The 144179-nt window shown below is 33.5% G+C and overlaps 10 protein-coding genes and 1 pseudogene across 10 annotated transcripts; all 11 read left to right on the plus strand.

Annotated features, from left to right (window-relative positions):
- The first annotated feature begins 1944 nt into the window (after window positions 1-1944).
- Window positions 1945-4783, plus strand: LOC124844674 (serine/threonine-protein kinase RIPK-like). Its single transcript, XM_047321652.2, has 5 exons — window positions 1945-2657; window positions 2959-3094; window positions 3192-3328; window positions 3541-3664; window positions 3828-4783. Exons 1-5 carry the CDS (start codon window positions 2274-2276, stop codon window positions 4424-4426), a joined length of 1380 nt encoding a protein of 459 aa, XP_047177608.1. The 5' UTR covers window positions 1945-2273; the 3' UTR covers window positions 4427-4783.
- Window positions 4784-25042: 20259 nt separating this feature from the next.
- Window positions 25043-27791, plus strand: LOC148203263 (subtilisin-like protease SBT1.8). Its single transcript, XM_088105880.1, has 2 exons — window positions 25043-26732; window positions 26821-27791. Exons 1-2 carry the CDS (start codon window positions 25115-25117, stop codon window positions 27483-27485), a joined length of 2283 nt encoding a protein of 760 aa, XP_087962006.1. The 5' UTR covers window positions 25043-25114; the 3' UTR covers window positions 27486-27791.
- Window positions 27792-32463: 4672 nt separating this feature from the next.
- Window positions 32464-34078, plus strand: LOC148203264 (protein LURP-one-related 6-like). The gene is made up of 3 exons (XM_088107971.1): window positions 32464-32850; window positions 33318-33563; window positions 33641-34078. Exons 1-3 carry the CDS (start codon window positions 32632-32634, stop codon window positions 33782-33784), a joined length of 609 nt encoding a protein of 202 aa, XP_087964097.1. The 5' UTR covers window positions 32464-32631; the 3' UTR covers window positions 33785-34078.
- Window positions 34079-44029: 9951 nt separating this feature from the next.
- Window positions 44030-50202, plus strand: LOC148203265 (aldehyde dehydrogenase family 7 member A1). The gene is made up of 14 exons (XM_088105881.1): window positions 44030-44209; window positions 44310-44396; window positions 44553-44684; window positions 45390-45462; window positions 45633-45655; window positions 45762-45825; window positions 46521-46566; window positions 48103-48283; window positions 48660-48836; window positions 48939-49107; window positions 49269-49405; window positions 49491-49588; window positions 49699-49848; window positions 49952-50202. The coding sequence occupies exons 1-14, from the start codon at window positions 44075-44077 to the stop codon at window positions 50004-50006; spliced, it is 1527 nt and encodes a 508-aa protein (XP_087962007.1). The 5' UTR covers window positions 44030-44074; the 3' UTR covers window positions 50007-50202.
- Window positions 50203-54128: 3926 nt separating this feature from the next.
- LOC124831528 (uncharacterized) lies at window positions 54129-61761 on the plus strand. Its single transcript, XM_088107394.1, has 20 exons — window positions 54129-54532; window positions 55756-55888; window positions 55971-56278; window positions 56472-56553; window positions 56627-56960; window positions 57261-57319; window positions 57517-57606; window positions 58029-58120; window positions 58216-58314; window positions 58403-58480; window positions 59027-59111; window positions 59211-59269; window positions 59368-59437; window positions 59792-59883; window positions 60024-60086; window positions 60343-60409; window positions 60711-60920; window positions 61072-61194; window positions 61309-61464; window positions 61609-61761. The coding sequence occupies exons 1-20, from the start codon at window positions 54129-54131 to the stop codon at window positions 61759-61761; spliced, it is 2757 nt and encodes a 918-aa protein (XP_087963520.1).
- A 12840-nt stretch (window positions 61762-74601) lies between these two features.
- Window positions 74602-87379, plus strand: LOC148203266 (uncharacterized). The gene is made up of 2 exons (XM_088107421.1): window positions 74602-75874; window positions 87324-87379. Exons 1-2 carry the CDS (start codon window positions 74602-74604, stop codon window positions 87377-87379), a joined length of 1329 nt encoding a protein of 442 aa, XP_087963547.1.
- An 8079-nt stretch (window positions 87380-95458) lies between these two features.
- LOC148203267 (subtilisin-like protease SBT1.8) lies at window positions 95459-98213 on the plus strand. The gene is made up of 2 exons (XM_088105882.1): window positions 95459-97153; window positions 97243-98213. The coding sequence occupies exons 1-2, from the start codon at window positions 95536-95538 to the stop codon at window positions 97905-97907; spliced, it is 2283 nt and encodes a 760-aa protein (XP_087962008.1). The 5' UTR covers window positions 95459-95535; the 3' UTR covers window positions 97908-98213.
- Window positions 98214-102869: 4656 nt separating this feature from the next.
- LOC148203268 (protein LURP-one-related 6-like) lies at window positions 102870-104236 on the plus strand (annotated as a pseudogene).
- A 5864-nt stretch (window positions 104237-110100) lies between these two features.
- Window positions 110101-116259, plus strand: LOC124819683 (aldehyde dehydrogenase family 7 member A1). The gene is made up of 14 exons (XM_088105883.1): window positions 110101-110280; window positions 110379-110465; window positions 110620-110751; window positions 111454-111526; window positions 111697-111719; window positions 111826-111889; window positions 112585-112630; window positions 114160-114340; window positions 114717-114893; window positions 114996-115164; window positions 115326-115462; window positions 115548-115645; window positions 115756-115905; window positions 116009-116259. Exons 1-14 carry the CDS (start codon window positions 110146-110148, stop codon window positions 116061-116063), a joined length of 1527 nt encoding a protein of 508 aa, XP_087962009.1. The 5' UTR covers window positions 110101-110145; the 3' UTR covers window positions 116064-116259.
- A 3580-nt stretch (window positions 116260-119839) lies between these two features.
- Window positions 119840-127563, plus strand: LOC124831527 (uncharacterized). Its single transcript, XM_088107974.1, is given in 22 exon segments — window positions 119840-119882; window positions 119885-120160; window positions 120163-120241; window positions 121410-121542; window positions 121625-121932; window positions 122126-122207; window positions 122281-122614; window positions 122917-122975; window positions 123172-123261; window positions 123683-123774; window positions 123869-123967; window positions 124057-124134; window positions 124684-124768; window positions 124868-124926; window positions 125025-125094; window positions 125449-125540; window positions 125681-125743; window positions 125999-126065; window positions 126367-126576; window positions 126728-126850; window positions 126965-127120; window positions 127268-127563. Coding segments are annotated over 22 exon segments (2697 nt in total). The 3' UTR covers window positions 127367-127563.
- Window positions 127564-130564: 3001 nt separating this feature from the next.
- Window positions 130565-142613, plus strand: LOC148203269 (uncharacterized). The gene is made up of 4 exons (XM_088107426.1): window positions 130565-130778; window positions 135878-136986; window positions 137089-138915; window positions 139218-142613. The coding sequence occupies exons 1-4, from the start codon at window positions 130565-130567 to the stop codon at window positions 142611-142613; spliced, it is 6546 nt and encodes a 2181-aa protein (XP_087963552.1).
- Window positions 142614-144179: the final 1566 nt, after the last annotated feature.

Below are 144179 nucleotides of genomic sequence, written 5' to 3' on the forward strand. Positions count from 1 at the left end.
AAAACAGAAGAATAGAATCCAGAAACCAAAAAAGAAATTGAAAATTTCAAACTGCATAATGATTCTTCTTCTTTATATTTTTAACAGGACTTCCTATTTAAAAATACCTGCAACAAGTTTCAAGAACGAGATACTTGATTATTTTAATCTATCACAATCCTCAGTAATCAAACATGCTATACATTTCAGGACTTTTCATGGTTGTGAATACATTAGCTTCTTCAACATAAAGATAGTAAAGAATACAATACTAAAATTAAAATCCAACACTAGTTATTTACAAACTGGCCTCGTTACAAGATACTATTTTTCTGTTTAATTCACCTATTAAGTTAGCTAGGACCGTTAAGAACAATGAATTTCTGTTCTAATATAGTGTCTTATTAGTAATATTATATTTTTTTCAAGATGTTAAAATATCATAATTAAATAATTAGAAAAGCTATTATAAGAAATTGTTTTATACCAACTTCTCTACGCGCTACGCGATATTAGCCTAGTAGGTTTTATTTTGAATTACTTATATAATTTGACTTTTTTGTAGTTGCTACTCTGAGAAAATTAATGTAAAATGGAGAAAAACAAAAACCTATAGAAGTTTCTTTTGGAAGGGATAGAATCCCCTCTTGTCCCACTACAAACCAAAAAGTCAAAAACATTGGAATGAAGCTTGTCCCAGAAGTTTTGAAATTTCCTTAACCTCTATTCTTAATCATATAATATTAAGTCTATGACTATACTATATCTCTCTTATATTAAATACAATATTGTAACCTCTTTCACATTAAAAAATTGCCCTTCACTAGAATTCTCATATGTGTATTTTAGGCCTATTATTATAATAAGTCCCTGTGTTTGTGGTTTATGATATGCATATCCTTCCAATTCATTTATTTAAATGCTGCTTTGTCATCGTATTAACAACATGTTGAATTATTTTATGTTCTATCTACATCTTCTAGAAACCAATCCAACTCAGGTTGAAAGCATACCAACCGAGTATAATTTTCAATATATGAAGAACAAACACGCACCAAAAAATAAATAGTAATCACATCTGACATAACATATATCTCTTTTCTGGCATAGAAATTACTGTGTTTTCACTCTATTATTATTATTGTAGTTTATTACTACCATTATGTAAAATACATAAATAATAGAAAAACATCAAACTTTCGTTTGGAAATCCAAGTCTGATCTAAGTCCTATATTCAATAAAAATAAAAAAAATAGAATGGTATATAAAGGTAAAAAACTCATTAACCCATTACTTTAAAATTTTAGGTAAAATATAATGTCAATTCCTTATACGATTGGATTGAGTTCGAATCGCATTGGAATTTGTAAGAACATCGAGAACATAGAAAAATTTAATTAAAAATATTCAAGATAACATTAAATTTCTATAAACAAAATTTGAAAGAGTATTTAACTACAAACCTCAGACTCGAAACACTTCAAATTTAAATGTATGAAGAAAGTGGTGATGAATAAATAGGTATTGAAGGATTAGTATGATGAGTTACGGAATCTAAGGTCAACGAAAACCCAACAAAAGCAGAGAAGAAAATAGGGTTGTACTGAATGGAGCAGTATGAAATCACGAGCAGCAGTTTGTGCAAGTCTTTACCAAATGGAAATTAGAAAATGAAAGGAAAATGTCGAAGTGCTTTTGCAATTGAAAATATTCGAAACACGATCGATGACAAGTCAAAGCTAATAATTTCCAAATTTGTGACCGTGGATGCATGAAAGTCAAATGGGGGCAGCTACGTCATTTGGCTTCAACGAACATCTTAGACTTGGGAAAACTCGGTTCCCCATTATGAAATACTATTAAAAATATACATTTATTCAGATACTTCGCAATTTCTTGCTTGCCAAACAACGCCTTCATTCCATCTCTCTCTTTATATATATTATGAACAAAAAGAAGAAATCCATGGCATATAGGACCTAGACAACAAATCAAAAGTAACTTTTATAGGAAAAAATCAACATTGTGTTGGTATAAAAGGGTGCTCAAAACCTCTTTTCTCTCTGAGCAGTTGAAGATTTTGGAATAACCTTTCACTTCCAAAGTCTTAAAACCATTTCCATTCCACCACCCTCTCCCTCTCTCTCTAAATTCCTACCTAATACATTCATATATCTCAACAAGTTGAACCTTCTTCGCGTATATATCTTGAGCAGTTATGAGATTGTAGATTCATTAGTATCATCATAAAGAGTTAAAGTTTCGAGCTTTAGTTTTTCGGTCTTGATCAAGAATGACCCTCATGAAAAGCATATGGAAATCCATCTTCCCGGGTTGTTACAAGGGTGAGTATCCATCTCCGAAGCCAAAGAAGGTGGTGGCTACAAAGCCAAATTCTTCGCACAGGATTTCTGTGACGGATTTGAGTTATCCAAGCACGACTCTTTCAGAGGATCTCTCCATTTCTCTGGCGGGGACCAACCTCCATGTTTTCTCACTTGCTGAGCTCAAGATCATCACGCAGTCTTTCTCTTCTAGCAACTTTCTAGGAGAAGGTGGATTCGGACCGGTGCATAAAGGGTTCATCGATGACAAGCTCAGGCATGGCCTTAAGGCTCAACCCGCGGCTGTTAAGCTCTTGGACTTGGATGGCTCGCAGGGCCACAAAGAGTGGTTGGTAAGTACTTTTTTTCCCCTCATTAATTTGTGACAAACACCAACCCACGGTCTGATAATGAGTGCTTTTTCAGATATTTACTTTGATTATGTAGATGAAAGTGCCCTCTTATTCTCTTTAAAGTTTTTGGCGCATATACTTTAGTCAAGCATTTAATTCAATGAGTGTCAGAAATTAGTTTTAAAATGTCATACGAATGTCACAAATTAGTTTTAAAATTTAAATGGGGTCCTTCAAGAATATGTGTACAAAGAATGAGTGGTGAGCTTTTGGTTTTCTGACTTGTGTGTGCTGATGACAGACCGAAGTTGTTTTTCTGGGGCAACTGAGGCATCCACATCTGGTGAAGCTGATAGGATACTGTTGTGAAGAAGAACACAGACTTTTGGTATATGAATATTTACCAAGAGGCAGCTTGGAGAATCAATTATTTAGAAGTAAGATTTTTATTCATTATCAATTATCTTTAACTGAGTATTAAGAACTAATTAACCTCTTGATCACTAATTATCTTTATTGTGGCAACTGATCCAGGATTCACAGCATCACTACCATGGTCAACGAGAATGAAAATTGCTGTTGGTGCTGCCAAGGGTCTAGCCTTTCTTCACGAAGCCGAGAAACCAGTCATCTATAGAGATTTCAAAGCTTCCAACATCTTGTTAGACTCTGTAAGTGTCCCTAGTTTCTTTACTGTTCCATTATAATCATATAAACAAGTTCATAACTCGTGTTAATTTGATATAACACTCTACATAAAGAGTGTAAAGAGATTTGTTTTAAGAAAAGAGAATAACATGAAATATTAAATGATTGTTCGTATACTTTTTGCTCTATTTATTACTGTAACTCTTACTCTTCTGATTTAATATTGTTGTAATAGGATTACAATGCAAAGCTATCAGATTTTGGGTTGGCAAAAGACGGTCCCGAAGGTGATGACACCCACGTTTCAACCCGAGTAATGGGCACACATGGATACGCAGCCCCAGAATATGTGATGACAGGTAATTAACTTAATTAATTTTCAATGCCAACTAATCCACTTTTCTAGTAACAATTAAGGGTATTAATTACTGGTTTTGTACCTAAAAAAGTGGAAGCATTAGCTGTTTATGCTGAACTCGAGGTAGAAACTAAACATTATGTCAATGTGTTTGTTTATTTTAGGTCACTTGACAGCAATGAGTGATGTGTATAGTTTTGGGGTAGTGCTGTTGGAGTTGCTGACAGGGAGAAGGTCAGTGGACAAGAACCGTCCTCCAAGGGAACAGAACCTAGTGGAGTGGGCAAGGCCAATGCTGAATGATTCAAGGAAACTGAGTAGGATAATGGACCCTAGACTTGAAGGGCAGTATTCAGAAATGGGGACCAAAAAAGCAGCTGCATTGGCTTACCAATGTCTCAGCCACAGACCTAGGAGCAGACCCTCCATGAGCACAGTGGTTAAGACCCTTGAACCACTTCAGGATTTTGATGACATTCCAATGGGAACATTTGTTTACACTGCTCCACAAGATCATAACAATGAAGTGCATAGGGATGCAAAGGATCAATGTGAAACACCTAGAAGGAGGGAAAACGACAGCAATGGCCGACACCATCACAGGAACCGCAACCTTAACAGGCATCATCCTCTAAAGTCCCCAAAGAGCCCCAAGCCACAACAATCACACACACATTTACGTTCACCGAATCATCACAACAACAAACACAGAAATGGTAGACGAAGTGGATCAAACTCTCCTCCAGGAACCATTAATATATAGGATACGTAAAAATCATCATATATACTGTATATACAAAGATATTTTCACTTCATTTTCCCCATACATAGATTGTTTAGTTTTATGTAGTGTACCAAGTTTCTTGTAGGCCCTAGCAAAAAAAAACACAGAGTGAGCGTGCAAGAATTGATTAATATATGGTCCAAACATGGAAAACATGCATGAGTTGTCTTTTTTTTTTTCTTTTTATTACGTAGTAATTTAATTTCTTAAACTAAGGGAGGATTATAAAGTTAATTGTTTTAAATTGCATGTGCGCAATATAAATATTGTGATGAAGTTTTCTTGTGGATATGGATGAAAAGACTTTTTCAATAAAAATGGACAAATTACCAACTACTTATTAGTTGTTGAACAAACATATAGAGATCTTTCAATAACAAGGGTTGTACAGCCAAGAGGTTTGACCATACGAAAAGTAATGTATTGAATAACATGCCATTGTGTAAGCTCATTTTGATGCTAATTAATAAATAGTTTTTTATCATAGATAGTGGAGACAGCTAGGAACCCTCGCATATTTGTGTGCACTTGATGAATAAATAACGAACATTTTTTAGTTTGATTTGACAAAGGAAAGATAATCATTATGATGATATGATAGGATTGGGTGAATGATTAGAAAAATAAAAGTATTAATTGGTGGCTTTACTAGTCTATTTTACACGATATTTTTAAATTGAATTGTTAAATTGCACAACTCAATCACTCATTCCAAGTTCCGTAAATATGACTATAATCCAAAGCACTTACTAATAAAAATAAATTTATATATATTAAATAATTGAATATCATAATTTTATAACAATAACAAATAAAATTAAAACGTAATTTTATAATTTTGAATTAAGTAACTTATATAACGTCTATTAAAAATTAATGGGTACACATAAAATAAATATTTGAAGTTGAATTTTAATTTTCTAAGAAAAAAATAATATTTTAAACACTTTTGTTATCATGGTGTGACTCTTTCAATGGAAGGATTTGACTGATTTTTGGTTGATTTTTTCAGTTCTTCTACGGTTTTTTTCTACTAGCCGAATTTGTGATTTTTTTTTTAATTAGATACTTAATAGGTGCACTAAAATTTTGTTTACTCTGTCTAACCTATTGATCCAATTTGACATGCATGTAGTACGAAATAAAAATAAAATAAAATATTAATATAATAAGTAATATAAATAGAGTATCTATAATAAGAGTTATTAATATATAGTATAATTCTAAATTAGTATACATGTGTGTTTTAATAAACTCTGTCCTACACTCTAACTACACACTTTTAAATTACGTTTTCTCTCTATTTCTCTTCAATTCTATTCATAAATTTCTCATAAACCAGTTAGAAAATAAAATGAAACAAAACTATAATAAAACAAACAAAAATCTCTTTAAAATTGAAATAAGGCAACCTTACAAAAAGTTAACACGATAATAAGACAATATGTGCCTATTTAATCCTACTACTCCTTTGTGTCGGTTCATCTTGGTCCATGGTGAGATTACATGAGGGCAGTTTCTTCCTGCACCTCTTAATTTTCTTCCTGCACCCCATCAAAGTTTCCGACATTTTTTTCCAGAATAGGAATGGGTGTGTTTCTTCCAAAATGTGGATGAATGCCTTTTGGAAAAATGTTCTTACTTATATATTGTGGCAATATTATTGTAACTTCAGAGTACAATTTCTAAACCGATTAAGGGGGTTTGTTTAAATCAATTTATCTAACGAGTCATCAAATAGGAAGAAATAAGAATAATAGAATAAAGGTAAAAAAAAAAACAAATAGCTTTGACAAAAATATTATTTCAAATTTTAATTTCTTACACGTATCAATTATGTCACCTACAAAGGCTCGATTGCCCAAGGTAAAATAGATTAATTAAATAAGAAAACATTAGTGAAAGTTTTAAAAAACATATATTTTTGTTATCTCTTTATTTTAGAAACTATTTTTATAATCATAACATATTTTATACACACTTTTTTTAATAGAAAAAAAGAATACTAAGAAGGAAAAGTAAAAGGCACAAAACTAGAGTTGTCGGTCTTCTTGCAAGCAAGTACTTAGAAATATGTTAGGCATGTCCAAGCATATGGTCAATTCCTTTTTTTTCCCTTTTGAAACTGTCAACATTTCGTTGCATACCTATTATTTCTACCATATTATATTTTCAAGTGTTTAGAGATTTAATTTTATTAATTTTATTACTCTCTAATGTCTCCGGTTTAAGGTTGGTGAATAATAAAATATGAAATAGGAGGGAAGATTCTTTTAAAATGGTATAATATTAGTATTTTATACCAATACCTTAATTTCTAAAAAATAGTCTCAAACATTAGAGGACTAAAACTAAATAAATAAAAGCACGAGTCGTACCATGTTGGAACCAAAACCCAAGAAAAAGCTACGAAACCAAAACGGAGATTTGAGAGGTTTGAGGCGTTCTCCCTGCACCTCACCACCCTCATCCTGCACCTCCAAAAAAAAAATCTAATTCCAAAAGTGCCCTTTTACCAGTCAACGAGGAGAGAGGAGAGAGAGAGAAAAAAATTTAATTAAAAAGATTATAAAATTTGAAAAGCAGTCATCTTCTTCCCCTCCCCTCCCCTGCCGCAATTCACTCTGCCGCATTTCACAAACCCTAGATCTACACTCCTCCTTCCTCCCTCTTTTTCTCTCCGTCCTCTCGTCTGTCTGTGTCTTTGTGTCTCTGCCATCCGCTCCGCTGCTGTGCTCGGGTTCGTGGCTCTGCTCTGCTCGGGTTCGTGGCTGGCGTCCAGGTTAGTATGTAATATATTTCTCTGTGTTGTTTTGTGCTTGGTTGGGTTGTGTTTGTCTGTTTGGTTTGTTTGTGTTTTGTGCTTGGTTGGGTTTGGGTAGTGATTGGGGTTGTGGGTCGTGATCTGGAGGTCGCTGGAGGGATCGGAGGTCGCTGGAGTTCGTTGGTCGCTGGACGTGGACGCCGCAGTTGGAAGTGCGCGTCGCAGGAGGTGCGCCGCAGTTGGATGTGCGGCGCGGATTAGAGCCGCAGTTGGATGTGCGGCGCGGATTACAGCCGCAGTTCGAGGTGCGGTTCGCCGGAGATGGTAGCCGGAATTGGAAGTGCGGTTCGGTGGGATATGCCGCAGTTCGATCTGCGGCAAATACGAGTGGCGTTTGAATTGAATTGTTTAGGGTTTTATTATATTTTTTTTTTATTCTTTATATTTTTTTTTGTTATGATTTTTGTTATGTTTTTTTATTGAAGTGTTTTTTATTTATATTATATCTAGAAGATATTAATGTAAAATAATTTTTTAATACTAGTATATACTAATTTAAAATGATTACGTAGTATTTACTACTAATGTAATATATTAATACTAGTAAATACTAATGTGAATCAGTACATATTAATTTAAAATGGGTTTTTTATACTAGTTAAAAAGATTTTTTTTATACTAGGTATTAAAATAATATAGAAATATAAAGCATTTACGTGTGACTCCCTTATTCTCGTATATTTAATTTTATATCATTTTTTTAATTTTTTTTAAAATAAAAATAATAATTAAATTTTTTATTGAAATGAATAATAATTATTAATTTGGAATGTTTTGTAATAATTTAATTATTATATATGTAATTTCTTTAGATTTTTATATTATTTTTTATTTGTTTGAATATTTTTGATTAAATTATTAATTATTTTTTTGTATATAATATGTTAATAATATAATTGGTTAATAGATATGGTTAAAACTAGAGGTGGATATCATGGTGAGGCTTCATCCTCTCATAGTGAGCTATCAGATGAAAGAAGACGACCTACGGCATCTGCTCGTAGAAGACGAGTAGAAGAATATCGCGCCGACGTTATTCATGAGCATGATAATGAGGAGCAGGAAGAGTTATTACAGCATGGACATAGTCAGGATGATTACGTTGAAGAGGAGGATATTCAGCAGCAGCATGACTGTAATCAACAAGAACATGAAGGTGAAGGTGAAGATGAAGATGAAGACCAAGCTGAAGATGATGGATTCCCAGGAGGTCCACATGACACCTCCTTACTATATTTGTTCGTCTTGTACGTCGTATCCATTAAGAAAACAATATTAAAAGAATTGACTAAGTGCACTGAATCGGGATGTGTCCAAAACAAGTCACTTACCACGTCAGAATCGTCCAAACATCTACTTCTCTGGATGTATTTGTCTCTATCTAACAACATCATCAACTGCTGCATTTCCGTTATAGACCCTCTCAAAGATCGTTTGTACGTGTACCTCGCATTATATATTTGCTTTATTGTTGTCACGTTATCTTCATTATGTTCTTTCAGAGTCAAAAGAATATTTGACGGCTTTACTTGACTATTAGTCATGTCCACAAGAATTGATTGTTCAGCCGCATTTAACCTACCCGCGAAAGGATGACCGACCAAAGTCTCTGCTAATTCATGGTTGTGATAGCCGCACATAACCTTCAACACCCAACCATCTCCTTTAGGTTTACCCCTCAACCTAAACGGACACTCACATTTTCTTGTGCCAGATAAACTAGGTTGAACATCTGCCTTATACTTCCTATACTTCCCGCTTCTTTCACAGCCTAACAAAATAAATGTCTTTCTACCAGCTTCACCAGTTGCTGTGTCAGATCTTATAGTGACGACAACAAATCCAAGATCAAATGCAATCTTTCGAACCCATTGAATTAAATCGGCGCGTGTTGGGAATATTTTATCAGTGGAAAATTGATCTGAATAATCACCCTCACCCACTTCTTTTAAAGAATAAGAAAATTCCGATATAAAATCAGAATTTATTTCAGAATCCAAATATGGATAGTTATCCATCTCATATAATTAAATATGACCTACAATAAATATTACAATTCAAAAATTTATTAAATTACAAATCAAAAATTCAAAAACACTCTCTAATAAAAAAATTAATATAACCTAAATTACTACAAATTCATATAACCTAAATACACTCCCTAATCACTCCATAATGACTAACCATAATTCATGAAAAAAAAATTAAAATAAATAATCATAACATAAAACAATAAATTTAAATTAAAAATAATAACATAATAACAAAAAAATTAAAAAAATAACATAAAACAATAAATTTCAATTATAAATAATAACATAATAACAAAAACATTAAAAAAATAACATAAAACAATAAATTTAAATTAAAAATAATAACATAATAACAAAAAAATTAAAAAAATAACATAAAACAATAAATTTCAATTATAAATAACAACATAATAACAAAAACATTAAAAAAATAACATAAAACAATAAATTTAAATTAAAAATAATAACATAATAACAAAAAAATTAAAAAAATAACATAAAACAATAAATTTAAATAAAAAATAATAACATAATAACAAAAACATTAAAAAAATAACATAAAACAATAAATTTAAATTAAAAATAATAACATAATAACAAAAACATTAAAAAAATAACATAAAACAATAAATTTAAATTAAAAATAATAACATAATAACAATAAATTTAAATTAAAAATAATAACATAATAACAAAAACATTAAAAAAATAACATAAAACAATAATTTTAAATTAAAATTAATAACATAATAACAAAAACATTAAAAAAATTACATAAAACAATAAATTTAAATTCAAAATAATAACATAATAACAAAAATATTAAAAAAAAACATAAAACAATAAATTTAAATTAAAAATAATAACATAATGAGAAAAACATTAAAAAAAATTAGAATTTCACTAAAAAAACCACAACCGCACTTCAAACTGCGCGGATACAAATTCCTAAACGCACTTCGAAGTGCGGCGGCTACAAATTGCGCACTTCGAAGTGCGGCGCGGCCTAAACCCTAAACCAATGCTACCCACACCTCACTACCTCACTGTCTTCCTCTACCTCACGCTCACATAAATAAATCTCCCAAAAACCTAGACCACCACCCCACCCCACCATTGTATAATTACAAAAGATTAAATAAAAAATTTGCATAAAAACAAGAAAAAATTAAACAAAACATGAAAAAAAAAAATAAAACACAACGCACTTCAAAGTGCGTCACCCAAATTTAAAAACGCACTTCGAAGTGCGGCGGAGTCTTTTTGCGGTTGCGTACCTTCGCCGGCGCAGTCTTCTTCCTCCTCCTCCTGCTGCTGTAACTCCAAATTTCACTTGCTACAGTAAAAATTATCATGAATGAACAGTGCACGCACCAGCTGGATTTATAAAAAAGGGAATGTGGTTGGGAGTTAGAAAATTTAATAATTACAGTTTTGACTTTAAATGAAGGTTTTGACTTTTTTAATTAATTGAAGGGTATATACGTAATTTTGGGGGTGCAGGATGAGGTGAGGGAGGTGCAGGAAGATTCACTCGAGAGGTTTTAATGAGTTGGTGGAATTTCTTACGTTGTTGTCAGCCACCTAGGGTTTTGCCCCGTTAAATGGTCTTCGTGATCATCATATATAGAAGCTAGAAAACCTACGTTGGAGTTCCATTAGGGTTTTGTAGTGTTCAAGAAACAAAATCATAGGATTTTTCCTTTGTTGAAGGAAAAAGAATGAACCGAGACAAAAGCATAGATAAAGCAATAAAACTTCGAAGGCGTGGTGGCAGAACAAGAAGAAACAGTAATGGTGGAAATATAGTACTCAGCCACCATAGTCAAGTGCTTGGTTTTTGTTGCTTCCTTCTTGTCATCGTTGTATTATCCTTAATTTTGTTCTTCATCTTTTATCTCATAATATAGGCTTATTATCATAAATGGAGAAACAAAAAGGTGATGGGGTTTTGGTAGAAAATGTGAGAAGTTGGATAAAATATGTATTTTTATTTGAAAAAGGTGATGATTTATTTTTTGCTCTAAAAGGAATAAGGGAGAGGGACTAGAGTGAGATATTTATTTTCTTTTTTTTCATACAAAGTAATATATATCTTTTTTTCATGAATGTTTAAATGTATCTTTCTTTCTTTTTTGAGAGAGAAAAAGACAGAGATAAATAAATATTTCTCTCGCTTGTGTTTAGAAAATGGAATATAATTGTGCAAAAAATATTTTATTGATTTTAACAACTTAAAGGAACATTTACAACATTTTTTTGTATTTTTTATGAAACAAATGTTTATTTTTATATGAAAAATATATTTTTAGTCAGATAAATTTTACCTTATAGCTTTTTTGTAACATGCTTCTTTAATTAGTTCAGCCAACGCAAAAAACCAACCTTGTGGTAAATAACAACCGTTAATTGAGTCTGATGGATTGGATATGAAATATTGGGCTGAAAATTTGTTCTTAAAGTGCAGGCCTTGTTTTTTCCTGGGCCTCTATAATTTCAACACGTAACTTTATAAATTTTTGTATTTCAATCATTCTTCCAATGTTAGTCAGGAAAACTCTAAATAATTTCAATTTTCGTTGTCCAGAAAATAATTTTAATTGATATTGATTAAAAAAAACTTTGGGGGACATCAACTAGAAGTAAATTTAGTTTAAATAAATTGAAAAAAAAGTATATTTAATATAAATAGGAAAACGTTTTTAATGATCATCAAGCAAATCCTAAATTTAGTTCTTGGCAAATAACTCGAACCTAAAATAACGATAACAAAACACCAATAATGTTGACCAAAACGCAAGTATGATAAACTTTAGTGTAAAATAAATTTTCATCGACATTTATTAAAAATATTTTTTAATAGGGTGACAACTAAATATTTATCAAAACCATTAAGTTAACAAATGTTTCAATCAAAATTGAATTAGAAAAAAAAATTCGACAAGAAGAGACATAATTTTAAGAATAAAGAAAAAAATTAATTTTTAATTTTTAGATAAGATTTGAAATTATCTAATCATAATTAATCTAATTACTTTTATAAAATTTTATAACTTTTCAATTTCTTTTAATTCTCTTTGAATAAATGATATATTTTTTTATAAAATAATTTTAATTTTTTTTATAAACATGATTAGCTTCTTCAAATTTCCTAACCAAGCTCTCCTGGAAAGAAACATTTCATTAAAAATATTAATCTACTGCAAATGATTGACACGCTCACGTCCTATTGGAAATTATTGATATTTTTTTCTCCTAAATTATCTATGAGTAGTATTAGAAGTATTATGCTATATATTATTAGTTAAAAGTTTGGGTTCTAAATAAGGAATAAATAGTGAATAATCTGATTCAAAATTATCAGTATTTAAGTAAGAAAATCCAAATTCATAATCTTGTATTTAATTTTCCATTTATAAACATTTAACTAACATATTATATATATTTAAGATAAAAAGTAACAAAAAAAATATGAATTTCTTCATCTTTTACTAAAATCTCTTCTATATTATAGGATTTATTAATTAAATCAAAACCTTTTATAAAGCTTGGGCCAAATTTGTGGACTTAAAAGTTTTATTGTATTTTCGTATTCTCTAATCTACTAAAAGTTTGTAATTTACATGTTTAAATTGATATTCTATTTATTTTTTAGTATCGGATTAGTTTCAAGATAAGATAATACAATTATCTTCTAATTAATATATACTTTTATATTTTATTAATTAATTAACTTTCTGTTATTACTAACTATATTTAAAACATATGGATTTGATTATTTAATATTGTAACTATGGAAATAGATGATAACCAGCAAATGATTTGTGGAATGAGCCTGTGAGCTGTAAGCAAATGCATAATTTATTTATCGCATGTGATGATTCGAGATAATCGCTTCCATTCAGCTCAACGGTGTGTTAGCTTGAGTTGTTCACAGAAACATTATCAGAAGAAATTATGTTCAGAAAAAAATTTGTTAAACACTCTTAATGCTATATAGAAAGTGATTAAGCAATCAGATATTCGTTAATTCAAACAGGGCACAACCAATATATATGTATATATCATATTACACTGATATAATTTTTATTATATATAAAAAGTGCATTCTGTAATAGAAAATAATTTTATTATTTTGTTTCTAATAGTGTAATACATAATAGTATATAGATGATGATAGTTCCGCCATAGCTGGTAGTACACATGATTCATATATTTGTTTAATTTTATCATATTAATGAGTCATGAATTGAACATTGCCATATCATTTTTAATTTAAAATTTGAAAACAGTAAATAGTCTGTATAAATTATCTTTTCTATATGTTTGATAATAATGTAAAATTTATATTTAAATTTGTGACATTATTGAAATCTTAGACGCGCTTTCCATATTGCAAGAGTGGATGAGTGAGAAGATATAGTTTTTTATTTAGGTGGAGGTGTGAAGCATATGAGAGACAAAGAAAAGGTAGAGTTTTTGTACATATCTCACAACAGACAACCATTGAAACTAATGAATCAACGTGTGTACCTGTTTTTCTATAAAAGAAGATACGCGTAATGCAAATTAACAAGTGATAATGTTGTGATCTATCCCAAAATCTTAGGTTTTTCGCAGCTATATAAGATATTTGGTTAGAAAAATTAAGTTTTTTTTCTTCTTATTATGGAGATAAAAGATACATTTAATTAATGTTCTTGTCATACCGATCCGTTATACTTTAAGTATATGTGGTCTAGTATAGAAATATGAATATGATAATTACTTATGAGATTATCATGGTAAATAAAATTTAAAGATAATTGAAAATGTTATTTCCTTGGTCAAAAGGGTAAGAATTGACAACCAAGCAGCAGAATGCAAGAACTACTGAAAATAGTGAAGAGGCAACTATGGCTTTTGGGACATGTGTATGTTTAAAGGGATTGAGGGAGACTCCTCTCTCTCGACTCCAAAGTGGGGTGACCTGCAGGAAACTCTCTGAAGCTCAAGTCAGAATTTATCTCTGCAAGTTCTAGTGAAAATTAGAAAATCAGACTTTACCTTCCCAATCAACTGTTATTTATATGGTTTCAAAGAATATTATCCATTAATTTATCTCTTAACGACGATCAATGCTAACATTAACTGCTCGACAATGACCGTTGCATCATTAATTACGCATTCATAGACATTTAAAAAGCTGTCTCCAGCCAACGGCTGAAGAGTTCGCGAGTACTACCCTGCTTCCGATCGAGAACGATCGACTTCCTCACCTTTACGTGCCCGATCGATCGAGTTGGACTGTCAATCCCACTTCGATATTGACTAAGCATACCCGATCGGTCGTTCCTACTTAACTTAACAGTAACAAGACACGTATACTAAGTTGTGTTGTATTGTTGTATTAGAGTATTGAATAGTTTCCAGAATGATAGCTGCACTGCACCACTATGCAAAATAACCAATAATTCAAATACAATAATGTCATTTCAGGTTTTTTTACACTGCTTTGGAAAAAGTAAAGAATGATGAATGTTTCATTTTCTACACTATTTATATATGGCAGTAGAGACGAGAGATTTTGATCTGTGGGCATGTGCAATGCAGCTAAGAGACGAAACAGTTAAAAGGAAGTTTCTGAATCAACTTCTCTTTATTCTTTAAAGTGCTTCTTTTATGTTTCACTTCACTCATTCAGACAATTCAATCTTTTATCACGCCTTCAAATTAGCAGACACACTTCATCATCATATTTCCCATCATTCAAACCTTCCAATTTTTTACTCATCTACTTTCTTCTAATCATAATTTCTTTACTTTTATATTTTTATTTCACTTTAAATTCTATTTTAAGATTACAATATCTTAGATTGTATAACTCTCTTAAATATATAATTTAATCATTTTGAAAAGAAAAAATATATATATATCATCTCTCTACTAAAAATAATGACAGATGTTTTAATTTCTTCATAATGTAATCTTTTTAACACAAATTTATAATCCATGTTGTTTCTTTGTTTCTATTTAAATTATAAATTATACTTATTAAATATTAAAAATAAAATATAAATGTTATGTTTAGATCAATTTATTATATTTATAAAGTAATATTAATATTAGTTTAATTTAATTTATTAAAATAATATCTCACAGTGATAAAATTGTAAATAGTCGTCAGCACGTGTTTTTCCATTAATAACAATAATAGTATACTTTTTTATTTTTTATTAATAATTAATTGGTTATGAAAAACGTAAGACCCTCGACAACCCATGGTAGGGTGTTCTAAATAAGTTCTAAATAATCATATTTCATTATTTTATTTCAAAAACATCAACACTATAAATAAATTTTTTTAATACTTTCATTATTTAAGAAGCTTTATTTCTCTAAAACTTTTTACTTTAAAATTTTTTCTGTCTTTTTTTTAAATTTTAACTCCTTACTCATTTATCAAAAGATCAGAAGCTGTCTAAGTCTTTATTGAGGCGAGATCTTCATTCTAGCTGATTAATTTTAGCTATAGAATAAGTTGACTTCTATCCTTTTTTTCTTAAATTTTGGTGTCTTTGCATATAGGGATTTCCTTCACTCTTTTGGAGTATAAGTTTTCTATAAAACTATCTATTGATAAGTGGTGTTAATGGTATACTCTAATAAAAATTGTCATGAATTGTAGGAGCAAATACAGATGTTCGAGCCATAGAATGAATTTTAGAGTTCTTCGAATCATCAGAGCGTCAACTAGGTAAAGGAAACTAGTTTATATTGTTTTGGATTTAGTATGCATGTGATATTTGATATGATGATGTGATGATTAATTTGTGAAATTTAATTTAATCGTGAAATTTGGTATGTTAAGTGCTTGAAAAGTGTGATGTATTGAATTGAAAACTTATGCATGTTGGTGTGTAGTGGGTTTGCTGATGTGAAAAGTTGTATATAAAGAATTTGTGAATGTAAATTTAGTGAGTTTGAGCTGGTGTATTTTTACAGAACTTGGGTTTCGAATAAATTAGAAGAAGGGTGATTTTTTGGCATAAAATGAGGGTCTTGATAGGTAAAATCCTAAAATCATGAGTTTTGGGATAAATCTGTAGTTTTGGGAATTGTCTTGAGGCCATTTAGGGTTTTGTTGGTCTCTTATTGTACAAAAAAATCTGGTAGAAGGTATGGTAAGGAGTCGTCTGGTGAGAAGCCATTTGGTAAGGACTCGTTTGGTGAAGAGTTGTCTGGTGAGGAGTCGTCTGGTAGGAGTTTTCTGGTGATACGAGTTGTCTAGCAGTAACGAAGTTGTGGGAACCTCGAATTTGGGGTTCTAGACATTTGGACGTTCCTTATGTCATTTTGGGGGGTTTTGGACCTTTCCGAAGGTGTTGGTGATGGTTTCCAATTTGTTTTCCTTGCCTAGTGCGTGTAATGAGTTACTGTGAAGAAAATTGTGTTATTGTGTGATTTGGTTTACAGTGCATATGTTTTGATAATTATTGATACTTTTGGCGGAGAGAATGACAAGAGGTTTTTACCCTATCCCTTTTGTTCGTGTAAGGAAAGATTAACCCATGGGAAATAGGTCGAGTTACCCTTATTTATGATTCTATAGAGTATAAATACTATGCGTAAATCTTCATCGAAGTCTATGTTAACATTAAATTCGAATTATTGAGTGAGAGGTTAAATTTTAGTCTAAATTTTAATTAATTGATTAAGTTAAAACTTTCAACTGTATCTGGACTAAAGTAATAAAAAAATGGCATTTGAATAAAATGATTGAGTGTAGATAAAGTAGTGATTCCCAAGAAAATGTGAATGAGTTTAGCCCATGCTATGTGGCTACTTTCCAGCCAAAAGTTAAGGAATGTATATATATATTAAAACTTGAGTCTGTTTTCTTCAGCTGGCTGCCATTGGTTTATGTATAATTTTCTATAATGAACACAAATATGAACTCTGATTGCTTCAGGTTTCGCTTTCAATTATTTATGCCAACTTTCCACTCACATTAAATTCAGATTCGCGGTTTAAGATTACGCCATATTTTTTTACCTTATCTCACACCTCCATTAGGCAAACTAGCAGCCTCTGTTTTCACAATATTTTATAAAGACAAACTTATTCATCGTTTTTTACCAAACTTTTTCGCTCAAGCAATGTCTATAAGTATTTATATGACTTATTAAACTCCTGTAATTTTGCAAAATTGTGGTTGTTGATGTGATTTAAGGTGATGACCTTTTTCTTTTCCTATAAAATTTCTGAAAGTATAAATTTCTTTATAAACGCAAACAAAAGATAAATACGTTACTTCTAAAGCACTAATGCATTGTACTAAAGAGAAGATAGACTTAAGAGAGATAATGAATTTGAAGAATTTAAGAGTAAGTCGATTGTTATTTTTTTTAAAGATTTGGAGGTGAATCAAAGTGAATTTGAAAGTAAAATTTGTAAAAATTAGTTTAAGATTTGACCAGAGATAAAAAGAATGATTTAATTGGTAGAAATGAAGACTAATAAAATATATTTAATAGTAAAAGTAATATAAATTAATACTTGTTAATATTATATATAATTGTAAAAATTATTATCAAGAGAAACAAAAATAAAAGTAATTTTTAAAATGAAAAAAAAAATGTATTTAAGAAAGTGAAATAATTATTTTTAAAATATAATATGGAATCGAATCCCCTAACCTGAAATCCAATATGGTGTTGTGTTCACTTCACAATGGAGTTAAAATCGAATAACTTTTCTGGAACCAAATATGGTGTTATGTTTACTTTACAAGGGAGCTGGAATCGAATCCAATCTCCTCTAACAAAATATGGTGCTATATTCACTTTACAAAAGAGTTGAAACCAAATCCTATATCTTAGAACCGAATACGAGGTGTCATGACTTTGCATCCAGAGTTGAAATTGAATCCACTCTACCTATAACCAAATACGAGCCTTCAACACTTTGCACATAGAGTTGAAACCGAATCCATTTATTGGAATCGAATACTAACCTTCTTCATTACTTTGTACATAGGTGAAATTGAATCCGCTCTCCCCGAAACTGAATAATATACCTCTACCTTTCCATACTTTGCATTCATTTCTATTAATTATAATAGCTTTGTAAGTAATGAAATGGAATTAGAGCAAATGAGGTATTTCACTCATAACGTACGCAAATCATATTGCTTTTCATCCCGCAAATCCATCTTTATTCATAGTTGCTTATTCATTAAAACGAATACAATTCAAAATTGTAATTCGTCTTTCTCAAATGTTAGAGAAAATTTGTAATAATGCAAATGTCATGAATCAAAATGAAGTGGAAATACTCTTAACATATAAAAATAGCCACCTTACAATGTAACTGCAAAGAAAAAAATTGTAAGTAACCAACTTTTGATCATCTTATTTTGTCTCTTTTTTTTCTTAAAAATCAAAATCAGCTACCAAATAACGTTAAACTAAAAATAATAATTGTTATATTTTCCCCACATAATAAATAAAACATATATTTTTCTTCACACATTAAAGATAAAACAGAGAATCCAAGTTCCAGTCAGATTTTTTAAATACATGGTGGCAGTGTACGATTTTTTTTATTCTATTTCCTCTATTTAGTTTAAATATGATAATATAGAAACGCTATGGTGACTCTCAAAATTCTAATTTTAATTTAAATTATATATAGAGATGTAGTTATACGAATGACCTTTTTTTGTGATAATTAAATTATAACATTTTTTTCACAACATTACCGTACGCAATTTAAGGAATCTAACGGGTAGATTTTTTGGAACATTTATAGCATATTTGACAATGATGTAACCTTGCATGCCATCAATCACACTCAAATTCAGTCAAAGTTCATCATACAATTAAATAAACTTTTTATTTTCTTCTCTTTCTATCATTGTTTTCGTTTACCTACCTCTCTCATTTGTACTTTGAGCATGATAATTAGACTTGTTAATAAATATTTGAAGAAAAAAAAATCTACCAAAAGTGAAGAAAAATCATTCATATGTAGAGTTTTTTTCTATAATTTGAACACATGTATGCCCAAACAGCTCCAAAAGCGATTATGAAAACATATGGACATACATATTATTTTCATGAAAATAATGTATTTTTTTTTTCATACGATCACTTATTTAGTATAACTTTCCTTGTTAAAAAAAAACTAGGTTTAAAATAAATTAAGTCAAATATTGACTAAATAAGCAGTTGAATGAGCAACTCGTTTATTGAATTAGTTGAAATACGAAGGTTCCAATCTTGCACGCACAATGAAGTCTTATGCTTTGTTTATATATGAGGATATGTGGAAAATGATTTTGGAAGAGTGATTGAATGGATTTGAGAGAATTTGAGGGTAAATTTTTTGTTGTTTGTTTGAGTGAATTTGGAGGTAATTGAGGGTATATTTTTTGTTGTTTGTTTGAGTAAATTTGGAAGTAATTGAAAGTGGATTTTGAAGTAAAGTTTGTGATAATTAGTGTAAGATTTGATTGATGTGACAGATATAAAAAATTTATTTAATTATTAAAAATTAAATATTATCAAAATATTCCTAGTTATTAAAATAATATAAAATAATAATTGTTATTATTATATTTAATTGTAAAAATGGTTATAATGAGTAAAAAATTAACATTAACTATTTAATCCTTAAAATTTATATTTAAGAACTCGTTTAATATTATCAAATTGTCTTTTATTTATTTAAAGATTAAATTAGAAGGTTTCTTAGACGAAATCTTAATTAGTTTTTAAGGTAATATTAAATGCGGTTAAATATATATATATATATATATATATATATATATATATATATATATATATATATATTTTGGTATAAATAGAGAGAGTCACGTTCCTTCAAAGTTTATTTATTTATATATTTTTAAAATTATATTTACATATTATTATATTAGTTGTATTAATTTTAGAAAAAAATTTATTAAAACTTAAAAATCCTGTAAATTCATGTTTTCATTCCCTTTTTTATTTTTTATTTTATTTTCTCTCTTTTATCTTCAACTATTTTCAATTTCTTTATTTGTATTTTAAATTTACTTTTAGTTTCTCATTCTTTTTAATATTAAATTGTATTCCAGTGAAACATTCTTAATATGTTTTCATATCTTTTAACGTTCTTCTAAATCAACATAAAATTTTTGAGTAAAACATTTATCCTTATATGATTTATACAAATAAAGAGAAACAATAGATTAGACAAAAAATATTATTTATACATTTAGATTAAAAACATTAGACGTTTATCACAACATTTAGTATGATCCATACTATGCTAGTCTATTTATCAAAACGTTTGTGTTTATAGTAATCTATTGCAATTATGCTAAACTCTTTTCTTCAACGTTTAAGATATCGTTTAAACATAGATAGCATTTAGGGCGTTATCTTAGATGGACATTTTTATAAACACTATTTTGTTATATGCTTTTGTTAAACTTCAAAATAAAATATTTTTAAACGATTTTATTTTAAACCAATTTATCAAAATGTATAAGTGTATCCTTCTAATAATTTTACCAAATATTTGTAATTTGATAATCTACATTGCAGTTTTATAATCACATTCAACATTTTAAAACCATTTTAAAAAATTATATTTATATTTATACGATTGCTTAAAGTTTAGTTCTTTTTCACTACTTTCTTTTAATCAAAGGCTGTCAAACAATGAATAAAACCTAAGTATTAACTTTTTTTTTTCTCGAGAGGGCTACATATTAAACTTTTAAGTCATTTATGAAAACTAATTATACATACATTTTATTAATGAATCTAAAAGTTAAATGTTTAGAATTTACCGTATGTATGATATGATTTCAATGTATGCTAAAGAAAAAATAAACGTACATAAATATATCCATAACTTGTACGAATAGATTGGGTTTTATGATATATCTCCTATAATTATTGTTATTATTTTTTGTTTCACAATTTTAACAGTAGTTTTTAAATGAGTCACTTTTACAATGAGAAAAGAGATCATAAATCATTGATGGTTTGTTATATAAATATTATTAAAAAGAAAGAATTACATTACATCCATGTCTGTTGTTCAGAAGTGAAAATATGAGGTTGCAATTAGAATGGTGGGGTTGGGTAGGTTACCTAAGAAAAGCGCTTATATTGGCGTAATTTCAGCAGCCAATTAATCACTTTTTTTAAAAGATAACATTATTCTCCTGCGGTTCCCACCACCCAACCTTTTTTACGCTTTTATTTCTCTTTCTTTACTTTCGCCATGCATTATCTTATTCTTTCCCTTTTCACCCTTCAATTTAACATCGCTTATTATTTCGTATAAATAAATGTATTTACTTAGTGTTACCATAAATGTATTGCTCCGAACCTAATTATTATAAGATTGCTACATGATATAATACTTAGGGTAAACTACACAATATTTATTTACCAATTTTGTCAAAGAATGTGACATTAATTATTAGATTTAAACCTACATCCAAATTAAAGACTCTATTAAAAATACAGTCCATTACCAACTTTGACCCTCTTCCATAATGGCGAAAAAGTTGGAACAGTTTTCATGCAAATTTAGTCCAAATGTCGCATTAGATATAAATTTGTGATTTAATTGTTCCCAATCATTTGAAGTGTTACAAACACTACATTGTATATAAATGCATTTATTTATCCTATTGTTTGATGAATCCTTCAAAATGTATTCAAAATGAGACAAATTTTGTAATAGGTAAAAAGAAGTTTAAACTTAACGCAGAATAACCTTCTGTGAACTAGACTATACCCATCGACTCGTCTAAAATATAATAAAAAATAATGTAATCTAATTATAAACATTAATTAAAAAATGTAATCTAACTATTAAGGAACTAATGTCTAATGTCTGCATTAATCTTTAATTTAAACTTAGAGGCTAAATAGACTCTAATTCCATCCTAGCTCTTGCTAGTTGATATTAGAAAATAATTTAAACTCTAATCCACAAAGCAATTATTATTATTTATTCACAATATAGATTATTTTAATTATTAATGATTTTTAGTTCAGAAATTAATATTTATAGTGATTGATTATTTTTTATCCCTAAATTACTATTTAATGTTTTTGTTGTAATAGATTACTATTTGAGTTATTACTCAGAACTCTAACTTTAAAAACAATGATTCAAACAACGATAATTTTTAAACTTTATTAGATGTTTTGATTTATATTCAAATCGCACTCTTTACTGGTGAAATTTATGGTACCAAATATTATAGTTTGAATGTTAAAAATTAAATTAATGTATTACTAATGAAAGTAAAGAAAAGGATAATATTTAAGAGTTTAAAGAGACACGTTAACAGTTAACAGTGCCAAAATTTTAGTTCTCGAGCTTATTATTTAGTTATAAATTTATTGAAAAAATGCTGTTATTTTAGTTCCCAAGTATTCAATTCGTTGCAAACTTTAAATTTCATAAATAATGTTTTTTAATTGACTTATTCTGTTTTAGAAATAGTTAATATCTAAAAATTTATTATGAAAGGATTTTAAGATTAGCAAAATAATGCATCCCAAATATGGAGTAAACCACTATAAACATGAAATAAAACACGTTCTTCATCCCGGTTGATGTTTTTCTAACTTCCTTTTACAAAATAAACTGTCTCTCCTCTCTTTGAAAAACAAAATTAAATTAGTTTATTTTAAAGTAAACACATTTTTTTTATCATTTTAAAAACTAAGACAATTATCTATAATTTATAATAACATGTAATGAGAATTCTCATATTCAATATATATATATATATATATTGTTTATTTTATTTTATTTTTAATAATTTATTTATAACAATACATAATTTATATCGATGAGAATTCTCTCTTTAATATATAAAAACTATTTTTCTATACTCCTAACAATATTTTCAAGTCATAAGAACAAAATTACAAGCAATGTACAAAATAAATATTTTTTACACTGCAAAAAAATATTATGTTAAACAAATACTTTATAGTTAACTTAAAGATAATTTAAGTCAGTAGCAACATATAGTAATTAAAATATTTTAAAATACTAAATAAACAAGGATTTTTCATCTTATGCATGCGACTTTTGGTATTGAGAATCTTCTTTATATTCTCAACTAGACAACTCTCCCAATAATGAGCTTCTTAAGAATCTAAAAATTTAGAAATGTGTTTATACTCCTTACTATTTAATTTTTTTTAAGAACAGTATATTCATTGGCAATTAACTTTACATTTAATTATTCCGAAAATTTTATTCTTACTTGCCATGTTCAGAATTTTTTATTCTTGAAAATATTTTATTCCAATGCCACTTTTTAGAACATACTAAAATATTATTTACATGAAACCTAACCTTGAGCTAAAAACCCACTTCTGGTCTGGTTAATTGTTAAGAATAATTTGATTCCATAGAACTTTTTGTGAGAATCTATGAATGTTCTTGTTGATCCAATTAAAACATAAGTACACATGTTTTTAGCACTTGAAAATTGAATACAACTTCAAAACTCCACTAAACTAAAAGCTTATCATTTGCTATTATAAGGAGATGAAATCTTTTATCAATAAACACGATAATTGAACCTTTGATGTAAAGACGAAGAAACTAGAAAGAACACTTGCAAAAGAATGCAGCCAACTATTTTAATGATTTTGTCCATTCACCCCCAACATAAAAAATAATTCTTTTCATGCATTATGCTTTATGTTGTGTGAAAATATCTGATTTTTTTCTGGGTGGAAATTAAAATATTCAATTAGTACATACCCTCAAAATACTGCACCAGTCTCTGCCACTGCACAGTGCCCAATGCCATGCTCATGTCAAATAGAAGATTTGATTGGCTAGTTCAGCATAATCGTTCTTGTTTATTGGGAAGGATAGACACTAATCACATGTTAAATAACTTTGTATAAAATACAAGGTCGATTGGAAGTTCCTAAATAAATGTAATATATAAATAAATATTATGTAATATGAAATAATTACGTTAATAAATGAATTATATAGGTGAAATATGAAGCTAATATACCTTATCTTTGGTTATATAATATAGTAAAGAAAGTTATGAAGGGTTTTCATCCACACAAAGGGTAGAGTAGTGGACCTTTACCATTCCGTGTAGCCAGCTATTTAGGCTTTGTCTTCACTTGTTTCTATCTTTTCTCAAATCTCCGATTCACCCATCACTAAATTACAGCCACCAAATATGTAAAAAACTAATGTACTATATACTTACTCATTTTTCTCTGGCTACGTCTTTATACTTCCACACATAATATAATACCTTTTCTAAAACATACTGTGTATTAGAATATACTTCTTTTAAGACTCAAGGATGGGCATATTGCATAATTTCTTGGATGCTGTTCTGCTTAATAACTCTCTGCCTTGGAAAACACACATTTAATCTATTTTATATATATTAACAAATAATAATAATTAAATACAGTAAAAGTAAAATACAACATATTTTGCAACATCAAAGCTTTACATCTCGCTACATTAAAAATACGAAGGAATATAAATTTTTATCAAATTATTATAAATTTATGTAATTTTTCTTTTTTGAAGTTTGGAGAAAGACAGGTAACGGTAGGGAAGACCGGAGAGAGAAGAAAACGAAAGGAAAGAGAGTGAATGGCAGAAAGGTAAATTGAGTGGAGTAGAGAGTCCAATTTAGCAACGGCCAACGTTATTATAAACCCAACATCAGTTCCACATTTTTCTCTGACACTGCCCCTGCACAATTCATTCACTAAATTAGAAACCTTCACTCACTCTCTTCATGAAATGGCTTCCCTTTTCACCTTCGTTTTGTCCCTCTTGCTTGTGGCACAATGCTGCTGGTGTCTAACATCGCCCAAGAAGACATACATAGTTCACATGAAACAGAACAACAGACCTTCAATCTACCCCACTCACACCGACTGGTACACCGCAAATCTTCAATCTTTAACCACTGATTCCGATCCCTTGCTTTACTCTTATACTCATGCCTACAACGGCTTTGCGGCGTCGCTGGCCGAGGACCAGGCGCAGGAGCTTCTCAGATCCGAGGATGTTCTTGGAGTGTACGAGGAGACAGTCTACCAACTGCACACCACGCGTACGCCGCAGTTTCTGGGGCTCGAGAGAGAGACGGGGCTGTGGGAGGGTCACACCGCGCAGGACCTCAACCAAGCGTCGCACGACGTTATCGTGGGGGTGCTGGACACAGGAGTGTGGCCTGAATCTCCAAGCTTTACTGACGCCGGTATGCCTGAGATTCCGGCACGGTGGCGCGGGGAGTGCGAGACCGGGCCAGATTTCTCGCCGAGTGTGTGCAACAAGAAACTCATCGGTGCGAGAAGCTTCTCGCGAGGGTTCCACATGGCCTCGGGGGTTGGGTCCAGGGAGAAGGAGCCGGCGTCGGCGCGCGACAGGGACGGGCACGGTACCCACACCGCGAGTACAGCGGCTGGGTCGCACGTGGGCAACGCGAGCCTCCTTGGGTACGCCAGCGGGACCGCACGTGGGATGGCACCGACCGCGCGTGTAGCGGTTTACAAAGTCTGCTGGACCGACGGCTGCTTTGCGTCAGACATTCTCGCCGGGATGGACCACGCCATTCAGGACGGCGTCGACGTGCTCTCACTCTCCCTCGGCGGCGGCTCCGCGCCGTACTTTCGCGACACCATTGCTGTAGGCGCGTTCGCAGCGGTGGCAAGGGGGATCTTCGTCTCCTGCTCCGCCGGGAACAGCGGCCCCGAGAAGGCCTCACTTGCAAATGTTGCACCCTGGATAATGACCGTTGGGGCTGGGACGTTGGACCGTGATTTCCCCGCCTTCGCCGTGCTCGGCAACAAAAAACGGTACTCCGGTGTTTCGCTTTACAGCGGAACCGGAATGGGGACCGAACCGGTGGGGTTGGTTTATAATAAAGGGTTGAACCAGTCCGGAAGCGTCTGCATGCCCGGTTCACTCGACCCGAGTTTAGTTCGTGGGAAGGTGGTGGTTTGCGATAGAGGGATTAACGCGCGCGTGGAGAAGGGCAAGGTGGTGCGTGACGCAGGTGGGGTGGGGATGATTCTGGCGAACACAGAAGCGAGTGGGGAGGAGTTAGTAGCAGACAGCCACCTTCTACCGGCTGTGGCGGTGGGAAGAATCGTGGGGGATCAGATCAGGAAATACGCTTCCTCAGATCCTAATCCAACGGCGGTTCTCGGTTTCCGTGGAACGGTTTTGAACGTTAGACCTTCACCAGTGGTGGCAGCGTTTAGTTCAAGAGGGCCCAACATGGTGACCCGACAGATTCTGAAACCGGATGTTATTGGGCCTGGGGTTAACATCTTAGCCGGGTGGTCCGAAGCTATTGGGCCCTCTGGGTTGAGCGATGACACGCGGAAGACGCAGTTCAACATCATGTCAGGTATGTTCTGTTTCACTCCAATGTATGTATGGGATATTTTGGATTGGGTGCCATTGTTGTAACATTGTTTTTGTCCTGTGCATCGTAGGTACGTCGATGTCTTGTCCACACATAAGTGGGTTGGCTGCGTTGCTGAAAGCGGCGCATCCAGAATGGAGTCCCAGCGCGATAAAATCTGCACTCATGACCACAGCGTACGTTCACGACAACACCAAGTCCCCACTTCGGGACGCCGCAGGTGGTGCGTTTTCCACGCCGTGGGCTCACGGTGCGGGCCACGTTAACCCACACAGGGCCCTTTCTCCTGGGCTTGTCTACGACGCCTCCACCAGTGACTACATTAAGTTCCTCTGCTCCTTGGACTACACCCCCAACCACATTCAACTCATAGTTAAGCGCCACGCCGTTAATTGCACCAGAAAATTCTCTGACCCTGGCCAATTGAACTACCCTTCCTTCTCCATCCTCTTCGGAGCCAAGAGGGTTGTGAGGTACACGCGCACCCTGACCAACGTGGGCGAGGCTGGCTCCATTTACGATGTCACCGTTGACGCCCCCTCGACGGTGGAGGTGAGGGTGAAGCCCGCCAGGCTTGTATTTGGGAAGGTGGGGGAAAGGCGGAGGTACACGGTGACCTTTGTGTCTAAGAAGAGTGGCGGTAATTCCGGCAAGTATGGTTTCGGAAGCATAATGTGGAGCAACGCGCAGCACCAAGTGAGAAGCCCAGTTGCTTTTTCTTGGACTCTCTTGTGAGTCTCTTTCTGTTCTGGTCTCGTCTCTTGGTGGATTACATTTTTACAGCACAGCCATTGTTTCAACCCCAACCACAAACCTACATGCTGCTGATTTCACAACACTCTGTAACATTATTTAGTCGGACATTTTCATTCACAAGGTTGTGTATTTTTTTCTCGTGAGACAAAAGAGAGTTCAGATTGTTTAGTGGTGTGTACCCAGTAAAACTGATGTAACAAAACCAGTGCGTTGATCATATGTATAAAGTAAACACTGGCTACGCCAATTATCCTTAAGAATGAGACTTCAGTTTACTCTCCAAAAGCAAGAGTCAAATTTCATAATTTTTCATCTTTTCCTTTTTGCTTTTGGTCCAAGATAGTTCACTGAACTTATAAACCAGCTTATCTTTTCTAAATATACGTGGAATTAAGCACATTCAATTTTTATGCAGACAAATTAGTATTTAAAAATATTGTGAAATATAATTTTGTAAAAATAGAAAATCTTATTGCGACATGGGTGGTGCAATTAATCAGACTAGTGACGGTGTTATCTAGTTCTTTGACCACAGTACAGATGTGTCTTTCTGAGTTATGACTTAGACCATACTTTGAAATGTGTGGTGATTTAAAAATGTATCCTAACCATTTTTGAGCCCTTGAGGAAATCTAGGGTCTGAAAGGAAAAGACACTTCCTGTGTGATTGACAGTTGCAAAATGACGATCACATTTCTTCAATCACCATCTTTTTTGCAGGGGTTGTGGCGTGGAAAAAAGAGGGTAATATTCCTGACTTCAAAAGGGATTTTAATAACAATTCTTTTAAAAAAAATTCAAATCCATGAAGGAGGCAATGAACTCAAAAAGCTTTGGGAGGTTAATTGATTTTTAGTGATGCTGTGTTTGCCAAAGTCATGTGTAATGATCTCTTTCATTATCCCTCTTACTTTTCCTTTAGGATACATTCTACTTTTCTTTCCTCAAACTTTATTTTTCAAACTGTAAGTGGGCTTAATTTTTTTCTTTACCAACAACATCTGTTTTTAATCTTCTAACTAAAATATATTTTTTTTCATCAAATTATAAAATAACATTTTATTTCTTAGTCAATTAGTCCTTATAACTAGACAACACTCAAGAGTATGTTCACTATGTGTAAGGCCATACATGGTATATATTATTTTGTGTTGAAAGTTGTGTTTTGAATTATTGTGTTCAAAATTGTCCTTAAATTAAATCCAAATATTCATAAAATCTTTAAACAGTGTCACTTTTATAAGACTTAATTAAGATATCAAAGTCATATTTAAATTCTTACATTCTCAAACCTTTCTTGTTCTCTTTCATTATCAAAATCATTTATGATATATGCATATATGGTCTTATGGACCTTTGAACGAGATTAGCATATTGATTTCGAGATTTTTCAGTTGATGTAAAAAGTGCAAAAGATTCTAAGTTTAAGGAAGAAATATTTTTTTTTTTATAATTAAAAAGATAAGTAATTCATAACAAGTTCAGTGAAATAGACGTGTTTACTTCACGCTGTGTTCGCTTGAACAGATTGTACTGTTCAGAGGCGAATGCGAGTGAGTGTTTGAAAAGCAATTGGTGTTCGGATGAGCAGAAAGGCGAGTGTTGGTAAAGACGGATTTGCGGGATGGGTTACTTTTTCATCACCCGCGGGAGTGAAGAGATTTGGAGGGATTGTTGGGAAAATGTCTTATGTACCCTGAAGCTATTAAACAATTACGTCTGTGTATATCAAGTTAAGTTGCAAACACGTAACCGGTTACGCAAACGCGTAACCGGTTACAGGGCTATATATTTTTCAGTTTTTTTATAATTATTTTAATATTATAATTTAAAAAAATGTACATCTTAATAAAATTAGGTATATTATATTTTCTAATTTATTAAAAATAAGTTGATTATTTAATTTTTATAATTTTTAAACATTAATTTTATAAATTATTCATAATTTCTTTTCTTTATAAACATTTTTACAATTAAATATAACATTTTATATTACTTTTATAACTAGGGGCATTTTGATAATCTTTAATTTCTACCAATTAAACTAATTTTTAAAATCTATCATATTAATCAAATCCTACACTAATTCTCACAAACTTTACGTCCAAATCCACTCTCAATTACCCACAAATCCACTAAAAAAAACAACTAAAAAATTACCCTCAAATCCATTCAAATCATCTCCCCCAAATCATCTCCTCCAAATCTACCCAAAAGAACACAACCTTAATGATCTATTAAGATATCTACTTTGAAGCTACTATTCATATGATATTATACTATAGACTCGTTTTGATGTGTGTATTATTGGAGCGTTTGACATAACTTTTAAATGATTATATAATGCATCTTTTCTATACAATACACCTCTTCTAGAGAGGAGGAAAAAATGTCTACAATTCCTAATAATCCATTAATATCTTCAATCAAACAAATATTCAATAAATATATATATATATATATATAAATATATATATATATATATATATATATATATATATATATATATATATATAAATTAAAAGTGCTTTCTTTAAAGTCTTCTTTTATTATCTTTATCTAATTTGTCAATATTTTTTTTCAACAAAAAATAAAAGCTATTTTAAGAATTTTCTTTTACATCTTTTTCATTTGAACTTCCTAATTATTATCATATCATTAATTAATATTTAGTTAATGAAGAAAAATTTCAAAGTTATATTATAAAATCTTATTTCATTTTATCGTATTCTATATTATATTACCTCTACTTATATTATGTTACATTGCCTTATATCTTTTCATATTATATGATATTATAGTATCTTATATTATATTATACCTTATTGCATAATACTACCTGTATTACATTATGACATATTATATTATGTTATATGATGTTAATTATATTATATTGTAAGGGTAGTTAGTATTCTAGTTTTAACATTTGTGACATTGATAGAATGTAATTTTTTTAATTATTTTTAATTTCAAATCTTATTTTAATAAAAAAAAACATAATGTAATTTATTATGTTAAATTCATGTTAACTTTATGATTTTTTTTTGTTTTCTTTTCCCTTCATCAATTACCACTTTCCTACACTATTTTTCCTTTCCTTCCTCGTATTAAAAGAGTGTGTCTGCAGCCCGTGGTAAAGGGTCAGAGTGGAGAGTCAAAGAGGGAGGTTGAAACCTCGGTGTAGGCAATGGAAGAGGACCAAGAGGAACAATACAATTTGAGTTATCAAGAGAAGAAGGGATTGTGGGAGGAGGAAGGAAAGATGGCGATGTTAGTGTGTATACATGAACAAATATTTGAACACAAGTAGGACCTTGGACATAAACACTCACTGTAAATTGACATATGTATGCCTTTTAAATAGTGTTAACGAAAAGTTTGTTCTAAAATCTATAAATAAAGAGGTAAGGTAAGAAGGTAGATGATTGTATTTATTGAGTATTTAAGATTTAACTATATGATAATCGATCGGTATAGTTGACTAACTTAAATTTCGAGTGTCTTTAACAGATACTCACCCACTCAACTTGAATATGAAAAAAGTGAAAAACTATAAAAGATCTAACAATAGAAACCTGTGAGAATAGTAAAGTGTGAAGGAGTAACTCTAAACCTCTAAAACTATTATTAACTTAAATAAAAGGAATGTATAAAGCTTATTTTCTTTAGAGAATTAGCATTTCGAAAGCACTCCTACTCCTAATAAATTAAAAAGACAAATTGTTAACGTATTTTACAGAAAATATTTTGATTTTCTTATAACTTTTGGTTATAATATTTAATAATTATATGATTTTTCTTTTCAATGTTAGAATATGTAAACAAATCTGTGCGTAAAAGGTCTGTATTTTGGCTTGTATGAATAAATTGGTAAGATGAGAAATCTACCGCCACATACGTATTCTCTAAATTTCTACAAATGTTTGAAAACAATTACTATTGGCCGCGTCTCCACGAGTCTCGTCCTCTGCCCACCACGTGTCACGACAGCAAATAGACAACTATGTCGTAAGATGCTACACTCTTGTATGGGTACTAAAGTCAACCAAATACTATTACATAATTAAATTTAATCAAGCAACATTTATATTTATCAACTCATGCCAAATTTCTATCTATACTTCATTACCTTAACCAAATCCCTTAAACTCTTTGGTTTTAAGATATACTTGTTCAAAAATTGACAGGTCTTTTATATTACTTTAGCATATAAGAAATTAAGTTCTTTTTACTTAGCGTCACTCAAAAAATATTATCTGTAGATTATTTATTTGTTCAATACTTCGTTATGTAAGTTTTTTTTGTTAAAACAAGCTCTTAGAGTTAGCCAATGCAAATAAAATGCTGTCGGAGATATTGTAAGATGTTTCAACAAGTATAACGATTATCCATGCAGAAAAATTAATAAACTTTTGAAGAAGCATCGAATCATATATCTAGGTATCCAACGTGCTTTTATTTATAGGTTTCTCCATCAAAGCATAAGATTCTTTTATATATTTCAATATTTCAAATATTCCCCTTTGAATTTCAGGTTTCAAATACAGCTCTACCGAAATTCAAAACCTTGCGAACAGTCTCTTGAAAACTACTATCTAACCTACCTTATTTTATGTCAGTATTGCCCTGAGACTTCTCTGGTTGAAATCTGAAGGTTTTGGCATTTGAAAACCCCTTATGGAAATTCAATCTGCCACAACTGAAAGAGCAGTCTAACACGCCAACGCATGCTGTGAATTGAGCTAATTAATTATCACAAAGCAATGATCCACATCTGTGTGAACTTACTCAAACTTCGACATCTCATCCACAAGCAACTAACGTAAATCAATAATGCCTTGTAAGATTCTTCTATCTCCTATACGTCAAAACTTGCCAAACCTATAAAGGGTAAGCCAAAGAAGTCTAGTCACACAAGTGAGGAGAACCTTGTTTCCATTACTCACTCATTAATATATCCTTTCTTGCAATGATAGACCCCAATTTTTTTGTGTATATATAAAAACTAATAGGGTGGTCTTTTAGGAAAGCTAACAAGAGTGTAAGGACGTAGAATATTAATAGAGCTGAGAATTTTACGGTATTTACATACAAAGACACACAGAAAACAACAAGGGTTTGGAAGATGATGCCTGTTATTAGCAAAATGTACTGTTCATCTTCTCAGAAGGTGCTTGGGGTCAGAAGAAGGCCACATGTGGTGAATGGAGGGGGATTTGTAGTCACGGATTGTAGTGCCCAAAGGGTTGTTTTCAAGGTTGATGGCTGTGGAATTCATGGCACAAAGGAACAGTTGATTCTAAGAGATGGTGAAGGAGATGCTTTACTTCTCATGCGTCGAAAGGTATATATCATATTTGCATTATATATCAATACTCGTGTGTGAAAATTTAATCCTAATCTTTATCAAATTTTTCATAGACTGTGCATGCAACGTATTCTGTTTTTGTGTGTGTGTGTGTATAGTAAGTTCGTGATTAAGTTTCGATTTCTAGATTTTGGTTGTCAAAAAAGATTATTCTCTCACATGCATATACCTTAAGAGATCAATCTTTTAACTCTTGAGTGAGATATCTTCTGTTTACCTAAATATATATACACAACTAAATGTGTGTTGTTTTGTTGAGAATTCACAATATGTAATGGGTGGAAATATCATCTCACAAGTTAGTTTTATGAAATTAAATTAGGCTTAAAATTGACATGAAACTTAAATTTGGTATATCTAGGGAGTTTAATTCTGCAGGTGAGATTGATTTGCTATGCAATGATAAAATTTGCAACATGAAGTTAACTTTGTGTGATGTTCAGGGAGGAATGGTTGAGGCCCTTAGCATTTACAAGAAGTGGAAAGGATATAGCATGAACTATGAAGGATCACAGACCCTGGTTTTCAGCTTGAAAGAACCGAATTCTTGTTTTGTCAGGAACAATGGGATTAGAATCTCCATTGAGCCCAGAGCTTCAAGTAACAAAGGCTGGGACTTTGAGATCAGGGGTTACTTCCCTGATAGGAATTGTAGCATTGTTGACATTAGGGGCAACGTTATTGCCCAGGTACCCAATTTTTCAAGTCTCAATTTTTTCTTTCTGTAAAATGTAACATGAGTAATATGTGTTTTTGTTATACACAGGTTGGGGTGAATAAAGAAGTGGAGAAATTGATGGAAACCAAGGATCTGTACAATGTGGTCGTGAAACCTGGGATGGATCAAGCCTTTGTTTTTGGAGTCATCGCAGTTCTTGACTACATTTATGGAGAATCCACCTACTGCTAAGTCTGAAATTCTGCAGAAGATGCTATGCTTGCTGAATTATTATTATTATTATTATTATTGTTATTATTATTGCAGAAAACCAATCATGGTTTTATTTTCTTATCATAAATATGCATATATGAAAGCAGAAATCAGCAGCCTTTACCAACTACTATAGGAAAATACCTTGTATATTGTGGAAAGGAAATTGGATACTTTAAGGTAGTGATTGTTTTGTTTCCTTAATTGGCGTACTTGTTTGACAATGATGGATATGTTAAAGTTAATTATTTAGTAATTGTTCCTTGAGCTTATCGTTTATAGGCTGCTATCGAATCTGTGTGAAATTGGATTGGTGATGGAAGAATTTGAAGAGTTTGGAACTGAATTAATTGAATAAATTAGGCACGGAATTGGCTAATTTGGCTAAAAAAGAATCTCAAGAACTCTGAATCATGCGTATGTATTATATTCACGTAATGACTAGTTTTTGCGTAATTGATATAAGAGACCATACTTAAGATGTAACCAATAATTTACCTTTTCAAAAGAAAAGTATATGTTTTGTTGGATTCTTTAACTGGTGAGGAGGCTTCTCTACACAATTATAAACAGAGTAGGTGTGATTCTCTTTAGCAAATAAAGATGATTCTATAAACCTAGGATTCGTCGAATTTTCATCTAACTAGACAAGAAAAAGTCGAGAACTTTTTTTTTTGTGTCATTGGAAATCTAACTGCCACCATTTCTCTGTGCATGATGTTTCGGTCAATCCATGCAGTATTCTGGATTTGCAATATCACAAACATATAGGATGACTTTTTTTATTAAAGTTTTCAATAAATAATATTTTTAATATATATAAATTACTTTTCAACGTACAATCAACAATTTAAATTCGAACACAAGACTATTTCTTTACTATTGATCATATTTTAAGAAGAATATTTAAATTCAAGTTAAAAATATAGATTAAAAGGGGTAAGAAATAAGTTATTGAAGGAGAATTTATCGTAGTTCAAGACCCACGTCAATATGCTAAACATTGAAGGAGAATTACAAGGGATCCTTTGAAATCAAGAGAAATAAATTGGGTCTTTTGATGAACTCTTTAATATGGAAAAAAATAACAGCATCATCCAAAAGGTTTCAAACCATCCTTTAGTGGACTATTCTCTCTAAAAAAGAAAAAGGTTACTCCCTACACCACCCCACATTGCTTCTGCACTACCACATTTCCAAAATATCCTTTTTTTAATGGATTTCAAAATCTGTTAAAATTTTCAAAAATTTCTTAAACGAATTTTGAAATCCGTTTTCGAAAAGTTCCTTAACGAATTTTGACATTCGTTGAAAAGAAATTTTAACGGATTTCGAAATTCGTTAAAGGATTTTTCGAAAACTTTAATAGATTTTGAAATTCGTTGAAGGCTTGAAAAATCCTTCAAGAAATGTCGAAATTCATTGAAAAAATTTTTCTTCAACAAATTTAAAAATCCGTTGAAGAAAAGAAGTTGGATGCTAAGATTTTTTTAAATAAAAAAAATAGTTTTGAAATTTAAAAAAAATATGATAATGCAAATAGTAATGTGGAATGGTGTAGAGAGTAACCTTCAAAAAGAAACTCAGCAATTTCTGTAATTGGGCTTATTAAACCCAAATAAGTTAGAGGGTGGGAACAATGGAAACAAAGAAGGAAGGATGAACTTAAAACGTGAGAAACATACTCTCAGTTTACGACCAATATAGGAATTTCTTTTAATTCTTTTATTTGAATTTGAATTCAAGGACCTGTAAATTTCGTTCAACTACAATGTCACTGGGCTAGATTTGCATTTCATTTGAATATGTTGAATAAGAGAGTCATTTCTAGAGCATAAATAACTATTATTTTTTCTAAAAAACTTTTAAATATATTGAATTTGTTATTTCTAGAGCATTTCTAGATTGTTTTTTGTAAGAGAGTTTTTTCTTATTTAAGTCTTACATTGATCATAAAATCGAATGAGCTATTCAATTCAACACTTATATTTGAAACATCTTCAAGTGATATGACTTCCTCCATTGAATCACAAGTTATTCTTCTTTATATATTACCTCTTTTTTTTTTTTCTTTCAAATTTTAGATTGAATTGTTGTTTCCATGTTCAAATTTCATTCATTTTCTTTTACCATGTACACATTTATTTTCTTCAATTTTAAAAACAAACACTCCCCTTTATAATTCTATAGATTAGATTTACGTCTAGTGAACAAGCTTATGAGAATTTATATTTTATCTTGTTCTTTTGTTCCTATTGTTGTATCTTTATTCTTGTTCTACTCTTAGATGTAAGCTTTTAGTCGTAATTAATCCTATGAATTAATTTTTGTGTTTAATGGTGAACATATATATTTGAGTTTCTTATTGTTTGATCTTTAATTCATTAAAAGGAAAAACAAATTCAAGTTTCTTCTGCTAATCAACCTAAAACATAACTAGGCACTTATCAGAATGAGATATCCATTACATATTGTAGAGTTAGAAAGAAGACGAGTTTTCCTTTCTTACCAAAATGTTGCACAAGATTTGGAATAAGAAATACAAAGGGAGAATGATGCATCAAAGTATGAACCTAAAGTATTGATTTGTTATATATAAAATGATAGAAAGATTAATTCAAAAAATATATATATATATAACTTTCATATCATTACCTATAATAACTACGAGAGTGTGATCACAATTATCGATAATGGAAGTATGGGTTTCTATTAAAAACACTAAAGCAAATAGTTATTTTATATTGAATAAAATATTATTTTGCATTATTAACAAAATCTTATATTTTTTAATCCAATATTAGAAAGTGGGTTTTTAAGCCTAACTCAACCCCACAAAACCGGCTTGTAAGGTGAGGTTTGCACCTCACTTATATATTATAATTTGGCCTTATCTCTAGTCGATGTGGGACTTCCAACACACCCCCTTCACGCCGAGGTATAGACATCTTGTGCGTGATAGTAGAAATTGGGTGGTCCGACATCGACTAACATGGTATCAGAGCCATGGTTAGAGCCTATCCTAGCGAGTTATAAGTGGGCATTCTATTCTTCTATTCCACCCGCTATCGGGCCGCTATCGGACCACCCAATTTCTACTATCACGCACGAGATGTCTATACCTCGGCGTGAAGGGGGTGTGTTGGAAGTCCCACATCGACTAGAGATAAGGCCAAATTATAATATATAAGTGAGGTGCAAACCTCACCTTACAAGCCGGTTTTGTGGGGTTGAGTTAGGCTTAAAACCCACTTTATAATATCCAAAAAACAGTAAACAAAATAACAAATCAAATATATACCAATCACATTATTTAATTAATAAAGAAATTGAAACTCAAATAAAATACAAAATACTTAATAAGTTAAAAAGAATAATAAAAGATATATAAATTTATGATAAATTTAAAACTTAAATAAATAAATAAAATCAAATAATATATATAGAGATATAGACACACAATGGTTTGTCACATTTATCTGTACACAGGTTATGAAATAATGATCCATCTCACCAAACAAACACTTCAACCTCATCTCAATCACCTTTCTGGAAAAGATAATATTAAAATGCGTCAAATCTGATACTAATTACTCATCACTCAACCAATTATTTTTGTTTTTCATACGAAATAAAATACCTATGTTTTCTTTTTCATACGCAAATAAAATACTAAAACACACGTCAACAAAATTAACATAATTAAATTAAAAGAATTATTTTTATTTATTTTGAAAGTTTAAAAATTAAATTGTATAAGAAAAAACAAATACTAATTTTAAGTTAAAATTTATAAACTGAAAAGATATTTAACTATAAAAAAAAATATCCTTAAAAATTAGAAACTTAAATTGGATTCAGTATCAACGTTTTATAAAAGATTTGAAGTGACTTTCAATATACAATTTTTAAAATATTATGTTTGCAGTTCTTTTGTGTTATATATGGTTCATCTTATTTAGGTATTTCTACTTATAGTAAAACTCTCATCTTCTTAGTTAAATTATTACTAATTTATTATTTTTGCACTTTACTTCACTGTAAATAATTTTTATATGGATGAAAGGTGAAATTAACAAGAAGTTCTTCAGCGGGTCCCATATCTCAGTATTGCTCTATTTTTTAAAAGAAAAAAACTAAGAAATGTTGTTTTGTTCCGCATGACAAAAACAGCCACGGGGAAGATGGCAAAAGCACCTATCTTCAGTGACTGTTGTTATTTATTTTATAGGGGATGTTCAGCTTTTCTTGCTGTCATTGTTCGAACACCACGTGCATCTTCACATAAATCATTGCATTTGGTTACCCATTTCAGATAATTGATTACACATTTTAGTGCATTCCTTTAAAAATTCAGTGTGAAAATAAAAAATAAAAATATGATAATGTTATAAGGAAATTTTATTAATAAATTTTTAAATTTTTTAGTATTAGGAATGGAGATTAACTTTTAAGTAGTATGTAAATATATTTTTGTTTATAACTTTGTAGTATATAAATCCTGTTACATATGCATATCTTAAAGTTTATCTCAAAACATCGTATTCATATAATTGAATCTACAGTCAAATTATTATATGTTTATATGAGTTATAAAAAGTTTCAATGTTGAATTAGTATGTGATATATTAAATTGTTTATGTAGTTTTCTTTTAAATACTAGCTCATTCTGTTGTTTTTTTTGTTATTTTTGATGTGTTGTTTGTTTCTTTTACCATAATCCCACTTTATTGGTGAGATTAGATGAGAGATAAGTATTAAGTATTTATGGTGGAGAATAATAATATTGCAAAACATCTTTTGAATTGTTTAGTGGTTAAGTATAGTTCTTATAGATATAATTATTGTTATGGTTATAAGATGTTGACAAATTTGTTTTGTTTTATCAATTTTATAATATCTTATTTTATGAGTAATAAGATGCTAAAATTGAGATATTATAATTTCATAGTAAGATACTTATCTTAAACTCTCATGATCGTTGAAATCTCTCTCACACACACACATATGCAGATTATGAAATTAGAGAGATTAGTGAAGATGGTGAAATTAAAGAGATCTTGAATGAATCTTTGGCTGAAGGTGAATATGTCAATGATTCAACTTTTTACAAATGCAAATTGTTTAAAGATAAGTGTTTCTGATTTTTCAATTGGGGTTACAGTAGGGATGACAGAGAAAATGTTGGAGTGAGAGAGATGAAAGAGAAATGATTGAGAAGAATGAGAGAGGTGAGTAAGGGGTTTGAGGTTTTTTTTTTTAAGTTTTGAGAACGAAAATTATTAAAATACCCTTAACCTTAAAACTTAGAATCCATGATATATAAGGGTATTTTTGTCTACTAAAATCCGGTACACATTGCTAAAATGTACCTTAAAAACAGGCGTACGCGCACGCGCTGCGCGTACGCCTGTTTACTCACCTCTCTCATTCCTCTCATTCCTCTCAATCCTTTCTCTTTCATCTCTCTCACTCCAACCTTTTCTCTGTCATCCCAATTGAAAAAATCAGAAACGCTTGCCTTTAAAAAATTTGCCTTTGTAAAGACTTGAGTAATTGACATATTCACCTTCAGGCAAAGGTTCATTCAAGATCTCTTCAATTTCACCATCTTCACTAACCTCTCTAATTTCATCATCTGCATATCTGCATAGGTTGAATCATCATCTCTAAAAAAACCCTTCAGGCCAATTACCAATTCTTTCGGATGTCATTATACTTGTGAAAATTATATAAAATTATATACGACAAAAAATTATAAAATGAAAACTCATTATAAAGTCATTTTTTGTAAGAAATTGTTTAACAACGAGTGTTTCTGATTTTTTTCCAGGCCAATTACCAATTCCTTTGATGTCATTATGCTTGTGAAAATTAGATAAAATTAGATAAGACAAAAATTATAAAATAAAAACTCATTATAAAATCATTTTTTTCTAAGAAATTGTTTAACAGCGAGTATTTCTGATTTTTTCCAGGTCAATTACCAATTCCTTTATGCTTGTGAAAATGAAAATTTGATAAAATTAGATAAGACAAAAATTATAAGATGAAAATTGATTATAAAATCACTATTTTGTAAGATTGTTTAACGACAAGTGAGGGATGACAGAGAAAAGATTCGATTGAGAAAGAGGAAAGAGAAAGGGTTGAGAGGAATGAGAGAGGTGAGTAAGGGTTTGGGGTTTTTTTTTTTTGAGTTTTGAGAATGAAAATTATTAAAATACCCTTAACCTTAAAACTTAGAATCCATGATATATAAGGATATTTTTATCTACTAAAACCCGGTACACATTGCTAAAATGTACCAACTGAAAAACAGGAGTACGCGTTAGCAAACCCCTATATATATATATATATATATTAGTTTATTCCTTTTCTATGTGATTTTACTCATTTCTTATTATAACACTAGAATTGTTTGTCTCAATTGATATTGATCATATATTTATACTCGTATAATAACTCAAATATATATCAAAATTTAGACAACAAATCTCAATCATACATAATCATTTAATCAATCACATAAACTTAAAATTAACAAAATAGTGAATATCATCACATCTCAATTCCAAATAACATTGCAACTCGTCATATTTTCTCACAATTTCATTCACACAACTAAAATCAATCAATTTTCTCAAAATAGCTAACTTCTTTTATTATACTTGAACTTTTATCTCTACTAAGATCCACATATTCAAGCTCTTCATATCTTATATCTAAAGAAAACCACATCAATAATCTAAATGCATCCTAATGATTAGAGACAAAGAGAGATTTATCTAAACCTAACAAAAAGTCACACGCGAACATATTTCCCTCCTCGTAGAAACAAATGTTTAAAATGATAAAAAAAATGAACATGTTAATTAGATATGATGGTTTCTATTTACTATATAATTAGGTGTATTTTGATCTTCAAATAAATTCTTAGATAAAGTACAGAAGAGAAGAAAAATATATTTTATAAAAAAAATAGTTTTAATAAAATGATGCTCAATTAGTTAATTTTTTTATTTATAGTTTAAAATTTATTATTAAAATAATCAAATTTTATATATAAATCAATTTTTAGTTTTAAATACTTTTTAAAATTGTCCTTAAACTTGTAATTACATATTATAAAAACAACTTAAAAAAAATAAAAAAGATAAAATTAGTTGATAAATTAAAGATAAAAGTAAAAAATTAATTAATTATTGATAAAAGGCATACAAAATAGTTAAAAAAAATAAAAAAAATAAAAATGTATTTTGTAACATCCCAAAATACAGTAATTACCATAAATCAGAATTAATTACCATTAACAGTAAACAATGCAGTCTTTATAATTAACAGAGTTCAAAAGCCGAACGGCTTAAGGTGCAGAATTACAATATACAAAACGAAATCAGTGAAAGCTAATAACGAACGGTTTTACAAAATAAAATAACCGAACGTATAAACCAAAAGCGGACGTCCTAAACTAGAAAGAAAAGACGGACGTCCTACTGCTCCGCTTTCACTTCCACTTCAACTAAGTTTTCTTCCTCGATGACGTCCTCCAGAGTTGTCTCGCCTTCTGCTCACATCCACACGGATGATCATTGCCAGACAGGACGAACGTACATAGACAAATGCACAACACAAGGAAAAACGAAAGGGTAAGCTTATATAATTTAACTTATAACAATACTACATACATTTAACATTTCAATTCACACATACAGCAAATACCTTAACATAGAATAACATAGAAATATATATATATATATATATATATATATATATATATATATATATATATATATATATATATATATATAAGACAGACCGTCCGGACTGTATGATCTGTGTAGTTACAAGCGTCCTTGCACTCGAGTGATGTAGTAACCGGGATACACCTAATCAGTTGCCACTCGAGGTTAGTCCGTTCTTACGTCGCCCATGTTAACTTATGGACTAAGGACCTCCTGCCATTCACACGCATGACTTACCCTCTCTACGTGAGAAGAGTAATCACTGAATATCAGGATGGACAGCGAGTCTTAACTTATCCACATTCATACTTTACCAAATTTAATATTTAACATATCTGAGACGTTCCTCCTTGGAACGCTCGTCCAAAATCCATAATCATAGAATCACTCCATATAGTGTTCACACTGTTATTTCTTATGATTTATCATCAATTTCATCTTTAACTTTAAGAGCATAAAAGTACGAACGTTCAATCCTTTGAAGAATTAGGACGAACGTCCAAATAAAGTACTGGATGGACGAACGCGACTCTCTGCTTGGTCAGTTAAATGAACTGACTCTTATTGAAGGTATAATGATACTTAGAAAAATTTCATAATATAGATCTTGGGCCAGATTTAATGTACCAAGAATGGTCAATGACACATAGAATTTTCTTTGAAGACTTTTGCATATGAAAGACCGATGCCAGTTTTGAACGAACGTAAGAGGATGAATATTGAAGTGTTGGAACGAACGCTATTTTATCCAAGTGGTTATTCAATATGACGATCGCTCTTTAGGACGAACGCTTGGTATAAGACCGAGCGCTATTTAGAACGAACGCTTGGTATAAGACCGAGCGCTATTTAGAACGAACGCTTGGTATAAGACCGAGCGCTATTTAATTCAGTATTATTTAATTTAAGACGTACGACAACTCTATGCTGAGCCGAACGCTCAAACATAGTAATTCAATGAAAACGCTCGTTCTCAAACCGAACTCTTCCCAAATGAAAGAATTCTTTTCTAAGTCTTTTTTTTTCAGGGAAACCGAACGGTATAAGACCGTTCGATAACGAGCGTAATTTATCATAGGGAATTTATCAGATCCAGATTTTCAACTATCTTAAATTTAACATTTATTCATACGATTTAAACTCTATAAATTCTTATCCACATTAATTTTCATACTTTATAACATTAATCCCCATCATCAAATCCAACTATATACTACTCATTCATCCTTCATACGCATCAAAATCAACATGCAATACAACCAAATCAAAAATCATATTCATCCAGTACAACAGGGTTCGTTCATACATATCAAATCAGCACAATATACATATATTTCATACAGATAGACCATAACATGCTTTCATATAATCGTACAAGTATAAATTAAATATATAAGCTTCCCTTACCCGGATCAGTATACGAACTTCCTAAAGCAAGGGTATGGTGCGTCCTCTAACAGCGTTCTACCCTCAGTTTTACTAAACACTTTCACTTGATCTAAACACCAAAATCAGAGATGACTCAGATATAATCCATGTATGAACCCAGAACTTGTTTTCGCATGAAACCCTAATGGACGAACTACTAGAGAAGAGTACTTACCAGCTCAGATTCTAATTCTGTTTGGTCCAAAATAACGTCCGTGTCTCCGAGAACGTTCCTACGGTTCTGAAATGAAGTCGGAGGAGAGGCGTGAGATTTACAGTAGAGAGAAGTTGGGAGTTCTAGAGAGAAGTTGGAGAAGATGAAGGGTTGAGTTTCGTGAGGAAGAAGGTGAATGCAGAGAGTGGAAAGAGGGTTTTCAGAGAAATCATTTTTCTCTTCCCCACGACCACCGAACGTACACTCCCATACTGACACCTGTTTCCTATTACAGATTTTCGAAGGTTCAAAATGGACACTTGGCAAACGTGTGTCAGGGTGTGTGAATGCGTTTTTAATGAGACTAAATATGTGTCAGGGTGCATTAATGAAAGCAACATGGTGACTCATCAGTGTATTTATTGTGATTTGATAAATGATTAGCAGAGTTAAATTTACGAGGCCTTACATATTTTAAACATATGATATAAGAATAACTTTTAATAAAAGTTCAATTCAAAATCTCTAAATTTATAAATTACTTAAATCTTAATTAAACATTATTTTAATTTTAAATAAACATTGTTAAGTTAAAACATTATGTTTCATATATTATTTTATTGATACTAATAATACAATGAGAATTTAATGAAGCTAAAGTATTAAATCTTACATTGATATTCCTCTAGGGTGGGAAACGACAACACAGGGATTTGGCGTATCACATGATTAACTTAGATCTTATCGTTTAACCTAACATATGCTTTGATGCCACGTCATCTCTCAAAATGCGAGCTTTGTACAAAAAATGGCCATAACAATCCACGTACCGTGTCTGTCCCTGTCATCACCGTATGAGGAAGAGTAACAGTCTCTATAAATAAACTATCTCTTCCACCACTTTCTCAATCACTTTTTTCTTCATCTTCTCTTTGCAAGAAAATGGGTTCTGAAAGCAAGAGCTTCGACTTTTTCAAGGAGATCGGGTTGGCTTCCTCCAATATTGGCTCTTATGTTAATGGCCAATGGAAAGCCTCTGGTTCCTCTGTCACGTCTGTTAACCCTTCTAACAATCAGGTTCACTTTCTCATTATTTAGATGGTAGTTTTTGTTTGCTTTTATTCTTCAGTCTTTTTTTTTTTTCACTGTCGCGTGTTTGTTGGTGATTTGAAAATAGACCATAGCTGAAGTGACTGAAGCTACTTTGCAAGATTATGAGGAGGGTTTGCAAGCTTGCAGTGAAGCAGCAAAGACATGGATGACGGTGATTTTTTTTTTTTTCATTTAAACAAAGTTGTTTACTTATGTATTTGGGGGGTGTATTAAGTTTTGTTTCAGTTACATGGTGGAGTTTCCAGCAAGTACGGAATTTACCTTATATTGAAATTGAATTGAGGATATTATTGTAATGTTGTTGCAGATTCCGGCACCAAAGAGGGGTGAGATTGTGAGACAGATTGGTGAAGCTTTGAGGGCCAAATTGGATCCTCTGGGTAGGCTGGTGTCTCTTGAGATGGGAAAGATTCTTGCAGAAGGAATTGGGGAAGTTCAGGTATTACAGTTATCTCTGTTCTGAAATATTTTGTGGCGTTTTTGTCAGGTTTTACAACGTAGAAATCAGAGTTTAGATTGTGTATGATACTCCAAATTTCTTTAATGTCAACTAATGAAAGATAAGTAATGCTGTTCAGCTATTTCTGACCAGAACAGTCTGATGTATTCAGGGACATTCTAATTTATGTTGTTCTGATGAATTGATATGCCCTGTAGCTGATTATCTAGCTATTCGTCTGGAAAATGTTATCAGAAATGGGAAACATTTGATACTTATTTTTAATTTTTTTTTTCATGTGGTCTTCCCGAGCAGCTACACCCATCTAACTACATATACATTTTTTTTTCCTAAGTGAGGAGTTTCTTAGAATATATCCTAATTTCTACTCCAATTTCTTTTTTTTTTCAGTTTTTATTGCTTATAATAATTATTACGGCATCTTCTTGGCTTATTCCCTATATTGAGGCCTCTGAGGAGGATGTTGGTTTTTCCAAGTTGCTTTACTTTTGCGGTTGGGAGTTTCCCATAAATATTTGGTGTGCGTATAGGCTAGCGGCACTCAAAGCATTTTAGTGACTTTTTTAACTATGCACAGAGCCAAATTAATCACTTACACCATGTCAACGAGAAAATTACTATGTGAAAGATTCTTCATGTACCATTTTTATATGATATACTTTGTGATCTTGCTACCCATTACAGGAAATTATTGATATGTGTGATTACGCTGTTGGGCTAAGCCGACAATTGAATGGATCAATAATACCATCAGAACGTAAGATTGTTTTGTACCTAAATTAATTGATCATCTTTTCTTTATAATCCTTTCTGGTTACATTGTTTAAAATAAGTTGTAGCTCAGGATAGTCTTTTGTTTTGATACTGATTTCTCTAGAAGAAATCCCAATTTTGATTTATTGTTTTCTTCTACTTTTCTTTTAACAGGTCCAGATCACATGATGTTTGAGGTGCGTATTTGAAGTATAATTATTTGCAAGTTTTTATACCCATTTATAACTATAATAATTAGTAGGTGCGATGATATTAACAGAGACACATGATTTTACACCACAGGTATGGAACCCCCTGGGAATAGTTGGTGTAATCACCGCTTTCAACTTTCCATGCGCGGTTCTAGGTATGTTTTTTCTCATTCTGTTTTAAATTCTGTTTTAATGCACACGGCGACAAATTCCTTTGGATCTTGTATATCAGTTCAAAGTTAAATATAATCAGATTGAACGCGTTACTGCATTCATTCACTGTCCTTTTGCCATGTATTTAAAGCTTCATCTGATTGTAAATCTGTTGTGTTCAGGAGCATCTTTATTTCTAATAAACTAGATTGTGAGTTTGAACTATCTTTCTGATAAAAGGGCAATATCACCAATTAATTAACCTTGTTATTATCCAATTCATCTCCAGTTTGGATCACTTTACAGTATATCTGTCCTTATATTGTGCATTTCCATTTAATGATATGTTTTATCCTTTTCTTAATTTTTAGCCGCCCCAGCTCTAATTCAAAAATATTCAGATTAGGGATTGCAACATTAAATCTTTGTGTAAAACATGCTACCCGAGTCTTACCGACCTTACTTTAAACAAATACATGGATGCTGACATATATGAGCGGTCAGCTTTCAGCTTTCTTGAAGTTTTTCTATCTAATTATACAATCCATTTTCTATTCCCTGATTTTAAAGTTTTTAATTGTAATGAAAACATTTTCATTTGTCTTCTGCCTCAGGATGGAGTGCCCACTTTCTATCCTCTGAATTTTTTTAATATTTTTATTGTAATAAAAACATGTTAATTTCCGTTGTGCCTCAGGATGGAATGCTTGCATTGCGTTGGTCTGTGGCAACTGTGTTGTGTGGTAAGTCTACCTTTCTATCTGTCTATATATTTTGAGATTTCTGAACTGGCTATTTTATGTCAGATCATGATTGTTTTATTAATATTTCATGAATTGTACTATAATTTTCTTTTCTATTTTCTTGTCATAATTGACTCTTATAATTTGTCGGAATAATGGTATATGTAGAATTCCCGACAATTTGCCTGGTTGTGTTTCACCATATGCTTTGAGACTTGAACATTCGTAGAACCCTGTATTTCAGTTAAATTCTCAACTCTATTTATCCAATACTTCGGTTCTCGATGCATTACGGTTAAGCTGTACGTATTTCATTGGTACAAAATTAGAATGATTGGCCAGAAACAGGGATATGGTGATCATTTTCCTTGACTTTTAGGCTTTTGGGTAACTAAACATTTTGTTTCGAAAATCCACCTCTTATCTCTAACCTAATTAATTTGTATTAAGGGAATATATCTTAGGTGGCAATGTTGTTGCTGACTGGGATTTTAAGATATAATATGCCCTTCAACTTCTCCCACTTCCAGTATTTTCATTTTCAAGTTGTGTAAAAACTCTCAATGACATCAATGCATGAAGCCTTTCCCTCCTAGTAGGTTAAGGCTTGATGGTGGTGCTTTTTATCGTTTTCATGAAATGGTAATGTTCAAGTGCTACATATTTATATAATTGATAGATACCGGGGTAAAATCGGAGACCATACTTGTATAAGATATGGGAAAGTTCCACCCAAAATCAGTGCAATATCAAATCCTGGAATAATAATTAGTTTTAGAAATTGCAGAAAGAAATACAACTTCTGGACAATTTAGGAGTGCCTAACTCTCTCAAGTCATAACTAATTTTCCGGATCCTGTTACTGCCCCACTGAACTCCATCTATTCTCTTATGTCCCCACAATACTCAATGGTTATCAAACTCACAAGCCAACTTGTAAAATTCATGTGTTTACGATCATGGATCCAAGAAACAGGTTAATACGTTTGCAAACTTGTTTTTGGGAGATCCTGTGTGAACTTGAGAAAACTCATTCACATGCATGTAAAATTGCAAATTCATTTGCAGTTCTGTGTGTACAGTTGGGCAGTTAAAAATAGCCCAAAAATGATGCCTGGGTTTGAACATTTTTTGGTCTTTATTTATTTGGAACTGAGACCTACGGTACTATTCTACTTTTTTTTTTGGGTTCTTAGATAAACTTTGGAGACACAGGTCTAGAGTCCTTATCAGGAGTTCAGGCATCTTGAGTTCTAATATACCTTCGTAATGGCTGCTTGCTTATATCTGTGGTTTGCCTACCCATTCAGCCCCCTTCCCCAAAAAAATGTTCATATAATATACACAAACAAAGTCAGTAAAGAAAGTCTATCACAAAAGATTATCAAAATATCTTTGTTTTTGCCAGTTATGCAGATCTGTATGGATTTTGTATGTATATGTGTATTCACTTGTCAGATTGTCCAGTGTTCAATTTTTTTTTTTTTTTGTGTTATCTTAATATTTATGTTTTTCTGATTACCACATACATTAAAGGAAGGGTGCTCCAACAACTCCTTTGATAACTATTGCTGTGACAAAGCTAGTAGCTGAAGTTCTTGAGAAGAACAACTTACCCGGTGCAATTTTCACATCTTTCTGTGGAGGTGCTGACATTGGTCAGGCAATAGCAAAAGACACACGCATTCCCCTGGTTTCATTTACTGGAAGTACAAAGGTACTTGATGTACTTGGTAGTTGGGCATAATGTTTTTAACAGCCAAGCATAATTAAAGTAATTGAATAGAATATATAAATTTCTGTTTGTGAGTCCAAAGATGTACATGTCACCTAAATGATGCTCAGTTTAGTTGCCCTTAGTACTCTAGTCTTATTGTAGTTTGTCTATGAAGTCTGATATCTAACATGCTAAATCATTACCCCTTTGGTGCAACTACTTCCATGTTTCATGTACTGTGTAATCATGTATGTTGCCCTTGCTCCCTATTAAATAACTAATGTAGAAACTCTGAATTTTTAACTTTCTTCAGAATGAGTTGGAGATTACGATCTTATGGTGTTGAGTTCATAATGATGTTTTCCCTGTTATATAGGTTGGCTTGATGGTCCAGCAAACAGTGAATGAGAGATTTGGCAAGTGCTTGCTTGAGTTAAGTGGAAACAATGCAATAATAGTCATGGATGATGCAGACATTAAATTGGCTGTTCGTTCTATTTTGTTTGCTGCTGTGGGTACTGCTGGTCAGCGGTGTACAACCTGCCGGAGACTGGTATTAGAACCAATTTAAAAGATTAAATTCATAATTGCAATGCAAGTCATGTGTGATTTTATAAGATATATCTATTTTCTAATTCAACTTCTTGTGCTGCAGTTTTTGCACGAGAGTATTTACACAAATGTACTAGACCAACTTGTTGGACTCTACAAACAAGTCAAGATAGGGAACCCCTTGGAGAAGGGGACTCTAGTTGGGCCATTGCATACTCGTACTTCCGTGGAAAACTTTCAGAAGGGTATTTCAGTCATAAAATCCCAGGCATGTTTCATGTTACTCTTTTCTAGTTGAGTTAAATATTAAGGTGATGTAAACTTCTTGTCTGTAATTATGCAAAGTAGGATATGCTATATAAAACAGATTGAATGCTTGTATTCTCTGTGGAGATAATGTACTTGATACTCTGAATCTCTGATTATCAGGGAGGGAAGATCTTAACAGGTGGATCTGTATTAGAGTCAGAAGGAAATTTTGTACAACCAACAATTGTTGAGATTTCTCCAGATGCTCCTGTAGTTAAAGAAGAATTGTTTGCTCCAGTTCTTTATGTCATGAAATTTCAGGTAGGGTATATTCTATATCTTCTTTCATTTTACTATTTCTTTTGGACTTTAGTTTTACGATTGAACTTCACTATTTTCTACTTAGACTCTGGAAGAAGCAATTGCCTTGAACAATTCTGTACCTCAAGGATTAAGTAGTTCAATCTTTACACAAAGACCTGGAACTATATTCAAATGGATCGGGTGAGTACTTATAAACTACTCTGCTGTAATTCTAACAAGGATTTAGTACTGGCTACAACAACTCTAAAGATAGTTGATTTCACTTGTTCATGGATGTTGATATGGTGCAGGCCACGAGGTAGTGATTGTGGTATAGTGAATGCAAATATACCTACAAATGGAGCTGAGATTGGTGGTGCCTTTGGTGGGGAAAAGGCAACTGGTGGTGGTCGTGAAGCAGGAAGTGACTCATGGAAGCAATACATGCGTCGTTCTACATGGTAAGTTGTAGTGGAATTTATGATATTGCATTCCTTGGTTACAAGCTCTGTTAATGGTGAATATATCTTCTTCTTCATCTTCTTCTGTGCATATCCTTGACAGTACCATCAACTATGGAAGTGAACTGCCGTTGGCTCAGGGAATTAACTTTGGTTAGACAGCCACCCTTGTTACATGAGGATGAACAAATGCAATTTTGCAGCCAGAAGAGACAAGTTCTATCACACATGTTAGTCTGGTTGACTTTGGCTCAAAGTGTTGTTTGAACCTTGAACATGACAGCTTCAATGTATTAGACTTAAATAAATGGCAATTAAATCTTATTTCCAAATAAAGTATCTGACGTTTAAATACGAGCAAAGCAGATTTTGGTCTTTGAAAATATCACATTTTTGTATTTAATTTATGCAAATTTTTATTTTAGATTTTATAGTTAACAAAATGATGTCATTTGGGAGTGCACCACAGAGATTCAATGTCTGGTGAGTTAGAATTTATGAAGACAGAAAAACAATTATGAAGTTAAACACAAATCCCCTACTTTCTTTTTGTCTACTTTGATTTTGTTCAACAGTTTTCTTAAGATTTAACATCAACCTTTTTCTTAAGATTCAACAATAACTTTCGTATTTGACCAAAATTTATGAGCAAAATATTTCCACATTTAAGAGTTTGGTAAGATTCACCCATAACTTACGTACAGGAATAAAATTAAATTTAAGATAATGATATTTTGACTTCTGATTTTAACTCTGTTACGTATAAGCACTGATTTGTTTATATGGATGAAATTAAAACAAACCAAAAATGACATGGAAACTTTAAAATTAAGGGTTTTGTATTCGCTTTCTCTTCATTTGTTTCAAAATTCATTTTAAACAAATTGATTTCTTTGTCTATTAATTTAATTTCTTCGCATGGTATTGATTACTTCGCTAATATGCTATATTGAAATATGTTTTTCTATTATTTTTATTTAATTACTTTGTATGTTATTAATTAAATGGTGAAATGACTTTATTTAAATATGTTTCTCTAATAATTTAATTTAATTAGTTTGTATGCTATTAATTAATCACTTGGTCACTATTCTATATTTAAATATGTTTGTCTATTAATTTAATTTAATTTGATTATTTTGTGAGGTATTATTTACTTGGTGAAATTACTATATTTAAATATATTTGTCCAATAATTTAATTTAAATTATATACGCATGGTGAATATGCAAATTTAATTTAATGTATTTTAGATAAACCTTTTTCACGTAAAAGAACTGATTGGAAACCCAAACTTTTTTGTTGAAATGTTTAGACGTTTTCATTTTATTTATTTATGAATGAAAGGGAGTAGAAACCATAAAATAAGTCTAACTTAGATAAATTTTATATTGATTGAAAGCATAAAATAAGTAGAGGCTCGCCTAATAGATTCTTTAATTTACTGTGTTAATTATATCAAAATTACCATATTCTTGATTGGATTATTTTCTAAATTTTGCTTTATTCTTCTCAGAGTTTAATGTTGTTTCATGTATGTTAAAAGCTGAAATGAACGTACTACTTTTAAAATATCTTCAATCAATTTGGATCTATTTTTTATATATTAGTGAAAATAAATGTGTTTAATTTTTTTATGATAATAAAAAAATAAAAAGACATTATTATTATAATTATAAAATTAAATATAAATAATTTTTATAATTTATTGCAATTAATTTTTATTTATTTTTTAAGTAATTTTATAATTAAAAAATATTAAATTAGAAAAAACAGTTACTTAAAAGATAAAATATTTGATTAATAATATAATTATTTTAATTATAAAATTATTTAAAGCGTAAAATTAGAAACTAAATATGGATAAAAAAGATAAATCACTTTATGTATAAATATAGATAAATTGTTTAGGTTAACAAAAGTATAATTCTAACTATTTTTAATAATTGATATATGTTATTTTAGTCTTCTTTTTTTTTTATTTCATAATTTTAAAAAAATTAATAAAATGCTTTAGTCTTTTAAAATAATCTACAGATTAGTTTTAAAAATCATTATATAGTATCTCACTTCTATAACAATGAAAACTGGTGTTATAGAAAATTATTTGTAATGTGTTTCTCTTTCTGGATTTTGCATATTAGGCCTTGTGCTTTGTGTTATCTCACGAGTACATATTAATTTTTTTTTTATCTCAAATTTTATTTTCAATTTCACGTTTTATCTTTAATTCTATTACTTTATGTATCATTACTATTCATTTCATTTTTTTACTCTTCATCAGACATCGTACATTGATTTTATAAATAAGATACAAATTTTATTTTATAAATTAATTTTTTAATATTGAATTAAATTTAAAATTCATTATATTATAATCATTTAAAGTATATTCTACTCAAGTTTTATAAATCCATTATACAGTTCTTATTTTTTTAATGTTTTTATAAAAGAATTGCTTGCTAATTGTGTTTTCACTCTATTCAAATTTGATAGATTTGTCGGATATAGAAAATTTTCATTCTAAGTTAATAAGAGAGATTTGAGGGTGATTATAATGAAAAGACATTTTTATCCCTAGTAACAATGTATGAAAATGCATGGAATCAGTTCTTCTGAGACGTGAAAAAAGTAGGTTGCATACACTACTGTATCGAATCCCATAGATGAGGGAATAGATTCCAACCGTATTAACATAACTTTTTAATTTTTTTAATTTTTAATTTTTTTAATGTGTTGTACTTGTTTTAATTTAATTAATAATATTTTATATATTAAAATATTAATATTAATTGATACTAAATTATATAAAATTATGACATTAATTAAACATTTATTAAATTTCAAATTAAAAAGCAAAATTTTAAAAAATATGTTAAAAAGGCGTTAAAATCTTAATCTGTTTTCAAAAAACGGTGAAGTATTAATTGAATTTCGAAAGTAGGTTAAAATAAATTCCTTAATCAATTTTCAAAAATCTGTTTTTGAAAATGGTTCAACTCTTATTCTCGATTAAAGAATTTTTATTTAATTTTTTTTGTTTTCTTGTTTTTTATAGTTTTCACAAAACTTTCGAATTAATTAATAAGTTTTTTATTGTTTTTTCTATTTGTTTGTATATTTTGTTTTACTTTGAAGATGTAAAGAGAGAGGCTGAATATATGAAAAAGAAATATCTTTTCTTTAAATTTACAAATTAAATTAATTTTAATTAATTACAATGGCTCTCGCTTTATGAAAAAAAAAATTAAAAGATAAATTTTCTCTTTTTAACAAAAATATGTTATATATTGATACGTGACAAGAACATTAATTTATAATTAGAGGGTATTTGGGATAATTACTAAAATAAGGTTATGTATTTAATTTTAAACGTATAATTGATTATAATAACAAAATTAAGTCTTACTTTCCCTGCAATATTATCCTTTAGAAATAAATGTATCCATTATATCTAAATAAACTTTCTTATGAATAAGTATTAATAACTAATTAAACAATATGATGAAAAAAACCTTTAAATATATATATATATATATATATATATATATATTTATTGTTTGTTTTAAGATTAGTATTTATTTTATTCTGTCTATAATCTATTTAATTATAATTTAAGTTTTTTTCCCTCTTTTATTAAGAAAATAATGAAGAAAATAACACTTAAAGTCATTCAATTATTATAATTACTTATTTATATTTATATATCTAAATATAATTATTTACAAAAACAATATTTTCTACATATATTGTGGATTTCTAATTTGTTAACTCATTTATGTTTTACGTTTTATTTATTTAATTTTCGTGAATGGACTATTTCATTTGGATTTATATTTTCTATTTTAATTAGTTCAGTTGTTATATATTGTTTGAAATAATTGTATGATAAATTTTATAAAATAAAACTAAATAAAAAATTTAGATATATATTTATAATAAAAAAAATAAAATATTTATATTCAATTTTAATTATATTTTAATAAATTTAAATTTATGTAATAAATATACTGTATTGGTTTTAGAGAATCCAAACATTTAATAATCAAATAATAATGTATTATATTATTAATGAATCTTTACCTAAATGTAATTCAATTAAATTATTATAATAATCAACAAATTAAAATTTAAAAACCTATTAAATATAATTGAAAAGTATCTTATTCTTGGAAATCATATTTTGAATGAGAAAACTGATTCTCTGGTTAAAAAGTACCTCATTCCATTGAGAGAATCAAATTTTGTTGGCAGAGCAAGAATTGTTAGAGTAACAGAGAATGGATATGAGTGTACTCGAAGCCGAAGAAACAGTTGTAATTCGCCGCTATGAACTTCGTCTCAATCGTTGCACACTCAATTCTGAGCAACCGCAACAACGTTGCGTCTTGCAGAAACGTGATTCTTTGGATGATTCCATTAACCATCTCTTGAATTTGATTCAGTGTGGCAATTATATTCAAGCACTCACCTCCCAATCCTCCTCTCACCTTGTTTTCCACCTCGCTGACCTTGAATCACCGTCACTCAGTGATCCCGGTAAACTCTATTCTTTGTTGGTTGATCGCGCCGAGTGCTTCATCACCACTGCAGCCAATCACGTTGAACAGCAACGTAGGAACATGCTTGTCACGTGCATCGCAGTTGCCGCGTTTCTAGGGTTCACTCAAGCCAACTTCATCGGGTAATTGGAATGCATTCTCTGTTTTATTTTTAGCATAATTAATCTAATTCTACTAAATTATAGATTATCTATAATATAATATATTGTAAAAATTAAACTGTTTTTTATTGAAAATTAAATTATACTTAATTGCTTCAAATAGTAAAACATCCGATAACCAAAACAAATTGTGGTTATAACAAAAACACACTTTTGGTTGCTTAAATACAAAATAACAAAAAAAGTAAGAAATATCGGAGATGCTTTTCAAATACTAAAATTTGAAATACTGTCGTTGTTATCTTTCAGATTAAATATATATATATATATATATATATATATATATATATATATATATATATATATATATATATATATATATATAAGTGCAGATAAAATTTTATGGTGACCTTTTGTTTTCCTTTAAAATAAGCAAATAAAAAGAATTTTAAAATTTCTCTAACTTCTGTATTAAACTGGAATAAGTGTAAAAAAAATATTTTGTATCGCCCAAAAAGAGAAATATTTTTTTAAGACTCGGTTTTTGATCTATATAAAATAATGTATAAACAAATTTATATTATTAAATTAAACTACAGTTAATATGAGAATCAAATTTTAGGATTTTTATATTTTCAAATTAATAATCAATAACTATTTTTATCAATTCAACTTCTATTAATTTAAAAGTTATTTATAACCGTTTTCAAATGATAAAAAAAAGTAGTAAAGATCAATTTAATTAGGTAAGCCCAATTATTATTACTTTGAAAAAGGCATTTGTATTATTTCTTAATATTTTAAGAATGAATTTATAATAATTTTTAAATAATTAATCTGAAATGTTAAAGTACAAATTTAATTAAAAAAAGTTAACTCCCATGGTTTTAAAAAACATTTTTGACTTTTATAAAATTTAAAATTTGAAAAAAAAAATTATAACAATTTTAAAATTAGATTTAAAATATTTAAAATTCATTTTTATAAAAGGTGATTACATTGTTAGATTTAAAGTTATATCAACTTTTTTTAATTAGAATTGCAATTCAGAACATTTAAGATATACAACATTTCACTTCAGGGAAGTTTTAGTTTGATAAAAAAAACAGTTCACTTTGTCTAAACCAATTTTCAGATGCAAAATAATTTTTGGTTCAGTGTAGTTCTTAGCATACAGTTCATTTTGTCTACCTCTCAATTTTATTATATATTTTTAATTTGGAATGAAAGTGTTGCCAGTGCAGGCCGTTGGAAGGGGTAGAGCTACCGAAATGTCCTCTGGGTTTGGACGGTGATGACGAAGGACGGGACAATTGGGCTCGGAATCAGCTTATGTCTTCTGGTTCTGACTTGGTCGGAAAGTTCTCCAATCTTCAGGTACATCTACGTCGTACATTCAATTCGAATCAATTAGGCTATGTTTAATAGAAGTTCTTACTTAGTGTTGTTGTGTTTGTAGTATATAGTTTTTGCGAAGATGTTGCTTATGCGGGTGAAGGATTTAGGTAGTGAGATGAAAAGCCTTCCATGGTGGCTTGCGCGGGTTTTGCTTGTTCAACAGAGGATTTTGGATGAGCGGTGTTCTTCCTTGTCTGATCTCTTGCATGTGTATATGGGTGAAGCTTTGCAGATGTTTGGTTCTCGCGAACAAGTCGAGAGTTATTGGCAGGATGATTTACACGATGGAGAGAGCTCGGGCATGATCTCTGTGATTCATTTGGAGGCTGGCATTATTGAATATGTATATGGACGGGTTGACTCTTGCAGGTAATTAGATTAATTGCTATCAGCAGGCTAAAGCCACGAATTGTCCTAGTGATATGTTTCTTACCATGCGCGTATATGATTTATATCGTTAAAATATCCAGGAATAAAAAGAAATTTCACCAAGCGAGGCGTGATAGTTTATACCTGTGGTATATTTTATGATGAATATTACCTTGGGCATGTATTGTATCAGGATGCATTTTAAATCGGCTGAGATGGCAGCTGGGCTTCAGCTTTCCGTCACTGGGGTACTTGGTTTCCGTACTGAACACCAGGTAAACCTACTAAACCTACGGCATGATCAATAACATGTTTCACGACACTTATCTAATTCCTGGATCTGCTTAGGCGGAACCAAAGGCACAGAGGGTACTTCTTACCAACACATGTACATCAAATAATGTGGATGAAAACTGTCCCTTAACGAGTACCGGTATCCAAACATGTGATTCCAACAAAGGTGAAGATGATTGGAATATGAATCAGCATGAAACCTCTGAAGCACCTGCACTTAGAATACCCAAGTTGTTAGAAAACAACCATGACTCTAGAATTAGATCTCCATCTCAAAGCATAGAAAACGTTGGCCATGTTACTCCTAATTTGACAGCAATTCAACAAGCTGTAATTCTGGCATTTTGCCTTTTGGTTGAGAAGAGCTCCCCACGCGATGACTTGCAGTGTAAGTTACTTGAATTTCTACATTCATGCAAATGCATACTTAATAAAGATATAAAAGTCTCTTTTTGAAGCTACCTCTGGTTATGGACTTACGTGATCTTATTTTGTTTTACCTTGATTCAATCTTGTCTGTGAAATTGTATTTCATGTTTCTAAACTATTTCAAGTTCGTTTAATCCCCCGTCTTTTGCTTAGATCTATTTAAATTTTTTAAAAAGCCTCTTATTTTCCCGAGAAGGAAAAGGTAAAAAAAAATGTCTCTGAACAAGTTTTCATTTGGTGTTTTGTGACCTGGTTTCAGTATGGGATACGGCACCTTACATTGAAGCAATTGATTCCCAGAACTTCTCTTACTTTACTGTAAGTTGACAAAATTCTACACCGGAGCTTATACTTTAAAAATGTAGTCTTTTCTGTACACCCTATTTGTATTTAAATATGCAACTTCATTTTATATTATTATATTATTACAATAGAGTTGTTATTATATAGTTTTTTTTTTTCAAAATATCAATTTGTATTGTAAGCATTATTTGATTATTTGTATTACGCTATAGATCAGGTGTTTATCGGATCTTTTACGTATTCGATGGGAGTCATCTCGTTGCCGAACTAAGGAGCGTGCCTTACAGATGATGGATAACTTGGTATGTGTTGTTTTGCGTTAGCACGTTGACTTGGGAATTACAAATACATATATGTTTCTAATTGAACTAAAAAACAGAAGTAGTGCAATTTCAGATTTTTTCTTAAGAAAACCCTGTTTTAATAGTAATTTTTCAAATTTAAATATATGAGAATTACAATAAGAAATAAATTTATTTATCTCCTTATAGGTCCATAACTACATCCATTATAAACCATTGTCTTTGGGATGATAAGTTTGATATTTCAGATTAAAACTGAATGTATCCGTAATTACACACGATGAAATTTATTATATTATATGAAATATATTTAAATTTTTTTATGTACAATCAACATACATGTATACATTTAATCTGGCTATAATGAGTGGTTGTATGATTTGTACACTGTGCCTGATAAAATTGTACTATGTTATTTACAGGTTAAACATATTTATGAACCTTCTCCAGCAATAGCTGATAGAATTGCTTTTATTTATGCTGTTTATATGCCAAGTATTCCTGCATTGCAGATGTAAAAACCTTTCCTTTGTAAGTCTTTTATGTATTTTAGCTTCATAATTAATGAGACAATTCTTAAACAATGGTATTGCCTTTTTTCTTTTTCAGGGAATATGGGGAACTTTTGTCAGATTGCGGTTTGAAAGGAGAGGCAGCGCAGAAGTTTGTAGAATTAGAATTATGGTATAAACTAAAAGACTGTTACAGGTATTATAATAAAACCTTAAATGAATAAACCATCACATTCACCTTTCGTTGTCATTGACGTTCACTTGATGTTTGATTTGAAAAACAGTTTCTTGGGGAAGAAAGCAGCCGCCGTTGAACTCATCAGGAAGCGTCTTTCGGAAACACCAAATGACCCCATATTATGGTACGTTACATGGATTGCTTATTTTTCCATTCTAATAATTTCGTGATTAATAATTAAAATAGTTTATAAAAATTATAATTAGTCTCTCAATTAATAATTAAAATAATTTTTATTATACATTGTTTTTAATCATTAATATTAATTATCAAAATTTTTGTTATAAAGTAATTGATTTTTAATTAAAAAGTTAGTTTCTAAATTAATATCTAAATATATCTTTTTTTCACTAATAAATTGATAAAGACTTTTTTTTTCTTTTATATAAGTAATGAAGTTAATAAAATACTCGAATATTAAGCATTCCAGTCAAAGATGACCACCTATCATTTTTGTGATAGGCTCTCCGTTTTGTTAAGCAAGAAGCTTTTCACCGAGGACAACTGTAGTCATATTTTTATTTTATTTTTCTATCTACTCAGTTATTATCCAAGATCGAACCGTGATGGATGACATGCTAACATAAAGTATATCTAATAAATTATGAAATAGGAATATATAACATTATTTTATATATTCTTTTTAACTCAGTGGGTAAAAATTTTCCAGGTGTTCCCTGGGTGACCTTACAGATAATGATGCATGCTTTGAGAAAGCTCTGGAAGTTTCAAACAATAGGTCTTCTAGAGCAAAGGTGTGTCTGTGCATGTATTCGTGTTTGTACAGGTGTTCTTTTGCCTTCCATATATCTGCTTTTATAATATTACAGAAGTTGTTTTTCTCTTACTGACAGCGTTCTATGGCTCAAAGTGCATACAAAAGAGGAGACTACAACAAATCTATATTGTTGTGGTGTGTATATAACTTTCTATCATCATTGCCTTTATCGTTAAGCATGCATGACATGTGTTATTGTTATCGTTAATACAATTTTTGTTGACCAAACTTAGGGAGTCTGCACTTGCAGTGAACTCAATGGACCCAGACGATTGGTTTAAACTTGGAACTGCTGCAGTGAAGGTTATTAACATTTTACTTTCTCGGCGTTAGATTTCATTACAGTGAACAATTATTTTACTAGAAAAAGGTACAACTTCATGGAGGGTAGATGAGTCCCTACATTGCTATTGTTGAATGGAAACGATATATAAATTTTAGGCCAGCGTTGATGAACTGAATAGGGTAGATGAGTGCGTTTTTAATGTATAAAGTTCAAAGTTTCAGATAGTTTCTTTCTGGAAAAGCTACTTCTTTAATTATGCACATATTATCACCTGTTTTTATAATAACCATGCCCGTGTAGACTTGTCCCTCTTATTTTTCTTTCACTATCTCATCATTTAGTATGTGAAACTGACTGCCAAGATTTTACAGGCTCAAGATACAGGAAAGGCTCTTGATGCGTTTACTCGCGTAATTCAACTTGATCCTGAAAATGAGAAAGCTTGGACTTACTTTGCTAGCTTGTAAGGAGTTCTTTCTTTCTTGTAGTATTCAAATATAGTAAAGATCTTAGTTTGTTTCAGTGCATAAGCTCTCTTTTCTTCGAAACCTCTCACGTTTAATTTTGGTTCTAGCTTTTACTTATATTTTACCTGACATGCAGGCACGCGATGAAAAGAAAGGGCAAGGAGGCCTTAATCGCATCTAAAGAAGCCTTGAAATTCAAGTTTCGTATACATCCCTTTCATTAAATTTCCTTTTCATATGCTGAAAGTCTCAAATACATACAATTTTTATTGCTTCATAATAATTTCAAGAAACCTTGTTGAAACTCAATTTTTATGTTTATCCCTGTTATTAAACTTCCTTTGCGTCATTAATATGAGCATATGCTTGCATACACACAACATTTGTACTGGTTCTTAACCATTCCATAGTTAACAGTCTTTGCATAGTAGTAACATAACGATTCTTGGTAACAGACGGAACAGCTGGCAATTATGGGAGAACTATAGCCATATTGCTCTCGAAATTGGCAATATCAGTCAGGTATGCTGTTTTTGGTTTATCCTCCTTTGATCAAACATGTTTTTATGCAGTTTTAGTCTTTTTAAATTTACTGAACCTTTTTTACTGGTTGACCCTTCTACTCATTTTTTTAGCTTATTAAAAATATGTTTATATTCATAAGCCACTTTCAGAGGCTTTGCTATACGTTTTTAATTTTCAAAGTGTATATGATAAATGGACAGTAAATATATTTCAAGTGTAATAAATAAAAACTGTAGGAAAATTATAATTTCTTTTGGTTCTTCCTTGATCATCCATCCTGTTTGATAAATTCTTTTAGGCTCTGAAAGGTGTACAGATGGTTTTGGACATCACCAATTATAAGAGAGTAGATAGTGAATTATTGGAAAGAATCACAGGGGAGGTGGAACAGTTATGCATTGTCGATTCTGGAGCAGAATATGAAATGGAAGTACGTGGAGCATCTGTTGCCGGAAGATCACGTGAAACTGAAAAATTATTGGTTTTACTTGGCAAAGTCTTACAACAGGTATTACTAAATTCTATCAATATTCTTTAACTCTGCATGATGAAGTGGTTGAACAATCCCCAATTCCACACTTCAACCGGAAGTAGAGTGCAAACAATGTTGTTTGCTCTGCAAGTTAAATAAAAGTTTAATATTTTACGCTCTGCTACAGATAGTTAAACATGGGAGTGGATTTGGATCTGATATCTGGGGCTTATATGCCAAATGGCACAGAATTAATGGAGATCTCATGATGAGCTCTGAAGCCCTCTTAAAGCAAGTTAGGTCACTCCAGGTATGTTCAACGATAAGGTCCATAAAATCTCATACAGTTGTTGTTTGTCCTAATGATAGTTTTCATAATTAACCAATTGATATGATTTTTATTTTACGATTTGTATCGTTTCAGGGAAGTGATACATGGAAGGACCGAGATCGGTTCAAAAAATTTGCAAAATCATGTTTGGATCTTTGCCAGGTATACGTGGACATGTTTTCATCTGCTTCTGGTAGTATTAAACAACTGTCTACAGCTGAGCTGCACTTGAAGAATGTCATCAGACAGGCAAGATAATTTAGTACAATTTTTCATGATGTTGGAGGGTTGAAAACATAATCTCGATTATTCTGTTAAATCTACTTTATTTGCTTGTCTTGCCCATTCTGTAAACGTATTTTTGATTTATTTATTACTTTGTATATATGTCAGGCTCAGAGCTGCTTCTCCGATACACAAGAGTTCAGGGATCTTCAAGCTTGCTATGATGAAGTGAAAATTAAACTCCAACTCCATCAATGCGTAGGTAAAATCTTTTTGGGAGGTTGCTTTCAGAATCTTGAGTATGCCAAGTATTTGATATGATTATTAACAAGTCACGAGATTTTGATCACCTGAGTTTTGATTTATCTTTCTTTAAATTGTTTGTATTGATATATTTTTTTTTTAAGTTACTTCTAGTAGAAAGAGTCTTGATGTGTGATTCACTGTATGTCTAATGAAGTATTGTCAAATGATACTCAAAAGAAGTATAAAAAATGTCATCCCGAGTGAAGTATATTCGTACCCAAAATGTCTACAATCACATAATTCGGAAGCTCCTGACCCATCCCGAGTGATGTATGCTCATTTCACTAAGTCATTACATATCTTTTTTGACACCTATAAATAAAAGAATGCACAAGAAGACAACGAATAAACACTAAGTCATATCATATCTTTTTGACACCATATACAATCATGATTTAACGTTTCAAGTGCTTAAGAAACGCTTTAAATGCTTTAACAAAAAAGAAACAAATACCATTAACGAATGACAAAAAATGGGGTTCAAATTACACCAAGAGTGTATGGAAGAAGGAGAGCAATAGGGGCGCAACAAGGAGAGAATGTACGATGAAATTGGACTGAAGCAATGAAAAGAGCGGAAGAAGGAATGAAACGAAAGAATGACAGAGAAAAGCTTAAGTTTGATTCAAATGAAACCCCGCGCCCAAATTTCCATCGTGACTAAAAATATTCTAAATCCAATTACAAATGCCACGTAGGATGCCATGTCATCGTCTCAAAATGGCTAAGAGAATTTTGAGATCAATATATATTTTTCTACATATATTATAAAAATCTATTCAAAAAAATATGAACAAACATAAATAGACTGGTCAAGAAAGAGTTCACTCATGTAAACCCCACCTGATAGAGCATTGAGACGGGCAAAGAAAAGTTATGCAAAGAATCTTGATCACTGGTCTAATCTCAACAGGTCAGTTAAGGAAGAGTTCTTAAAAGAATCTTTATCGTCTCAAGCGTCTAGCCTCTATTGTAGGGTCATAGCCTTTCGACTTTTGCAAGTTGGATGTCTTTTATTCCAAGCTCCAAGACTAAGTTCCTCTAGGCTGGACTATAGGTCAACCTCTAAAAAAATCACTCTAGGTAGAGAGCTCTTTTTGTAGCCCATTGTGGACCAATAAGTTACAAAACAGTCATTAAAAATGGTAACGACCAGTGCTTGATCACCGTAACCAAACAACAGGACTGAGTGGTTAGAGGATGGTCGGATTAAATAGTGTGGTCGAACAGTTACGACATGATCGATCAATCACAACGTGATAAGATTAAACTGTGTGACTGACCAGGCACCACATGGTCAGATTAACAATGATAATGAAAAATCAACCTCTTAATTCAGATTAAGGTACATATGTATCATTGTGTCATGATTAGTCACGCAGAAAAGTAAAAGCTCAAAACAACCACTATACATAAAGGTATGAGTGTCAACACTCAATTTTGTCCGGATTTGTAAAAATTGTGTTTTTAGTGTTTCTTTTATTATTTTTCTTTTATTTTACCTTTTGGTTTTATTCTATTTTATTATATTTTTAGATCTTTGCTTTTAATTCAATTTCTATTTTATTTCTTATTTTCAATTTGTTTTAATAGAATTAATTAATTAAAAAAAAAATTAATTAAAAAAAAAATTGAAAAATAAAATTAAAACTGAAAATAATAAAAATAATAATAATAAAATTGAAAAAAAATGGGAAACATGTCTGGAAGGAGGGGGACAAGGTGGTTACAAAGAATTTTTTTTTCGAAGATTTTAGAGCAGGATTTTGGTTGGGATCGGGAGGAAGAGAAAAGAGATTTTGGACACAGCTCCGGGCCATCATCTTGGATCATCCATTGCTGAGGAGTTTTTCACCATTTTTTTTGGCATCTGAAAGAGAGACACAGGTCAGCCACTCAAGGAAGAAGAGTATTCATTGGAAGCTCAAGGAAGAAGAGTATTCATTGGAAGCAGGAGATTGACCATAGCGGGTGGATTTTCGAAAGGTAAGTAATGTTGCTTAGAGAGTTGTTTGTTTGCCCTTACATATATCTCTCTTGAAATTGCTATTTGCGTATGGTTTGAATACCTTCCACTGTACATGTTCATGGTTGCATCACCCTCCCCACGTCCACTTCTATGGTCTTATTTTTCAATGTCAAGCAAGCTCAAAACGAGGTAGGTTCCATAAGATGTGCCCCCAAGCCTCTGTTCATCTCCAATCATCAATACTGAAATTGAAATAAAAACACAAAACACACAACAGAAAAATCATGTAACAGAAACAATGGAACAGTGTCTTCATCCTCATTGAACCATTCCATTCTCCACTGGAACCGCTATCCCAACCACATCATCAATTTGCGTTTCCGACACCCTCCACCGAGAACTTCCTCAGTGTGTCACCCCCCCCTGCAGTCAACCAAATTCAGAAACAGTAACAAAAACAAAACCCATTCTTCTCTTCCCCTTTCATGGAACCCTTCAACGCTTATGTTCATCTCCAATCCCCAGCAAAATTGAATCCTCAAGCACCAAATACCACCTCTCCAAACACACGCATAAAGTCGAGCTTCTAACTGTTTTTTTTACCATCTCCACGCCTTCGTCTTCTTCCTCACCAAACAACACTCCCGCACATAACAACCCATCATACAATCAAGGAAATAAATGACAGAAAGAGGGAGATATCGGAGGGTGGCGCACGCCGGCAACGGTGGTAGGGGAGTCACAGCGGCACCGGCGCGAGTAGGGGCAAATCGCGGAGGCATCGGTGGCGGTTGGCTCTGCTCGTAGTGGTGAGGTTTCGTCGTAGAGCAGCAACGTTTCTTCCCTCTCGCGCGAAGAAGAAGAAGAGAGGCGAGAACCTGAAGTTGTGGTTGGCGGCGACGGGTATCATTTGCGGCGGCGAGGGCGAGTCCAAACTCGCGCGCGACAAGCGGTAGAAGAGGGAGGGCTTTCACCTCGACCAGGGACGGTTCCGGTGACGAACGCCGTCACGGGCGACACCATGGACCGTGGCTGGCGGCTACCGGTGGTGTGAAGGTTGAGTGGTGATCGTCGTGTGGCGGAAGTGAAGGTCCACGGTTTCTGTTTGTTGAGAGGAGGAGGAAAGGGGACCTCTCGGATGCTGATGGGGTGTGGCGAAATGGGGGAATTCAACCAAACCCCTAATGGGATTAGGGTTTCTGGATAGAGAGGCTTTGGGCCCAGCAGGACTGATTCTTCTTCATGTCGACGCGCATTTCTCATTCACACCCCCTCCTGTTTGGGTTGAAGCCCATTCCGTTTCTGCAAACCAAAGGAGCCTCAATTCCGTTCTGCAGACCCTGTTTTCTCACCCGCGCACCCCATACCATCCTCGGGCCAGTGCTGGGCTTGGCCCAAGTAAACAAAAAAATTCCTTTCTACTTCGCGCAGCTCCTGTTCTCACTTCCACACCCCTTTTAGCTTGGGTTTAGGCCCAATCTTTTTATAAAAGAAAAATGGTTTGGGCACCCCATTTTCTCATTTAGACACTCCCATCTTTTATTTAAACACCATTTTTTTATTTATTTTATTTCATCATTAAGCTTTCCATATTATCTTTATTTTTACCCTTTATTTATATTTAGTAACTCCCCTACTTTCTATTTTTCTATCATTATCTACTTTTAATTAATTAAAAATGAAATAAAAATATTTTGAAAAGGTTTAAGCACACGTGCGACCGCTCGCGTAGGCCTTGTGCTGAAAATCTTTTCCCTTTCTTTTACAAAAGTTAAAAATCAAATAAAAATATTTTGAAAAGGTTTAAGCACACGTGCGACCGCTCGCGTAGGCCTTGTGCTGAAAATCTTTTTCCTTTCTTTTACAAAAGTTAAAAATCAAACAAAAATATTTTGAAAAAGGTTTTAAGCACACGTGCGACCGCTCGCGTAGGCCTTGTGCTAAAAACCTCTTCTTCTTCCTTAAATAAATTTACAAAAATATGTTTTAAAGGTTTAAGCACACGTGTGACCGCTCGCGTCGTCCTTGTGCTAAAAACCTTTTCTTCTTTTCTTAAATAAAATTTCAAAAATACATTTTAAAGGTTTAAGCACACGTGTGACCGCTCGCGTCGTCCTTGTGCTAAAAACCTTTTTCTTCTTTTCTTAAATAAAATTTCAAAAATACATTTTAAAGGTTTAAGCACACGTGTGACCGCTCGCGTCGTCCTTGTGCTAAAAACCTTTTTCTTCTTTTCTTAAATAAAATTTCAAAAATACGTTTAAAGGTTGAACACTCGTGTGATCGTTCGCATCGTCCTAGTGTTCAATATTTTTCTCTCTTATTTACGTAATATTAAACGAGGGTATGAGTGCTCGTGCGATCGTCCGCATCAGCCTAGCACTCATTGCTCTCAAGTCTTCCTAAATAAGCAGATAACAGTATGAGTGCTCGTGTGATCGTTCGCATCGTCCTAGTGCTTAATATCGTTATCTCTCTTTTCAAAAATAATTAAAAATATTTAAATATCATTTTAAAGGTATGAGTACTCGTGCGACCGTTCGCGTCGGCCTAGTACTCATTACCTTCTTTTTCTCGAAAATATTAAAAACATAAAAATCTCCAAAAATTAAAAACATCTGTTTTTCAAACAAACAAACAGTCTTTCAAGCTAGAACTACGTAACCCTGATTTCTCATTTTGAATGAGAATACGTAGGAGCAAGGTCAATCCTTGTCGGGCCCAAAAAAACTAAAAAATATGTTTTGTTTATTTAGAATTTTATTTTAGGGGATAATTAAACACTTTGAAAAACCACATCATATTCGTGCATTTAGTTAAAGGTACTGCCTTAGGGCAGGCGTTGTAGGGTGCTAACACCTTCCCTACACGTAACCGACTCCCGAACCCAGAATATGGTTTTCGTGGACCGTGCTTTATCATTTTATGGTTTTTCCGTAGTTTTCCATAATAAACTATGGTGGCGACTCCAAAATCTCTTTTCAAAACCCGTGTTTCTTTTTTGGATCGTCGTCCCGTCGCGATTCCGGTTGCGACAGATGGCGACTCCGCTGGGGACGCTTAGAGAGTCGAGCCATTTAATTAAATGCGCGAATTTGGTGTGGTTTTGCTTTGTGTTTTTCTTTCCCTTTTCTCTATCTATGTGTGATATTCGGAATAACTGCAATAACTGTGGAATATTGAACCCTAGGGTAGACAATATGTTTATATCTGCCTGGGAATTTTTCTGGTTGTTTTGCAGGTGAGGGTTTGGGTGTGCATAATTTCCTCCCTTCACACACACACTTTTGGCATATCATGAGTGGGGCCCTATACCCGGGTCTGAGTGTAGCTTAGAATTAGAGGAGTTGTGTAGCGGTGTCACTCTGGGATGTACTTCCTGTTTGGCTATCGTGAGAACTCCAGCTAGAGTCTGTTCTCTTCATATGTGTTTCTACACCTAGTTGATTACTCGACTGTTGTGGAAATGCTATGAAGGGGGCCATAGCTCTAGTGACCTTTGACCTTTAGGTTCAGGAAATCATCCTTGTGAGATTGCATATACTTGACCTTGAACTGAAAGCAATGAACCTTTGGTAGGGCACGAAGGGAGGAATATATGCTTCTGTAACCCTCACGCTGTTCGTTTTTTTTATGATATTACATTTCATACCATGCATGTGTTTTGTTTTGTCATGTTATTTATTATCATGCATCATATTCATACATCATTTAGTAACATGTTAATTTTAAGGGAAATCACAGGTACCTACTTGACTTCATACGAGATGGATGTTAACACAAGATCCGATGCTACACAGCACACCGACTCTTCCGATTTAAGAAAGAAGTATAGTCTAAGGACCCATGTTGGAAATTTGACCGGGCTGATAAACTTGGGCAAAAGGCTTAAGACGATAAAGAGAGAAACCTTCAGAGAAGATATGGAAATTTGTTGAATTTAATGGAGGTTGAAGTACAAATACCCGCTATCACAGCCTTGGCACAATATTATGATTCTCCGCTTCGATGTTTCACATTTCAAGACTTTCAGTTGGCGCCAACCATAGAGGAGTTCGAGTATATCTTGGGTTTGCCACTGGAAGGCACCACTCCCTACCACATTTAGAGCATCATGCCTCTATACCCACTATTGCTACCATCATGAAATTACATCCCAAGGAGCTTGAAGACAGGATGATGATGAGGAATCAAGTGCATGGGTTATCACAGGGATATCTAGAGCAGCAGTATTTACATCACCTGGCTGATAAAGAGGATTGGGAAACTTTCATAGATGTATTAGCCCTGCCATATATGGCATCGTCTTGTTTCCCAAAATAGAAGAATTCGTGGATTATTCCGCGATAGACGTCTTCGTGGCGAGTAAAACTAGATCAGAGAATCCTGTAACAGCAGTTCTTGCGGATGTTTATGGGACCTTGAGTTTTTGCCATGAGAGAAAGGAAAGAAGATTCTTTGTTGCTTACCGGCGTTGTATACATGGATGACAACGCGCGTGTTTAAGGAAATGGTCGACGTTAAGAGTCTATCGGAGACTTTGTCACACCAAGGGCTTAAAGGTAAAGGAGGAAACGATTGGGCCCGATTCCTTGCCGGCTTGAGCGAAAGAAGTATAAAATGGCGCCTTCCTTGGCTGGAAATAAACTGGCTATCCAACATTGTGGTAGTTTTCCTAATGTGCCTCTCATAGGTGCCCGGTACTGTATAAATTACAACCCTCTTTTGGTGCAAAGACAATTTGGGCATCCTATAAAAGGGGCACCTTCATCAGATTACCTTGCTACCCTATTCATTTATTACGAAGACGGGCATTTCATCGAACTGTTAAGAAAGGTTAAAAGCGCCTGGGAAAATGTTGTTCGAGCAGAGAAGGACTTGAGGGATGGAGTAGTGGATAGCAGTGTTAGATATCACACCTGGATTCTGGAGAGAGTGAAAGTAGTCAAGCTGCCTTTCAAGCCGATCAAGGATCAATCAGCTAGTGAAGGACCATCCCAAGCTCCAGAAAGTGAAGAGGTGCAACAACTAAAAGCTGAGATGGAGAAATTGAAAATTAGGAATGCTAGGTTGGAAAACGAATTACAAAGGGCGCGTAATGATCTTGTGGATATGAAAAATGATAATGAAGAAAAGTCGCGGGCTTATGAAAACCTTGTCAAAAGCCAGAAGGCTGAGAGGGATTACACATTTCGAGTGAAACAGGATCTAGCTGCCGCGAGTAAGGAATTATCCATGAGGGTAAATGAGAAGAAGGTGGCTTTAGAAGAGGGAAAGGAGTGGAACACCTCTACGAAGAAGCCAAAAGAGATAAACGAGAAGCCCTAAAGAGATTAAGAGAAGCGCAGATTCAGATAGAAAAAGCGGGGCATGAGATGAAAGAGATGGCCATGTCGTTTGAGGCGGATATGAATAGGGAGCGTTGGAAGCTAACGAGAGCAGAGGAAGAGCATCGAACTCTGATAAAACAAATGGAGGAATATATCGAGGAACAGGAGGAGCGATGGAGGTCGATAGATTTTGAAGAAAGGCATCAGGCCTTGATAAAGCGAATGGAAGAGCACATCGCCGAGCAAGAAATGGCTGTAAAGCACTGGAAGGAAAGATTCTCTCAGTTGGCTGCTTTGGCAAACGGGGCAATTGAAGACATCCCCAGGATGGTGTCGAATGCTGAAGCAAGCACTCATTTTTGTAACTCACCAGCGGAAATAGAATTGTTTATTAATCATTGTAAATGGTTGGTGGGAGAGATGAAATCTTTCATTGCCCGGGCGCGGGATTGATGTACATCGGAATTATATGTTTTGTTACTTAGACGATGTAATGGATCAAATTTTCTTTAAATGAAAGATAAGGGATGTTTGTTTGGTATCGGCTTGTGTTAATTTTCCATCAGTATTGTCATCGTTATCCTGTGATTTCCACTTATCACTAGCATGCATCATGTTTTTTTTGTTTTGCATTTTTCATCCTTATTTAATTTAATTTAATAAAAAAAATAAACAGCAGTACAAGTGAGAAAACAACGGCAAATTTTCCACGACATCCGTACAGGACCAGAGCTAACTCGAAGGTCATGGAGAATTGGGAGCAGTCACACGAATCTATTAAGGCCGATGTTAGCCAGTTGAAGGATCAAATGGCCCAATTTTGGCGGCTCTCGAAGCCCTGAAGACTACGGGAGGGGCGACGCCTGCGCAAGTTGAGGGAAGTGCTCATATTACCCTCCGGTGTTCAGTTCTGGGAGCCAATCTGTTCCGTTCCCAATGTATGGATTACCTCCAGGTTACACCCCACCTGTGGGAGAATACACAGAAGGGGAGCAGACTTCATTCTCTTTCCCTACCACTGCCAACGTACCGCCGATCAGTATTCAGGGACCTGTTGTAATGTCCGCGCCCATGATAAATGAAGGAATGCATGCAAGCATGTCTGATGGAATACGAGTAACTCCGGTGCCGCCTGTGATTACCGGAGAGGGCTTTTCTACAGGGGCTACCACATACCTCGTTTCAGGGGGTAACTAGTAATGTTGATGGGGCGAAGGATAAACTGGAGAGCCTAGAGGCAAGATTGAGGGCTGTGGAGGGGTATGAAAGTTATGGATTTGGGGATGTTGCCAGATTGAGTTTGGTTCCTGGCGTCAAATTACCACATAAGTTCAAGGCACCAGATTTTGAGAAGTATAAGGAAATACATGCCCAAAGAGCCATCTGACCATGTTTTGCAGAAAGATGGCTGCATATGCTTATGATGAGCAGCTGCTCATCCATGTTTTTCAAGATAGTTTGGCTGGAGTGGCGTTAAATTGGTATACCCATTTGGAGCCGGCTCGAATTCGTTGTTGGGCAGACTTGGCTGATGCTTTTGTGAAGCAGTACATATACAATACACATGTTGCGCCAGATCGTTTACACTGCAAAACATGTCGAAGAAAGACAACGAAAGTTTTAAGGAGTATGCTCACGGTGGAGGGAATTGGCTGCACAAGTTGACCACCTTTGTATGATAAAGAAATGGTGGCAATGTTTGTAAATACGCTCCAACCACCATTTTATGAACATATGGTGGGAAATGTATCTTCAAATTTTGCTGATATCATGTGATAGGTGACGAATAGAGATCGGGTTGAAAAATGGGAAGATTGCATATGGCTCGTCGGTGGGTGCAAACTCCAAAAAACCCAATTTCAACTCAGGAAAAGAAAGGAGGGAGATGTGCATGCAACATCTGCAACCCGTGTGGAGAGGTCAAGCTCCCACCCATAACTATCGACCATACTGGGGTCAACATCCACATGCAGCTAACGCGTCATTTGGTCATCAAATTAGGCCTCAACAACAACCGGGGTACTATCAACCACAATACATCCCGACGAATAATTGGAGGGGAGAGGCAAATGTAGGTTCCAATATGAATGCGGGTCCCAATACTTATCCAAGAAGGAACCAAGAAAGAAATTATGTTAATTTTACTCCAATTCCTACAACTTATACGGAATTATTGCCTCAGCTTATCAAACAAGGGCTAGTTGTCGTTTGTCCCTTGAAGCCTTTGCAGCCTCCGTACCCAAGAGGCTATGATGCAGAGGCAAAGTGTAGTTATCATGGAGGGGCCGCTGGTCATTCCACTGAGAGGTGTCTGGCTTTCAAGCATAAAGTGCAGACTCTAATTGATTCTGGGTGGTTAAAGTTCCAAGAGGATAAACCTAGTGTCGAGTCCAATCCTTTATCTGGGCATGGAAGTGCTTCGACGAATGCTGTCGAAGTGAAAGAACATGAGCTGGTGAGAAATGTGAAAGAAGTTAAGAGCTCTAGGAGGTTTATCTTGGAGGCGTTGCTGAAAGTGGGTATCTTGAAGGGTGATTATGATGAGAGTATGGCATGCGCGCTCCACCCAGAGGCTGAGCACTCTATTGAGGAGTGTGTTGAATTTGAAGAAATTCTGCAAGACCTGCTAGATCGTGGTCTGATGCAGGTATGCTACAAGAGGGAAGAGGGTGAAGTATTTGCACAAACTGGTGATGAATCCGACATGATTGTACCAGAACCATTGGTGATTCGTTTCACTAAGACTACCTCTATTCCACCAACTCAAGGAAGGTCGCCTGTGGTTATCCATGTACCAGCCCCTTTTCCTTACAAGAACGAAAAAGCCGTCCCATGGAGATATGGGACGCATGCGTCAGGCGAAACGCAAAGCGTTGATCCTGTCGTCAAAAACATATCAGGGATAGGGGGAATGACTAGGAGTGGTCGAATTTTCACATCACCTGAGTTGGCACGAGAAAGGGTTAATGATAATGAAGCAACGATAGCCGCGAAAGCAAAAGAATTCTTAAAGGGGAAGGGGGCACAGACAGAGGAAATCCCCGACAGGAAGAGAAGAGAGAGGTTTCTGAAGAGGAGGCTATTGAATTTTTAAAATTCATACAACAAAGCGAATATAAGGTGGTGGAACAGTTAAACCGTATGCCTGCTCGCATATCCTTGTTAGACTTGCTCATGCATTCGGCATCACACAGAAAGTTGCTAATGAAGATACTCAGTGAGGCTCACGTGGAGCAAGGTATTTCATTGAATAAATTGAGGGTATTGTTGGCAATATTGTTGCTAATAATTATCTCACCTTTACGGATGAAGAGATACCTGCTGAGGGAAGAGGGCATAATAAGGCTCTTCACGTCTCTGTGAAATGCCTGGACCATGTTATGCGCGTGTTTTAGTGGACAATGGGTCCTCCTTGAATGTTATGCCGAAAGCAACCTTGGAAAAGTTACCTTGCGAAGGAATGCATATGAGGCCAAGTTCAATGATTGTGAGGGCGTTTGATGGCAGCAAAAGAGAAGTGATGGGAGAAGTGGATTTACCAATACAAGTTGGCCCATGCGTTTTTCAAATAACATTCCAGGTTATGGATATCCTGCCAGCTTACAGTTGTTTGTTGGGACGCCCATGGATCCATTCGGCTGGAGTTGTGCCTTCTTCATTACACCAGAAGTTGAAGTATGTGATGGGAGATAAACTAGTGATAGTATCAGGAGAAGAGGATCTTCTGGTGAGTGGGCCATCATCCACACGATACATCGAAGCGGCTGAAGAAGCTCTCGAGATAGCCTTTCAATCGTTGGAGATTGTGGGAAATGCTTGTGTGGAACAGTTTCCAGTAAATCCTCGTTTATCATGTGCTTCTATTATGATGGCTAAGATTATGATAAAAGAGGGCTATGTATATGGGGAAGGTTTGGGCAAATATCGGCAGGGGCGAGCATTCCTCTGGAAATCGTTGAAAACAAGAACAGATATGGCTTGGGGTACAAACCTACTAAGGAAGACGGAAAAGGATGATTGAAGAAAGAAAAGAGCGCAGTTTGGCCCGTGCAGAAAGACGAGGGCCCAAAGAGAGCAAAATTCACATTGTTGACATCAAGGAAAGCTTCCGCAGTGCTGGGTGGATCAATGCTGACCAATAGCAGCTGTGGAGGATGAAGAAGGCCTCAAAGTTCGAGCTTTGTGTGGGCTTGCTCCCCTGATACTCAACTCAACAATTGGGAAACACTGGATTTACCTGTGATGCTTAATGTGAACAAAATGTAATAGTTTTAATTAAGCTCATAGTTTCGATTGGGGCTTTAGAACTAAAGTTTTGCGGATTGATTCTTTTTACTTTTCACTCAGCGTGACAATAAAGTTGCATTTCATCATCATTTGGCATTTTTTGTTTATCTTATTTATTTATACTTTTTCATAAATTTAAATGATGCAGATGTGACAATGATTGTTTTGAAAATAATGATATCAATGTTCCTAATTTTGAGCACCCTATCAATAATACGGAAGATGATTTCGAAGATGATGTGGAACCCTCTCCAGAACTGTTGAGATTAGTGGAACAAGAATCTAAGGAGATAAAACCCCATCAGGAGGAGATTGAAATACTTAACTTGGGAGAGAAGGATGAGATAAAGGAAGTGAAAATCGGTACTAGTATGAAAACGGAAGTGAGGGAAAGATTGCGTGCCCTATTGAAGGAGTTTAAAGATGTGTTCGCATGGTCTTACAATGACATGCCGGGTCTGGATACCGATATTGTGCAGCATAAGCTCCCACTCAAGCCAGAATGCCCTCCAGTCAAGCAAAAATTGAGAAGAATGAAGCCGGAAATGTCACTAAAAATTAAAGAGGAGGTCCAAAAGCAATTTGACGCAGGATTTTTGGCCGTGGCAAGATACCCACAATGGGTAGCGAATGTTGTACCAGTGCCTAAGAAGGATGGGAAGGTTCGAATGTGTGTTGACTATCGTGATTTAAATCGTGCAAGTCCGAAAGATAATTTCCCGTTACCACACATCGATACTCTGGTTGATAATACGGCCAAATTTTCGTTGTTTTCGTTCATGGATGGATTCTCGGGATACAATCAAATTAAAATGGCACCGGAAGATATGGAAAAAACGACCTTTATCACGTTATGGGGAACATTCTGCTATAAGGTTATGTCTTTCGGACTCAAGAATGCTGGGGCAACATACCAAAGGGCAATGGTGACACTTTTCATGATATGATGCATAAGGAAATTGAAGTTTATGTGGATGACATGATTGCAAAATCGGAATCAGAAGAGGAGCATATTTTCAATTTAAGGAAATTATTTGAGAGACTGAGAAAGTAAACTCAGATTAAATCCTGCCAAATGCACGTTTGGAGTAAAGTCTGGAAAATTGTTGGGCTTCATTGTTAGTCAAAGAGGGATAGAAGTTGATCCAGATAAAGTAAAGCGATAACGGAAATGCCTGCGCCCAGAACAGAAAAGGAGGTTCGAGGTTTTTGGGAAGATTGAATTACATTGCTAGGTTCATCTCCCAATTAACTGATACTTGTGAACCAATGTTCAAGTTACTACGGAAAAACCAGGCTGTAGTCTGGAATGAAGATTGTCAAGTTGCTTTTGAAAAGGTCAAACAATATCTGCAAGACCCTCCTGTATTGCGTCCACCTATGCCAGGAAGGCCGCTCATTTTGTATTTGACCGTATTGGATAATTCAATGGGTTGTGTATTGGGTCAGCATGATGAAGATGGGAAAAGAGAGCATGCTATATATTACTTGAGCAAAAGATTCACAGATTGCGAACAACGATATTCGTCGTTAGAGCGAACTTGTTGTGCACTGGCGTGGGCTACTCATCGCCTAAGGCAATACATGTTGAGCCACTCTACTTGGTTGATATCCAAGATGGATCCTATCAAGTATATTTTCGAAAAGCCTGCTCTCACTGGAAGGATAGCTCGATGGCAGATGCTATTGTCAGAGTACGACATTGTATATGTTACTCAGAAATCTATCAAGGGTAGCGCTTTAGCGGAATATTTAGCCCATCAACCCATTAGTGATTATCAGCCAATGCAACCTGAATTTCCTGATGAAGATATCATGGCTTTATTTGCTGAGAATAAAGAGGACAAAGATGAAAAAGCGTGGACGGTATTATTCGATGGGGCCTCGAATGTAATGGGGCATGGAATAGGGGCAGTGCTTATCTCTCCTAAGAATCAATACATTCCAATGACGGCAAGGTTGTGTTTTAATTGCACGAATAATATCGCAGAATATGAAGCCTGTGCCATGGGAATTCGAGCAGCTATAGAGTCTAAAGCAAAAATTCTAGATGTATATGGAGATTCAGCTTTGGTCATCCATCAATTGAAGGGAGAATGGGAGACTAGGGATACTAAATTAATTCCATACCAAGCTTACATCAGGGGATTAATTGAGTATTTCGATTCCATCACGTTTAATCATATACCGAGAGAAGATAATCAATTAGCAGACGCATTGGCTACCTTGTCATCGATGTTTGAAGTTGATCAAGATGCAGAATTGCCAATGATTGAAATGAAGAGTCATGCAAAGCCAGTGTATTGTCATTTCATCGAAGAGGAGGTAGATGGTAAACCTTGGTACTTTGATATCAAGCATTATCTTAGGACCCGAGAATATCCAGAAAAGGCATCAGAAAACGACAAAAGGGCGCTAAGGAGGTTGGTTGGTAGTTTCATTTTGAGTGGGGATATTCTATATAAGAGGAATCATGACATGGTTCTCCTTAGATGCGTAGATGCAAAAGAAGCCGAGCTGATACTAAAAGAAGTACACGAGGGTACATTTGGCACGCACATGAATGGGCACTCAATGGCAGGAAGATACTGAGAGCGGGGTATTTTTGGTTGACTATGGAAAATGATTGCTGTACACATGTGAGAAAGTGTGAGAAATGCCAGGTATACGCAAGTAATATCAATGTTCCACCCACGACCTTGAACGTGTTGTCTGCACCATGGCCCTTTTCGATGTGGGGAATAGATGTCATCGGAGCTATAGAGCCAAAGGCGTCAAATGGACACCGTTTCATATTAGTCGCAATCGACTACTTCACCAAGTGGGTTGAGGCTGCTTCTTATGCTAATGTGACTAGAAAGGTGGTGACCAAGTTCATAAAAAGGGAGTTGATTTGCAGATACGGACTCCCTAACAGGATCATCACTGATAATGCCACTAACTTGAACAACCAGATGATGACAGAGTTATGTGAGGAGTTCAAAATTCATCATCTTAATTCTTCTCCTTATCGTCCAAAGATGAATGGAGCAGTAGAGGCTGCTAACAAAAATATCAAGAAGATTGTGCAGAAAATGGTGGTCACGTATAAGGATTGGCATGAAATGCTTCCTTTTGCTTTACATGGTTATCGCACTTCGGTACGAACATCGACTGGGGCAACGCCTTTCTCGCTTGTATATGGAATGGAGGCAGTACTTCCGTTTGAAGTGGAAATTCCGTCCTTACGAGTTTTAATGGAAACCCAATTAGAAGAGGCGGAGTGGGTTCAAGCTCGTTTCGACCAGCTCAATCTCATTGATGAAAAGAGACTAACAGCAGTATGCCATGGACAATTGTATCAAAGAAGAATGAAGAAGGCATTTGACAAAAAGATACATCCAAGAGAATTTCATGAAGGTGAGCTGGTGTTGAAGAAGATCCTACCTATACAAAAGGATCATAGAGGCAAATGGACTCCAAATTATGAAGGGCCATTTGTAGTGAAGAAAGCATTTTCTGGTGGGGCACTAATTCTCACGAGAATGGACGGAGAGGAGTTACCATTGCCAGTTAATTCTGATGCAGTAAAAAAGTTTTACGCATGATGATTCCGTGATAGTGGTTGCTATTAAAAGGATGTTGATATTATCTTCAACGCTTATTGTACTCTGTGTTTTATTCAATAAATAAATTTCACGTGATTTCATTCATATTTTGGTTGTTTGCATTCCATCTGAAATATTGCATGTCACGCTGAGCTGTTAAGTAGTCAAGTGAAAATGAAAATGAAAATAAGTAAACGCGTGTTGATAAAAGCATCACAGGTATATCAGGTTGGCGAGCTCGGTCCTGGAGGATGTCGGAAAAAAAAAAAAAAGGGTTACATGTTGAGTTTGTTGTTAATAAAGTTGTCAAAGACATAGTATTTTTGAAAACAGTTTTGAAAAATACCGTTGGTGAATACTTCCCTGATTCAAGGTTTTGGGTGTAACCGGGTTCTTTTCTTGATAAAGCATCTGCATTCACATTACTTGAACCCTAACTTATTCGTTTCTCACAAGACGAAGGATTTCGCCATATGCCTAATATTGGGGCAGTTTTCATCATGTTACATACCACCGATAATCCATTGATTAGGGAGATAAAAAAAAAAAAAGAAAAAAAAATGAAATTGATGTGTCAAGCACTACATAGTTTAGTTTCAGGTTTAAATTCAAGAGAAAGTCAGACAAACAAGATTCGGGTGACGTGTGGCCGTTTTTCGTTATCCAATCGTCAAAAAACAGTTCATCCAATTGCACCCCTTTTGAGCCAAAATTCATAATTGTTTTCATCACCCTAGACAAGAATCATTAGCATGTCGACGTCAATTTGAAAGGGTACATCACAAGCATCCAAAGTTGAGAAAAAATGAATGAAAGGGGAAATATCATAAAAGACCACAACAGGGGCAACGAAAAGAATGATCCAAAAGGAAAGAAAAAAAGAAAAAAAACAACAACAATAAAATATGCTTGAAGTTCAAATCCCTAAGGACAATTGACTGGGCACCTTGCAAATGATTCTTGTCTGAAGATTTTAACCGTCAAACAAATTATTTGGGCCTTTATTATCCTTTCTTTCAAAACCCTTTGTCCTCTAGCCACGGTACAAGCCCATAAAAGTCCACACTGACTGAGGACTGTTGGTCCTAATCTTTCTCATGAATTTGACTTTGAAACAAAATGATGTGGTGAACGACATAATTCAGTGTTATTTTCAAAAAAAAAAAAAAAAAAAAAAAAAAAAAAAAAAAAAAAAAAAAACGTCTCCCTGTCAATCGAAGATCATCCAATTTGGGGGAATCCTTCATACCCAAATCTTTTTACTTTTCCATTGTGCAAAACTGGGGCAGTATGGGAGCACAACATGTTAATAGCACTTTTCCCCAAAGGAGAAACACACATGCGTTAATCATTATTCATTTGCTTTTCATAACCATTCTTCCACTTTCTACAGGGTTCAAGTTAATTTGGATTGCAAAAAGCGATAAAAAGAATTTTAACTCAGGGTTACACTTTCTGCTCGTCAAAGGGTTCTATACCTATCAACGTTGTTTTTAGGAATGCGTTTTGAACGTACATTGTGTTTGATGACAATATTAACAATGGATTCCAAGCATGGAATTTCAAAAAAAAAAAAAAAAAAAAAAAAAAAAAAAAAAAATGATGAAAAGCGAGAACAAAAGAAAAGAACAAAATGAAAGTCTCATGTGTCTATGCATTCATGCATCATCATGACATAACATCATCTCAGAGTAAGCGAAGAGAATTGTTTGCAAAATCTTCGTGTTTAACTTGGCATTTATCAACTTTTCAAAGCTACAAATCAAGGTTTTAATTTTCTGTTATCGACCCTCTGCATGGCAATGGTCGGGTTTAAATTTCTGTTCTGTGAGTTTGGCCCTCTGCGAGGCAATGGTCAAATCCAGGTTTTAATTTTCTGTTATCGACCCTCTGCATGGCAATGGTCGGATTTAAATTTCTGTTCTGTGAGTTTGGCCCTCTGCGAGGCAATGGTCAAATCCAGGTTTTAATTTTCTATTATCGACCCTCTGCATGGCAATGGTCGGATTTAAATTTCTGTTCTGTGAGTTTGGCCCTCTGCGAGGCAATGGTCAAATCCAGGTTTTAATTTTTTGTTATCGACCCTCTGCATGGCAATGGTCGAATTTAGATTTCTGTTCTGTGAGTTTGGCCCTCTGCGAGGCAATGGTCAAATCCAGGTTTTAATTTTTTGTTATCGACCCTCTGCATGGCAATGGTCGAATTTAGATTTCTGTTCTGTGAGTTTGGCCCTCTGCGAGGCAATGGTCAAATCCAGGTTTTAATTTTTTGTTATCGACCCTCTGCATGGCAATGGTCGGATTTAAATTTCTGTTCTGTGAGTTTGGCCCTCTGCGAGGCAATGGTCAAATCCAGGTTTTAATTTTTTGTTATCGACCCTCTGCATGGCAATGGTCGAATTTAGATTTCTGTTCTGTGAGTTTGGCCCTCTGCGAGGCAATGGTCAAATCCAGGTGTTAGTTTTCTGTTATCGGCCTTCTGCATGGCAATGGTCGGATTTAAATTTTTGTTCTGTGAGTTTGGCCCTCTGCGAGGCAATGGTCAAATCCAGGTTTTAGTTTTTTTGTTACTGATACTTTACTTGACATTGGTCATTTGGCATCGTGACTTGAATTATTTTGTTCGTTTTCTTTCATGATTGAAACCCGGACAAAATTAGTGTCTTTATCTTTACTTAGCTTTACTTAAATAATACGAAAAGATTAAATTTTCATATTATTTAGTAATATCTAAGTAAAGAGGGGCAGCTGTCAACACTCAATTTTGTCCGGATTTGTAAAAATTGTGTTTTTAGTGTTTCTTTTATTATTTTTCTTTTATTTTACCTTTTGGTTTTATTCTATTTTATTATATTTTTAGATCTTTGCTTTTAATTCAATTTCTATTTTATTTCTTATTTTCAATTTGTTTTAATAGAATTAATTAATTAAAAAAAAAATTAATTAAAAAAAAAATTGAAAAATAAAATTAAAACTGAAAATAATAAAAAATAATAATAATAAAATTGAAAAAAAATGGGAAACATGTCTGGAAGGAGGGGGACAAGGTGGTTACAAAGAATTTTTTTTTCGAAGATTTTAGAGCAGGATTTTGGTTGGGATCGGGAGGAAGAGAAAAGAGATTTTGGACACAGCTCCGGGCCATCATCTTGGATCATCCATTGCTGAGGAGTTTTTCACCATTTTTTTTGGCATCTGAAAGAGAGACACAGGTCAGCCACTCAAGGAAGAAGAGTATTCATTGGAAGCTCAAGGAAGAAGAGTATTCATTGGAAGCAGGAGATTGACCATAGCGGGTGGATTTTCGAAAGGTAAGTAATGTTGCTTAGAGAGTTGTTTGTTTGCCCTTACATATATCTCTCTTGAAATTGCTATTTGCGTATGGTTTGAATACCTTCCACTGTACATGTTCATGGTTGCATCACCCTCCCCACGTCCACTTCTATGGTCTTATTTTTCAATGTCAAGCAAGCTCAAAACGAGGTAGGTTCCATAAGATGTGCCCCCAAGCCTCTGTTCATCTCCAATCATCAATACTGAAATTGAAATAAAAAACACAAAACACACAACAGAAAAATCATGTAACAGAAACAATGGAACAGTGTCTTCATCCTCATTGAACCATTCCATTCTCCACTGGAACCGCTATCCCAACCACATCATCAATTTGCGTTTCCGACACCCTCCACCGAGAACTTCCTCAGTGTGTCACCCCCCACCTGCAGTCAACCAAATTCAGAAACAGTAACAAAAACAAAACCATTCTTCTCTTCCCCTTTCATGGAACCCTTCAACGCTTATGTTCATCTCCAATCCCCAGCAAAATTGAATCCTCAAGCACCAAATACCACCTCTCCAAACACACGCATAAAGTCGAGCTTCTAACTGTTTTTTTTACCATCTCCACGCCTTCGTCTTCTTCCTCACCAAACAACACTCCCGCACATAACAACCCATCATACAATCAAGGAAATAAATGACAGAAAGAGGGAGATATCGGAGGGTGGCGCACGCCGGCAACGGTGGTAGGGGAGTCACAGCGGCACCGGCGCGAGTAGGGGCAAATCGCGGAGGCATCGGTGGCGGTTGGCTCTGCTCGTAGTGGTGAGGTTTCGTCGTAGAGCAGCAACGTTTCTTCCCTCTCGCGCGAAGAAGAAGAAGAGAGGCGAGAACCTGAAGTTGTGGTTGGCGGCGACGGGTATCATTTGCGGCGGCGAGGGCGAGTCCAAACTCGCGCGCGACAAGCGGTAGAAGAGGGAGGGCTTTCACCTCGACCAGGGACGGTTCCGGTGACGAACGCCGTCACGGGCGACACCATGGACCGTGGCTGGCGGCTACCGGTGGTGTGAAGGTTGAGTGGTGATCGTCGTGTGGCGGAAGTGAAGGTCCACGGTTTCTGTTTGTTGAGAGGAGGAGGAAAGGGGACCTCTCGGATGCTGATGGGGTGTGGCGAAATGGGGGAATTCAACCAAACCCCTAATGGGATTAGGGTTTCTGGATAGAGAGGCTTTGGGCCCAGCAGGACTGATTCTTCTTCATGTCGACGCGCATTTCTCATTCACACCCCCTCCTGTTTGGGTTGAAGCCCATTCCGTTTCTGCAAACCAAAGGAGCCTCAATTCCGTTCTGCAGACCCTGTTTTCTCACCCGCGCACCCCATACCATCCTCGGGCCAGTGCTGGGCTTGGCCCAAGTAAACAAAAAAATTCCTTTCTACTTCGCGCAGCTCCTGTTCTCACTTCCACACCCCTTTTAGCTTGGGTTTAGGCCCAATCTTTTTATAAAAGAAAAATGGTTTGGGCACCCCATTTTCTCATTTAGACACTCCCATCTTTTATTTAAACACCATTTTTTTATTTATTTTATTTCATCATTAAGCTTTCCATATTATCTTTATTTTTACCCTTTATTTATATTTAGTAACTCCCCTACTTTCTATTTTTCTATCATTATCTACTTTTAATTAATTAAAAATGAAATAAAAATATTTTGAAAAGGTTTAAGCACACGTGCGACCGCTCGCGTAGGCCTTGTGCTGAAAATCTTTTCCCTTTCTTTTACAAAAGTTAAAAATCAAATAAAAATATTTTGAAAAGGTTTAAGCACACGTGCGACCGCTCGCGTAGGCCTTGTGCTGAAAATCTTTTTCCTTTCTTTTACAAAAGTTAAAAATCAAACAAAAATATTTTGAAAAAGGTTTTAAGCACACGTGCGACCGCTCGCGTAGGCCTTGTGCTAAAAACCTCTTCTTCTTCCTTAAATAAATTTACAAAAATATGTTTTAAAGGTTTAAGCACACGTGTGACCGCTCGCGTCGTCCTTGTGCTAAAAACCTTTTCTTCTTTTCTTAAATAAAATTTCAAAAATACATTTTAAAGGTTTAAGCACACGTGTGACCGCTCGCGTCGTCCTTGTGCTAAAAACCTTTTTCTTCTTTTCTTAAATAAAATTTCAAAAATACATTTTAAAGGTTTAAGCACACGTGTGACCGCTCGCGTCGTCCTTGTGCTAAAAACCTTTTTCTTCTTTTCTTAAATAAAATTTCAAAAATACGTTTAAAGGTTGAACACTCGTGTGATCGTTCGCATCGTCCTAGTGTTCAATATTTTTCTCTCTTATTTACGTAATATTAAACGAGGGTATGAGTGCTCGTGCGATCGTCCGCATCAGCCTAGCACTCATTGCTCTCAAGTCTTCCTAAATAAGCAGATAACAGTATGAGTGCTCGTGTGATCGTTCGCATCGTCCTAGTGCTTAATATCGTTATCTCTCTTTTCAAAAATAATTAAAAATATTTAAATATCATTTTAAAGGTATGAGTACTCGTGCGACCGTTCGCGTCGGCCTAGTACTCATTACCTTCTTTTTCTCGAAAATATTAAAAACATAAAAATCTCCAAAAATTAAAAACATCTGTTTTTCAAACAAACAAACAGTCTTTCAAGCTAGAACTACGTAACCCTGATTTCTCATTTTGAATGAGAATACGTAGGAGCAAGGTCAATCCTTGTCGGGCCCAAAAAAACTAAAAAATATGTTTTGTTTATTTAGAATTTTATTTTAGGGGATAATTAAACACTTTGAAAAACCACATCATATTCGTGCATTTAGTTAAAGGTACTGCCTTAGGGCAGGCGTTGTAGGGTGCTAACACCTTCCCTACACGTAACCGACTCCCGAACCCAGAATATGGTTTTCGTGGACCGTGCTTTATCATTTTATGGTTTTTCCGTAGTTTTCCATAATAAACTATGGTGGCGACTCCAAAATCTCTTTTCGAAACCCGTTTCTTTTTTTGGATCGTCGTCCCGTCGCGATTCCGGTTGCGACAATGAGGTATGACTTTAACATCACAAACACATAATATGCACTGATTACTAACCGAACGGTCATCTACTGAATTTTATATCGGAGTACCTTCTATAGGTGTCACTGAAGCAAACTTTGGACGACTTTGGAAAGACGCTAAAAGCCGAGCAGTTGATGACCTGGAACCTATCTAGTCTACAAGCGACTTTCACTTCATCAGACACTGTAAGTTCTAGAAAATGACCTTACTCTTGTGAGTCCTCGAAGTTTTACTTTAAGAAAGTTTAGTTTCCTTCCTTTTAGTGAAAGAAAGAAGGATGGATACATCATGTTCGGGAGGTGAAAAAGGGGATGGTGAAAAGGGAAAGAAAATGTGAAGGAAAGTGAGACCCATGAATGGTCAAAGCTTTTCATTATTAAAGATAACACTGATGATATGAAATTTTATTTTGAAAAACAAATTGAAAAAGTAAAAAATGTGAACCCTTACCAACAAGGCCATCCAGCATAGTAGGAAGTTGGGCCAACGGTTGCGTGAGGATTCACAGGGCTTCATGGGACTTTCATGCAACTACTGGAAGTGCAAAATGTATTGCTGAGTTTTCGAGCATGTGATCCACTTGTATCATATCAAGAGAGATTCAACGGTCTGCGCTGCACACACAAGCTTGTATTTTTCAAGGAGTTTCTCATTCTAAACCTTCTAGAAAGGTTTACTTTAATAGATGTGTGATTGTATTTCTCTTCATCAATTAGTACAAGTTCTAGAAAAGGATCTTTCTCTTTAATAGAAAAGTTCACCGAGGTGTGGGAGGTGAAAATGGGAAAGAAAGAGTGAAGGAAAGTGAGAACCATAAATGGTCAAAGCTTTTCATTATTAAAGATGACACTGATGATATGAAAATTTATTTTGAAAAAGAAATTGAAAAAGTAAAAAACCTGCCAGCAAGGCCATCCAGCATAGTAGGAAGTTGGGCCACCTATTGCATGGGGATTTACGGGGGTGCATTTGACTTCCATGCAACTATTGGAGATGCAAATGTATTATTGAGTTTTCGAGCCTGTGATTCACTTGTATCATATCAAGAGAGATTCAATAATATGTTATACGCCGCCAACACAAGCTTTGCATTTTTCAAGGATTTTTTCATTATAAACCTTCTAGAAAAGTTTAGTTTTACATATGTGTGAGTGTCTTTCTCTTCGTCACTGCAAGTTCTAGAAAATGACCTTTCTCTTTAATAGAAAAGTTCACCCAGGGATTACTCTTTTGGGTCCTCCAAGTTTTATTTTGAGAAAGTTTAGTTATCTTTCGTTTTAGTGAAAGAAAGAAGGATGGATTCATTAGGTTCGGGAGGTGAAAAAGGAGAGGTGAAAAAGGGAAAAAAATGTGAGAACCATGAATGGTCAAAGCTTTTTATTATTAATGATGACATTGATGATATGAAATTTTATTTTGAAAAAGAAATTGAAAAAGTAAAACACGTGAAACCTGCCAACAAGACCATTCAGCATAGTACGAAGTTGGACCAACAATTGCGTAGGGATTTAGTGGGATTCATGAGACTTCCATGAAGCTACTGAAAATGCAAATGTATTATTGATTTTTCGAACAGATGATCCACTTGTATCATATCAAGTTTGGTCATAACATGTATAGAACGTAAAACTTTTATACTCTTTTTAGATATAACCGTAATAAAAGATAAAGACTTTTATACTAGTTTTAGAATCCATATAAAAATAGTTTGATTAGTGACTTTTATATAAAATTTTCTTAATTGAGATAAAAATAGTTTTTTATTAGTGAATATTTAAATTATTTTAGATATTGATTTTTAAACTCAATAAAACAGAAAAATTATATATATATATATATATATATATATATATATATATATATATATATATATATATATTTGTGTGTGATTGTCAAATCCCTGAAAATGACACTTGGAAGGGAGGGACAGATGTGTCAAATAAAAGAGTTTGAGCATTTTATAGAATTTCCCAAAGCACAGCTCATCCCATTTTCTCAGAATCTGTATCTCTCTAAAACTCAAGCCTATTCTTTTCTCCTCCTTTTCTCTAGAAACTCTTCATCTCATTTCATCTTTTCTTCAACCCGCCACAGTCTGAGCAATTTTGGGAGTCAAGATCTTCTTATCCACCGATCAAAATCAAGTTTAGAATAAGTAAGATCACTCTCTTCCTAGAAATTATGTTTCCTGGTACATGCAAGCCAAGTTCTTGGCTGCATGTGCTCATCATTTTCTTATTCTCGTTTCTAATCACTTTCTTGGTCTCTTAGGGTGATCCTTCCTTCTCAATCGGTAAGCTTTAGGTGTTCTAGGATTTTGGTGTGTGGTGCTCCCAATTCTGCCGTTTGATTTAGCTTATTGTTCGGTCCAGTTATAAGGTAAGGGAAGCTAGCTAATTTAATTACTTTGTTTTGATGTATGAAAATGTTGTTTGATGATATTGAATGTATGTGAAATTGAATGAATTGGTGTTCGATGCTGTTGGTGTGGAATATTGATGTTGTGTTTATGATGATTTTGTATCTGCATGATTATGGTTCAGTGGCTGAGTGAAATTGGAAGGAAGGGTAGTAGTGAAATGGGGGAATTGTGTTTGGTTTGTATAGGAAATCTGATTCTGAGTCATTCAGTTCATGATTCTGCAGAATTGACTCTTAAATCTGTGATGAAACTCTCTTAACGATATTAGAAATGTTTAAACAATCTTAGTCTAGTGTAAAGAAGTGTTTGATATATGTTGGAGGATTAGAAGTTGGTCGAATGTAGTGAAATTGGTAAGGTTTGGTGTTGAACATAATTCTGCAGTTATTCTACAGAATTATGTAGTTCGCTGAAGGTCTTTAATTGACCGTTCGGCTTCTCTCTAGTGCTCGATCTTAACTGAGTTCTGCTATTATGGATTCTCAGTTAATGACCGCTCGGTCTTGTATTGATATTCAAGTGAAAATAAGCGTTTGATCTATCATAGGCTTTAACTGTTTATGACCACTCGGTCACATACTGTCTTGGTAGTGCTCGGTCATTTACCAGCACTCGATTTTAGAAACGCTCGGTCTAGTACTAGCAGTTAAGCTAGTGTTAGCGCTCGGTCTCGATAGTGCTTGGTCATGTACTGATTACTCAGTTGTATTGTTGTTCGGTCTAAGCTCTAAGTGTTCGGTCTAAATTAATAGTGTTCGGCTTAAGCCAATAGTGATCGGTCTAAGGCATTAATATTCGTTCTAAATCATAAGGGTTTGGTCTAAAATTCAAGTGTTCGGTTTTAGCTTTAGAATTCGGTTGTTCTGATATTCCACTTCAAAGACATTCGGCTCATGATTGAGTTTTACTCTTTACATGACCGTTCGGTCATATTCTCATATTGAGAGTGTTCGGCCATTCGGTCTTGTTCATAGGCTAAGGTTATCTTTCCCGTTCAGTTGTGCTCAAGGGTGATGTTTGTTTTACTGTTAAGTTTGACGTTATTTAAATGTGATATGAAAGAGAATTACAAAGAGGAATGTCTCAGTGGTGGTTTCAATGTGGTAAAAGTATGAATATGGTCAGACTAAGCTGGCATTCATCCTGACATTCTAATGGTCACCGAGTCTCAAGTAGTGAATGGTGGCACATGTGGTGAGAATAGTAGGAGGCCTGGTTGCGTATAGCTTGGGGTTCCAGCTATCGAACTAAACTCATGTGTAGTTTGCGGTTTCCAGCTACAGTGAGGGATGAAGGGCTAACCTCGTGTGGCGGCTTGGGTTTCCAACTATGGTATTCATGGGGTTTCCAGTTTACCTTTCCACGAGTGCAAGAATGTCGTAACTACATAATTTATACATCAGAGTAAAAGTGGTCGGTCATTACATATATATTATACGTTCGACCATTGCTGAAAATGTATGTTTGGATGTTATATGATTGACATGTTGGTTTTGTTTACTTTTATGTTTGTCAGAATTATATGTTTACATAGTTAACTAAATTACACTAACTTACCCTTATTTTTCTGTCTTGTCATGTTGTCCGTTCGGTCTTTTTTGTCATTGCAATGATCACCCTATGGGTGTGAGCAGAAGATATTGAGGGTTCTCTGGAGCAGGCACTGGCTGGAGAGGATGGTTTCCGCTAAGAGTAAGATCGTTCGGTCTTGTAATTGTTTTTGCAGTTAGTATAGGACAATTCGGTGTAATACACTGTTTGTAGGACCGTTCGGTTGATACACCTCTTGTATGACCGATCGATCTATTTTTTAATTTATGATTATTTTATGATAACTGCAAGTTAGCTTTATTCTACCTGTAACTAATGAGTAAATATTCTATTAAATTTTAATTAAGAACCTATTAAAGGTTTTTAGAAAATTTAGAAACTAATTGAATAATTTAAAGATTTTAATTGGGTTATTTAACGCGCATATGAATATCATAGAGATGTTATAATTAAAATGAAGACGGAAAACAATTATGAAGTTAAAACCAATTATCCACTTCCTTTTTGTGCACTGATGTACTTTGATTTTGTTCAACAGTTTCTTAAACTCAACAATAACTTACCTATTTGACCAAAATTTATCTCGAGTATTCTGTATAGTGAGTTTTATGAAAAATTATTTGTAATGTGTTTTTTTTTCTAGTTTTGCATTTTAGGGTTTGTTCGGTGTTCTCTTGTGAAGAAATATTAAACTATTTTCTCTCAAAATAGTTATTTCCAATTTCATTTTTTCTTTACTTCCATTACTTTATTTGTCACTATTATTTATTTCATTTTTTGTCTGCTCATTTTCATTCTTGAGATTTATTTTATTTTTTTCTGTGTTTATGATTTTTCTTTTCAAGTTTTATTTTAGTTAAATAGTTGGACGTGGCTTTTATATTTTTCTTACAAGGGATGAACGAAAGATCTTTTGAAATGAAGAAAGTAAGGTTTTTAAGAGTTTTCAATAATAATATCTTTAAAAATGTAATNTTGAAAGTAAAATTTGTAAAAATTAGCTTAAGATTTGACCAAAGATAAAAAGAATGATTTAATTGGTAGAAATGAGGACTACTAAAATATATTTAATAGTAAAAGTAATATAAATTAATACTTGTTAATATTATATATAATTATAAAAATTATTATTAGGATAAACAAAAATAAAAATAATTTTTAAAATGAAAATAAAATGTATTTAAGAAAGTGAAATAATTATTTTTAAAATATGATATGGAATCGAATTGTGTTCACTTCACAATAGAGTTAAAATCGAATCACTTTTCTGGAACCAAATATGGTGTTATGTTTACTTTACAAGGGCTTTACAAGGGAGCTGGAATCGAATCCAATATCCTCTAACAAAATATGGTGCTATATTCACTTTACAAAGGAATTGGAACCAAATCCTATCTCTTAGAACCGAATACGAGGTTTCATTACTTTGCATACAGAGCTGAAATTGAATCCACTCTACCTATAACCAAATACGAGCCTTCAACACTTTGCACATAGAGTTGAAACCGAATCCATTTATTGGAATCGTATACTAACCTTCTTCATTACTTTGCACATAGGTGAAATTGAATCCGCTCTCCCCGAAACTGAATAATATACCTCTACCTTTCCATACTTTGCATTCATTTCTATTAATTATAATAGCTTTGTAAGTAATGAAATTAGAGCAAATGAGGTATTTCACTCATAACGTACGCAAATCATATTGCTTTTCATCCCGCAAATCCATCTTTATTCATAGTTGCTTATTCATTAAAACGAATACAATTCAAAATTGTAATTCGTCTTTCTCAAATGTTAGAGAAAATTTGTAATAATGCAAATGTCATGAATCAAAATGAAGTGGAAATACTCTTAACATATAAAAATAGCCACCTTACAATGTAACTGCAAAGAAAAAAATTGTAAGTAACCAACTTTTGATCATCTTATTTTGTCTCTTTTTTTTCTTAAAAATCAAAATCAGCTACCAAATAACGTTAAACTAAAAATAATAATTGTTATATTTTCCCCACATAATAAATAAAACATATATTTTTCTTCACACATTAAAGATAAAACAGAGAATCCAAGTTCCAGTCAGATTTTTTAAATACATGGTGGCAGTGTACGATTTTTTTTATTCTATTTCCTCTATTTAGTTTAAATATGATAATATAGAAACGCTATGGTGACTCTCAAAATTCTAATTTTAATTTAAATTATATATAGAGATGTAGTTATACGAATGACCTTTTTTTGTGATAATTAAATTATAACATTTTTTTCACAACATTACCGTACGCAATTTAAGGAATCTAACGGGTAGATTTTTTGGAACATTTATAGCATATTTGACAATGATGTAACCTTGCATGCCATCAATCACACTCAAATTCAGTCAAAGTTCATCATACAATTAAATAAACTTTTTATTTTCTTCTCTTTCTATCATTGTTTTCGTTTACCTACCTCTCTCATTTGTACTTTGAGCATGATAATTAGACTTGTTAATAAATATTTGAAGAAAAAAAATCTACCAAAAGTGAAGAAAAATCATTCATATGTAGAGTTTTTTTCTATAATTTGAACACATGTATGCCCAAACAGCTCCAAAAGCGATTATGAAAACATATGGACATACATATTATTTTCATGAAAATAATGTATCTTTTTTTTTAATACGATCACTTATTTAGTATAACTTTCCTTGTTAAAAAAAAACTAGGTTTAAAATAAATTAAGTCAAATATTGACTAAATAAGCAGTTGAATGAGCAACTCGTTTATTGAATTAGTTGAAATACGAAGGTTCCAATCTTGCACGCACAATGAAGTCTTATGCTTTGTTTATACATGAGGATTTGTGGAAAATGATTTTGGAAGAGTGATTGAATGGATTTAAGAGAATTTGAGGGTAAACTTTTTGTTGTTTGTTTGAGTGGATTTGGAGGTAATTGAGGGTATATTTTTTGTTGTTTGTTTGAGTGAATTTGGAAGTAATTGAAAGTGGATTTTGAAGTAAAATTTGTGATAATTAGTGTAAGATTTGATTGATATGACAGATATAAAAAATTTATTTAATTATTAAAAATTAAATATTATCAAAATACTTCTAGTTATTAAAATAATATAAAATAATAGTTGTTATTATTATATTTAATTGTAAAAATGGTTATAATGAGTAAAAAATTAACATTAACTATTTAATCCTTAAAATTTATATTTAAGAACTCGTTTAATATTATCAAATTGTCTTTTATTTATTTAAAGATTAAATTAGAAGGTTTTTTAGACGAAATCTTAATTAGTTTTTAAGGTAATATTAAATGCTGTTAAATATATATATTGGTATAAACAGAGAGAGTCACGTTCCTTCAAAGTTTATTTATTTATATATTTTTAAATTTATATTTACATATTATTATATTAGTTGTATTAATTTTAGAAAAAAATTATTAAAACTTAAAAATCCTGTAAATTCATGTTTTCATTCCCTTTTTTATTTTTTATTTTATTTTCTCTCTTTTATCTTCAACTATTTTCAATTACTTTATTTGTATTTTAAATTTACTTTCAATTTCTCATTCTTTTTAATATCAAATTGTATTCCAGTGAAACATTCTTAATATGTTTTCATATCTTTTAACGTTCTTCTAAATCAACATAAAATTTTTGAGTAAAACATTTATCCTTATATGATTTATACAAATAAAGAGAAACAATAGATTAGACAAAAAATATTATTTATACATTTAGATTAAAAACATTAGACGTTTATCACAACATTTAGTATGATCCATACTATGCTAGTCTATTTATCAAAACGTTTGTGTTTATAGTAATCTATTGTAATTATGCTAAACTCTTTTCTTCAACGTTTAAGATATCGTTTAAACATAGATAGCATTTAGGGCGTTATCTTAGATGGACATTTTTATAAACACTATTTTGTTATATGCTTTTGTTAAACTTCAAAATAAAATATTTTTAAACGATTTTATTTTAAACCAATTTATCAAAATGTATAAGTGTATCCTTCTAATAATTTTACCAAATATTTGTAATTTGATAATCTACATTGCAGTTTTATAATCACATTCAACATTTTAAAACCATTTTAAAAAATTATATTTATATTTATACGATTGCTTAAAGTTTAGTTCTTTTTCACTACTTTCTTTTAATCAAAGGCTGTCAAACAATGAATAAAACCTAAGTATTAACTTTTTTTTTTCTCGAGAGGGCTACATATTAAACTTTTAAGTCATTTATGAAAACTAATTATACATACATTTTATTAATGAATCTAAAAGTTAAATGTTCAGAATTTACCGTATGTATGATATGATTTCAGTGTATGCTAAAGAAAAAATAAACGTACATAAATATATCCATAACTTGTACGAATAGATTGGGTTTGATGATATATCTCCTATAATTATTGTTATTATTTTTGTTTCATAATTTTAACGGTAGTTTTTAAATGAGTCACTTTTACAATGAGAAAAGAGATCATAAATGATTGATGGTTTGTTATATAAATATTATTAAAAAGAAAGAATTACATTACATCCATGTCTGTTGTTCAGAAGTGAAAATATGAGGTTGCAATTAGAATGGTGGGGTTGGGTAGGTTACCTAAGAAAAGCGCTTATATTGGCGTAATTTCAGCAGCCAATTAATCACTTTTTTTAAAAGATAACATTATTCTCCTGCGGTTCCCACCACCCAACCTTTTTTACGCTTTTATTTCTCTTTCTTTACTTTCGCCATGCATTATCTTATTCTTTCCCTTTTCACCCTTCAATTTAACATCACTTATTATTTCGTATAAATAAATGTATTTACTTAGTGTTACCATAAATGTATTGCTCCCAACCTAATTATTATAAGATTGCTACATGATATAATACTTAGGGTAAACTACACAATATTTATTTACCAATTTTGTCAAAGAATGTGACATTAATTATTAGATTTAAACCTACTTCCAAATTAAAGACTCTATTAAAAATACAGTCCATTACCAACTTTGACCCTCTTCCATAATGGCGAAAAAGTTGGAACAGTTTTCATGCAAATTTAGTCCAAATGTCGCATTAGATATAAATTTGTGATTTAATTGTTCCCAATCATTTGAAGTGTTACAAATACTACATTGTATATAAATGCATTTATTTATTGTTTGATGAATCCTTCAAAATGTATTCAAAATGAGACAAATTTTGTAATAGGTAAAAAGAAGTTTAAACTTAACGCAGAATAACCTTCTGTGAACTAGACTATACCCATCGACTCGTCTAAAATATAATAAAAAATAATGTAATCTAATTATAAACATTAATTAAAAAATGTAATCTAACTATTAAGGAACTAATGTCTAATGTCTGCATTAATCTTTAATTTAAACTTAGAGGCTAAATAGACTCTAATTCCATCCTAGCTCTTGCTAGTTGATATTAGAAAATAATTTAAACTCTAATCCACAAAGCAATTATTATTATTTATTCACAATATAGATTATTTTAATTATTAATGATTTTTAGTTCAGAAATTAATATTTATAGTGATTGATTATTTTTTATCCCTAAATTACTATTTAATGATTTTGTTGTAATAGATTACTATTTGAGTTATTACTCAGAACTCTAACTTTAAAAACAATGATTCAAACAACGATAATTTTTAAACTTTATTAGATGTTTTGATTTATATTCAAATCGCACTCTTTACTGGTGAAATTTATGGTACCAAATATTATAGTTTGAATGTTAAAAATTAAATTAATGTATTACTAATGAAAGTAAAGAAAAGGATAATATTTAAGAGTTTAAAGAGACACGTTAACAGTTAACAGTGCCAAAATTTTAGTTCTCGAGCTTATTATTTAGTTATAAATTTATTGAAAAAATGCTGTTATTTTAGTTCCCAAGTATTCAATTCGTTGCAAACTTTAAATTTCATAAATAATGTTTTTTAATTGACTTATTCTGTTTTAGAAATAGTTAATATCTAAAAATTTATTATGAAAGGATTTTAAGATTAGCAAAATAATGCATCCCAAATATGGAGTAAACCACTATAAACATGAAATAAAACACGTTCTTCATCCCGGTTGATGTTTTTCTAACTTCCTTTTACAAAATAAACTGTCTCTCCTCTCTTTGAAAAACAAAATTAAATTAGTTTATTTTAAAGTAAACACATTTTTTTTATCATTTTAAAAACTAAGACAATTATCTATAATTTATAATAACATGTAATGAGAATTCTCATATTCAATATATATATATATATATATATATATATTTTTTTTTTTTTATTTTATTTTTAATAATTTATTTATAACAATACATAATTTATATCGATGAGAATTCTCTCTTTAATATATAAAAACTATTTTTCTATACTCCTAACAATATTTTCAAGTCATAAGAACAAAATTACAAGCAATGTACAAAATAAATATTTTTTACACTGCAAAAAAATATTATGTTAAACAAATACTTTATAGTTAACTTAAAGATAATTTAAGTCAGTAGCAACATATAGTAATTAAAATATTTTAAAATACTAAATAAACAAGGATTTTTCATCTTATGCATGCGACTTTTGGTATTGAGAATCTTCTTTATATTCTCAACTAGACAACTCTCCCAATAATGAGCTTCTTAAGAATCTAAAAATTTAGAAATGTGTTTATACTCCTTACTATTTAATTTTTTTTAAGAACAGTATATTCATTGGCAATTAACTTTACATTTAATTATTCCGAAAATTTTATTCTTACTTGCCATGTTCAGAATTTTTTATTCTTGAAAATATTTTATTCCAATGCCACTTTTTAGAACATACTAAAATATTATTTACATGAAACCTAACCTTGAGCTAAAAACCCACTTCTGGTCTGGTTAATTGTTAAGAATGATTTGATTCCATAGAACTTTTTGTGAGAATCTATGAATGTTCTTGTTGATCCAATTAAAACATAAGCACACATGTTTTTAGCACTTGAAAATTGAATACAACTTCAAAACTCCACTAAACTAAAAGCTTATCATTTGCTATTATAAGGAGATGAAATCTTTTATCAATAAACACGATAATTGAACCTTTGATGTAAAGATGAAGAAACTGGAAAGAATTGCAAAAGAATGCAGCCAACTTTTTTAATGATTTTGTCCATTCACCCCCAACATAAAATAATTCTTTTCATGCATTATGCTTTATGTTGTGTGAAAATATCTGATTTTTTTCTGGGTGGAAATTAAAATATTCAATTAGTACATACAATCAAAATACTGCACCAGTCTCTGCCACTGCACAGTGCCCAATGCCATGCTCATGTCAAATAGAAGATTTGATTGGCCAGTTCAGCATAATCATTCTTGTTTATTGGGAAGGATAGACACTAATCACATGTTAAATAACTTTGTATAAAATACATGGTCGATTGGAAGTTCCTAAATAAATGTAATATATAAATAAATATTATGTAATATGAAATAATTACGTTAATAAATGAATTATATAGGTGAAATATGAAGCTAATATACCTTATCTTTGGTTATATAATATAGTAAAGAAAGTTATGAAGGGTTTTCATCCACACAAAAGGGTAGAGTAGTGGACCTTTACCATTCCGTGTAGCCAGCTATTTAGGCTTTGTCTTCACTTGTTTCTATCTTTTCTCAAATCTTTCACCCATCACTAAATTACAGCCACCAAATATGTAAAAAGCTAATGTACTGTATACTTACTCATTTTTCTCTGGCTACGTCTTTATACTTCCACACATAATATAATACCTTTTCTAAAACATACTGTGTATTAGAATACACTTCTTTTAAGACTCAAGGATGGGCATATTGCATAATTTCTTGGATGCTGTTCTGCTAAATAACTCTCTGCCTTGGAAAACACACATTTCATCTATTTTATATATATTAACAAATAATAATAATTAAATACAGTAAAAGTAAAATACAACATATTTTGCAACATCAAAGCTTTACATCTCGCTACATTAAAAATACGAAGGAATATAAATTTTTATCAAATTATTATAAATTTATGTAATTTTTGTTTTTTGAAGTTTGGAGAAAGACAGGTAACGGTAGGGAAGACCGGAGAGAGAAGAAAACGAAAGGAAAGAGAGTGAATGGCAGAAAGGTAAATTGAGTGAAGTAGAGAGTCCAATTTAGCAACGGCCAACGTTATTATAAACCCAACATCAGTTCCACATTTTTCTCTGACACTGCCCCTGCACAATTCATTCACTAAATTAGAAACCTTCACTCACTCTCTTCATGAAATGGCTTCCCTTTTCACCTTCGTTTTGTCCCTCTTGCTTGTGGCACAATGCTGCTGGTGTCTAACATCGCCCAAGAAGACATACATAGTTCACATGAAACAGAACAACAGACCTTCAATCTACCCCACTCACACCGACTGGTACACCGCAAATCTTCAATCTTTAACCACTGATTCCGATCCCTTGCTTTACTCTTATACTCATGCCTACAACGGCTTTGCGGCGTCGCTGGCCGAGGACCAGGCGCAGGAGCTTCTCAGATCCGAGGATGTTCTTGGAGTGTACGAGGAGACAGTCTACCAACTGCACACCACGCGTACGCCGCAGTTTCTGGGGCTCGAGAGAGAGACGGGGCTGTGGGAGGGTCACACCGCGCAGGACCTCAACCAAGCGTCGCACGACGTTATCGTGGGGGTGCTGGACACAGGAGTGTGGCCTGAATCTCCAAGCTTTACTGACGCCGGTATGCCTGAGATTCCGGCACGGTGGCGTGGGGAGTGCGAGACCGGGCCAGATTTCTCGCCGAGTGTGTGCAACAAGAAACTCATCGGTGCGAGAAGCTTCTCGCGAGGGTTCCACATGGCCTCGGGGGTTGGGTCCAGGGAGAAGGAGCCGGCGTCGGCGCGCGACAGGGACGGGCACGGTACCCACACCGCGAGTACAGCGGCTGGGTCGCACGTGGGCAACGCGAGCCTCCTTGGGTACGCCAGCGGGACCGCACGTGGGATGGCACCGACCGCGCGTGTAGCGGTTTACAAAGTCTGCTGGACCGACGGCTGCTTTGCGTCAGACATTCTCGCCGGGATGGACCACGCCATTCAGGACGGCGTCGACGTGCTCTCACTCTCCCTCGGCGGCGGCTCCGCGCCGTACTTTCGCGACACCATTGCTGTAGGCGCGTTCGCAGCGGTGGCAAGGGGGATCTTCGTCTCCTGCTCCGCCGGGAACAGCGGCCCCGAGAAGGCCTCACTTGCAAATGTTGCACCCTGGATAATGACCGTTGGGGCTGGGACGTTGGACCGTGATTTCCCCGCCTTCGCCGTGCTCGGCAACAAAAAACGGTACTCCGGTGTTTCGCTTTACAGCGGAACCGGAATGGGGACCGAACCGGTGGGGTTGGTTTATAATAAAGGGTTGAACCAGTCCGGAAGCGTCTGCATGCCCGGTTCACTCGACCCGAGTTTAGTTCGTGGGAAGGTGGTGGTTTGCGATAGAGGGATTAACGCGCGCGTGGAGAAGGGCAAGGTGGTGCGTGACGCAGGTGGGGTGGGGATGATTCTGGCGAACACAGAAGCGAGTGGGGAGGAGTTAGTAGCAGACAGCCACCTTCTACCGGCTGTGGCGGTGGGAAGAATCGTGGGGGATCAGATCAGGAAATACGCTTCCTCAGATCCTAATCCAACGGCGGTTCTCGGTTTCCGTGGAACGGTTTTGAACGTTAGACCTTCACCAGTGGTGGCAGCGTTTAGTTCAAGAGGGCCCAACATGGTGACCCGACAGATTCTGAAACCGGATGTTATTGGGCCTGGGGTTAACATCTTAGCCGGGTGGTCCGAAGCTATTGGGCCCTCTGGGTTGAGCGATGACACGCGGAAGACGCAGTTCAACATCATGTCAGGTATGTTCTGTTTCACTCCCAATGTATGGATGGGAAATTTTGGATTGGGTGCCATTGTTGTAACATTGTTTTTGTCCTGTGCATCATAGGTACGTCGATGTCTTGTCCACACATAAGTGGGTTGGCTGCGTTGCTGAAAGCGGCGCATCCAGAATGGAGTCCCAGCGCGATAAAATCTGCACTCATGACCACAGCGTACGTTCACGACAACACCAAGTCCCCACTTCGGGATGCCGCAGGTGGTGCGTTTTCCACGCCGTGGGCTCACGGTGCGGGCCACGTTAACCCACACAGGGCCCTTTCTCCTGGGCTTGTCTACGACGCCTCCACCAGTGACTACATTAAGTTCCTCTGCTCCTTGGACTACACCCCCAACCACATTCAACTCATAGTTAAGCGCCACGCCGTTAATTGCACCAGAAAATTCTCTGACCCTGGCCAATTGAACTACCCCTCCTTCTCCATCCTCTTCGGAGCCAAGAGGGTTGTGAGGTACACGCGCACCCTGACCAACGTGGGCGAGGCTGGCTCCATTTACGATGTCACCGTTGACGCCCCCACGACGGTGGAGGTGAGGGTGAAGCCCGCCAGGCTTGTATTTGGGAAGGTGGGGGAAAGGCGGAGGTACACGGTGACCTTTGTGTCTAAGAAGAGTGGTGGTAATTCCGGCAAGTATGGTTTCGGAAGCATAATGTGGAGCAACGCGCAGCACCAAGTGAGAAGCCCAGTTGCTTTTTCTTGGACTCTCTTGTGAGTCTCTTTCTGTTCTGGTCTCGTCTCTTGGTGGATTACATTTTTACAGCACAGCCATTGTTTCAACCCCAACCACAAACCTACATGCTGCTGATTTCACAACACTCTGTAACATTATTTAGTCGGACATTTTCATTCACAAGGTTGTGTATTTTTTTCTCGTGAGACAAAAGAGAGTTCAGATTGTTTAGTGGTGTGTACCCAGTAAAACTGATGTAACAAAACCAGTGCGTTGATCATATGTATAAAGTAAACACTGGCTACGCCAATTATCCTTAAGAATGAGACTTCAGTTTACTCTCCAAAAGCAAGAGTCAAATTTCATCATTTTTCATCTTTTCCTTTTTGCCTTTGGTCCAAGCTAGTTCACTGAACTTATAAACTAGCTTATCTTTTCTAAATATACGTGGAATTAAGCACATTCAATTTTTATGCAGACAAATTAGTATTTAAAAATATTGTGAAATATAATTTTGTAAAAATAGAAAATCTTATTGCGACATGGTTGGTGCAATTAATCAGACTAGTGACGGTATTATCTAGTTCTTTGACCACAGTACAGATGTGTCTTTCTGAGTTATGACTTAGACCATACTTTGAAATGTGTGGTGATTTAAAAATGTATCCTAACCATTTTTGAGCCCTTGAGGAAATCTAGGGTCTGAAAGGAAAAGACACTTCCTGTGTGATTGACAGTTGCAAAATGACGATCACATTTCTTCAATCACCATCTTTTTTGCAGGGGTTGTGGCGTGGAAAAAAGAGGGTAATATTCCTGACTTCAAAAGGGATTTTAATAACAATTCTTTTAAAAAAAATTCAAATCCATGAAGGAGGCAATGAACTCAAAAAGCTTTGGGAGGTTAATTGATTTTTAGTGATGCTGTGTTTGCCAAAGTCATGTGTAATGATCTCTTTCATTATCCCTCTTACTTTTCCTTTAGGATACATTCTACTTTTCTTTCCTCAAACTTTATTTTTCAAACTGTAAGTGGGCTTAATTTTTTTCTTTACCAACAACATCTGTTTTTAATCTTCTAACTAAAATATATTTTTTTTCATCAAATTATAAAATAACATTTTATTTCTTAGTCAATTAGTCCTTATAACTAGACAACACTCAAGAGTATGTTCACTGTGTGTAAGGCCATACATGCTATATATTATTTTGTGTTGAAAGTTGTGTTTTGAATTATTGTGTTCAAAATTGTCCTTAAATTAAATCCAAATATTCATAAAATCTTTAAACAGTGTCACTTTTATAAGACTTGATTAAGATATCAAAGTCATATTTAAATTCTTATATTCTCAAACCTTTCTTGTTCTCTTTCATTATCAAAATCATTTATGATATATGCATATATGGTCTTATGGACCTTTGAACGAGGTTAGCATATTGATTTCGAGATTTTTCAGTTGATGTAAAAAGTGAAATATTTTTCGGTGCAAAAGATTCTAAGTTTAAGGAAGAAATATTTTTTTTTAATAATTAAAAAGATAAGTAATTCATAACAAGTTCAATGAAATAGACGTGTTTACTTACGTTGTGTTCGCTTGAACATATTGTACTGTTCAGAGGCGAATGCGAGTGAGTGTTTGAAAAGCAATTGGTGTTCGGATGAGCAGAAAGGCGAGTGTTGGTAAAGACGGATTTGCGGGATGGGTTGCTTTTTCATCACCCGCGGGAGTGAAGAGATTTGGAGGGATTGTTGGGAAAATGTCTTATGTACCCTGAAGCTATTAAACAATTCCGTCTGTGTATATCAGGATAAGTTGCAAACGCGTAACCGGTTACACAAAAACGTAACCGGTTACAGGCTATATATTTTTCAGTTTTTTTATAATTATTTTAATATTATAATTTAAAAAGATGTACATCTTAATAAAATTAGGTATATTATATTTTCTAATTTATTAAAAATAAGTTGATTATTTAATTTTTATAATTTTTAAACATTAATTTTATAAATTATTCATAATTTTTTTTTCTTTATAAACATTTTTACAATTAAATATAACATTTTATATTACTTTTATAACTAGGGGCATTTTGGTAATCTTTAATTTCTACCAATTAAACTAATTTTTAAAATCTATCATATCAATCAAATCCTACACTAATTCTTACAAACTTTACGTCCAAATCCATTCTCAATTACCCACAAATCCACTCAAAAAAACAACTAAAAAATTACCCTCAAATCCACTCAAATCCATTCAAATCATCTCCCCAAATCATCTCCTCCAAATCTACCCAAAAGAACACAACCTTAATGATCTATTAAGATATCTACTTTGAAGCTACTATTCATATGATATTATACTGTAGACTCGTTTTGATGTGTGTATTATTGGAGCGTTTGACATAACTTTTAAATGATTATATAATCCATCTTTTCTATACAATACACCTCTTCTAGAGAGGAGGAAAAAATGTCTACAATTCCTAATAATCCATTAATATCTTCAATCAAACAAATATTCAATAATATATATATATATATATATATATATATATATATATATATATATATATATATATATATATATATAAATTAAAAGTGCTTTCTTTAAAGTCTTCTTTTATTATCTTTATCTAATTTGTCAATATTTTTTTTCAACAAAAAATAAAAGCTATTTTAAGAATTTTCTTTTACATCTTTTTCATTTGAACTTCCTAATTATTATCATATCATTAATTAATATTTAGTTAATGAAGAAAAATTTAAAAGTTATATTATAAAATCTTATTTCATTTTATCGTATTCTATATTATATTACCTCTACTTATATTATGTTACATTGCCTTATATCTTTTCATATTATATGATATTATAGTATCTTATATTATATTATACCTTATTGCATAATACTACCTGTATTACATTATGACATATTATATTATGTTATATGATGTTAATTATATTATATTGTAAGGGTAGTTAGTATTCTAGTTTTAACATTTGTGACATTGATAGAATGTAATTTTTTTAATTATTTTTAATTTCAAATCTTATTTTAATAAAAAAAAAACATAATGTAATTTATTATGTTAAATTCATGTTAACTTTATGATTTTTTTTTTGTTTTCTTTTCCCTTCATCAATTACCACTTTCCTACACTATTTTTCCTTTCCTTCCTCGTATTAAAAGAGTGTGTGTGCAGCCCGTGGTAAAGGGTCAGAGTGGAGAGTCAAAGAGGGAGGTTGAAACCTCGGTGTAGGCAATGGAAGAGGACCAAGAGGAACAATACAATTTGAGTTATCAAGAGAAGAAGGGATTGTGGGAGGAGGAAGGAAAGATGGCGATGTTAGTGTGTATACATGAACGAGTATTTGAACACAAGTAGGACCTTGGACATAAACACTCACTATAAATTGACATATGTATGTCTTTTAAATAGTGTTAACGAAAAGTTTGTTCTAAAATCTATAAATAAAGAGGTAAGGTAAGAAGGTAGATGATTGCATTTATTGGGTATTTAAGATTTAACTATATGATCGATCAGTATAGTTGACTAACTTGAATTTCGAATTGTCTTTAACAGATACTCACCCGCTCAACTTGAATAAGAAAAAAGTGAAAAACTATAAAAGATCTAACAATAGAAACATGTGAGAATAGTAAAGTGTGAAGGAGTAACTCTAAACCTCTAAAACTATTATTAACTTAAATAAAAGGAATGTATAAAGCTTATTTTCTTTAGAGAATTAGCATTTCGAAAGCACTCCTACTCCTAATAAATTAAAAAGACAAATTGTTAACGTATTTTACAGAAAATATTTTATTTTCTTATAACTTTTGGTTATAATATTTAATAATTATATGATTTTTCTTTTCAATGTTAGAATATGTAAACAAATCTGTGCGTAAAAGGTCTGTATTTTGGCTTGTATGAATAAATTGGTAAGATGAGAAATCTACCGCCACATACGTATTCTCTAAATTTCTACAAATGTTTGAAAACAATTACTATTGGCCGCGTCTCCACGAGTCTCGTCCTCTGCCCACCACGTGTCACGACAGCAAATAGACAACTATGTCGTAAGATGCTACACTCTTGTATGGGTACTAAAGTCAACCAAATACTATTACATAATTAAATTTAATCAAGCAACATTTATATTTATCAACTCATGCCAAATTTCTATCTATACTTCATTACCTTAACCAAATCCCTTAAACTCTTTGGTTTTAAGATATACTTGTTCAAAAATTGACAGGTCTTTTATATTACTTTAGCATATAAGAAATGAAGTTCTTTTTACTTAGCGTCACTCTCTGTAGATTATTTATTTGTTCAATACTTCGTTATGTAAGTTTTTTTTGTTAAAACAAGCTCTTAGAGTTAGCCAATGCAAATAAAATGCTGTCGGAGATATTGTAAGATGTTTCAACAAGTATAACGATTATCCATGCAGAAAATTAATAAACTTTTGAAGAAGCATCGAATCATATATCTAGGTATCCAACGTGCTTTTATTTATAGGTTTCTCCATCAAAGCATAAGATTCTTGTATATATTTCAATATTTCAAATATTCCCCTTTGAATTTCAGGTTTCAAATACAGCTCTACCGAAATTCAAAACCTTGCGAACAGTCTCTTGAAAACTACTATCTAACCTACCTTATTTTATGTCAGTATTGCCCTGAGACTTCTCTGGTTGAAATCTGAAGGTTTTGGCATTTGAAAACCCCTTATGGAAATTCAATCTGCCACAACTGAAAGAGCAGTCTAACACGCCAACGCATGCTGTGAATTGAGCTAATTAATTATCACAAAGCAATGATCCACATCTGTGTGATACTCAAACTTCGACATCTCATCCACAAGCAACTAACGTAAATCAATAATGCCTTGTAAGATTCTTCTATCTCCTATACGTCAAAACTTGCCAAACCTATAAAGGGTAAGCCAAAGAAGTCTAGTCACACAAGTGAGGAGAACCTTGTTTCCATTACTCACTCATTAATATATCCTTTCTTGCAATGATAGACCCCAATTTTTTTGTGTATATATAAAAACTAATAGGGTGGTCTTTTAGGAAAGCTAACAAGAGTGTAAGGACGTAGAATATTAATAGAGCTGAGAATTTTACGGTATTTACATACAAAGACACACAGAAAACAACAAGGGTTTGGAAGATGATGCCTGTTATTAGCAAAATGTACTGTTCATCTTCTCAGAAGGTGCTTGGGGTCAGAAGAAGGCCACATGTGGTGAATGGAGGGGGATTTGTAGTCACGGATGTAGTGCCCAAAGGGTTGTTTTCAAGGTTGATGGCTGTGGAATTCATGGCACAAAGGAACAGTTGATTCTAAGAGATGGTGAAGGAGATGCTTTACTTCTCATGCGTCGAAAGGTATATATCATATTTGCATTATATATCAATACTCGTGTGTGAAAATTTAATCCTAATCTTTATCAAATTTTTCATAGACTGTGCATGCAACGTATTCTGTTTTTGTGTGTGTGTGTGTATAGTAAGTTTGATTAAGTTTCGATTTCTAGATTTTGGTTGTCAAAAAAGATTATTCTCTCACATGCATATACCTTAAGAGATCAATCTTTTAACTCTTGAGTGAGATATCTTCTGTTTACCTAAATATATATACACAACTAAATGTGTGTTGTTTTGTTGAGAATTCACAATATGTAATGGGTGGAAATATCATCTCACAAGTTAGTTTTATGAAATTAAATTAGGCTTAAAATTGACATGAAACTTAAATTTGGTATATCTAGGGAGTTTAATTCTGCAGGTGAGATTGATTTGCTTGCAATGATAAAATTTGCAACATGAAGTTAACTTTGTGTGATGTTCAGGGAGGAATGGTTGAGGCCCTTAGCATTTACAAGAAGTGGAAAGGATATAGCATGAACTATGAAGGATCACAGACCCTGGTTTTCAGCTTGAAAGAACCGAATTCTTGTTTTGTCAGGAACAATGGGATTAGAATCTCCATTGAGCCCAGAGCTTCAAGTAACAAAGGCTGGGACTTTGAGATCAGGGGTTACTTCCCTGATAGGAATTGTAGCATTGTTGACATTAGGGGCAACGTTATTGCCCAGGTACCCAATTTTTCAAGTCTCAATTTTTTCTTTCTGTAAAATGTAACATGAGTAATATGTGTTTTTGTTATACACAGGTTGGGGTGAATAAAGAAGTGGAGAAATTGATGGAAACCAAGGATCTGTACAATGTGGTCGTGAAACCTGGGATGGATCAAGCCTTTGTTTTTGGAGTCATCGCAGTTCTTGACTACATTTATGGAGAATCCACCTACTGCTAAGTCTGAAATTCTGCAGAAGATGCTATGCTTGCTGAATTATTATTATTATTATTATTATTATTATTATTATTATTATTTATTATTATTATTATTATTGTTATTATTATTGCAGAAAACCAATCATGGTTTTATTTTCTTATCATAAATATGCATATATGAAAGCAGAAATCAGCAGCCTTTACCAACTACTATAGGAAAATACCTTGTATATTGTGGAAAGGAAATTGGATACTTTAAGGTAGTGATTGTTTTGTTTCCTTAATTGGCGTACTTGTTTGACAACGATGGATATGTTAAAGTTAATTATTTAGTAATTGTTCCTTGAGCTTATCGTTTATAGGCTGCTATCGAATCTGTGTGAAATTGGATTGGTGATGGAAGAATTTGAAGAGTTTGGAACTGAATTAATTGAATAAATTAGGCACGGAATTGGCTAATTTGGCTAAAAAAGAATCTCAAGAACTCTGAATTCATGCGTATGTATTATATTCACGTAATGACTAGTTTTTGCGTAATTGATATAAGAGACCATACTTAAGATGTAACCAATAATTTACCTTTTCAAAAGAAAAGTATACGTTTTGTTGGATTCTTTAACTGGTGAGGAGGGTTCTCTACACAATTATAAACAGAGTAGGTGTGATTCTCTTTAGCAAATAAAGATGATTCTATAAACCTAGGATTCGTCGAATTTTCATCTAACTAGACAAGAAAAAGTCGAGAACTTTTTTTTTGTGTCATTGGAAATCTAACTGCCACCATTTCTCTGTGCATGATGTTTCGGTCAATCCATGCAGTATTCTGGATTTGCAATATCACAAACATATAGGATGACTTTTTTTTATTAAAGTTTTCAATAAATAATATTTTTAATATATATAAATTACTTTTCAACGTACAATCAACAATTTAAATTCGAACACAAGACTATTTCTTTACTATTGATCATATTTTAAGAAGAATATTTAAATTCAAGTTAAAAATATAGATTAAAAGGGGTAAGAAATAAGTTATTGAAGGAGAATTTATCGTAGTTCAAGACCCACGTCAATATGCTAAACATTGAAGGAGAATCACAAGGGATCCTTTGAAATCAAGAGAAATAAATTGGGTCTTTTGATGAACTCTTTAATATGGAAAAAAATAACAGCATCATCCAAAAGGTTTCAAACCATCCTTTAGTGGACTATTCTCTCTAAAAAAGAAAAAGGTTACTCCCTACACCACCCCACACCCCACATTGCTTCTGCACTACCACATTTCCAAAATATCCTTTTTTAATGAATTTCAAAATCTGTTAAAATTTTCAAAAATTTCTCAAACGAATTTTGAAATCCGTTTTTGAAAAGTTCCTTAACGAATTTCGACATTCGTTGAAAAGAAATTTCAACGGATTTCGAAATTCGTTGAAGGATTTTTCGAAAAATTTAACAGATTTTGAAATTCGTTGAAGTCTAGAAAAATCCTTCAAGAAATGTCGAAATTCATTGAAAATTTTTTTCTTCAACAAATTTAAAAATCCGTTGAAGAAAAGAAGTTGAATGATAAGATTTTTTTAAATATAAAAGATAGTTTTGAAATTTAAAAAAATATATGATAGTGCAAATAGTAATGTGGAGTGATGTAGAGAATAACCTTCAAAAAGAAACTATGATAGGTACTATCAGCAATTTCTGTAATTGGGCTTATTAAACCCAAATAAGTTAGAGGGTGGGAACAGTAAACGTGAGAAACGTAATCTCAGTTTAACACCAATATAGGAATTTCTTTTAATTCTTTTATTTGAATTTGAATTCATTTTTTTCTTCAAGGACCTGTAAATTTCGTTCAACTACTAAACGTCACTAGGTTAGATTTGCATTTCATTTGAATATGTTGAATAAGAGAGTCATTTCTAGAGCATAAATAACTATTCATTTTTTGTAAACAACTTTTAAATATATTGAATTTGTTATTTCTAGAGCATTTCTAGATTGTTTTTTGTAAGAGAGTTTTTTCTTATTTAAGTCTTACATTGATCATAAAATCGAATGACTATTCAATTCAACACTTATATTGAAACATCTTCAAGTGATATGACTTCCTCCATTGAATCATAAGTTATTCTTCTCTATATATTACCTCTTTTTTTTTTCTTTCAAATTTTAGATTGAATTGTTGTTTCCATGTTCAAATTTCATTCATTTTGTTTTACCATGTATACATTTATTTTCTTCAATTTTAAAAACAAACACTCTCCTTTATAATTCTATAGATTAGATTTACGTCTAGTGAACAAGCTTATGAGAATTTATATTTTATCTTGTTCTTTTGTTCCTATTGTTGTATCTTTATTCTTGTTCTACTCTTAGATGTAAGCTTTTAGTCGTAATTAATCCTATGAATTAATTTTTGTGTTTAATGGTGAACATATATATTTGAGTTTCTTATTGTTTGATCTTTAATTCATTAAAAGGAAAAACAAATTCAAGTTTCTTCTGCTAATCAACCTAAAACATAACTAGGCACTTATCAGAATGAGATATCCATTACATATTGTAGAGTTAGAAAGAAGACGAGTTTTCCTTTCTTACCAAAATGTTGCACAAGATTTGGAATAAGAAATACAAAGGGAGAATGATGCATCAAAGTATGAACCTAAAGTATTGATTTGTTATATATAAAATGATAGAAAGATTAATTCAAAATATATATATAACTTTCATATCATTACCTATAATAACTAAGAGAGTGTGATTACAAATAGTTATTTTATTAAAAACACTAAAGCAAATAGTTATTTTATATTGACTAAAATATTATTTTGCATTATTAACAAAAGCTTATATTTTTTAATCCAAAAACAGTAAACAAAATAACAAATCAAATATATACCAATCACATTGTTTAATTAATAAAGAAATTGAAACTCAAATAAAATATAAAATACTTAATAAGTTAAAAAGAATAATAAAAGATATATAAATTTATGATAAATTTAAAACTTAAATAAATAAATAAAATCATAATATATATAGAGATATAGACACACAATGGTTTGTCACATTTATCTGTACACAGGTTATGAAATAATGATCCATCGCACCAAACAAACACTTCAACCTCATCTCAATCACCTTTCTGGAAAAGATAATATTAAAATGCGTCAAATCTGATACTAATTACTCATCACTCAACCAATTATTTTTGTTTTTCATACGAAATAAAATACCTCTGTTTTCTTTTTCATACGCAAATAAAATACTAAAACACACGTCAACAAAATTAACATAATTAAATTAAAAGAATTATTTTTATTTATTTTGAAAGTTTAAAAATTAAATTGTATAAGAAAAAACAAATACTAATTTTACGTTAAAATTTATAAACTGAAAAGATATTTAACTATAAAAAAAATATCCTTAAAAATTAGAAACTTAAATTGGATTCAACATCAACGTTTTATAAAAGATTTGAAGTGACTTTCAATATACAATTTTTAAAATATTATGTTTGCAGTTCTTTTGTGTTATATATGGTTCATGTTATTTAGGTATTTCTACTTATCGTAAAACTCTCATCTTCTTAGTTAAATTATTACTAATTTATTATTTTTGCACTTTACTTCACTGTAAATAATTTTTATATGGATGAAAGGTGAAATTAACAAGAAGTTCTTCAGCAGGTCCCATATCTCAGTATTGCTCTATTTTGTAAAAGAAAAAAACTAAGAAATGTTGTTTTGTTCCGCATGACAAAAACAGCCACGGGGAAGATGGCAAAAGCACCTATCTTCAGTGACTGTTGTTATTTATTTTATAGGGGATGTTCAGCTTTTCTTGCTGTCATTGTTCGAACACCACGTGCATCTTCACATAAATCATTGCATTTGGTTACCCATTTCAGATAATTGATTACACATTTTACTGCATTCCTTTAACAATTCAGTGTGAAAATAAAAAATAAAAATATGATAATGTTATAAGGAAATTTTATTAATAAATTTTTAAATTTTTTAGTATTAGGAATGGAGATTAACTTTTAAGTAGTATGTAAATATATTTTTTTATAACTTTGTAGAATATAAATCCTCTTACGATGCATATCTTAAAGTTTATCTCAAAACATCGTATTCATATAATTGAATCTACAGTCAAATGATTATATGTTTATATGAGTTATAAAATGTTTTAATATTGAATTAGTATGTGATATATTAAATTGTTTATGTAGTTTTCTTTTGAACACTAGTTTATTCTGTTGTTTTTTTGTTATTTTTGATGTGTTGTTTGTTTCTTTTACCATAATCCCACTTTATTGGTGAGATTAGATGAGAGATAAGTATTAAGTATTTATGGTAAAAAATAATAATATTGCAAAACATCTTTTGAATTGTTTAGTGGTTAAGTATAGTTCTTATATATATAATTATTAATATGGTTATAAGATGTGACAAATTTGTTTTGTTTTATCAATTTTATAATATCTTATTTTATGAGTAATAAGATGCTAATATTATAATTTCATAATAAGATACTTATCTTATTTCATAAAACAAATCTATCTCGTGTGTCTATATATATAAAATTTATTCCTTTTCTATGTGATTTTACTCATTTTTTATTATCAAAATTTATCACAGTAGAATTATTTGTCTCAATTGATATTTATGTGATATTTATTAGATATTTATACTCATATAATAACTCAAATATATATCAAAATTTAGACAACAAATCTCAATCACACATAATCATTTAATTAATTACATAAACTTAAAATTAACAAAATAGTGAGTATCATCACATCTCAATTCCAAATAACATTGCAACTCGTCATATTTTATCACAATTTCATTCACACAACTAAAATCAGTCAATTTTCTCAAAATAGCTAACTTCTTTTATTATACTTGAACTTTTATCTCTACTAAGATCCACATATTCAAGCTCTTCATATCTTATATCTAAAGAAAACCACATCAATAATCTAAATGCATCCTAATGATTAGAGACAAAGAGAGATTTATCTAAACCTAACAAAAAGTCACATGCGAACATATTTCCCTCCTCGTACAAACAATTGTTTAAAATGATAAAAAAAATGAACATGTTAATTAGATATGATGGTTTCTATTTACTATATAATTAGGTGTATTTTGATCTTCGAATAAATTCTTAGATAAAGTACAGAAAGAAGAAAAATATATTTTATAAAAAAAATAGTTTTAATAAAATGATGCTCAATTAGTTAATTTTTTTATTTATAGTTTAAACTTTATTATTAAAATAATCAAATTTTATATATAAATCAATTTTTAGTTTTAAATACTTTTTAAAATTGTCCATAAACTTGTAATTACATATTATAAAAACAACTTAAAAAAATAAAAAAGATAAAACTAGTTGATAAATTAAAGATAAAAGTAAAAAATTAATTAATTATTGATAAAAGGCATACAAAATAGTTAAACAAAAATAAAAAAATAAAAATGTATTTTAAACATATAATATAAGAATAACTTTTAATAAAATTCAATTCAAAATCTCTAAATTTATAAATTACTTAAATCTTAATTAAACATTATTTTAATTTTAAATAAACATTGTTAAGTTAAAACATTATGTTTCATATATTATTTTATTGATACTAATAATACAATGAGAATTTAATGAAGCTAAAGTATTAAATCTTACATTGATATTCCTCTAGGGTGGGAAACGACAACACAGGGATTTGGCGTATCACATGATTAACTTAGATCTTATCGTTTAACCTAACATATGCTTTGATGCCACGTCATCTCTCAAAATGCGAGCTTTGTACAAAAAATGGCCATAACAATCCACGTACCGTGTCTGTCCCTGTCATCACCGTATGAGGAAGAGTAACAGTCTCTATAAATAAACTATCTCTTCCACCACTTTCTCAATCACTTTTTTCTTCATCTTCTCTTTGCAAGAAAATGGGTTCTGAAAGCAAGAGCTTCGACTTTTTCAAGGAGATCGGGTTGGCTTCCTCCAATATTGGCTCTTATGTTAATGGCCAATGGAAAGCCTCTGGTTCCTCTGTCACGTCTGTTAACCCTTCTAACAATCAGGTTCACTTTCTCATTATTTAGATGGTAGTTTTTGTTTGCTTTTATTCTTCAGTCTTTTTTTTTTCACTGTCGCGTGTTTGTTGGTGATTTGAAAATAGACCATAGCTGAAGTGACTGAAGCTACTTTGCAAGATTATGAGGAGGGTTTGCAAGCTTGCAGTGAAGCAGCAAAGACATGGATGACGGTGATTTTTTTTTTTCATTTAAACAAAGTTGTTTACTTATGTATTTGGGGGGTGTATTAAGTTTTGTTTCAGTTACATGGTGGAGTTTCCAGCAAGTACGGAATTTACCTTATATTGAAATTGAATTGAGGATATTATTGTAATGTTGTTGCAGATTCCGGCACCAAAGAGGGGTGAGATTGTGAGACAGATTGGTGAAGCTTTGAGGGCCAAATTGGATCCTCTGGGTAGGCTGGTGTCTCTTGAGATGGGAAAGATTCTTGCAGAAGGAATTGGGGAAGTTCAGGTATTACAGTTATCTCTGTTCTGAAATATTTTGTGGCGTTTTTGTCAGGTTTTACAACGTAGAAATCAGAGTTTAGATTGTGTATGATACTCCAAATTTCTTTAATGTCAACTAATGAAAGATAAGTAATGCTGTTCAGCTATTTCTGACCAGAACAGTCTGATGTATTCAGGGACATTCTAATTTATGTTGTTCTGATGAATTGATATGCCCTGTAGCTGATTATCTAGCTATTCGTCTGGAAAATGTTATCAGAAATGGGAAACATTTGATACTTATTTTTAATTTTTTTTTTCGTGTGGTCTTCCCGAGCAGCTACACCCATCTAACTACATATACATTTTTTTTTTCCTAAGTGAGGAGTTTCTTAGAATATATCCTAATTTCTACTCCAATTTCTTTTTTTTTCAGTTTTTATTGCTTATAATAATTATTACGGCATCTTCTTGGCTTATTCCCTATATTGAGGCCTCTGAGGATGTTGGTTTTTCCAAGTTGCTTTACTTTTGCGGTTGGGAGTTTCCCATAAATATTTGGTGTGCATATAGGCTAGCGGCACTCAAAGCATTTTAGTGACTTTTTTAACTATGCACAGAGCCAAATTAATCACTTACACCATGTCAATGAGAAAATTACTATGTGAAAGATTCTTCATGTACCATTTTTATATGATATACTTTGTGATCTTGCTACCCATTACAGGAAATTATTGATATGTGTGATTACGCTGTTGGGCTAAGCCGACAATTGAATGGATCAATAATACCATCAGAACGTAAGATTGTTTTGTACCTAAATTAATTGATCATCTTTTCTTTATAATCCTTTCTGGTTACATTGTTTAAAATAAGTTGTAGCTCAGGATAGTCTTTTGTTTTGATACTGATTTCTCTAGAAGAAATCCCAATTTTGATTTATTGTTTTCTTCTACTTTTCTTTTAACAGGTCCAGATCACATGATGTTTGAGGTGCGTATTTGAAGTATAATTATTTGCAAGTTTTTATACCCATTTATAACTATAATAATTAGTAGGTGCGATGATATTAACAGAGACACATGATTTTACACCACAGGTATGGAACCCCCTGGGAATAGTTGGTGTAATCACCGCTTTCAACTTTCCATGCGCGGTTCTAGGTATGTTTTTTCTCATTCTGTTTTAAATTCTGTTTTAATGCACACGGCGACAAATTCCTTTGGATCTTGTATATCAGTTCAAAGTTAAATATAATCAGATTGAACGCGTTACTGCATTCATTCACTGTCCTTTTGCCATGTATTTAAAGCTTCATCTGATTGTAAATCTGTTGTGTTCAGGAGCATCTTTATTTCTAATAAACTAGATTGTGAGTTTGAACTATCTTTCTGATAAAAGGGCAATATCACCAATTAATTAACCTTGTTATTATCCAATTCATCTCCAGTTTGGATCACTTTACAGTATATCTGTCCTTATATTGTGCATTTCCATTTAATGATATGTTTTATCCTTTTCTTAATTTTTAGCCGCCCCAGCTCTAATTCAAAAATATTCAGATTAGGGATTGCAACATTAAATCTTTGTGTAAAACATGCTACCCGAGTCTTACCGACCTTACTTTAAACAAATACATGGATGCTGACATATATGAGCGGTCAGCTTTCAGCTTTCTTGAAGTTTTTCTATCTAATTATACAATCCATTTTCTATTCCCTGATTTTAAAGTTTTTAATTGTAATGAAAACATTTTCATTTGTCTTCTGCCTCAGGATGGAGTGCCCACTTTCTATCCTCTGAATTTTTTTAATATTTTTATTGTAATAAAAACATGTTAATTTCCGTTGTGCCTCAGGATGGAATGCTTGCATTGCGTTGGTCTGTGGCAACTGTGTTGTGTGGTAAGTCTACCTTTCTATCTGTCTATATATTTTGAGATTTCTGAACTGGCTATTTTATGTCAGATCATGATTGTTTTATTAATATTTCATGAATTGTACTATAATTTTCTTTTCTATTTTCTTGTCATAATTGACTCTTATAATTTGTCGGAATAATGGTATATGTAGAATTCCCGACAATTTGCCTGGTTGTGTTTCACCATATGCTTTGAGACTTGAACATTCGTAGAACCCTGTATTTCAGTTAAATTCTCAACTCTATTTATCCAATACTTCGGTTCTCGATGCATTACGGTTAAGCTGTACGTATTTCATTGGTACAAAATTAGAATGATTGGCCAGAAACAGGGATATGGTGATCATTTTCCTTGACTTTTAGGCTTTTGGGTAACTAAACATTTTGTTTCGAAAATCCACCTCTTATCTCTAACCTAATTAATTTGTATTAAGGGAATATATCTTAGGTGGCAATGTTGTTGCTGACTGGGATTTTAAGATATAATATGCCCTTCAACTTCTCCCACTTCCAGTATTTTCATTTTCAAGTTGTGTAAAAACTCTCAATGACATCAATGCATGAAGCCTTTCCCTCCTAGTAGGTTAAGGCTTGATGGTGGTGCTTTTTATCGTTTTCATGAAATGGTAATGTTCAAGTGCTACATATTTATATAATTGATAGATACCGGGGTAAAATCGGAGACCATACTTGTATAAGATATGGGAAAGTTCCACCCAAAATCAGTGCAATATCAAATCCTGGAATAATAATTAGTTTTAGAAATTGCAGAAAGAAATACAACTTCTGGACAATTTAGGAGTGCCTAACTCTCTCAAGTCATAACTAATTTTCCGGATCCTGTTACTGCCCCACTGAACTCCATCTATTCTCTTATGTCCCCACAATACTCAATGGTTATCAAACTCACAAGCCAACTTGTAAAATTCATGTGTTTACGATCATGGATCCAAGAAACAGGTTAATACGTTTGCAAACTTGTTTTTGGGAGATCCTGTGTGAACTTGAGAAAACTCATTCACATGCATGTAAAATTGCAAATTCATTTGCAGTTCTGTGTGTACAGTTGGGCAGTTAAAAATAGCCCAAAAATGATGCCTGGGTTTGAACATTTTTTGGTCTTTATTTATTTGGAACTGAGACCTACGGTACTATTCTACTTTTTTTTTTGGGTTCTTAGATAAACTTTGGAGACACAGGTCTAGAGTCCTTATCAGGAGTTCAGGCATCTTGAGTTCTAATATACCTTCGTAATGGCTGCTTGCTTATATCTGTGGTTTGCCTACCCATTCAGCCCCCTTCCCCAAAAAAATGTTCATATAATATACACAAACAAAGTCAGTAAAGAAAGTCTATCACAAAAGATTATCAAAATATCTTTGTTTTTGCCAGTTATGCAGATCTGTATGGATTTTGTATGTATATGTGTTCACTTGTCAGATTGTCCAGTGTTCAATTTTTTTTTTGTGTTATCTTAATATTTATGTTTTTCTGATTACCACATACATTAAAGGAAGGGTGCTCCAACAACTCCTTTGATAACTATTGCTGTGACAAAGCTAGTAGCTGAAGTTCTTGAGAAGAACAACTTACCCGGTGCAATTTTCACATCTTTCTGTGGAGGTGCTGACATTGGTCAGGCAATAGCAAAAGACACACGCATTCCCCTGGTTTCATTTACTGGAAGTACAAAGGTACTTGATGTACTTGGTAGTTGGGCATAATGTTTTTAACAGCCAAGCATAATTAAAGTAATTGAATAGAATATATAAATTTCTGTTTGTGAGTCCAAAGATGTACATGTCACCTAAATGATGCTCAGTTTAGTTGCCCTTAGTACTCTAGTCTTATTGTAGTTTGTCTATGAAGTCTGATATCTAACATGCTAAATCATTACCCCTTTGGTGCAACTACTTCCATGTTTCATGTACTGTGTAATCATGTATGTTGCCCTTGCTCCCTATTAAATAACTAATGTAGAAACTCTGAATTTTTAACTTTCTTCAGAATGAGTTGGAGATTACGATCTTATGGTGTTGAGTTCATAATGATGTTTTCCCTGTTATATAGGTTGGCTTGATGGTCCAGCAAACAGTGAATGAGAGATTTGGCAAGTGCTTGCTTGAGTTAAGTGGAAACAATGCAATAATAGTCATGGATGATGCAGACATTAAATTGGCTGTTCGTTCTATTTTGTTTGCTGCTGTGGGTACTGCTGGTCAGCGGTGTACAACCTGCCGGAGACTGGTATTAGAACCAATTTAAAAGATTAAATTCATAATTGCAATGCAAGTCATGTGTGATTTTATAAGATATATCTATTTTCTAATTCAACTTCTTGTGCTGCAGTTTTTGCACGAGAGTATTTACACAAATGTACTAGACCAACTTGTTGGACTCTACAAACAAGTCAAGATAGGGAACCCCTTGGAGAAGGGGACTCTAGTTGGGCCATTGCATACTCGTACTTCCGTGGAAAACTTTCAGAAGGGTATTTCAGTCATAAAATCCCAGGCATGTTTCATGTTACTCTTTTCTAGTTGAGTTAAATATTAAGGTGATGTAAACTTCTTGTCTGTAATTATGCAAAGTAGGATATGCTATATAAAACAGATTGAATGCTTGTATTCTCTGTGGAGATAATGTACTTGATACTCTGAATCTCTGATTATCAGGGAGGGAAGATCTTAACAGGTGGATCTGTATTAGAGTCAGAAGGAAATTTTGTACAACCAACAATTGTTGAGATTTCTCCAGATGCTCCTGTAGTTAAAGAAGAATTGTTTGCTCCAGTTCTTTATGTCATGAAATTTCAGGTAGGGTATATTCTATATCTTCTTTCATTTTACTATTTCTTTTGGACTTTAGTTTTACGATTGAACTTCACTATTTTCTACTTAGACTCTGGAAGAAGCAATTGCCTTGAACAATTCTGTACCTCAAGGATTAAGTAGTTCAATCTTTACACAAAGACCTGGAACTATATTCAAATGGATCGGGTGAGTACTTATAAACTACTCTGCTGTAATTCTAACAAGGATTTAGTACTGGCTACAACAACTCTAAAGATAGTTGATTTCACTTGTTCATGGATGTTGATATGGTGCAGGCCACGAGGTAGTGATTGTGGTATAGTGAATGCAAATATACCTACAAATGGAGCTGAGATTGGTGGTGCCTTTGGTGGGGAAAAGGCAACTGGTGGTGGTCGTGAAGCAGGAAGTGACTCATGGAAGCAATACATGCGTCGTTCTACATGGTAAGTTGTAGTGGAATTTATGATATTGCATTCCTTGGTTACAAGCTCTGTTAATGGTGAATATATCTTCTTCTTCATCTTCTTCTGTGCATATCCTTGACAGTACCATCAACTATGGAAGTGAACTGCCGTTGGCTCAGGGAATTAACTTTGGTTAGACAGCCACCCTTGTTACATGAGGATGAACAAATGCAATTTTGCAGCCAGAAGAGACAAGTTCTATCACACATGTTAGTCTGGTTGACTTTGGCTCAAAGTGTTGTTTGAACCTTGAACATGACAGCTTCAATGTATTAGACTTAAATAAATGGCAATTAAATCTTATTTCCAAATAAAGTATCTGACGTTTAAATACGAGCAAAGCAGATTTTGGTCTTTGAAAATATCACATTTTTGTATTTAATTTATGCAAATTTTTATTTTAGATTTTATAGTTAACAAAATGATGTCATTTGGGAGTGCACCACAGAGATTCAATGTCTGGTGAGTTAGAATTTATGAAGACAGAAAAACAATTATGAAGTTAAACACAAATCCCCTACTTTCTTTTTGTCTACTTTGATTTTGTTCAACAGTTTTCTTAAGATTTAACATCAACCTTTTTCTTAAGATTCAACAATAACTTTCGTATTTGACCAAAATTTATGAGCAAAATATTTCCACATTTAAGAGTTTGGTAAGATTCACCCATAACTTACGTACAGGAATAAAATTAAATTTAAGATAATGATATTTTGACTTCTGATTTTAACTGTTACGTATAAGCACTGATTTGTTTATATGGATGAAATTAAAACAAACCAAAAATGACATGGAAACTTTAAAATTAAGGGTTTTGTATTCGCTTTCTCTTCATTTGTTTCAAAATTCATTTTAAACAAATTGATTTCTTTGTCTAAAAAATTGATTTCTTTGTCTATTAATTTAATTTCTTCGCATGGTATTGATTACTTCGCTAATATGCTATATTGAAATATGTTTTTCTATTATTTTTATTTAATTACTTTGTATGTTATTAATTAAATGGTGAAATGACTTTATTTAAATATGTTTCTCTAATAATTTAATTTAATTAGTTTGTATGCTATTAATTAATCACTTGGTCACTATTCTATATTTAAATATGTTTGTCTATTAATTTAATTTAATTATTTTGTGAGGTATTATTTACTTGGTGAAATTACTATATTTAAATATATTTGTCCAATAATTTAATTTAAATTATATACGCATGGTGAATATGCAAATTTAATTTAATGTATTTTAGATAAACCTTTTTCACGTAAAAGAACTCATTGGAAACCCAAACTTTTTTGTTGAAATGTTTAGACGTTTTCATTTTATTTATTTATGAATGAAAGGGAGTAGAAACCATAAAATAAGTCTAACTTAGATAAATTTTATATTGATTGAAAGCATAAAATAAGTAGAGGCTCGCCTAATAGATTCTTTAATTTACTGTGTTAATTATATCAAAATTACCATATTTTGATTGGATTATTTTCTAAATTTTGCTTTATTCTTCTCAGTTTAATGTTGTTTCATGTATGTTAAAAGCTGAAATGAACGTACTACTTTTAAAATATCTTCAATCAATTTGGATCTATTTTTTATATATTAGTGAAAAAATGTGTTTAATTTTTTTATGATAATAAAAAAATAAAAAACATATTATTATAATTATAAAATTAAATATAAATAATTTTTATAATTTATTGCAATTAATTTTTATTTATTTTTTAAGTAATTTTATAATTAAAAAATATTAAATTAGAAAAAACAGTTACTTAAAAGATAAAATATTTGATTAATAATATAATTATTTTAAAAAAATTATTTAAAGCGTAAAATTAGAAACTAAAGATGGATAAAAAAGATAAATCACTTTATGTATAGATAAATTGTTTAGGTTAACAAAAGTATAATTCTATTACTTTATGTATCATTACTATTCATTTTATTTTTTACTCTTCATCAGACATCGTACATTGATTTTATAAATATGATACAAATTTTATTTATTAAATTAATTTTTTAATATTGAATTAAATTTAAAATTCATTATATTATAATCAAGTATATTCTACTCAAGTTTTATAAATCCATTATACAGTTCTTATTTTTTTAATGTTTTTATAAAAGAATTGCTTGCTAATTGTGTTTTCACTCTATTCAAATTTGATAGATTCGTGGATATAAAAAATTTTCATTCTAAGTTAATAAGAGAGATTTGAGAGAGATTTGATGGTGATTATAATGAAAAGACATTTTTATCCCTAGTAACAATGTATGAAAATGCATGGAATCAGCTCTTCTGAGACGTGAAAAAGTAGGTTGCATACACTACTGTATCGAATCCCATAGATAAGGGAATCGATTCCAACCGTATGTATTAACATAACTTTTTAATTATTTTAATTTAATTAATAATATTTTATATATTAAAAATTAATTGATACTAAATTATATAAAAATATGACATTAATTAAACATTTATTAAATTTCAAATTAAAAAGCAAAATTTTAAAAAATATGTTAAAAAGGCGTTAAAATCTTAATCTGTTTTCAAAAAACGGTGAAGTATTAATTGAATTTCGAAAATAGGTTAAAATAAATTCCTTAATCAATTTTCAAAAATCTGTTTTTGAAAATTGTTGAACTCTTATTCTCGATTAAAGAATTTTTATTTAATTTTTTTTTTCTTGTTTTTTATAGTTTTCACAAAACTTTCGAATTAATTAATAAGTTTTATATTGTTTTTTTTATTGTTTTTTTTATTTGTTTGTATATTTTGTTTTACTTTGAAGATGTAAAGAGAGAGGCTGAATATATGAAAAAGAAATATCTTTTCTTTAAATTTACAAATTAAATTAATTACAATGGCTCTCGCTTTATGAAAAAAAATTAAAAGATAAATTTTCTCTTTTTAACAAAAATATGTTATATATTGATACGTGACAAGAACACTAATTTATAATTAGAGGTATTTGGGATAATTACTAAAATAAGGTTATGTATTTAATTTTAAACGTATAATTGATTATAATAACAAAATTAAGTCTTACTTTCCCTACAATATTATCCTTTAGAAATAAATGTATCCATTATATCTAAATAAACTTTCTTATGAATAAGTATTAATAACTAATTAAACAATATGATGAAAAAAACCTTTAAATATAATATATAATATATATATATATATATATATTTATTGTTTGTTTTAAGATTAGTATTTATTTTATTCTGTCTATAATCTATTTAATTATAATTTAAGTTTTTTTCCCTCTTTTATTAAGAAAATAATGAAGAAAAATAACACTTAAAGTCATTCAATTATTATAATTACTTCTTTATATTTATATATCTAAATATAATTATTTTACAAAAACAATATTTTCTGCATATATTGTGGATTTCTAATTTGTTAACTCATTTATGTTTTACGTTTGTACAATTTATTTAATTTTCGTGAATGGACTATTTTATTTGGATTTATATTTTTTATTTTAATTAGTTCAGTTGTTATATATTGTTTGAAATAATTGTATGATAAATTTTATAAAATAAAAACTATAAAAAATTTAGATATATATTTATAATAAAATATTTATATTCAATTTTAATTATCTTTTAATAAATTTAAATTTATGTAATAAATATACTGTATTGGTTTTAGAGAATCTGAACATTTAATAATCAAATAATAATGTATTATATTATTAATGAATCTTTACCTAAATGTAATTCATATAAATTATTATAATAATCAACAAATTAAAATTTAAAAACCTATTAAATATAATTGAAAAGTATCTTGTTCTTCGAAATCATATTTTGAATGAGGAAACTGATTCTCTGGTTAAAAAGTACCTCATTCCATTGAGAGAATCAAATTTTGTTGGCAGAGCAAGAATTGTTAGAGTAACGGAGAATGGATATGAGTGTACTCGAAGCCGAAGAAACAGTTGCAATTCGCGCTATGAACTTCGTCTCAATCGTTGCACACTCAATTCTGAGCAACCGCACCAACGTTGCGTCTTGCAGAAACGTGATTCTTTGGATGATTCCATTAACCATCTCTTGAATTTGATTCAGTGTGGCAATTATATTCAAGCACTCACCTCCCAATCCTCCTCCCACCTTGTTTTCCAACTCGCTGACCTTGAATCACCGTCACTCAGTGATCCCGGTAAACTCTATTATTTGTTGGTTGATCGGGCCGAGTGCTTCATCACCACTGCAGCCAATCACGTTGACGGCAACGTAGGAACATGCTTGTCACGTGCATCGCAGTTGCCGCGTTTCTAGGGTTCACTCAAGCCAACTTCATCGGGTAATTGGAATGGATTCTCTGTTTTATTTTTAGCATAATTAATCTAATTGTACTAAATTATAGATTATCTATAATATAATATATTATAAAAATTAAACTATTTTTTATAGAAAATTAAATTATACTTAATTGCTTCAAATAGTAAAACATCCGATAACCAAAACAAATTGTGATTATAACAAAAACACACTTTTGTTTGCTTAAATACAAAATAACAAAAAAAGTAAGAAATATCGGAGATGCTTTTCAAATACTAAATTTGAAATACTGTCGTTGTTATCTTTCAGATTATATATATATATAAGTGCAGATAAAATTTTATGGTGACCTTTTGTTTTCCTTTAAAATAAGCAAATAAAAAGAATTTTAAAATTTCTCTAACTTCTGTATTAAACTGGAATAAGTGTAAAAAAAATATTTTGTATCGCCCAAAAAGAGAAATATTTTTTAAGACTCGGTTTTTGATCTATATAAAATAATGTATAAACAAATTTATATTATTAAATTAAACTACAGTTAATATGAGAATCAAATTTTAGGATTTTTATATTTTCAAATTAATAATCAATAACTATTTTTATCAATTCAACTTCTATTAATTTAAAAGTTATTTATAACCGTTTTCAAATGATAAAAAAAAGTAGTAAAGATCAATTTAATTAGGTAAGCCCAATTATTATTACTTTGAAAAAGGCATTTGTATTATTTCTTAATATTTTAAGAATGAATTTATAATAATTTTTAAATAATTAATCTGAAATGTTAAAGTACAAATTTAATTAAAAAAAGTTAACTCCCATGGTTTTAAAAAACATTTTTGACTTTTATAAAATTTAAAATTTGAAAAAAAAAATTATAACAATTTTAAAATTAGATTTAAAATATTTAAAATTCATTTTTATATAAAAGGTGATTACATTGTTAGATTTAAAGTTATATCAACTTTTTTTAATTAGAAAATATTGCAATTCAGAACATTTAAGATATACAACATTTCACTTCAGGGAAGTTTTAGTTTGATAAAAAAAAACAGTTCACTTTGTCTAAACCAATTTTCAGATGCAAAATAATTTTTGGTTCAGTGTAGTTCTTAGCATACAGTTCATTTTGTCTACCTCTCAATTTTATTATATATTTTTAATTTGGAATGAAAGTGTTGCCAGTGCAGGCCGTTGGAAGGGGTAGAGCTACCGAAATGTCCTCTGGGTTTGGATGGTGATGACGAAGGACGGGACAATTGGGCTCGGAATCAGCTTACGTCTTCTGGTTCTGACTTGGTCGGAAAGTTCTCCAATCTTCAGGTACATCTACGTCGTACATTCAATTTGAATCAATTAGGCTATGTTTAATAGAAGTTCTTACTTAGTGTTGTTGTGTTTGTAGTATATAGTTTTTGCGAAGATGTTGCTTATGCGGGTGAAGGATTTAGGTAGTGAGATGAAAAGCCTTCCATGGTGGCTTGCGCGGGTTTTGCTTGTTCAACAGAGGATTTTGGATGAGCGGTGTTCTTCCTTGTCTGATCTCTTGCATGTGTATATGGGTGAAGCTTTGCAGATGTTTGGTTCTCGCGAACAAGTCGAGAGTTATTGGCAGGATGATTTACACGATGGAGAGAGCTCGGGCATGATCTCTGTGATTCATTTGGAGGCTGGCATTATTGAATATGTATATGGACGGGTTGACTCTTGCAGGTAATTAGATTAATTGCTATCAGCAGGCTAGAGCCACGAATTGTCCTAGTGATATGTTTCTTACCATGCACGTATATGATTTATATCGTTGAAATATCCAAGAATAAAAACAAATTTCACCAAGCGAGGCGTGATAGTTTATACCTGTGGTATATTTTATGATGAATATTACCTTGGGCATGTATTGTATCAGGATGCATTTTAAATCGGCTGAGATGGCAGCTGGGCTTCAGCTTTCAGTCACTGGGGTACTTGGTTTCCGTACTGAACACCAGGTAAACCTACTAAACCTACTGCATGATCAATAACATGTTTCACGAAACTTATCTAATTCCTGGATCTGCTTAGGCGGAACCAAAGGCACAGAGGGTACTTCTTACCAACACATGTACATCAAATAATGTGGATGAAAACTGTCCCTTAACGAGTACCGGTATCCTAACATGTGATTTCAACAAAGGTGAAGATGATTGGAATATGAATCAGCATGAAACCTCTGAAGCACCTGCACTTAGAATACCCAAGTTGTTAGAAAACAACCATGACTCTAGAATTAGATCTCCATCTCAAAGCATAGAAAACGTTGGCCATGTTACTCCTAATTTGACAGCAATTCAACAAGCTGTAATTCTGGCATTTTGCCTTTTGGTTGAGAAGAGCTCCCCACGCGATGACTTGCAGTGTAAGTTACTTGAATTTCTACATTCGTGCAAATGCATACTTAATAAAGATATAAGTCTCCTTTTGAAGCTACCTCTGCTCTGCTATGGACTTACGTGGTCTTATTTTGTTTTACATTGATTCAATCTTGTCTGTGAAATTGTATTTCATGTTTCTAAACTATTTCAAATTCGTTTAATCCCCGTCTTTTGCTTAGATCTATTTAAATTTTTTAAAAAGCCTCTTATTTTCCCGAGAAGGAAAAGGTAAAAAAAAAATGTCTCTGAACAAGTTTTCATTTGGTGTTTTGTGACCTGGTTTCAGTATGGGATACGGCACCTTACATTGAAGCAATTGATTCCCAGAACTTCTCTTACTTTACTGTAAGTAGACAAAATTCTACACCGGAGCTTATACTTTAAAAATGTAGTCTTTTCTGTACAACCTATTTGTATTTAAATATGCAACTTACATTTTATATTATTATATTATTACAATAGAGTTGTTATTATATAGTTTTTTTTTCAAAATATCAATTTGTATTGTAAGCATTATTTGATTGTTTGTATTACGCTATAGATCAGGTGTTTATCGGATCTTTTACGTATTCGATGGGAGTCATCTCGTTGCCGAACTAAGGAGCGTGCCTTACAGATGATGGATAACTTGGTATGTGTTGTTTTGCGTTAGCACGTTGACTTGGGAATTACAAATACATATATGTTTCTAATTGAACTAAAAAACAGAAGTAGTGCAATTTCAGATTTTTCTTAAGAAAACCCTGTTTTAATAGTAATTTTTCAAATTTAAATATATGAGAATTACAATAAGAAATAAATTTATTTATCTCCTTATAGGTCCATAACTACATCCATTATAAACCATTGTCTTTGGGATGATAAGTTTGATATTTCAGATTAAAACTGAATGTATCCGTAATTACACACGATGAAATTTATTATATTATATGAAATATATTTAAATTTTTTTATGTACAATCAACATACATGTATACATATAATCTGGCTATAATGAGTGGTTGTATGATTTATACACTGTACCTGATAAAATTGTACTATGTTATTTACAGGTTAAACATATTTATGAACCTTCTCCAGCAATAGCTGATAGAATTGCTTTTATTTATGCTGTTTATATGCCAAGTATTCCTGCATTGCAGATGTAAAAACCTTTCCTTTGTAAGTCTTTTATGTATTTTAGCTTCATAAAAATGAGACAATTCTTAAACAATGGTATTGCCTTTTTTCTTTTTCAGGGAATATGGGGAACTTTTGTCAGACTGCGGTTTGAAAGGAGAGGCAGCGCAGAAGTTTGTAGAATTAGAATTATGGTATAAACTAAAAGACTGTTACAGGTATTATAATAAAACCTTAAATGAATAAACCATGACATTCACCTTTCGTTGTCATTGACGTTCACTTGATATTTGATTTGGAAAAACAGTTTCTTGGGGAAGAAAGCAGCCGCTGTTGAACTCATCAGGAAGCGTCTTTCGGAAACACCAAATGACCCCATATTATGGTACGTTACATGGATTGCTTATTTTTCCATTCTAATAATTTCGTGATTAATAATTAAAATAGTTTATAAAAATTATAATTAGTCTCTCAATTAATAATTAAAATAATTTTTATTATACATTGTTTTTAATCATTAATATTAATTATCAAAATTTTTGTTATAAAGTAATTGATTTTTAATTAAAAAGTTAGTTCCTAAATTAATATCTAAATATATCTTTTTTTCACTAATAAATTGATAAAGACTTTTTTTTTCTTTTATATAAGTAATGAAGTTAATAAAATACTCGAATATTAAGCATTCCAGTCAAAGATGACCACCTATCATTTTTGTGATAGGCTCTCCGTTTTGTTAAGCAAGAAACTTTTCACCGAGGACAACTGTAGTCATATTTTTATTTTATTTTTCTATCTACTCAGTTATTATCCAAGATCGAACCGTGATGGATGACATGCTAACATAAAGTATATCTGATAAATTATGAAACAGGAAGACTATATAACATTATTTTATATATTCTTTTTAACTCAGTTGGTAAAAATTTTCCAGGTGTTCCCTGGGTGACCTTACAGATAATGATGCATGCTTTGAGAAAGCTCTGGAAGTTTCAAACAATAGGTCTTCTAGAGCAAAGGTGTGTCTGTGCATGTATTCGTGTTTGTACAGGTGTTCTTTTGCCTTCCATATATCTGCTTTTATAATATTACAGAAGTTGTTTTTCTCTTACTGACAGCGTTCTATGGCTCAAAGTGCATACAAAAGAGGAGACTACAACAAATCTATATTGTTGTGGTGTGTATATAACTTTCTATCATCATTGCCTTTATCGTTAAGCATGCATGACATGTGTTATTGTTATCGTTAATACAATTTTTGTTGACCAAACTTAGGGAGTCTGCACTTGCAGTGAACTCAATGGACCCAGACGATTGGTTTAAACTTGGAACTGCTGCAGTGAAGGTTATTAACATTTTACTTTCTCGGCGTTAGATTTCATTACAGTGAAAAATTATTTTACTAGAAAAAGGTACAACTTCATGTAGGGTAGATGAGTCCCTACATTGCTATTGTTGAATGGAAACGATATATACATTTTAGGCCAGCGTTGATGAACTGAATAGGGTAGATGAGTGCGTTTTTAATGTATAAAGTTCAAAGTTTCAGATAGTTTCTTTCTGGAAAAGCTACTTCTTTAATTATGCACATATTATCACCTGTTTTTATAATAACCATGCCCGTGTAGACTTGTCCCTCTTATTTTTCTTTCACTATCTCATCATTTAGTATGTGAAACTGACTGCCAAGATTTTACAGGCTCAAGATACAGGAAAGGCTCTTGATGCGTTTACTCGCGTAATTCAACTTGATCCTGAAAATGAGAAAGCTTGGACTTACTTTGCAAGCTTGTAAGGAGTTCTTTCTTTCTTGTAGTATTCAAATATAGTAAAGATCTTAGTTTGTTTCAGTGCATAAGCTCTCTTTTCTTCGAAACCTCTCACGTTTAATTTTGGTTCTAGCTTTTACTTATATTTTACCTGACATGCAGGCACGCGATGAAAAGAAAGGGCAAGGAGGCCTTAATCGCATCTAAAGAAGCCTTGAAATTCAAGTTTCGTATACATCCCTTTCATTAAATTTCCTTTTCATATGCTGAAAGTCTCAAATACATACAATTTTTATTGCTTCATAATAGTTTCAAGAAACCTTGTTGAAACTCAATTTTTATGGTTATCCTGTTATTAAACTTCCTTTGCGTCATTAATATGAGCATATGCTTGCATACACACAACATTTGTACTGGTTCTTAACCATTCCATAGTTAACAGTCTTTGCATAGTAGTAACATAACGATTCTTGGTAACAGACGGAACAGCTGGCAATTATGGGAGAACTATAGCCATATTGCTCTCGAAATTGGCAATATCAGTCAGGTATGCTGTTTTTGGTTTATCCTCCTTTGATCAAACATGTTTTTGTGCAGTTTTAGTCTTTTTAAATTTACTGAACCTTTTTCACTGGTTGACCCTTCTATTCATTTTTTTAGCTTATTAAAAATATGTTTATATTCATAAGCCACTTTCAGAGGCTTTGCTATACGTTTTTAATTTTCAAAGTGTATATCATAAATGGACAGTAAATATATTTCAAGTGTAATAAATAAAAACTGTAGGAAAATTATAATTTCTTTTGGTTCTTCCTTGATCATCCATCCTGTTTGATAAATTCTTTTAGGCTCTGAAAGGTGTACAGATGGTTTTGGACATCACCAATTATAAGAGAGTAGATAGTGAATTATTGGAAAGAATCACAGGGGAGGTGGAACAGTTATGCATTGTCGATTCTGGAGCAGAATATGAAATGGAAGTACGTGGAGCATCTGTTGCCGGAAGATCACGTGAAACTGAAAAATTATTTGTTTTACTTGGCAAAGTCTTACAACAGGTATTACTAAATTCTATAAAGATTCTTTAACTCTGCATGATGAAGTGGTTGAACAATCCCCAATTCCACCCTTCAACCAGAAGTAGAGTGCAAACAATGTTGTTTGCTCTGCAAGTTAAATAAAAGTTTAATATTTTACGCTCTGCTACAGATAGTTAAACATGGGAGTGGATTTGGATCTGATATCTGGGGCTTATATGCCAAATGGCACAGAATTAATGGAGATCTCATGATGAGCTCTGAAGCCCTCTTAAAGCAAGTTAGGTCACTCCAGGTATGTTCAACGATAAGGTCCATAAAATCTCATACAGTTGTTGTTTGTCCTAATGATAGTTTTCATAATTAACCAATTGATATGATTTTTATTTTACGATTTGTATCGTTTCAGGGAAGTGATACATGGAAGGACCGAGATCGGTTCAAAAAATTTGCAAAATCATGTTTGGATCTTTGCCAGGTATACGTGGACATGTTTTCATCTGCTTCTGGTAGTATTAAACAACTGTCTACAGCTGAGCTGCACTTGAAGAATGTCATCAGACAGGCAAGATAATTTAGTACAATTTTTCATGATGTTGGAGGGTTGAAAACATAATCTCGATTATTCTGTTTAAATCTACTTTATTTGCTTGTCTTGCCCATTCTGTAAAACGTATTTTTGATTTATTTATTACTTTGTATATATGCTCAGGCTCAGAGCTGCTTCTCCGATACACAAGAGTTCAGGGATCTTCAAGCTTGCTATGATGAAGTGAAAATTAAACTCCAATCCAACTCCATCAATGCGTAGGTAAAATCTTTTTGGGAGGTTGCTTTCAGAATCTTGAGTATGCCAAGTATTTGATATGATTATTAACAAGTCACGAGATTTTGATCACCTGAGTTTTGATTTATCTTTCTTTAAATTGTTTGTATTGATATATTTTTTTTAAGTTACTTCTAGTAGAAAGAGTCTTGATGTGTGATTCACTGTATGTCTAATGAAGTATTGTCAAATGATACTCAAAAGAAGTATAAAAAATGTCATCCCGAGTGAAGTATATTCGTACCCAAAATGTCTACAATCACATAATTCGGAAGCTCCTGACCCATCCCGAGTGATGTATGCTCATTTCACTAAGTCATTACATATCTTTTTTGACACCTATAAATAAAAGAATGCACAAGAAGACAACGAATAAACACTAAGTCATATCATATCTTTTTGACACCATATACAATCATGATTTAACGTTTCAAGTGCTTAAGAAACGCTTTAAATGCTTTAACAAAAAAGAAACAAATACCATTAACGAATGACAAAAAATGGGGTTCAAATTACACCAAGAGTGTATGGAAGAAGGAGAGCAATAGGGGCGCAACAAGGAGAGAATGTACGATGAAATTGGACTGAAGCAATGAAAAGAGCGGAAGAAGGAATGAAACGAAAGAATGACAGAGAAAAGCTTAAGTTTGATTCAAATGAAACCCCGCGCCCAAATTTCCATCGTGACTAAAAAATATTCTAAATCCAATTACAAATGCCACGTAGGATGCCATGTCATCGTCTCAAAATGGCTAAGAGAATTTTGAGATCAATATATATTTTTCTACATATATTATAAAAATCTATTCAAAAAAATATGAACAAACATAAATAGACTGGTCAAGAAAGAGTTCACTCATGTAAACCCCACCTGATAGAGCATTGAGACGGGCAAAGAAAAGTTATGCAAAGAATCTTGATCACTGGTCTAATCTCAACAGGTCAGTTAAGGAAGAGTTCTTAAAAGAATCTTTATCGTCTCAAGCGTCTAGCCTCTATTGTAGGGTCATAGCCTTTCGACTTTTGCAAGTTGGATGTCTTTTATTCCAAGCTCCAAGACTAAGTTCCTCTAGGCTGGACTATAGGTCAACCTCTAAAAAAATCACTCTAGGTAGAGAGCTCTTTTTGTAGCCCATTGTGGACCAATAAGTTACAAAACAGTCATTAAAAATGGTAACGACCAGTGCTTGATCACCGTAACCAAACAACAGGACTGAGTGGTTAGAGGATGGTCGGATTAAATAGTGTGGTCGAACAGTTACGACATGATCGATCAATCACAACGTGATAAGATTAAACTGTGTGACTGACCAGGCACCACATGGTCAGATTAACAATGATAATGAAAAATCAACCTCTTAATTCAGATTAAGGTACATATGTATCATTGTGTCATGATTAGTCACGCAGAAAAGTAAAAGCTCAAAACAACCACTATACATAAAGGTATGAGTGTCAACACTCAATTTTGTCCGGATTTGTAAAAATTGTGTTTTTAGTGTTTCTTTTATTATTTTTCTTTTATTTTACCTTTTGGTTTTATTCTATTTTATTATATTTTTAGATCTTTGCTTTTAATTCAATTTCTATTTTATTTCTTATTTTCAATTTGTTTTAATAGAATTAATTAATTAAAAAAAAAATTAATTAAAAAAAAAATTGAAAAATAAAATTAAAACTGAAAATAATAAAAAATAATAATAATAAAATTGAAAAAAAATGGGAAACATGTCTGGAAGGAGGGGGACAAGGTGGTTACAAAGAATTTTTTTTTCGAAGATTTTAGAGCAGGATTTTGGTTGGGATCGGGAGGAAGAGAAAAGAGATTTTGGACACAGCTCCGGGCCATCATCTTGGATCATCCATTGCTGAGGAGTTTTTCACCATTTTTTTTGGCATCTGAAAGAGAGACACAGGTCAGCCACTCAAGGAAGAAGAGTATTCATTGGAAGCTCAAGGAAGAAGAGTATTCATTGGAAGCAGGAGATTGACCATAGCGGGTGGATTTTCGAAAGGTAAGTAATGTTGCTTAGAGAGTTGTTTGTTTGCCCTTACATATATCTCTCTTGAAATTGCTATTTGCGTATGGTTTGAATACCTTCCACTGTACATGTTCATGGTTGCATCACCCTCCCCACGTCCACTTCTATGGTCTTATTTTTCAATGTCAAGCAAGCTCAAAACGAGGTAGGTTCCATAAGATGTGCCCCCAAGCCTCTGTTCATCTCCAATCATCAATACTGAAATTGAAATAAAAAACACAAAACACACAACAGAAAAATCATGTAACAGAAACAATGGAACAGTGTCTTCATCCTCATTGAACCATTCCATTCTCCACTGGAACCGCTATCCCAACCACATCATCAATTTGCGTTTCCGACACCCTCCACCGAGAACTTCCTCAGTGTGTCACCCCCCACCTGCAGTCAACCAAATTCAGAAACAGTAACAAAAACAAAACCATTCTTCTCTTCCCCTTTCATGGAACCCTTCAACGCTTATGTTCATCTCCAATCCCCAGCAAAATTGAATCCTCAAGCACCAAATACCACCTCTCCAAACACACGCATAAAGTCGAGCTTCTAACTGTTTTTTTTACCATCTCCACGCCTTCGTCTTCTTCCTCACCAAACAACACTCCCGCACATAACAACCCATCATACAATCAAGGAAATAAATGACAGAAAGAGGGAGATATCGGAGGGTGGCGCACGCCGGCAACGGTGGTAGGGGAGTCACAGCGGCACCGGCGCGAGTAGGGGCAAATCGCGGAGGCATCGGTGGCGGTTGGCTCTGCTCGTAGTGGTGAGGTTTCGTCGTAGAGCAGCAACGTTTCTTCCCTCTCGCGCGAAGAAGAAGAAGAGAGGCGAGAACCTGAAGTTGTGGTTGGCGGCGACGGGTATCATTTGCGGCGGCGAGGGCGAGTCCAAACTCGCGCGCGACAAGCGGTAGAAGAGGGAGGGCTTTCACCTCGACCAGGGACGGTTCCGGTGACGAACGCCGTCACGGGCGACACCATGGACCGTGGCTGGCGGCTACCGGTGGTGTGAAGGTTGAGTGGTGATCGTCGTGTGGCGGAAGTGAAGGTCCACGGTTTCTGTTTGTTGAGAGGAGGAGGAAAGGGGACCTCTCGGATGCTGATGGGGTGTGGCGAAATGGGGGAATTCAACCAAACCCCTAATGGGATTAGGGTTTCTGGATAGAGAGGCTTTGGGCCCAGCAGGACTGATTCTTCTTCATGTCGACGCGCATTTCTCATTCACACCCCCTCCTGTTTGGGTTGAAGCCCATTCCGTTTCTGCAAACCAAAGGAGCCTCAATTCCGTTCTGCAGACCCTGTTTTCTCACCCGCGCACCCCATACCATCCTCGGGCCAGTGCTGGGCTTGGCCCAAGTAAACAAAAAAATTCCTTTCTACTTCGCGCAGCTCCTGTTCTCACTTCCACACCCCTTTTAGCTTGGGTTTAGGCCCAATCTTTTTATAAAAGAAAAATGGTTTGGGCACCCCATTTTCTCATTTAGACACTCCCATCTTTTATTTAAACACCATTTTTTTATTTATTTTATTTCATCATTAAGCTTTCCATATTATCTTTATTTTTACCCTTTATTTATATTTAGTAACTCCCCTACTTTCTATTTTTCTATCATTATCTACTTTTAATTAATTAAAAATGAAATAAAAATATTTTGAAAAGGTTTAAGCACACGTGCGACCGCTCGCGTAGGCCTTGTGCTGAAAATCTTTTCCCTTTCTTTTACAAAAGTTAAAAATCAAATAAAAATATTTTGAAAAGGTTTAAGCACACGTGCGACCGCTCGCGTAGGCCTTGTGCTGAAAATCTTTTTCCTTTCTTTTACAAAAGTTAAAAATCAAACAAAAATATTTTGAAAAAGGTTTTAAGCACACGTGCGACCGCTCGCGTAGGCCTTGTGCTAAAAACCTCTTCTTCTTCCTTAAATAAATTTACAAAAATATGTTTTAAAGGTTTAAGCACACGTGTGACCGCTCGCGTCGTCCTTGTGCTAAAAACCTTTTCTTCTTTTCTTAAATAAAATTTCAAAAATACATTTTAAAGGTTTAAGCACACGTGTGACCGCTCGCGTCGTCCTTGTGCTAAAAACCTTTTTCTTCTTTTCTTAAATAAAATTTCAAAAATACATTTTAAAGGTTTAAGCACACGTGTGACCGCTCGCGTCGTCCTTGTGCTAAAAACCTTTTTCTTCTTTTCTTAAATAAAATTTCAAAAATACGTTTAAAGGTTGAACACTCGTGTGATCGTTCGCATCGTCCTAGTGTTCAATATTTTTCTCTCTTATTTACGTAATATTAAACGAGGGTATGAGTGCTCGTGCGATCGTCCGCATCAGCCTAGCACTCATTGCTCTCAAGTCTTCCTAAATAAGCAGATAACAGTATGAGTGCTCGTGTGATCGTTCGCATCGTCCTAGTGCTTAATATCGTTATCTCTCTTTTCAAAAATAATTAAAAATATTTAAATATCATTTTAAAGGTATGAGTACTCGTGCGACCGTTCGCGTCGGCCTAGTACTCATTACCTTCTTTTTCTCGAAAATATTAAAAACATAAAAATCTCCAAAAATTAAAAACATCTGTTTTTCAAACAAACAAACAGTCTTTCAAGCTAGAACTACGTAACCCTGATTTCTCATTTTGAATGAGAATACGTAGGAGCAAGGTCAATCCTTGTCGGGCCCAAAAAAACTAAAAAATATGTTTTGTTTATTTAGAATTTTATTTTAGGGGATAATTAAACACTTTGAAAAACCACATCATATTCGTGCATTTAGTTAAAGGTACTGCCTTAGGGCAGGCGTTGTAGGGTGCTAACACCTTCCCTACACGTAACCGACTCCCGAACCCAGAATATGGTTTTCGTGGACCGTGCTTTATCATTTTATGGTTTTTCCGTAGTTTTCCATAATAAACTATGGTGGCGACTCCAAAATCTCTTTTCGAAACCCGTTTCTTTTTTTGGATCGTCGTCCCGTCGCGATTCCGGTTGCGACAGATGGCGACTCCACTGGGGACGCTTAGAGAGTCGAGCCATTTAATTAAATGCGCGAATTTGGTGTGGTTTTGCTTTGTGTTTTTCTTTCCCTTTTCTCTATCTATGTGTGATATTTGGAATAACTGCAATAACTGTGGAATATTGAACCCTAGGGTAGACAATATGTTTATATCTGCCTGGGAATTTTTCTGGTTGTTTTGCAGGTGAGGGTTTGGGTGTGCATAATTTCCTCCCTTCACACACACACTTTTGGCATATCATGAGTGGGGCCCTATACCCGGGTCTGAGTGTAGCTTAGAATTAGAGGAGTTGTGTAGCGGTGTCACTCTGGGATGTACTTCCTGTTTGGCTATCGTGAGAACTCCAGCTAGAGTCTGTTCTCTTCATATGTGTTTCTACACCTAGTTGATTACTCGACTGTTGTGGAAATGCTATGAAGGGGGCCATAGCTCTAGTGACCTTTGACCTTTAGGTTCAGGAAATCATCCTTGTGAGATTGCATATACTTGACCTTGAACTGAAAGCAATGAACCTTTGGTAGGGCACGAAGGGAGGAATATATGCTTCTGTAACCCTCACGCTGTTCGTTTTTTTTATGATATTACATTTCATACCATGCATGTGTTTTGTTTTGTCATGTTATTTATTATCATGCATCATATTCATACATCATTTAGTAACATGTTAATTTTAAGGGAAATCACAGGTACCTACTTGACTTCATACGAGATGGATGTTAACACAAGATCCGATGCTACACAGCACACCGACTCTTCCGATTTAAGAAAGAAGTATAGTCTAAGGACCCATGTTGGAAATTTGACCGGGCTGATAAACTTGGGCAAAAGGCTTAAGACGATAAAGAGAGAAACCTTCCAGAGAAGATATGGAAATTTGTTGAATTTAATGGAGGTTGAAGTACAAATACCCGCTATCACAGCCTTGGCACAATATTATGATTCTCCGCTTCGATGTTTCACATTTCAAGACTTTCAGTTGGCGCCAACCATAGAGGAGTTCGAGTATATCTTGGGTTTGCCACTGGAAGGCACCACTCCCTACCAGCATTTAGAGCATCATGCCTCTATACCCACTATTGCTACCATCATGAAATTACATCCCAAGGAGCTTGAAGACAGGATGATGATGAGGAATCAAGTGCATGGGTTATCACAGGGATATCTAGAGCAGTATTTACATCACCTGGCTGATAAAGAGGATTGGGAAACTTTCATAGATGTATTAGCCCTTGCCATATATGGCATCGTCTTGTTTCCCAAAATAGAAGAATTCGTGGATTATTCCGCGATAGACGTCTTCGTGGCGAGTAAAACTAGATCAGAGAATCCTGTAACAGCAGTTCTTGCGGATGTTTATGGGACCTTGAGTTTTTGCCATGAGAGAAAAGGAAAGAAGATTCTTTGTTGCTTACCGGCGTTGTATACATGGATGACAACGCGCGTGTTTAAGGAAATGGTCGACGTTAAGAGTCTATCGGAGACTTTGTCACACCAAGGGCTTAAAGGTAAAGGAGGAAACGATTGGGCCCGATTCCTTGCCGGCTTGAGCGAAAGAAGTATAAAATGGCGCCTTCCTTGGCTTGGAAATAAACTGGCTATCCAACATTGTGGTAGTTTTCCTAATGTGCCTCTCATAGGTGCCCGGTACTGTATAAATTACAACCCTCTTTTGGTGCAAAGACAATTTGGGCATCCTATAAAAGGGGCACCTTCATCAGATTACCTTGCTACCCTATTCATTTATTACGAAGACGGGCATTTCATCGAACTGTTAAGAAAAGTTAAAAGCGCCTGGGAAAATGTTGTTCGAGCAGAGAAGGACTTGAGGGATGGAGTAGTGGATAGCAGTGTTAGATATCACACCTGGATTCTGGAGAGAGTGAAAGTAGTCAAGCTGCCTTTCAAGCCGATCAAGGATCAATCAGCTAGTGAAGGACCATCCCAAGCTCCAGAAAGTGAAGAGGTGCAACAACTAAAAGCTGAGATGGAGAAATTGAAAATTAGGAATGCTAGGTTGGAAAACGAATTACAAAGGGCGCGTAATGATCTTGTGGATATGAAAAATGATAATGAAGAAAAGTCGCGGGCTTATGAAAACCTTGTCAAAAGCCAGAAGGCTGAGAGGGATTACACATTTCGAGTGAAACAGGATCTAGCTGCCGCGAGTAAGGAATTATCCATGAGGGTAAATGAGAAGAAGGTGGCTTTAGAAGAGGGAAAGGAGTGGAAACACCTCTACGAAGAAGCCAAAAGAGATAAACGAGAAGCCCTAAAGAGATTAAGAGAAGCGCAGATTCAGATAGAAAAAGCGGGGCATGAGATGAAAGAGATGGCCATGTCGTTTGAGGCGGATATGAATAGGGAGCGTTGGAAGCTAACGGAAGCAGAGGAAGAGCATCGAACTCTGATAAAACAAATGGAGGAATATATCGAGGAACAGGAGGAGCGATGGAGGTCGATAGATTTTGAAGAAAGGCATCAGGCCTTGATAAAGCGAATGGAAGAGCACATCGCCGAGCAAGAAATGGCTGTAAAGCACTGGAAGGAAAGATTCTCTCAGTTGGCTGCTTTGGCAAACGGGGCAATTGAAGACATCCCCAGGATGGTGTCGAATGCTGAAGCAAGCACTCATTTTTGTAACTCACCAGTGGAAATAGAATTGTTTATTAATCATTGTAAATGGTTGGTGGGAGAGATGAAATCTTTCATTGCCCGGGCGCGGGATTGATGTACATCGGAATTATATGTTTTGTTACTTAGACGATGTAATGGATCAAATTTTCTTTAAATGAAAGATAAGGGATGTTTGTTTGGTATCGGCTTGTGTTAATTTTCCATCAGTATTGTCATCGTTATCCTGTGATTTCCACTTATCACTAGCATGCATCATGTTTTCTTTTGTTTTGCATTTTTCATCCTTATTTAATTTAATTTAATAAAAAAAATAAACAGCAGTACAAGTGAGAAAACAACGGCAAATTTTCCACGACATCCGTACAGGACCAGAGCTAACTCGAAGGTCATGGAGAATTGGGAGCAGTCACACGAATCTATTAAGGCCGATGTTAGCCAGTTGAAGGATCAAATGGCCCAAATTTTGGCGGCTCTCGAAGCCCTGAAGACTACGGGAGGGGCGACGCCTGCGCAAGTTGAGGGAAGTGCTCATTATTACCCTCCGGTGTTCAGTTCTGGGAGCCAATCTGTTCCGTTCCCAATGTATGGATTACCTCCAGGTTACACCCCACCGGTGGGAGAATACACAGAAGGGGAGCAGACTTCATTCTCTTTCCCTACCACTGCCAACGTACCGCCGATCAGTATTCAGGGACCTGTTGTAATGTCCGCGCCCATGATAAATGAAGGAATGCATGCAAGCATGTCTGATGGAATACGAGTAACTCCGGTGCCGCCTGTGATTACCGGAGAGGGCTTTTCTACAGGGGCTGTACCACATACCTCGTTTCAGGGGGTAACTAGTAATGTTGATGGGGCGAAGGATAAACTGGAGAGCCTAGAGGCAAGATTGAGGGCTGTGGAGGGGTACGAAAGTTATGGATTTGGGGATGTTGCCAGATTGAGTTTGGTTCCTGGCGTCAAATTACCACATAAGTTCAAGGCACCAGATTTTGAGAAGTATAAAGGAAATACATGCCCAAAGAGCCATCTGACCATGTTTTGCAGAAAGATGGCTGCATATGCTTATGATGAGCAGCTGCTCATCCATGTTTTTCAAGATAGTTTGGCTGGAGTGGCGTTAAATTGGTATACCCATTTGGAGCCGGCTCGAATTCGTTGTTGGGCAGATTTGGCTGATGCTTTTGTGAAGCAGTACATATACAATACACATGTTGCGCCAGATCGTTTACAACTGCAAAACATGTCGAAGAAAGACAACGAAAGTTTTAAGGAGTATGCTCAACGGTGGAGGGAATTGGCTGCACAAGTTGAACCACCTTTGTATGATAAAGAAATGGTGGCAATGTTTGTAAATACGCTCCAACCGCCATTTTACGAACATATGGTGGGAAATGTATCTTCAAATTTTGCTGATATCATTGTGATAGGTGAACGAATAGAGATCGGGTTGAAAAATGGGAAGATTGCATATGGCTCGTCGGTGGGTGCAAACTCCAAAAAACCCAATTTCAACTCAGGAAAAAGAAAGGAGGGAGATGTGCATGCAACATCTGCAACTCCCGTGTGGAGAGGTCAAGCTCCCACCCATAACTATCGACCATACTGGGGTCAACATCCACATGCAGCTAACGCGTCATTTGGTCATCAAATTAGGCCTCAACAACAACCGGGGTACTATCAACCACAATACATCCCGACGAATAATTGGAGGGGAGAGGCAAATGTAGGTTCCAATATGAATGCGGGTCCCAATACTTATCCAAGAAGGAACCAAGAAAGAAATTATGTTAATTTTACTCCAATTCCTACAACTTATACGGAATTATTGCCTCAGCTTATCAAACAAGGGCTAGTTGTCGTTTGTCCCTTGAAGCCTTTGCAGCCTCCGTACCCAAGAGGCTATGATGCAGAGGCAAAGTGTAGTTATCATGGAGGGGCCGCTGGTCATTCCACTGAGAGGTGTCTGGCTTTCAAGCATAAAGTGCAGACTCTAATTGATTCTGGGTGGTTAAAGTTCCAAGAGGATAAACCTAGTGTCGAGTCCAATCCTTTATCTGGGCATGGAAGTGCTTCGACGAATGCTGTCGAAGTGAAAGAACATGAGCTGGTGAGAAATGTGAAAGAAGTTAAGAGCTCTAGGAGGTTTATCTTGGAGGCGTTGCTGAAAGTGGGTATCTTGAAGGGTGATTATGATGAGAGTATGGCATGCGCGCTCCACCCAGAGGCTGAGCACTCTATTGAGGAGTGTGTTGAATTTGAAGAAATTCTGCAAGACCTGCTAGATCGTGGTCTGATGCAGGTATGCTACAAGAGGGAAGAGGGTGAAGTATTTGCACAAACTGGTGATGAATCCGACATGATTGTACCAGAACCATTGGTGATTCGTTTCACTAAGACTACCTCTATTCCACCAACTCAAGGAAGGTCGCCTGTGGTTATCCATGTACCAGCCCCTTTTCCTTACAAGAACGAAAAAGCCGTCCCATGGAGATATGGGACGCATGCGTCAGGCGAAACGCAAAGCGTTGATCCTGTCGTCAAAAACATATCAGGGATAGGGGGAATGACTAGGAGTGGTCGAATTTTCACATCACCTGAGTTGGCACGAGAAAGGGTTAATGATAATGAAGCAACGATAGCCGCGAAAGCAAAAGAATTCTTAAAGGGGAAGGGGGCACAGACAGAGGAAATCCCCGACCAGGAAGAGAAGAGAGAGGTTTCTGAAGAGGAGGCTATTGAATTTTTAAAATTCATACAACAAAGCGAATATAAGGTGGTGGAACAGTTAAACCGTATGCCTGCTCGCATATCCTTGTTAGACTTGCTCATGCATTCGGCATCACACAGAAAGTTGCTAATGAAGATACTCAGTGAGGCTCACGTGGAGCAAGGTATTTCATTGAATAAATTTGAGGGTATTGTTGGCAATATTGTTGCTAATAATTATCTCACCTTTACGGATGAAGAGATACCTGCTGAGGGAAGAGGGCATAATAAGGCTCTTCACGTCTCTGTGAAATGCCTGGACCATGTTATGGCGCGTGTTTTAGTGGACAATGGGTCCTCCTTGAATGTTATGCCGAAAGCAACCTTGGAAAAGTTACCTTGCGAAGGAATGCATATGAGGCCAAGTTCAATGATTGTGAGGGCGTTTGATGGCAGCAAAAGAGAAGTGATGGGAGAAGTGGATTTACCAATACAAGTTGGCCCATGCGTTTTTCAAATAACATTCCAGGTTATGGATATCCTGCCAGCTTACAGTTGTTTGTTGGGACGCCCATGGATCCATTCGGCTGGAGTTGTGCCTTCTTCATTACACCAGAAGTTGAAGTATGTGATGGGAGATAAACTAGTGATAGTATCAGGAGAAGAGGATCTTCTGGTGAGTGGGCCATCATCCACACGATACATCGAAGCGGCTGAAGAAGCTCTCGAGATAGCCTTTCAATCGTTGGAGATTGTGGGAAATGCTTGTGTGGAACAGTTTCCAGTAAATCCTCGTTTATCATGTGCTTCTATTATGATGGCTAAGATTATGATAAAAGAGGGCTATGTATATGGGGAAGGTTTGGGCAAATATCGGCAGGGGCGAGCATTTCCTCTGGAAATCGTTGAAAACAAGAACAGATATGGCTTGGGGTACAAACCTACTAAGGAAGACCGGAAAAGGATGATTGAAGAAAGAAAAGAGCGCAGTTTGGCCCGTGCAGAAAGACGAGGGCCCAAAGAGAGCAAAATTCACATTGTTGACATCAAGGAAAGCTTCCGCAGTGCTGGGTGGATCAATGCTGACCAAATAGCAGCTGTGGAGGATGAAGAAGGGCCTCAAAGTTCGAGCTTTGTGTGGGCTTGCTCCCCTGATACTCAACTCAACAATTGGGAAACACTGGATTTACCTGTGATGCTTAATGTGAACAAAATGTAATAGTTTTAATTAAGCTCATAGTTTCGATTGGGGCTTTAGAACTAAAGTTTTGCGGATTGATTCTTTTTACTTTTCACTCAGCGTGACAATAAAGTTGCATTTCATCATCATTTGGCATTTTTTGTTTATCTTATTTATTTATACTTTTTCATAAATTTAAATGATGCAGATGTGACAATGATTGTTTTGAAAATAATGATATCAATGTTCCTAATTTTGAGCACCCTATCAATAATACGGAAGATGATTTCGAAGATGATGTGGAACCCTCTCCAGAACTGTTGAGATTAGTGGAACAAGAATCTAAGGAGATAAAACCCCATCAGGAGGAGATTGAAATACTTAACTTGGGAGAGAAGGATGAGATAAAGGAAGTGAAAATCGGTACTAGTATGAAAACGGAAGTGAGAGAAAGATTGCGTGCCCTATTGAAGGAGTTTAAAGATGTGTTCGCATGGTCTTACAATGACATGCCGGGTCTGGATACCGATATTGTGCAGCATAAGCTCCCACTCAAGCCAGAATGCCCTCCAGTCAAGCAAAAATTGAGAAGAATGAAGCCGGAAATGTCACTAAAAATTAAAGAGGAGGTCCAAAAGCAATTTGACGCAGGATTTTTGGCCGTGGCAAGATACCCACAATGGGTAGCGAATGTTGTACCAGTGCCTAAGAAGGATGGGAAGGTTCGAATGTGTGTTGACTATCGTGATTTAAATCGTGCAAGTCCGAAAGATAATTTCCCGTTACCACACATCGATACTCTGGTTGATAATACGGCCAAATTTTCGTTGTTTTCGTTCATGGATGGATTCTCGGGATACAATCAAATTAAAATGGCACCGGAAGATATGGAAAAAACGACCTTTATCACGTTATGGGGAACATTCTGCTATAAGGTTATGTCTTTCGGACTCAAGAATGCTGGGGCAACATACCAAAGGGCAATGGTGACACTTTTTCATGATATGATGCATAAGGAAATTGAAGTTTATGTGGATGACATGATTGCAAAATCGGAATCAGAAGAGGAGCATATTTTCAATTTAAGGAAATTATTTGAGAGACTGAGAAAGTATAAACTCAGATTAAATCCTGCCAAATGCACGTTTGGAGTAAAGTCTGGAAAATTGTTGGGCTTCATTGTTAGTCAAAGAGGGATAGAAGTTGATCCAGATAAAGTAAAAGCGATAACGGAAATGCCTGCGCCCAGAACAGAAAAGGAGGTTCGAGGGTTTTTGGGAAGATTGAATTACATTGCTAGGTTCATCTCCCAATTAACTGATACTTGTGAACCAATGTTCAAGTTACTACGGAAAAACCAGGCCGTGGTCTGGAATGAAGATTGTCAAGTTGCTTTTGAAAAGGTCAAACAATATCTGCAAGACCCTCCTGTATTGCGTCCACCTATGCCAGGAAGACCGCTCATTTTGTATTTGACCGTATTGGATAATTCAATGGGTTGTGTATTGGGTCAGCATGATGAAGATGGGAAAAGAGAGCATGCTATATATTACTTGAGCAAAAGATTCACAGATTGCGAACAACGATATTCGTCGTTAGAGCGAACTTGTTGTGCACTGGCGTGGGCTACTCATCGCCTAAGGCAATACATGTTGAGCCACTCTACTTGGTTGATATCCAAGATGGATCCTATCAAGTATATTTTCGAAAAGCCTGCTCTCACTGGAAGGATAGCTCGATGGCAGATGCTATTGTCAGAGTACGACATTGTATATGTTACTCAGAAATCTATCAAGGGTAGCGCTTTAGCGGAATATTTAGCCCATCAACCCATTAGTGATTATCAGCCAATGCAACCTGAATTTCCTGATGAAGATATCATGGCTTTATTTGCTGAGAATAAAGAGGACAAAGATGAAAAAGCGTGGACGGTATTATTCGATGGGGCCTCGAATGTAATGGGGCATGGAATAGGGGCAGTGCTTATCTCTCCTAAGAATCAATACATTCCAATGACGGCAAGGTTGTGTTTTAATTGCACGAATAATATCGCAGAATATGAAGCCTGTGCCATGGGAATTCGAGCAGCTATAGAGTCTAAAGCAAAAATTCTAGATGTATATGGAGATTCAGCTTTGGTCATCCATCAATTGAAGGGAGAATGGGAGACTAGGGATACTAAATTAATTCCATACCAAGCTTACATCAGGGGATTAATTGAGTATTTCGATTCCATCACGTTTAATCATATACCGAGAGAAGATAATCAATTAGCAGACGCATTGGCTACCTTGTCATCGATGTTTGAAGTTGATCAAGATGCAGAATTGCCAATGATTGAAATGAAGAGTCATGCAAAGCCAGTGTATTGTCATTTCATCGAAGAGGAGGTAGATGGTAAACCTTGGTACTTTGATATCAAGCATTATCTTAGGACCCGAGAATATCCAGAAAAGGCATCAGAAAACGACAAAAGGGCGCTAAGGAGGTTGGTTGGTAGTTTCATTTTGAGTGGGGATATTCTATATAAGAGGAATCATGACATGGTTCTCCTTAGATGCGTAGATGCAAAAGAAGCCGAGCTGATACTAAAAGAAGTACACGAGGGTACATTTGGCACGCACATGAATGGGCACTCAATGGCTAGGAAGATACTGAGAGCGGGGTATTTTTGGTTGACTATGGAAAATGATTGCTGTACACATGTGAGAAAGTGTGAGAAATGCCAGGTATACGCAAGTAATATCAATGTTCCACCCACGACCTTGAACGTGTTGTCTGCACCATGGCCCTTTTCGATGTGGGGAATAGATGTCATCGGAGCTATAGAGCCAAAGGCGTCAAATGGACACCGTTTCATATTAGTCGCAATCGACTACTTCACCAAGTGGGTTGAGGCTGCTTCTTATGCTAATGTGACTAGAAAGGTGGTGACCAAGTTCATAAAAAGGGAGTTGATTTGCAGATACGGACTCCCTAACAGGATCATCACTGATAATGCCACTAACTTGAACAACCAGATGATGACAGAGTTATGTGAGGAGTTCAAAATTCATCATCTTAATTCTTCTCCTTATCGTCCAAAGATGAATGGAGCAGTAGAGGCTGCTAACAAAAATATCAAGAAGATTGTGCAGAAAATGGTGGTCACGTATAAGGATTGGCATGAAATGCTTCCTTTTGCTTTACATGGTTATCGCACTTCGGTACGAACATCGACTGGGGCAACGCCTTTCTCGCTTGTATATGGAATGGAGGCAGTACTTCCGTTTGAAGTGGAAATTCCGTCCTTACGAGTTTTAATGGAAACCCAATTAGAAGAGGCGGAGTGGGTTCAAGCTCGTTTCGACCAGCTCAATCTCATTGATGAAAAGAGACTAACAGCAGTATGCCATGGACAATTGTATCAAAGAAGAATGAAGAAGGCATTTGACAAAAAGATACATCCAAGAGAATTTCATGAAGGTGAGCTGGTGTTGAAGAAGATCCTACCTATACAAAAGGATCATAGAGGCAAATGGACTCCAAATTATGAAGGGCCATTTGTAGTGAAGAAAGCATTTTCTGGTGGGGCACTAATTCTCACGAGAATGGACGGAGAGGAGTTACCATTGCCAGTTAATTCTGATGCAGTAAAAAAGTTTTACGCATGATGATTCCGTGATAGTGGTTGCTATTAAAAGGATGTTGATATTATCTTCAACGCTTATTGTACTCTGTGTTTTATTCAATAAATAAATTTCACGTGATTTCATTCATATTTTGGTTGTTTGCATTCCATCTGAAATATTGCATGTCACGCTGAGCTGTTAAGTAGTCAAGTGAAAATGAAAATGAAAATAAGTAAACGCGTGTTGATAAAAGCATCACAGGTATATCAGGTTGGCGAGCTCGGTCCTGGAGGATGTCGGAAAAAAAAAAAAAAGGGTTACATGTTGAGTTTGTTGTTAATAAAGTTGTCAAAGACATAGTATTTTTGAAAACAGTTTTGAAAAATACCGTTGGTGAATACTTCCCTGATTCAAGGTTTTGGGTGTAACCGGGGTTCTTTTCTTGATAAAGCATCTGCATTCACATTACTTGAACCCTAACTTATTCGTTTCTCACAAGACGAAGGATTTCGCCATATGCCTAATATTGGGGCAGTTTTCATCATGTTACATACCACCGATAATCCATTGATTAGGGAGATATAAAAAAAAAAAAGAAAAAAAAATGAAATTGATGTGTCAAGCACTACATAGTTTAGTTTCAGGTTTAAATTCAAGAGAAAGTCAGACAAACAAGATTCGGGGTGACGTGTGGCCGTTTTTCGTTATCCAATCGTCAAAAAACAGTTCATCCAATTGCACCCCTTTTGAGCCAAAATTCATAATTGTTTTCATCACCCTAGACAAGAATCATTAGCATGTCGACGTCAATTTGAAAGGGTACATCACAAGCATCCAAAGTTGAGAAAAAATGAATGAAAGGGGAAATATCATAAAAGACCACAACAGGGGCAACGAAAAGAATGATCCAAAAGGAAAGAAAAAAAGAAAAAAAACAACAACAATAAAATATGCTTGAAGTTCAAATCCCTAAGGACAATTGACTGGGCACCTTGCAAATGATTCTTGTCTGAAGATTTTAACCGTCAAACAAATTATTTGGGCCTTTATTATCCTTTCTTTCAAAACCCTTTGTCCTCTAGCCACGGTACAAGCCCATAAAAGTCCACACTGACTGAGGACTGTTGGTCCTAATCTTTCTCATGAATTTGACTTTGAAACAAAATGATGTGGTGAACGACATAATTCAGTGTTATTTTCAAAAAAAAAAAAAAAAAAAAAAAAAAAAAAAAAAAAAAAAAAAAAAAAACGTCTCCCTGTCAATCGAAGATCATCCAATTTGGGGGAATCCTTCATACCCAAATCTTTTTACTTTTCCATTGTGCAAAACTGGGGCAGTATGGGAGCACAACATGTTAATAGCACTTTTCCCCAAAGGAGAAACACACATGCGTTAATCATTATTCATTTGCTTTTCATAACCATTCTTCCACTTTCTACAGGGTTCAAGTTAATTTGGATTGCAAAAAGCGATAAAAAGAATTTTAACTCAGGGTTACACTTTCTGCTCGTCAAAGGGTTCTATACCTATCAACGTTGTTTTTAGGAATGCGTTTTGAACGTACATTGTGTTTGATGACAATATTAACAATGGATTCCAAGCATGGA

This window comes from Vigna umbellata, chromosome 2 (genome assembly GCF_029865625.1).
Source record: "Vigna umbellata cultivar VRB3 chromosome 2, Vumbellata_1.0, whole genome shotgun sequence".
NCBI classification, from domain to species: Eukaryota; Viridiplantae; Streptophyta; class Magnoliopsida; order Fabales; family Fabaceae; genus Vigna; species Vigna umbellata.

Excerpts from the sequence above, each read along its gene's own strand:
- LOC124844674 (XM_047321652.2), top strand. The coding sequence starts at position 2,274 with ATGACCCTCATGAAAAGCATATGGAAATCCATCTTCCCGGGTTGTTAC. Across the intron at positions 3,095-3,191 it reads GGAGAATCAATTATTTAGAA|GATTCACAGCATCACTACCA; the intron begins GTAAGATTTTTA and ends CAACTGATCCAG. Across the intron at positions 3,665-3,827 it reads CCCAGAATATGTGATGACAG|GTCACTTGACAGCAATGAGT; the intron begins GTAATTAACTTA and ends TGTTTATTTTAG.
- LOC148203263 (XM_088105880.1), top strand. The coding sequence starts at position 25,115 with ATGGCTTCCCTTTTCACCTTCGTTTTGTCCCTCTTGCTTGTGGCACAA. Across the intron at positions 26,733-26,820 it reads GCAGTTCAACATCATGTCAG|GTACGTCGATGTCTTGTCCA; the intron begins GTATGTTCTGTT and ends TGTGCATCGTAG.
- LOC148203267 (XM_088105882.1), top strand. The coding sequence starts at position 95,536 with ATGGCTTCCCTTTTCACCTTCGTTTTGTCCCTCTTGCTTGTGGCACAA. Across the intron at positions 97,154-97,242 it reads GCAGTTCAACATCATGTCAG|GTACGTCGATGTCTTGTCCA; the intron begins GTATGTTCTGTT and ends TGTGCATCATAG.
- LOC124831528 (XM_088107394.1), top strand. The coding sequence starts at position 54,129 with ATGGATATGAGTGTACTCGAAGCCGAAGAAACAGTTGTAATTCGCCGC. Across the intron at positions 58,121-58,215 it reads AGTATTCCTGCATTGCAGAT|GGAATATGGGGAACTTTTGT; the intron begins GTAAAAACCTTT and ends TTTCTTTTTCAG. Across the intron at positions 59,884-60,023 it reads TGGACTTACTTTGCTAGCTT|GCACGCGATGAAAAGAAAGG; the intron begins GTAAGGAGTTCT and ends CCTGACATGCAG.
- LOC148203265 (XM_088105881.1), top strand. The coding sequence starts at position 44,075 with ATGGGTTCTGAAAGCAAGAGCTTCGACTTTTTCAAGGAGATCGGGTTG. Across the intron at positions 44,397-44,552 it reads CAGCAAAGACATGGATGACG|ATTCCGGCACCAAAGAGGGG; the intron begins GTGATTTTTTTT and ends ATGTTGTTGCAG. Across the intron at positions 49,406-49,490 it reads TTTATGTCATGAAATTTCAG|ACTCTGGAAGAAGCAATTGC; the intron begins GTAGGGTATATT and ends TTTTCTACTTAG.
- LOC124819683 (XM_088105883.1), top strand. The coding sequence starts at position 110,146 with ATGGGTTCTGAAAGCAAGAGCTTCGACTTTTTCAAGGAGATCGGGTTG. Across the intron at positions 110,466-110,619 it reads CAGCAAAGACATGGATGACG|ATTCCGGCACCAAAGAGGGG; the intron begins GTGATTTTTTTT and ends ATGTTGTTGCAG. Across the intron at positions 111,720-111,825 it reads CAGATCACATGATGTTTGAG|GTATGGAACCCCCTGGGAAT; the intron begins GTGCGTATTTGA and ends TTTACACCACAG.
- LOC148203264 (XM_088107971.1), top strand. The coding sequence starts at position 32,632 with ATGATGCCTGTTATTAGCAAAATGTACTGTTCATCTTCTCAGAAGGTG. Across the intron at positions 32,851-33,317 it reads TACTTCTCATGCGTCGAAAG|GGAGGAATGGTTGAGGCCCT; the intron begins GTATATATCATA and ends TGTGATGTTCAG. Across the intron at positions 33,564-33,640 it reads GGGGCAACGTTATTGCCCAG|GTTGGGGTGAATAAAGAAGT; the intron begins GTACCCAATTTT and ends TGTTATACACAG.
- LOC148203269 (XM_088107426.1), top strand. The coding sequence starts at position 130,565 with ATGGGATTAGGGTTTCTGGATAGAGAGGCTTTGGGCCCAGCAGGACTG. Across the intron at positions 130,779-135,877 it reads CAGTGCTGGGCTTGGCCCAA|GGGCTGTACCACATACCTCG; the intron begins GTAAACAAAAAA and ends GCTTTTCTACAG. Across the intron at positions 136,987-137,088 it reads CAAGAGGCTATGATGCAGAG|TTCCAAGAGGATAAACCTAG; the intron begins GCAAAGTGTAGT and ends GGGTGGTTAAAG.
- LOC148203266 (XM_088107421.1), top strand. The coding sequence starts at position 74,602 with ATGTTCAAGTTACTACGGAAAAACCAGGCTGTAGTCTGGAATGAAGAT. Across the intron at positions 75,875-87,323 it reads ACTAAAAGAAGTACACGAGG|AAGATATTGAGGGTTCTCTG; the intron begins GTACATTTGGCA and ends GGGTGTGAGCAG.